The 144,179-nt window shown below is 44.2% G+C and overlaps 1 protein-coding gene across 1 annotated transcript; it reads right to left on the minus strand.

The window, feature by feature from the left end:
• Nucleotides 1-31,614: 31,614 nt before the first annotated feature.
• tyw5 (tRNA-yW synthesizing protein 5) lies at nucleotides 31,615-96,667 on the minus strand. Its single transcript, XM_068034603.1, has 8 exons — nucleotides 96,441-96,667; nucleotides 76,995-77,149; nucleotides 68,190-68,259; nucleotides 65,841-65,885; nucleotides 53,622-53,759; nucleotides 42,781-42,868; nucleotides 40,168-40,284; nucleotides 31,615-31,980 (listed from the first exon to the last, which is right to left on the minus strand). The coding sequence occupies exons 1-8, from the start codon at nucleotides 96,519-96,521 to the stop codon at nucleotides 31,724-31,726; spliced, it is 951 nt and encodes a 316-aa protein (XP_067890704.1). The 5' UTR covers nucleotides 96,522-96,667; the 3' UTR covers nucleotides 31,615-31,723.
• Nucleotides 96,668-144,179: the final 47,512 nt, after the last annotated feature.

Below are 144,179 nucleotides of genomic sequence, written 5' to 3' on the forward strand. Positions count from 1 at the left end.
TCCCAGACCAAGGGGCAGTCTGACCAACAGCCTGACTCCATCCCAGCTGCTAGTACAGGTGCCACACCATGTAGAAGCACTCGTTAACATATAAAGAGCACCTAGACGCACTTGGGATGATTGTGGCCTTTGCGTTGTGATAATAAATAGCTGTCAGATTCATTGCTGTAAATGGCTCGTGCTTTCATTGCTGACATGAGATGTAACCTTCACCCTTGCTCCCTCAATGGGCTGTTGGTGTAGGCACAGGCCACGTTTGGTCAGTGTCTCAGATGTGTTAGAGCTTGTGATGAAGCTGGGCGCTAGGCACTGGAGTGCGATAGGAAGGAGGCGACCAGCGGAATACAATAAGGTGAGTCTTTATTGAGTTCACTTTGAGAGGCCATTATGGTAGTCGGAACCGGGTATGTATGAGATTGTCCCCTCCCTCCCTTTAGCTTCTTTCAATGGCCCTGCTCTCCAGTGCAAGGGAAGCAAGAACCAGTACTGCCTGTTCAGTAGCCTCTGCTACATCCTGCTTGTTGGATGAGGACTGGCAATCAGTCACATCCTCTTTATGCAAGGCCTCCCCCCTCTGCTGGGCTATATTGTGCAGAGCACAGCAGACCACAACGGTACATGAGACCCTCGCTGGAGTATACTGCAGGGCTCCACCAGATAGATTGACGCACCAGAATCACACCTGCAGCAGCCCTATGGCCTGCTGAATGGTCACTTGGGTGGACCCGTGGCAGGTGTTGTATCTCTCCTTTGCTGCAGGGAATGTATTCCTCCCAGAAGTGAGTAGTCATGTCTTCAATGGGTAGTCCTTGTCCCCAAGAATCCATCCCTGAGGTTGATTTTGATTTAGATTTAGAGATACAGCACTGAAACAGGCCCTTCGGCCCACCGAGTCTGTGCCAACCATTAACCACCCATTTATACTAATCCTGCACGAATCCCATATTCCTACCATATCCTCACCTGTCCCTATATTTCCCTACCACCTACCTATACTAGGGGCAATTTATAATGGCCAATTTACCTATCAACCTGCAAGTCTTTTGGCTGTGGGAGGAAACCGGAGCACCCGGAGGAAACCCACGCAGACACAGGGAGAACTTGCAAACTCCACACAGGCAGTACCCAGAATTGAACCCGGGTCGCTGGAGCTGTGAGGCTGCGGTGCTAACCATTGCGCCACTGTGCCGCCCCTGCTGAGCGGGGGGCCTGAAAAGCTGTGGCACCTGGGACTGCCAAAGTACGTAGGCATTGTGGCTGTTTCCCCAGAAGTGAGCAGACACCTGCAGGATGCATTTCCAGTGGTCACAGACCAGTTGTACTTTGAGCCGATGACACTCTCCATCTGACTGTTAGGGTCGGTCCAGTAACGCACATAGTCACTGGTCCTCTTGAACAAGGCATTGGTCACCTCCTTGATGCAGCAGTGGGCTACTGCCTGGGACACCCCACACATCTCCCCATTGGATCCTGGAAAGAGAGAGACAGATGCGTAGAAATTGAGTGCCACATGACCTTCAGGGCCACGGACATTGGGTGTCCACCAAAGGCCATGGGTCGTAGCTGATCGTGCAGCATAGCACATAAGTTGGTGATGGCCTCCCTGGAGAGCCGCAGTCTTTGCTGACACTGCCGCTCAGACATGTATAGGTAGTTGAGGCAAGTCTGGTACACTTACTGGTGTGGATAGGCCCATCTTGGTGTGGCTGGCTGCAGCCTATTGGAGCTTCAAGCTCCAAGCAGGAGCCTGGCCCTCCTTCCCTCTGAGCCACTGCGGGGTGGCACAGGGATCCACAAAGACTGGATGTATGAGACCCAGGCCAGCTAATCTTTGCCCCTCCTATGTGCTGTCTCAGGGACTTTCCCATTGCTACTAGTCTGAATATGTGCTAATTACCCTGAGTGACCACCCCTGCAGAGAGCCCAGCACCCAAGGGTGACCCCACCTGACACTTGCATCTGAGAATAAGCTCACCTGTGCAGAGAGCCCAGCAGTGCAGGCTGACAATGGCCTCTGCTCCCCTATTCATTTCTCCCAATGGCTGCTTTCCCACGGCGGCACTGAGGCGAACCTTTAAACAGCTGAGGATCTGAAGGCGTGTGTCCCCATGCACCGCTGTCTAAACCTGAAGCCCACCCCTCCCCCCACCCATAACCAATAAAATTGTCTTTAATTCAATGCAAATGCATTTTAACCATGTCATTGCAGCAACGCTGCCTTGGCCTTTCCTGCCGCTGACAAAATCCAGAACTGACGTCACAATGTCAGGTTTCTGTGCGAATGCATAGCCACCCCTGTACCCGCCCCCCACCCCCGGCCCCCGCCCCCCCCACTGCCCACTGCCAAAATGCCTCCACTCTTGTGCCTGCTGGCTGGATAAAATCCTGCCCAGTGTGGGGCCCATGTGACACTATCAAAATTGCATTGCCCTTGGAAATTTGCTGCTAATTGCCCATTTAACAAGTTTAATTGGCTTCCCACTGCTGCTGGGTGGGTTGCCATCACCGCACAGAAGCCACCTCCCCGAAAAGTTGGAGAAGGTGGGAACACGTCAGGGAACTGGGACAATACATTTTTCTTTGATTTTGCTCACTTTCCCAACCGACTCCCCAAACCTGCCTCCATGGGCCTGGTAAAATTCCCCCCAGGGTGCAGATCAGATCACAACAAGGTATGGGGAGTATTGGGATCCCTCTGAAATATCTGAAAGATTTCTGGCAAGTAAACAATGTTTGTTTCATCCAGAAATTATTATGACTTTCCTAATTTCTAAGGCAGCTTCATTCTATCTGGTTTTGCTTTCCTATTGAGTTTTATGCAGCATAAAACAAGCAAGGAGTATTTTGTGTGTCGTTTCATGTTCTAACTGTGCTGGCCATTGGCTGGACGCATCAGCGTATCATGATTTTTTTTATTCATTCATGGGATGTGAGCACTGCTGGCATTTGTTGTCCCTCACTATTTGCCCTTGAGAAGATGGTGTTGAGTCACCTTCTTAAAATGCTTCAATGCTTCAGTCCATGTGGTGTAGGTACACCAACAGTGCTGTTAGGGAGGGAATTCCAGGATTTCGACCAAGTGACAGTGAAGGAATGACAATATATTTCCAAGTCAGGATGGTGTGTGACTTGGAGGGGAACTTGCAAGTGGTGGTGTTCCCATGCTTCTGCTGCCCTTGTCCTTCTAAGGTGGTAGAGGTCGCAGGTTTGGAAGGTGCTGTTGAAGGCAGCTTGGCGAGTTGCTGCAGTGTATCTTGTAGATGGTACTCACTACTGCCACTTGTGCGCTGGTGGTGGACTGAGTGAATGTTTAAGGTGGTGGATAGAGTGCCGATCAAGAAGGCTGCTTTGTCCTGAATAGTGTCGAGCTTCTTGAGTGTTGTTGGAGCTGCACTCATCCTGGTAAGTGGAGAGTATTCCATCACACTTCTGACTTGTGCCTTATAAATGGTGGACAGGCATTGGAGAGTCAGGAGGTGAGTTACTCTCCACAGAATTCCCAACCTCTGACTTGCTCTTGTAGCCACAGTATTTGCATAGCTGGTCCCGTTAAGTTTCTGGTCAATGTAACCGCACCTTCCCCCCCCCACCCCCCGACCCCAGGATGTTGATAGTGATGAATTGATGAATTCAGCGATTGTAATGCCGTTGAACGCCAAGGGGTTCTCTTGTTGAAGGTGGTCATTGCCTGGCACTTGTGTGGTGTGAATGTAACTTGCCACTTTTCAGCCCAAGCCTGAACATTGTCCAAGTCTTGCTGCGTGCGAGCACAGAATGCTTCAATAACTAAGGAGTCGTGAATGCTGCTGAACACTGTTCAATCATCAACGAACATCCGCACTTCTGAGCTTATGATGGAAGGAACGTCATTGATGAAGCAGCTGAAGATGGTTGAGCCTAGGACACTACCCTGAGGAACTCCTGCAGCAATGCTCTTGGGCTGTGATGACCACACCCCCATCACTCACCGACCAATATTCTCTATGAATCAGGACTCATGCCTAACATTCAAATACTTCACCTCACCCTCACACAGTTTGTACTGATTGATGCCTTACACCCACATCTCAAAGATTGCACACATTTCCCAGCTATTCAATCATGACAGCCTTCTCACCTATTGCACAACACTCACTGACACACTTCCCACTCTCTTGCAGGACAAGATGGCACTAAATTGGAGGCAGCAGGGGCCAACTGGAGGGGACTGGTACACCTGCATGTCCTAACCCTCATGGATGAGACAGTGCTGACCATTACTGAGACACCAATTGCTGAGGCCGTAGCCACCGGCGATGCAGAATGCATTGAAGATAATAGTATCCTCAAACATAATCCTCCTTCTCACAAACCACTTTCCCCTTATCCCACTCTGCCTTCTGATTTATCAGCTGCAGATAGTGTAAGCCTGCATTTCTTACTTTCCTCCTCCACTCCCCTCAGCACAACCTTACTCTAGTATCTTTTTCCTTTCAATTAGCCAAGAGGTCCAATCTGGCGAGGCATTGGAGGGATATCAAGAGAGTGATGATGAAAACATAGCACCATCACTTGCTGCCACAACTGTACGACAGGTATACAAAACTATGAGGGGCATAGATAGGGTAGGTAGGAAGAAATGTTTTCACTTAGTGGAAGTGTCAATAACACACTGCCTGAAGGGGTAGTAGAGGCAGGAATCATCACAACATTCAAGAAGAATGTAGATGAACAGTTGAAACACCATAGCATACAAGGCTAAGGGCCAAGTGCTGGAAAATGGGATTAGAGTAGATAGGTGCTTGATGGCCGGCACAGACACGATGGGCTGAAGGGCCTGTTTCTGTGCTGTATAACTCTATGACTCTATGACTCTAACTCAAATACTGAGACTGTGCGAATCTAGTTCTGAGGCCCCCTCCCATATTCTAAAAATTCCACAGACCCCTGCAATACAACACAAGGATTTTCTTCTGTATAAAAAATTGTTACACAATTAAACATATATATGTATAAACATTTTTGTTTTACTTACTTAATGTGAAACTTGTTGCTGGTGCTGAGCAACAATTCTGTTAAGACGCAAGGGTGTCTTCAACAAGCTCATATGCATGTCAGTGTTTATTTTGGCTCAGTACTTTGTTTTTATTGATGTTGTTGCAGAAAATCCAGCTTTGCATAAGTAGGTTCTGTTAAATGGGATCAGCACATTCAGTGCTGCAGAAGAAGTAGCACTGAATTCATCAGAGGATTCACATCAAAATGTCTTCAGTGGCATTTCACTGAGCTTGGTTCTGAGTGAAATGTCAATAAGCTCTGCTTGTAGTTTTGATGGGACAGAGAGTGGCAGTTTAGCTTTAATATTCTCACTTAAGGGGTTGTAGCACAGAGCTGTGTCGCAGATTGTTCCATCGTGTGTTCTGTTGGCAGCAATGCCAGGCTTTCCCACATCCCAAGAATCAAAATATATATTTTTAAAATCCTAGCCCTCACCCAAATGATGAATAAAGCCTGATACCCCCAACCTCAAATGGGCAAACACATCAGATACCCCACATGGATGAGAAAAGCATCAGGTACCCCAGGTAGTATCAGATGCCCCAACCTTTTCTGAAGAAATGCTGCCTGTTCTTCCTGTAGTTGTTAACTGACCTGCTATTTTCCAGCATGTGTACTGTTCCAGTAATTTGCTTTTTACCTCTCTGCAAAGGGAATGCTTTGATAAGCCATATTATGAACCTTTTTTTTATTCATTCATGGGATGTGGGCATCGCTGGCCAGGCCAGCATTTATTGCCCATCCCTAATTGCCCTTGAGAAGGTGGTGGTGAGCTGCCTTCTTGAACCACTGCAGTCCATGTGGGGTAGGTACACCCACAGTGCTGTTGGGAAGAGAGTTGAAGGATTTTGACTCAGCGACAGTGAAGGAACGGCGATATAGTTCTAAGTCAGGATGGTGTGTGACTTGGAGGGGAACTTGCAGGTGGTGGTGTTCCCATGCATTTTCTGCCCTTGTCCTTGTTGTTGGTAGAGGTCGTGGGTGTGGAAGGTGCTGTCTAAGGAGCTTTGGTGCATTGCTGCAGTGCATCTTGTAGACGGTACACACTGCTGCCACTGTGCGTCGGTGGTGGTGGGAGTGAATGTTTGTAGATGGGGTGCTAATCAAGTGGGCTGCTTTGTCCTGGATGGTGTCAAACTTCTTGAGTGTTGTTGGAGCTGCAGCCATCCAGGCAAGTGGAGAGTATTCCATCACACTCCTGACTTGTGCCTTGTAGATGGTGAACAAGCTTTGGGGAGTCAGGAGGTGAGTTACTCGTTGCAGGATTCCTAGCCTCTGACCTGCTCTTGTAGCCACGGTATTTATATGGCTACTCCAGTTCAGTTTCTGGTCAATGGTAGCCCCTAGGATATTGATAGTGGGGGATTCAGTGTTGGTAATGCCATTGAATGTCAAGGGGAGATGGTTAGATTCTCTCTTGTTGGAGATGGTCATTGCCTGGCACTATTGTGGCGCGAATGTTACTTGCCACTTATCAGCCCAAGCCTGGATATTGTCCAGGTCTTGCTTCATTTCTACACGGATTGCTTCAGTATCTGAGGAGTCACGAGTGGTGCTGAACATTGTGCAATTATCAGCGAACATCCCCACTTCTGACCTTATGATTGAAGGAAGGTTATTGATGAAGCAGCTGAAGATGGTTGGGCCTAGGACACTACCCTGAGGAACTCCTACAGTGATGTCCTGGAGCTCAGATGATTGACCTCCAACAACCACAACCATCTTTCTTTGCGCTAGGTATGAGTCCAGCCAGCGGAGGGTTTTCCCCCTGATTCCCATTGACTTTAGTTTTGCTAGGGCTCCTTGATGCCATACTCGGACAAATGCTGCCTTGATGTCAAGGGCCGTCACTCTCACCTCACCTCTTGAGTTCAGCTCTTTTGTCCATGTTTGAACCAAGGCTGTTATGAGGTCAGCAGCTGAGTGGCCCTGGCGGAACCCAAACTGAGCGTCACTGAGCAGGTTATTGCTAAGCAAGTGCCGCTTGATGGCACTGTTGATGTCACCTTCCATCACTTTACTGATGATTGAGAGTAGGCTGATGGGGCGGTAATTATCCGGGTTGGACCTGTCCTTCTTTTTGTGTAGAGGACATACCTGGGCAATTTTCCACATTGCAGGGTAGATGCCAGTGTTGTAGCTGTACTGGAACAGCTTGGCTAGGGGCGCGGCAAGTTCTAGAGCACAGGTCTTCAGTACTATTGCCGGAATATTGTCAGGACCCATAGCTTTTGCAGTATCCAGTGCCTTCAGTCGTTTCTTGATATCGCGTGGAGTGAATCGAATTGGCTGAAGTCTGGCATCTGTGATGCTGGGTACTTCAGGAGGAGGCCGAGATGAATTGTCCCACTCGGCACTTCTGGCTGAAGATTGACGCAAATGCTTCAGCCTTATCTTTCGCACTGATGTGCTGGGCTCCCCCATCATTGAGGATGGGGATATTTGTGGAGCCACCTCCTCCAGTCAGTTGTTTAACTGTCCACCACCATTCGTGGCTGGATGTGGCAGGACTGCAGAGCTTAGATCTGATCCGTTGGTTATGGGATCGCTTATCTCTGTCTATCGCATGCTGCTTACGTAGTTTGGCACGCAGATAGTCCTGTGTTGTAGCTTCACCAGGTTGACACCTCATTTTGAGGTATGCCTGGTGCTCCTCCTAGCATGCCCTCCTGCACTCTTCATTGAACCAGGGTTGGTCTCCTGGCTTGATGGTAATGGTAGAGTGAGGGATATGCCGGGCCATGAGGTTACAGATTGTGGTTGAGTACAATTCTGCTGCTGCTGATGGCCCCCAGCGCCTCATGGATGCCCAGTTTTGCATTGCTAGATCTGTTTGAAATCCATCCCATTTAGCACGGTGGTAGTGCCACACAACACGAAGGAGGGTATCCTCAATGTGAAGGCGGGACTTCGTCTCCACAATGACTGTGCGGTGGTCACTCCTACCATTACTGTCATGGACAGATGCATCTGTGGCAGGCAGATTGGTGAGGACAAAGTCAAGTATGCTTTTCCCTCTTGTTGGTTCCCTCACCACCTGCCGCAGACCCAGTCTAGCAGATATGTCCTTTAGGGCTTGGCCAGTTCAGTCAGTAGTGGTGCTACCGAGCCACTCTTGGTGATGAACATTGAAGTCCCCCACCCTGAGTACATTCTGAGCCCTTGCCACCCTCATTGCTTCCTCCAAGTACTGTTCAGCATGGAGGAGTACTGACTTATCAGCTGAGGGAGGGCGGTAGATGGTAATCAGCAGGAGGTTTCCTTGTCCATGTTGGATCTGATGCCATGAGACTTCATGGGGTCCAGAGTCGATGTTGAGGACTCCCAGGGCAACTCCCTCCTTACTGTAAACCACTGTGCCGCCACCTCTGGTGGGTCTGTCCTGCCGGTGGGACAGGACATACCCGGGGATGGTGATGGCAGTGTCTGGGACATTGCCTGTCAGGTATGATTCCGTGAGTATGACTATGTCAGGCTGTTGCTTGACTAGTCTGTGGGACAGCTCTCCCAATTTTGGCAGAAGCCCCCAGATGTTAGTAAGGAGGACTTTGCAGGGTCGACAGGGCTGGGTTTGCCGTTGTTGTTTCCGGTGCCTAGGCCGATGCCGGGTGGTCCGTCCGGTTTCGTTCCTTTTTCTTGATTTCGTAGTGGTTAGATACAACTGAGTGGCTTGCTAGGCCATTTCAGAGGGCATGTAAGAGTCAACCACATTGCTGTGGGTCTGGAGTCACATGTAGGCCAGACCAGGTAAGGACAGCAGATTTCCTTCCCGAAATGACATTAGTGAACCAGATGGGTTTTTACAACAGTCGACAATGGTTTCATGGCCATCATTAGATTAGCTTTTTATTCCAGATTTATTAATTGAATTCAAATTCCACCTTCTGCTGTGGTGGAATTTGAACCCACGTCCCCAGAGCAATACCCTGCGTCTCTGGGTTACTAGTCCCCTGACAATACCACTACGCCACCACCTCCCCACCACCTTAATTTCCAGATCCAGGGAGGTGCTGCATGACGAGTTACCAGGCCCGACCTATTGCCTCATGGGCTATTGGGACAGTGGCCTGCAGATACCTAAATATCGGCCCCAGCACAGCTGGAGTCTGGACAGGTGAATACAGAGCCTCTGGCAGAGACCAGATCCACAGAATATTGGGGGGGGCGGGCAGGGGCGGGGTGCAACTCATCCTGTTAACCATTAACATGACCCACCCCACTCCCCAGTGGTAAACTGGGACTTAACTAGAAATTGTCTCCAGGTAAGTCACTAGGACAATCCCCACGTAACGTTTTCTGTCTCCAGGTGCGTCCTTCACCTCTGCACACTGCTTTATAATGACTTGCCTTTTTCAAACATGGTGATGCTGCTGATAGCTTACATTGGCCATCCACTTTCCAGTGACCTCACCATACCCTATGCATTCTGCTGTGCCAATTTGAGAATGGATTTTGTTTGGACAAATAAATGTATTACTTTTGCCTAAACATTGGCGGACATCTTGAAACTTTCTTGCAGACCCTTAGTCCAGAAGGCTGTAGAGCAGGGTTGTCTAATCTTTTTGCTTGGGTGGGACCACATTACAATTTCTGTTTTACATAGGGGGCCAGTGAGACAATTTCGGAAAAATAAAGGCATGAAACATTTATCTTACTATTAATCAAAACAACAACAAATGTGTATTTTTGTGAAGAAGCTTTACACGAGAAGATTAATTTATTGATATACTTTCTTGTCACTATGTTCGACACTGATTTAGTGAGATACCTGTCATTTTTATTTTGCTTGCACAAGTAGTCAATATTTGCCGCATGCTTGTTTTAGGAAATATTCCTGAAGCACACCTTAGTCCCAAGTATCTCCAAGTTAACTTACAACAATGCAGCAGAATTCTAAAACTGAATTTGCACAATTCTAAGAGTTCTAGGTTTAGAACAAAACCGCTGTACCATAACCTGGAAAGTCCATTGCAAATTCTTTTCAAAGTTGAGTCTGTAGTTTTCCTAATGAGAAGGTAATTACTGCCTCATTAACAGTGAATCTTAATAGGAGGGCTATTGACCACAAGCCAGTATTACCACTTCACATGCTGATAGAATGTTACCTTCCACTCTGGACCAACATATTCTTCACCTAATTCCTTCCATAATTGATGTGCATTTTTTCTTAGCCTCTATTTTTTTCTTTATTTTGTGTTGCTTTTGGTGTATTTTTAAAATCTTATATTTATTGCATTGTTTATAATTTTCCTTTTAAACTTTAGTATTTTGTATATTAATTAGAGACAGCGGGCAATCAATGACTCAATATGTTTTTTACGTTATGTAATTGTACATTAAACGTTTGGAAAAATTGAAAATCTTAAGTCCTGTTAAAAGAGCACAATTTAATTTTTTCAGCAGCAAGGTAAAGTTTCGTAATCACTAAAATGAGGGGTTGTGAATAGTGTGGAATGGATTGGGCATAACATGAGCCACATGCAAAGCAAAACTCCCTTTACTGCTTTACCCACAATTTATCCTTGTTTCCCACATCAGTCAGTCCTGTGCTCTGTCTGAGTGAGATTAACTGTTTAAAGCTGTGACTGTGAACAAACGTCCACTGGAGTCGAAGTAATTTCCTGTTGGCCTTTGATGGTCAGTAGAAAGAGAAGCCTTTCATCATGTCAGTCTGGGTTGGGTTAGAACTAAGATCCCAAGGATGAAAGCAGTGTCCTAACACACTGAAATGCCTGGTTGATCCCTGTAAGTGTTTATCTAGGGTTCAGCCATAAAAGTTGCATTGCTTTGCCAGTCCTTCTCCTTGTTTCAATTGAAACAAATTATTAAAATTAATTACTCCTCGCTATGTTTGTAAATTACACTGTGCAGAGAAAAATATTTCCTTGTAGATCAGGACTGAGCTTCCCATGTATATGTTTTTTTATTTATTCCATGGGATGTGAGCCTCACTGGCAAGGCCAGCATTTATTGCCCATCCCTAATTGCCCTATAGAAGGTGGTGGTGAGCTGCCTTCTTGAACTGCTGCAGTCCATCTGGTGTAGGTACACCCACAGTGCTGTTAATAAGACATAAATCTTACAAAGAACTCTCTATCAATAGGTAAAGATTATGAGTTAATTGGGGCAGAATCCATTTCATTGCATCAGAAACAAACAAACTTGATCAGAATAAAGATTCTTAATTTTAATAATGCCAAATCGTTAATAAAATTACACTGGTCCCTCACAGTAATTTTCTTCAACATGTGTTTCTTGCATTTCTCTCTCTCTTTGGGATCATTTAGTTTCTCAGGTGTTACAGGTGATAGTTCTGAAACACAATTTTATCCTAGCCACCTTTAACTTAAAATGAGTTTTGCTGAAAACAGAGACTGTTGTTGAAGCTTTTTGTCTTGCATTCATCAGGACAATCTGAAAGAATACCAATGTAGGGGAAAACAACAACTTTATACAGCATGAGAAGAGAGTGCCGATTGGTTGGTAAGTGAACTCTGATTGGTAGAGGCGTTACCATGGAGAATGCATCAGTTTATGGTGACTGACAGTTAACTGCCTTTTTTGAAATTTGAACCAGGCAGATTGACTCTGATTGGTCAAGGCATTGCCCTGAAGAATGAACTATCGAATGGCTGTCACTTTTTTTTTAGCTGAAACAGGCGCAATGTTTGTACATGTTTTTTCTGTCTGCAAAGAACAGGGCCTGGTGTATTAATATCTATAGCTTCCAGTATGCGCAAATGTGCCACACTGCGAGCCCTACTGACAATCTTAAATTTGTTGTCAGCATGATTCTTAGCACACTGAGGATTATTTAGCAAATGTTGTCCAGTCCCGGTATCACATCTAATTTTGGTCACTGTGTTTTGAGTTTTGCAAGCACGGGCTGGTTCGGTACGTCAGAAGAGACATGTTGTTTGATACGATCTGCTAGTCTTTGGGTTGTACGTCCTATATACCTAGCACCACACTGGCATTGAAATTCATATATCAGATTACTTATTTGTGTGATAGGCAAGATGTTTTTTTGGCTTGATGGCAGCATCCTGTTAGTGGCGAACACCACACGTGTTGCTACTACATAGTAGCAGTGTGAAACAGCTAGCTTCACCTGTTGCTCAAATTTTTGGGATACATTACCCTTCAAATGGCTCGGGCCCTATATACGAGGCCATGGTAGAGATTTCAGCTCCCTTTCCTTGACGTACTTGTTGAGAAAACTGCTAAGGGGTTCTCTACCACGGTCTACCGCAAACCTACTTTCATTGGTCAATACATGCGTTGAGATTCTTACACTTCCTGTAAGATTGGCCTTATCGGCAACCTCGTAAAAACACCCAAAGTTCAGCTTCTTCAAAATTCCAGCATCCGTGGAATTCCTTTTCAGTTTTAAAATATAGATTCTCAAGTTTTAACAAAAAATGGAAACCCTCATAACAACTTACACTGGAATCGATAAGCTCTAACTTGTTCTGGTGAGTTTACTGGGTATATATCAGATAAGTATAGCAATTTCAAGATGTTTCATGTGTTTCAATGCCAAGTGTATACCATTGTAGCAAAGCTTCTGGAGGAGCATGGCAATTGCGAAAACACTTTCCTGATTTAAGCATCTAACTGTACATGTAAGGTTGCCAGAAGTTACTGTCCAATTTACAATTTAATCGTGGTGAGCATGGCAGTCTCACCATTATTTCTACTGAAAAATCTATTCAGTTGTGTTGCACTGACCGTAATAATACTGCAGTGGGCAAGAAATCTGATTCAAACCCACCTCCATGGCAACTGGTCTGAAACCCAGACTGCAGCCATTTTGGCTTCAATAATGCTGGATGTTTTGCCTCACTGAGAACCATAAGCTGCAGAGCAACACATGCAGTAGAAGTGATCTATGAGTGCTCGATACCCAAAAGTTGTCCAGGAGCAAACTTGTTTCCCAGTCTCTGCTATTTGTGTTCTGACCAGCTGATGGAGCCTTTGCACTGTTGTCACAACTTGTACTGAGTAAAATTGTTGACTATCTCGAGGATATATACTTTTGCTACAACAAAAGCTTGTATTTATATAGCACCTTTGAAGTAATAAACATCCCAAGGTGTTTCTCAGGGAGGCATTATAAAACAAAATGTAACATCGAGTCACATAAGGAGATATTAGAGCAGATGACCAAAAGCTTGGTCATAGAAGTAGGTTTTAAGGAGTATCCTTAAGGAGGAAAGTGAGGTAGAGAGGTGGAGAGGTTTAGGGAGGGAATTCCAGAGCTTAGGGCCGAGGCAGCTGAAGGCATGGCCACCAATAGTGGAGTGATTAAAATCGGGGATGCTCAAGAGCCTAGAATTAGAGAAGCAGAAGTATCTCAGAGGGGTGTAGGGCTGGAATAGATTACGGAGATAGGGTGGGGTGAGGTCATGGAGGGATTTGAAAATAAAGATGAGGATTTTAAAGTTGAGCCATTGCTTAACCGGGAGCCAGTATAGGTCAGCAAGCAAAGGGGTGATGGGTGAACAGGACTTGGTTTTAGCACAGGTAGCAGAATTTTAGATGACCTCAAGTTTGCAGAGGGTAGAAAGTGGGAGACCTTCCAGGGGTGTGCTGAAATAGTCAAGTCTAGAGATAACAAAGGCATGGAGGAGGGAATCAGCAGCAGGTGACTTGAGGTGGGGCAGGCTTGAGTGATATTACAGAGGTAGGAATAGGCGGTCTTAGCCATGGCATGGATATGTGGTTGCAAGTTCATCGCGGGGTCAAATATGACACCAAGGTTGTGAACAGACTGGTTCAGCCTCAAACAATTGCCAGGGAGAGGGATGGAGTCAGTAGTTAGGGAGCAGAGTTTGTGGCAGGGACTGAAGACAATGGCTTCCATCTTCCCAATATTTAATAAGAGGAAATTTCTGCTCAGCCAGTAGTCTGACATTTTAGAGACAGTGGAGAGCTCAATAAAGGTGTTGGTGAGGTAGAGCTGGGTGCCGTCAACATACATGTGAAAACTGATATGTTTCCAGATTATGTTATTGAGGGGCAACATGTAGATGAGAAATAGGAGGGAAGGATAGATACTTAGGGAGCATCAGAGATAACTGTGCAAGAGTGGGAAGAGAAGCCATTGCAGATGATTCTTTGGCTACGATTAGATAGGTAAGAATGGAACCAGGTGAGAGCAATCCCACCCATCTGGATGACGGTGGAGAGGCATTGGAGGAGGATGGTGTGATCTACTGTTCAAAGGCTGCAGACAGGTGGAGACAGATGAAGAGGAATCGTTTCCCTTCATCAGTGTCATGTTGGATGTCATTTTCTGTACTGTGGCAGGGGCCAAAACCTGATTGGATGGATTCTAATATCAAGTTCTGGGAAAGATGGACACAAATTTGGGCGATGACAACGCGTTCAAGGATTTTGGAAAGGGAAGAGAGGTTTGAGATGGGATGGTAATTTGCAAGGACGGAAGAGCCCAGGATTGTTTTTTTGAGGAGAGGGGTGAAGACAGCAGATTTGCAGGGGACAGAACCTAAGGAGAGAGAACCGTTAACAATGTCAGCTAACAGGGGAACCAGGAAGGGAAGTTGGGTGGCTAGTAGTTTAGTGGTAATAGGATCAAGAGAAGAGGAAGTGGGTCTCATGAACGTGATGAACTCATAGAGGGCATGAGGGGAGATAGGAGAGAAACGAGATAAATATACAAATTCAGGGTTAGGGCAGGTGTTACCTTAGAGGAAATTTGGCCGAGTGGGCTAGGGGAAGGGAGGTAAGTGTCAGAGGCAATGGCCTCAATCTTAGGGACAAAGAAATCCATGAGCTCCTCATACTTGTTGAAGGTGAGGGTGGAGGGGACAGGGGAGAGGGGTTGAAGAAGATGGCTTGCAGTAAAGAAAAGATTTTGGGGGTGACTTTTGCATTTCAGGATGATGCTAGAATAGTGACTAGTTTCTGCAGATGAGAGCAGGAACCAATAATGCTTTAAGTGAACACTAGCTATATATAACTGAAAGAGTTACAAAATATTTGATTCTATCATCTATCATATCAAATACAAATACATTACACTGAATTTAAATGCTGGGTTTGAATGTATTTGTTGTTTCCTGAATAAGATGCACATAGATTAAACAAGCAGTAAAAAGAATTGTGGATACTGGCTATTCAACAACTGTGGACAGAAGAGTTGAATTAATGTTTTAGACATGGACACTGCATCAGAACTCAGAACCTATTCAAAGGTTATTCACCTGATCCTCTCATATATGTTTTGTAAGTTTAAGAATTAGAATATCACCACATACACCAGTCAGTACCTGACGTACTCTTAATTCTGAGTGACACTCACATTTACAATTGTGATCAATTAAACATCGCACAACCTTTTTAAATAGATGTGGAATCCGTTTCGCCCTTTTGAATCAGAAAACTCATTATTCCCCAATGTTTGCTGATCTGATGTGCTATCAATGTGATAGCATACCAAAAATAGGTGGAACCAATTCATTAATGAAATGCAGACTGGTGGCAGGAAAGGTCGACCACTTGCCCGGCTGTGCATTCAATTAATTTGGTGAAAGAAAAAATGAATCAACATTACATTCACATTCTTACAGTTCATCTAGGTGGGCTCTGGTATCTAAACAAAAGAATTACGCACATCTGATATTAGAATATAGTGTTCTAGTGAAGCAGTATATTGATGTAAAACTTTCCAAATTTCATGCAGGATAGGTCATGTGGCTACAAGTAATTACTGTCCTGCTAGTGATGTGTCCAGATGTGGCGAGCACATCTTCTGATGAAGGGTCACTGACCTGAAACGTTAACTCTGCTTCTCTCTCCACAGATGTTGCCAGACCTGCTGAGTATTTCCAGCATTTCTTGTTTTTATTTCAGATTTCCAGCATTTGCAGTATTTTGCTTTTATTTTAAGACTTTGGGGTGTCAGGAGGTGAGTTACTCGTTGCAGGATACCCAGCCTCTGACCTGCTCTTGAAGCCACAGTATTTATGTGACTGACCCAGTTAAGTTTCTGGTCAATGGTAACCCCCAGGATGTTGATGGTGGGGGATTCAATGATCGTAATGCCGTTGAATGTCAAGGGGAGATGGTTGGATTTTCTCTTGCTGGAAATGGTCATTGCCTGCCACTTGTGTAGCATGAATGTAACTTGCCACTTATCAGCCCAAACCTGAATGTCATCCAGGTCTTGCTGCTTGCCTGCACGGACTACTTCATTATATCAGGAGTTGTGAATGGAACTGAACACTCAATCATCAGCGAACATCTCCATTTCTGACCTGATGATGGAGGGAAGGTCATTGATGAAGCAGCTGAAGCTGGTTACTAGGTCACTACCCTGAGGAACTCCTGCAGCAATATCTTGGGACTGAGATGATTGGCCTCCAACAACCACAACCATCATCCTTTGTGCTAGGTATGACTCCAGCCAGTGGAGAGTTTTCCCTCTGAATCCCATTGACTTCAATTTTACTCGGGCTCCATGATGCCACACTTAATCAAATGCACCCCTCATGTCAAGGGCAGTGACTCTCACCTCACCTCTGAAATTCAGCTCTTTTGTCCATGTTTGGACGAAGGCTGTAATGAGGTTTGGAGCTGAGTGGCCCTGGTGGAACCCAAACGGAGTGTCAATGAGCAGGTTATTGGTGAGTAAGTGCTGCTTGATAGTACTGTCGACCAAACCTTCCATCATTTTACTGATCATTGAGAATAGGTTGATGGTTCAGTAAATTTCTGGATTGAATTTATCCTGCTTTTTTGTGGACAGGACATACCTGGGCAATTTTCCATTTTGTTAGGTAGATGCCATTGTTTTAGCTGTACTGGAACAGCTTGGCTAGAGGCGTTTAAAAAAATTCATTCATGGGATGTGGGCGTCTCAGGCGAGGCCAGCATTCATTGCCCATCTGTAATAGTCCTTGACAAGGTGGTGGTGAGCTGCCTTCTTGAACCGCTGCAGTCCTTGGGACGTAGGTACACCAACAGTGCTGTTAGGAAGGGAGTTCCAGGATTTTGACCCAGCGACAGTGAAGGAACGGCGATATAGTTCCAAGTCAGGATGGTGTGTAACTTGGAGGGGAACTTGCAGGTGGTGGTGTTCCTATGCATTTTCTGCCCTTGCCCTTCTAGTTGGTAGAGGTCACAGGTTTGGAAGGTACTGTCAAAGGAGCCTTGGTGAGCTGCTGCAGTGCATCTCGTAGATGGTACACACTGTTGCCACTGTGCATAGGTGGTGAAGGGAGTGAATGTTGACGATGATGAATGCGGTGCCAATCAAGCGATTCTGGAGCACAAGTCTTGAGCACTACAGTTGGGATATTGTCAGGGCCCATGACCTTTGCTGTGTCCAGTGCTCTCTGCCGTTTCTTGATATCACATGCTGTGAAGTGAATTGGCTGAAGACTGGCTTCTGTGATGGTGGGAAGCTCAGGAGGAGGCCGAGATGGGTCATCCACTTGGCACTTTTGGCTGAAGATGGATGCAAAAGCTCAGCCTTGTCTTTATCATCCAAATACTGGTCTCTGCCATCAATGAGGATGTTTATTTAGAGTAGCTGTAATGGGAAATAAAGCATTCGATGAAGGTTTCATGTTTGCATCACTGGACTACAAGATTTATTTAAAATAAATTTGCACTTTGACAGCTTTAAAATTTCCATTCTGAAGACTGCTGCCCTGCTGCATGACGCATGCCTCCACCGCCCGTCAGCACCCCTCCTTTCCCGAGAGGCACTTTCAGCAAGTTTAAGTAAACACTCGAAATTCACAATCTGAACCCTCAGATCGGTGGCTGCACCATCCTGAACAAGCTGATCATCTGCGCTGACAGCAAAGAAAATGGTGGGTCACTTCAAGTTCATACACCATATAACATTATTATCCAGTGATTTAACTTACTAGATCGGTCGAAGTTATTAGAAGAGGGTACAGTACATAGCAAAAGCAATTCCTAAAATTAACCGTGAACCGTTGTCAAATGTACCAAGCAATCGAAATAATTAATCACTATTAGCCCACATTAATATACCTCCTTTCAATATAGTGTACATTACGGAATAAAAGTCCACGCTATGTCCCCACTGTTTACTGACATTACTGATGTGGTGGCTGTTATTGACTTTCTTATTTAATTGAATGCATTAGTCAATCCTTTATGTTATTTGCAGTATTGTTTTGAAATGATTAGTGTCGGGATGTCTCTCCATTGCTGTCACATTAACGAGGCAGTTGTTTTCCAGCTTTGCCGTGAAATGGTTCTCTTGGTGGCAGTTTTGCTCCTGGCACTGCCGCAGACCCAGAGTTTCCCGAACTGTTGCCGCCGGAGGAAGTGTTACTGCAAACTTTACGAACTCCTGTACGGCGCAAGGAACCACGCCGCTGGTATTTTAACGGTGGGGAAGCGCGGGTCGGAACCCCCGGGGCCCTTCTCGTCATCAGATCATCGGTTTCTGATATCGTCCAGGAGAGAAGACGAGGATGTTGTGATGAGCAGAGAGCTCGGCGGTGCCCATCCCCATCCCGGCCGCTGGCGGGGCTCAGTGTCTGCAGCTACCGTCCAGGAGTCCGGTCTCCAGAAGGTGCTCTCTCTCTGCAGCAGGCTCCTCGACCAGTTCCTGAGGTGTTTCGCATTGGCAATAGTAGAGGGTTTTCAACAGAGTGATTGTGATTATTTTGCAAAGTTATGTGTTGATATCACAAGCGGCACTTCGTAATAGAGTGCAGGATAGTTAGTGTTAGCGCGGTACTTTCACGGAAATTACATTCTGTACTTTAGTGTTTATGTATTTGTAGCATCTTAAGTATCATTGTCCAATACTTCAGATGGGACATCTTTGTATTATGTAGTCATCTTACACAGTACCCGCCCTCAGCTTTCTCAGTCTCCTGAGATTTTCAGAAAGCCAGCTGTGATTTTGCATTGTAAGCCATACACCGATAGGTAGTTGATCTTTGTGATGATGTTCTTTCTATGCTATGTTGAGAAATTCAATGATTAAAGGCACGAGCAAGTATTGGTTGTAAAAAAAACAATATCAGTTGATTCTTTCCATTTTGTAAAGCGGTGCGGTTATAATGTGCAAAGTGACAGGAGTAGACTCCAACTGTATAAAATACACAGATCTGGCCTTTCGTTCACCTTTTTGCTTCTTTTGCCCACTATCACAGAATGTAAAGATAAATGCCACCTTGAAATGAGCGCAGCGACAGAATGAAATAACGACTTAACGCTGCTCTCTCTCTGCCCAAACAGTTAATTATCTAACACTTGGATTCACTTTTTACATTATACAAAACCAATTAACAATCGAGAAGATGCAAGCTCGGTAATGTGGTAAGAGCAGTCAGCAAACTGTAGGAAATCGCCGCTGCTCCAGCAGTTAAGTATAACTTGTCAAATAATAATATTGTAATTGGATTGAAAATTCTACGTTAACTGAGTATAAAACCTACAATCAAGTGAAAAGTCCCCTAAAATAAAATCAGTAGTCTGTGTGTAGGTGCACATGATTTCTACACAACTCCTAAGTTCCAGCTTGGAGAGCAGGTACGGCGACGGAATCACTTTCACTTACAAAGTCAAAATACTTCTAATGAACAGGGTGGAAAGTGCCAGGCAGTTGATAGATGCTGCTTTCTGCAGATTGACGGGAGAATTTGCATATTATGATGCCGAAATGTGATTATCCTTTATATAGTTTTAAAGAGTGAATGAGATGATAACTTGCATGGCACAGTAATTGGACCTTCGCTCAAGAGACCTTCTTTGCGGCTTGTTACGACCACGTGGTGTGATGTGGGGGGTGGGGGGGGGGGGGGGGTTCTCACTGTTCAACTCCCCACCTGACCCCGTTAAGTGTATTTGTAGAAGAGTTTAGTCCCTTTCAAATAAACAGGCAGCAACAGGTTTTCTTGTAGGTTTACAAAAAATGAAAATCAATTGTTTATTGATCAATACACCTTATTCTGAAATTGTTGCAATTGCGTTTACTCATGTATCTGCTTGTGCACACACATAAGAGACATATAGCGAAAGAAAAAAGGGTGACTTTTAGTGGGGTGGGCGGAGGGGTAACAGTTACTGGGGGAGGGGAGGTCACAATAAACCTGTTGTATTCTCTTGGAAATCATATTGTCGATGGGTGCAGGCCTGAGATGATTGTAGATTTCTCTCTTGATTGAAGGTTTAGTTGAAGCCGGGTGGGTCACTTCTAGTTCTCACTGCTGTACAATGTAGATGTAGGATTCTGCAGCAGGGCACATGCCTTCTGGCTTGCAGGAACACAAGCTGCTAGAATGTTGCTTCTCCCTCCCTTTTTCTGGCTCTAGACTGTCTTTTTTAAAAGGTAAAATTGTGTTACCTCTCATTTTATAGTAGGAGACATTCTCATCTCTTACCCATGGTGATCACACAATGGCCCAGGATGTGGCTACTTCACACTTTCTTTATTTCAGAAGAAGACATTCAATTCTGGCATCTTTTTAGGATGTGGTGCAATTGACACCTCTTATCTTTGAAGATTTGTCCTTTGCCTTTGTCAGACAGTTTGAATACACAAATGCCACTCCCTTTCCTTTGGTGACCGTTTAGGGACCCTGGTTCACTTTTAAAATAAAGGTTCATTTTTTAAAGACAAAGTCAGTTTCTCATAGCTATTCAGAATTAGTCCATAGTTTGTATCAACGTACTTCTGGTGAGCGTGACACTAGCCGAAGTACTATTGTGGGTGACACTGCTCTGTCTGTATGGTCAAATCACACAAGAAGAAAAATTTGAATTTACATATCGCCTTTAATGTAATAAAATTAGCCAAGCGTTTCACAGGAGGTTTATAAAGCAAATTTTGACAGGGAACCACGGAAGGAGATATTAGGGCAGATGACCAAAAGCTTGGTCAAAGAGGAAGGTTTTATTTATTTTTTTATTTTATTTAGCGATACAGCACTGAAACAGGCCCTTCGGCCCACCGAGTCTGTGCCGACCATCAACCACCCATTTATACTAATCCTACACTAATTCCATATTCCTACCACTTCCCCACCTATCCCTATATTTCCCTACCACCTACCTACACTAGGGGCAATTTATAATGGCCAATTTACCTATCAACCTGCAAGTCTTTGGTATGTGGGAGGAAACCGGAGCACCCGGAGGAAACCCACGCAGACACAGGGAGAACTTGCAAACTCCACACAGGCAGTACCCAGAATTGAACTCGGGTCGCTGGAGCTGTGAGGCTGCGGTGCTAACCACTGTGCCACTGTGCCGTCCATTTTAAGGAGTGTCTTAAAGGAGGAAAGAAAGGTAGAGAGGCAGAGAGGTTTAGGGAGGGAATTCCTGAGCTTAGGGCCTTGGAACTGAAACCAGGGTCAACAATAGTGGAGCAATTAAAACTGGGGATATTCCAGAAGCCAGAGTTAGAGGAGCACAGATATTTTGGAGGGCTGAGGCACTGAAGGAGATTGACAGAGGGGCGAAGGCATGAAGGGATTTGAAAACGAGGTTCAGAATATTAAAATCAATGAGCTACTTAACCGGGAGTCAATATAGATCAGCGAGGACAGGATGATGGGTGAACAGGACTTGGTGCGAGTTAGGACAGGAGCAGAGTTTTGGATGACCTCGTTTACAGAGGGTGGAATGGGGGAGGCTGGCAAGGAGTGCATTGGAATAGGCAAGGCTGTAGGTAACAAAGACATGGATGAGTGTTTCAGCAGCGGAGGAGCTGAAGCAGGGCCGGGTCAGGCAATGTTACAGAGCTGAAAATAGTCGGTCTAAGTGATTGTGTAGATATGTGGTCAGAAGCTCATCTCAAAGTCAAATATGACACCAAGGTTGCAAACAGTCTGGTTCAGCTTCAGACAGTTGCAAGAGAGAGGGATAAAGTTGGTGGTTAAGAAATGGTGTTTGTAGCAGGCTTCAGTCTTGCCAATATTTAATTGGGGGAAATATCTGCTCATCCAATACTGGATGTTTGTATTTGCAGCCAGCGGCACTAACCACCTAAGAGCCAGTGGTAATAAAGAACAATGTCTCAAGGCTCTCCAATCTGTCATCCAACATACTTTCCCTCTAACTCACTTAACATGCTGGGTTGGCTCAGTGGATCAATGAACTTGTGTTCTAGTATAAAATTGTGACCTGACACTGGAATCCCCTATACACTTGGTCCATGACTCCAATTGTTTTAAAAATTCAAGGAGTTTTTTTTGATTGAAGGAGAATTGTCTTGATGAGGAGTATCTAAGCCTTTTGTGGGCTGGTTGGGTGCAAACCATGGAGCTTTGGGGCTAAAGACCAGATTAAATCAATGTTCCAATTATTTTTTTTAAATGGAATCACAAATTGCTGAGTGTTCAGATTTGGAATAGATCCAGCAACGAGGCAATATTATTAAGAACAGTGTTTTCCAAATCTTCAGGCCCATATATTGCAAACAGGATGAACTACGAAATGAGCAATATAAATGCAAGGAGGACTGAGTTACCTGGGCTTTGTGGGTCAGATTGCCATGGGCTAAGGCTTGGACTTCCCTGGTCTACATTATTCTTCTTTGCAAGCGTGTACTTCCAAAGGTTTGCTGGTTGTTTATCTTCCATTGTGACCTGAAAGTACCTTTCAGTCTATGTTTTGAGAGAGAGAGACATTGTACATCTGTGCATTTCCAGCCTTCTGCTTGGTTGCTGGCAGTCAGCTGATACTGTACCTAATCTGCTATTAGTCTCTGTATTAATCAATTACATTGTTAGCAGACACTTAAACAACATGCATTTCACAGTACCTTTAACAAAAAAATGATACTGAGCCAAAGGAGACAGTAGGAGAGACGACAAAAGGTTTAATCAAAGAGGTATGTTTTAAGGAGCATCTTAAGGAAGAGAGGCAGAAAGATTTAGAGAAGTACAGAGGTTTGGCTCTACATAACTGAAGGCACAACTGGAAGTGGTGGAGCAAAGGAAATTGGAGATGGACAAGAGGTCAGTGTTGGAGAAATGTAGAGTTCACAGAGCATTGTAGGGATGGAGAAAGGATGAGGCCACTGCAGGATTTGAACACAAGTTTGAAGCAGGGGTGGAGTCGGGCAATGTTATGGAAGTGCAAAGTAGGCAGTCTTAATAATAGAAGGGATACGGTGTTGGAAATTCAGCTGTCATGTAAAATACTGAGGTTGTGAACAGTCTGATTGAGCCTGGGAGTGGCCAGAGATGGGGATGGAATCAGTGGCTAAGTAACAGTTTGTGCTGGGGACCGAAGACAATGGCTGGGATTTTGTGAGGCCCCCTGAGGTGGGGTGGGAGCTGAGGAGGGGCATGGAGTATCATGACAGATAGTGGGGGGGGGGGGGGCATTAGGGTGGAGGGCCCGTCGCCTCCGTGTCACCCAGCAATGTTCCTGGGGGTGGAATTGACTAATTGAGGCCCTTAAGCAGCCGATTGTGGGTAATTATGGGTGACCTTAATCTGCATATAAATTGGCCAAATCAAATTAATCACAATACCATAGAGGAGGAATTCATGGAGTATATACGGGATGGTTTTCTAGACCAATACGTTGAGGAACCAACTAGAGAACATGCCATCCTAGACTGGGTATTGTGTAATGAGAGAGGAATAATTGACAATCTAGTGGTGCGAGACCCCTTGGGGATGAACGACCATAATATGACAGAATTCTTCATCAAGATGGAGAGTGATGTAGTTGATTCTGAGGCTAGGGTCCTGAATCTTAATAAAGGAAACTACGAACATATGAGGCGCGAGTTGGCCATGACAGATTGGGAAACATTACTTAAAGGGATGACGGTGGATAGGCAATGGCAAACATTCAAAGAGCGCATGGATGAACTGCAACAATTGTTTATTCCTGTCTGGCGCAAAAGTAAAATGGGAAAGGTAGCCAAACCATGGCTTACAAGGGAAATTAGAGATAGCATTAGATCCAAGGAAGAGGCATACAAATTTGCCAGAAAAAAACAACACACCTGAGGATTGGGAGCAGTTTAGAATTCAAAAGAGGACCAAGGGATTGATTAAGAAGGGAAAAATAGAGTACGAGAGTAAGCTTGCAGGGAACATAAAAACTGACTGTAAAAGTTTCTATAGGTATGTGAAGAGAAAAAGATTGGTGAAAACAAATGTTAGAAACGGGAATTTATTATGGGGAACAAAGAAATGGCTGACCAACTAAATGCATACTTTGGTTCTGTCTTCACAAAGGAGGACACAAATATCATACCAGAAATGCTGGGGAACACAGGGTTTAGTGAGAGAGAAGATCTGAAGGAAATCAGTATTAGTAGAGAAATGGTGTTGGTGAATTTGGTGGGATTGAAGGCCGATAAATCCCCAGGGCCTGATAATCTACATCCCAGAGTACTTAAGGAAGTGGTCCTGGAAATAGTGGATGCATTGGTGGTCATCTTCCAATATTCTATCGACTCTGGAACAGTTCCTACAGATTGGAGGGTCGCTAATGTAACCCCACTATTTAAAAAGGGAGGTAGAGAGAAAGCAGGGGATTATAGACCAGTCAGCCTGACATCGGTCGTGGGGAAAATTCTAGAGTCCATTATCAAAGATTTATAGCAGAGCACTTGGAGAACAGTGGTAGAATCGGACAGAGTCAGCATGGATTTACAAAAGGAAAATCATGCTTGACAAATCTACTAGAATTCTTCGAGGATGTAACGAGTAGAGTTGATGAGGGGGAGCCAGTGGATGTGGTTTGTTTGGACTTTCAGAAGGCTTTCGACAAAGTCCCACATAAGAGGTTAGCATGTAAAATTAAAGCGCATGGGATTGGGGGTAGTGTATTGCGAGGGATAGAAAATTAGTTGGCAGACAGGAAACAAAGAGTAGGAATAAATGGGTCTTTTTCCGAATGGCAGGCAGTGACTAGCGGGGTACCACAGGGAATCAGTGCTAGGACCCCAGCTATTCACAATATATATTAATGATTTAGATGAGTTGTGAGGAGGATGCAGAGAGGCTTCAGGGTGATTTGGACAAGTTGAGTGAGTGGGCAAATACATGGCAGATGCAGTATAATGTGGATAAATGTGAGGTTATCCACTTTGGTAGCAAAAACAGGAAAGCAGATTATTACCTGAACGGCTATAAACTGAGAGAGGGGAATATGCAGCAAGACCTGGGTGTTCTTGGACACCAGTTGCTGAAGGTAAGCATGCAGGTGCAACAGGCGGTAAAAAAAGCAAATGGTATGTTGACCTTCATAGCGAGAGGATTCGAGTACAGGAGCAGGGATGTCTTGCTGCAATTATACAGGGCCTTGGTGAGGCCACACCTGGAACATTATTTGCATTTTTGGTCTCCTTATCTGAGGAAGGATGTTCTTGCTATAGAGGGAGTGCAGCGAAGGTTTACCAGACTGATTCCTGGGACGGCAGGACTGATGTATGAGGAGAGATTGAGTCGGTTAGGATTATATTCGCTGGGGTTCAGAAGAGTGAGGGGGGGATCTCATAGAAACCTATAAAATTCTAACAGGACTTGACAGGGTAGATGCAGGAAGGATGTTCCAGATGGTGGGGGAGTCCAGAACCAGGGGTCATAGTCTAAGAATACAGGGTAAACCTTTCAGGACTGAGGAGAAATTACTTCACCCAGAGAGTGGTGAGCCTGTGGAATTCGCTACAGAATGCAGTTGAGGCCAAAACATTGTATGTTTTCAAGAAGGAGTTAGATATAGCTCTTGGGGTGAAAGGGATCAAAGGATATGGGGGGAAAGCAGGAACAGGTTAGAGTTGGACGATCAGCCATGATCATAATGAATGGCGGAGCAGGCTCTAAGGGCCGAATGGCCTACTCCTGCTCCTATTTTCTATGTTTCTATTAACTGCCAATTAAGGGGCTCTTCCTACCACTGCTGGGATCTTACCAATGGCAGGGGGGACCTCCGCCTCGTGGGAGGATGCCTTGTAACACGAGGTACCCTCCCTGTGGGGTTGGGTGGGCTCCCTCTTTCGTGGGCAATTTGTGGCCCAGGGAGGACCCCCACGGAGAAGAAGTTTATCCCCGGGAAACCCTCCCCCTAGACTGTACGACTACCCCGCCTCTCTGGGGCCTTCTGGACTGGCCCCGGTGACCTCACCTCACTTCACCTACCCTCTGATTGGCCGGCAGCTCTTGGAGGCGGGATCCCTGTCCCTTTAAAGTCTTTAAAAGTCTTTACGTTCCCCCGCCGTTTTGGCCTGGCACCGGGGAGCCCCACCTCCAGCATAAAATCCAGCCCAATGGTTCCAGTCTTCCCCGTATGTAATTGGAGAAAATTTCTGGTCATCCAGTACTGGATATTGGATAAGCGGCCTGACAACAGATGCAATGGAGGGGACAAGAGAGGTAGTGGTGAGGTAGAGCTGGGTGTCATTAGCATGGAATCTGACATGTTTTCAGATGATGTCCACGAGGGGCAGCATGTAGATGAGTCACAGGTAGTAGCCACGGATAGATGCTTTGGGGGCTCCAGAGGTAATAGCATGGGAGCTGGAAGAGAAGCCACCGCAGAAGATTCTCTAGCTATGACTAGATAGATAAAAATAGAACCAGGTGAGGCACTGACTTTCATACATAATTTCATCTCCTATTACTAATCACCGAAAGAAGAATAGTGAACAATTGTTTGGTTTATCACTGACTCTTTTATGAAGAGGGGAGCATTACCCCTTCCTCTGCCATATCAGTTTCAACACCCAACACCTCCCCAGCTCAAAGCTTCCCAGGAGCCCACAGGGTCAACCACATATTGCAGAATTGTAGGGCAGCGTGGGGAGGGGGTGGTAGATTCCCTCCATTAAGGATATCAGTGGAACCAGATTCCAACAGCACCTAATGGCCATTTTCTAACGACAGCTGAGATTTTTTGGATTGAATTTCACAACTTGCCATGATAGGATTCTGAACTCATGAGCCTAGAATTCGGACCACGTAGCACCCATTTTTCAGGCATTACATGGCCTACTAAGACCCCAAGAGGCAAGTAGGAAGCTTGCACACACTATTGACCAGAAATGGACTGGGTAAGAACAAAATAAGAGGTGTTCGTTAACCACACCTGAAGCAGGCATTAGGTTTCTTTCATATGTAAATAAGGGGCCTAATGCATGTTTGATGTCCTGCTTCTGTAAGAATAATTTGTGCTGAAACAGCTTGTGCCAGAATCAGCTGTACTTGGGCTAAGCAAGCGTAGGGATCGCTGACAACAAAGAAGGTAAGTAACTTAGCTGCATGTGGAGCAGAAGTGCAGGCGCAAGACCCGATTTCCACTCCCAGATATGCTGGCCCACAGTTTCCACTGTTCATGACCAAACTCCTAGTCCTGAGCTCCCCGTTTCCAAATTGATCCCCACCCCCCAACTTTAAGAGTTGTCTGACACCAACCCAGGCCCCCGACCCATTCCTCTACCCAGGCCATCTTTCCAAACCCCTGCCCTTATCCCCAACACTTAGCTAAGTGCTGCTGTGATGCTAGCAGCAGCCCAAACTTGGACTCCTGTTCAGCAAAAGACTCGTAATACTTCACCGGCAATATTGTAATGAGGCTTAAGGCCCAATATATGGAGAGCCTTGGCCTTGAGAATTCACTTCCCACCTTGCATTCCGAAAAATGTTGGGACCCCATTTCTAGGACAAAGACTGAACTGTGCTAATTTTAATTACAGAATTAAAGGCTCGTGTTCAGCAAGGACTTCTAAGGAACATGCACATACCTTTTTTTCCTTAGTCTATTCTTTCCCCTCCACATCTCTCCTGAAGGTGTTGACTCCTTGCTGTAGTTTCACAGGTCTCTGGCACCTCATCCAGTGTATGATTATATGCATGCAAGGCTTGATGGGGAGTGTTGGTCAGCTATTTTACTGTAGAGGGTGTTATAGTGAAGCCTGCTGCTGTGTTTACCCAAGATCCACATGTGTATACTTGTAGTAGAGGCCATTGGATTGTAGGAAAAGCATACCTGTAGTTGAGTAGCTGCCAACACACACACATGTTTAGCCATAGAGTCATTACTGCACAGAAGGAGGCCATTTGACCCATCAGATCCATGCTGATTCTCTGTAGAGCTATACAGTCAATCCCATTCCTCTGTGCTATCCCCGTAGTCCTGCAAGTTTATTTGTTTCGCTCCTTCAAGTGACCATTCCAATTTCCTTTTGAAACCATCGATCATCTTTGCTTCCACCACCCTCAAAGGCAGAGAGTTCCAGGTCATTGCCACTCGCTGCGTAAAAAGATCTTCCTCACATCTCCCCTGCAACTCTTGCCCAAAACCTTTAATCTGAGTCCCCTTGTCCTTGTACCATCAACTAATGGGAACAGCTTTTCTTTGTCTACCTTATCTAAACCTGTCACAATCATGTACACCTCTATCAAATCTCCCCTCAATCTCCTTTGCTCTAAGGAGAATAATCCCAGCTTCTCCAACCTAACCTTGTAGCTAAAATCCCTCATTCCTGGGACCATTTTAGTAAATTTCCTCTGCACCCTCTCAAGGACCCTCACCTCCTTCCTAAAGTGTATCATCCTCACTGTCAGTCACACCTCCAACTTTGGTACCATTGGCAAATTTTGAAATTTTACTCGGTATTCCATTATCCAAGTAATTTATATATATCAAAAAAGCAGTGGTCCCATCAATGAACCTTGAGGAACACCGCTGACTACCATCCTCCAGTCTGAAAAACAAACATTTACCACAACTTGCTGTTTCTGTCCTTGAGCCAATTTTTTTTAAACAGCCTTTTATGTGGTAGTTTGTCAAACACTTTCTTAAAATCCATATGGACAACATCCACTGCATTCCCTTCATCAACCTTGTCTGTTCCTTCATCAAAAAATTCAATTAGACAGGCATGATCTGCCTTTTATAAATCTGTGCTGGCTCTCCTTAATTTGGAACAGTCAGGGGGCTAGATCTTTCTGCTGTTTACCTCCCATTTTTAGGTGGCATTGGGGTGCACAGGGAGGGAAATCAACCAGGGAGTTATTGTGCTGGCTCCCCAATTGTCCCGGTGATTTTCCTCTGGCAGTAGCAGCTGCTGCTGAACACACTGGCCTATACTTGGGCAGGTGTATTCAAATGTTAAATGAAGGAAATACATGTTTTTAAATGAACAGAGGGAGATGTTTAGAATCAAAAGTGCTGCTTTGATCGAGGCAATAAATTGCAGAATTTGTCTTCAACCAGCACCATCAGCCACGGTACTTTGCAACATTGCTTTGCTCCCCCACTACCCCCACCAACAACAGACTGTGCTTCCCTTCCCCCCACCCACTTGAAGCAGGTGCCTCCACCAGCACTGTAAATGACTGCCACATTTCCTACATTATAACAGCAACAACATTTCAAAATACCTAATTGGCTGTAAAGTGCTTCGGGACATCCTGAGACCATTAAAGACACTACATAAATGCACGTTATTCTGCCTGAGCTCTATATGTAAAATGCCCCGCCTCCCCAGGAAATGTGCTGCATTCAGGGAAGTAAGCAGGGCTTGGGCAGAATCTCTACGCCACTGAAGATCCACCACTATTCCTACAGAAGAGAAGAATCTACCCAGTGCCTTGTGTGTGTGTGTGTAGTGGTGCAGGGGAGAGAATTTACAGGGTAAAGAAAAAATTAGAAAAAACATTTTAGATAGCTTGCACTTAGTAAAAGGCTTTCACTTTCAAAGACTCGTATAATTTACATAGAAACAGGATTAGGCTATTCAGTCCGTCGAGCCTTTTCCAACATTCAACTCGACCATGGCTGACCTCAACTGTATTTTATCCCTTTGGCCAATGACCTTTGATACCTTTATCCAACAAAAAATCTACCAACCTCCAGTCTTGAAAATTTCAATTGACCCAGCATCCACAACCCTTTGTGGAGTGAGTTCCAGATTTTTGTATGAGAAAATGTAAAGTAGAATTTGAACCCATGTGTGCACAGCACAATGATTTCTTTTTGTTTATGGGATGCAAGCGTCACTGGCAAGGCTAGCATTTATTGCTCATCTCTAATTGCCCTCGAGAAGGTGGTGGTGAGCTGCCTTCTTGAACCGCTGCAGTCCACCTGGTGTAGGTACATCCAGTGCTGTTAGGGAGTTCCAGAATTTTGACCCAGCCACAGTGTAGGAATGGTGATATAGTTCCAAGTCAGGATGGTGTGTGATTTGGAGGGGAACTTGCAGGTGGTGCTGTTCCCATACATTTGCTGCCCTTGTCCTTCTAGGTGGTAAAGGTTGAGGGTTTGGAAGGTGCTATCGAAGAAGGCTTGACAAGTTGCTGCAGTGCATCTTGTAAATGGCACAAACTGCTGCCACTGTTGGCCGGTGGTGAAGGGACTGAATGTTTAAGATAGTGGATGGGGTGCTGATGAAGCGGGCTGCTTTGTCCTGGATGGTGTCAAACTTCTTGAGTGTTGTTGGAGCTGCACTCATCCATGCAAGTGGGGAGTATTCCATCACACTCCTGACTTTTGCCTTGCAGATGGTGGGAAGACTTTGCGGAGTCAGGAGCTGAGTTACTTGCTGCAGGATACCAGCTTCAGATCTGTTCTTGTAGCCACAGTATTTGTGTGGCTGGGCAGTTCAGTTTCTAGTCAATCGTGACGTCCCAGGATGTTGATGGTGGGGGAATTCAATAATAGTTATGCCATTGATTATCAAAGGGCAAAGGGAGGTGGTTAGACATTTTCTTGTTGGAGATGGCCATTTCTTGGCACTTGTGTGGCACATATGTTACTTGCCACTTATCAACCCAAGCCTGAATGTTGTCTAGGTCTTCGTGCATGTGGGCATGGGCTGCTTCATTATATGAGGAGTTATGAATGGAATTGAACACTCTGCAGTGACCTGATGATGGGGGAAAGGTCATTAATGAAGCAGCTGAAGATTGTTGGGCCTAGGACACTGCCCTGAGAAACTCCTGCAGTGATGTCTTCGGATCGGGATGATTGGCCTCCAACAATGACAACCATCTTCCTTTGTGCTAGGTATGGCTGTTTACTGTTTAATTATGTCTTATGCAAACTTTCAAGTTGATTTTCACATAAATAATTCACATCTTTTAGGCAAGTACTGTTTGTGAATCACTAAAAAGCAAGCCAAGTTCACTTGCAATTGTTTACAACTGCTTATTTTGTATGCTTTGGGACAATTATATGAAGCTCTTAATGCATTTAGAAAAACATTATCCCATTATTTGGTTACAGGCACTGGAGAGATGTACCAATATTATCATTCTCAATATTAAGCATGATTTTGCACTTAAAAATTGTCATTTACATACTGAGTAAAATTGGATATTTTATACACAATTTGAAATGTGCACCATGGACTCTCTTTACTAATGATTGTGCATGATATTTAGATACTACGTGAGGATACTGCATGATATGTTTTATGTGTTTCAATGGTGCTTTGGAAAAAGTATTAGTGTAATAAACCCCTTGAGTATTAAAAGATGCAATCTAAAGCTGTTATGCATACAGATTAGAAAATTTAATGCTAATGTACATACTGATAATGGTTTATCTGATCATTTAAAACAGCAACTTGTAGAAAATTGGAAACTATTTTCAGGATGCAAAAATTAGTTTTATTGTAAATGCTACGCTGACAATTAAATACTATACCTGTGTAACTGTTCTTGATTTTGTATAATCAAGGCATACAGATATTATTCTATTTATAATGATTGCTGTATGATTTACTTTGGATTCGTAGAACCATTCGACGTGCATAAAAGTCTCTGTATTCTTCAGGAAGTTCTTCCAGTGTCTTTAAGGCTCGGTCTAAAATCTGCATAGCTCGTGAAGCTGCTATGGGGTCCTTGTTTCCGTAGGTGTCTGTTTTATCATAGCAGTCTGCTGGAAGATGCTTCCAAAATACATTTACTCCCACTCCAAACTCTTTGGCAACAGTGTTATGAAACCACAATGCTGAAAGAAAAACAGTCAGTCATTCAGATGATTTTTACAACGGAATTCCAAAGAACAATTCATAAACTGAATGTTAAAAGCACGTTAAGTCAGTATAAATTATGAACTTTGAGTCAAATTAATATTCAATATCAAACTCATTTCGAAGACAATTAAAGTGGCATATCTTGGTTCAGGTATATAACCATCGTAAAGTGCAGTCGGATCCTAACTAATATTCAATGGGCAAGATGGATACCCGCAGTTTCAGAACATTTGTCACAACGCACCAAATCCAAAACAAACTACCTATATGAGTGCCTGATCTAATGGGCACTTGAAATATGAATTAAACCTGAATTCAGTTAGATCAGTTCCAACTTCTGCGATCCAAACAAAACACTTGAAATATTTTTGCCATATGTAGCATGTTACATCTGGTCAGGTCTGCAGGATGCACAATGCCGGGAGCCAGAAAATTATTTTTGAAATGTTTATAGCACAGTAAATGCTAGTAACCAGTGAAGGAGAACAAAGGCCCATCAGAAAGTTAAATGCTGGCTGGCTGAAGGTGTTGAGGTCAAAGGATCAGGACAGGGATGAAGCTGGAGTGGAACAGTCATGAAGAAAGGTTCAGTCAAGGTGGGGGAAGGCCACAAAGGGAGTTGGGGTCCAGGTTGGTACACATTATTTTCACTGTTTGACTGGCTGGTCTGAGCTGCACTAGAAGATACTGGCAGAAGTGGCAAACTGGAGATCAGGAATGTTGGACAAACAGCAGTTAAGGCAATGACTTGGTGGGGGTGAAGGGTGGGTTCGTTCATTCAAAATTTAATTCTTTTCATTATGTTTCAATTTCTGCCAAAACTTTGCTTTTATCAGGCAGTTTGATTCAACAATGTTGAATTGTCCACTTACTGTATGGCCAATGTGAGATGAAATAAAGGAGAAGTAGGCTCATTTACCAAGTGCTGAGAAAATAGATTCTTCATTTGATTTGATTGGGGAGAAAACAATATGAAGGCTTACAGATTTTTACAGATGAGCAAAATGCAAGAAATTAAAATGCATTTGTTAAAAAAGCACAAAGATTAATCTATTTATCGAAAAGAAGAACCTGTCCAAGGCTAAAGTAAAATGGTTCTGAAATTTTCCAGACAGTGTCTGTAAAGATATTCACTGACTTGACTGAAGGGCACTAAACTGCCTGATATGTTTACAGAGACAAAAAAAAGAGGAAATACTATTAAAAATGAGTTAAAATATCTGTACAGCAATGCACACAGTGGTTGTAATAAAATGGGGGAGCTGGAGGCAATCATGCATTGGGAGGAAGCAGACATAGTAGGGATTACTGAGACATAGCTACAGAAAAATCAGGACTGGGAATTAAACATTGCCGGGTATAACATATTTAGAAAAGTTGGAGAGGGATAAAGGATAGGTAGAGTAGTTGTACTTCTTATGGATAACATAATAGCAGTAGAAAAAAGGAATGCAGCTATCAGCAAGACAAAAATAGAATCCATATGGATAGAGATAATAAAGAATCAATCACACTAATAGGTGTAGTCTACAGACTACCTAATAGTGGAAGGGAGGTAGAGGAAGAAATATGCAAACAAATTAGGGAATTGAGTATTAAAAAACATAGAATAATCATGGAGGGGGGTTTCAACAACCCTGATATTAACTGAAAGAAGAGGTGGTAAAGGGGATAAGGGAATGGAACTTCTACAATGTGTACAGGACTCGTTCCTAACACAATGGGCTGAATTTTACCGGCCCCTCAACGTCGCAGGTCGCGGCGCGGGGCCCGGTAAAATTCTGTGGGGAGAGGCCCGCCTCGACCCCCGATGCCGAGAAGGGCCCGCTGCATATTACTGGTGGCGGGTGGACCTCGGTACGGTCCCCCACCGCTTGGTGGCAGCACCCCAATTACCATATTCAAAACGATACATGCCTCCCCTGATTATGCAGCCCGCCGCCTCTCGATGCGCGTTTCCGTATTTTACGTTGAACGGGCAGCCATCATGTGCCATCCCATTCACGAACATACAAGCCGGCGGGTCATCAGAGGCAGAAGCGAAGGCAAGTTCAGATATTCAGGGGTCTGACTCTGCATACTGGGATGGAGGAGGGGGGAGGATTACGGGGTCTCACTCTGCATACTGGGAGGGAGGGGGGATATTCAGGGGTCTCACTCTGCAGACATGTAGGGAGCCACTGCGATTCCACCCTCCGTAATGGTTGTCAGCTCTGTGCCATTGATTGCCTCTGTCAGTGATGGAGCAATGGCACTCGAGTCACCCTGTTTGTGGGGAGAGTGCCAGGGACGATAGGCGTGTGAAGCTTATATGTCTTGTGAGCCAATCAATGCAGCTTGTACAATCTTTATGTGGTCATGTGGTGCCACTCTTAGTGGGAGCTAAGACGGGCAATGCTATGCCATGCCATGCCATGCCACATAGCTGCTGCACGAAAGCACCTGATGTACCACTCAACATCAATCTCTGCCCTATCAGGAACCTTCGAAGAATTGAAGGAACCGAGTTGAATTGCAACTTGAACATGGGATGGTTCACCTTATATTCATTGATGCGCTTCTTGAGAGGATCCATATGCGCCGCAGGCAAAACGAACAGGCAATTGCAGCCCACATAGAGGCCCCCTAATCGTGAGCAGCAGCACCCAAGGAGAGCTCGCCACTGCAGATCGCTGTGCATCTGCAGGTCCTGCATGACATATCTGCAGATGTCAGAGCGCCAGTGTCAGAGGCAACTGCAGATGTCGAGAGAGGCAGTGACACATCTCTATGCCCTGCTGAACGATGGCCTGCAGCTCAGGGGCTTCGGGGGACATCCTATGCATGTGGTCCTCAAAGTGACATCAGCTCTCAATTTCTACGCTTCTGCATCATCTCAGTGGCCCACCGGAGATCTTTGTGTGGTCAAACAGTCATAAGTGCATCACTGCATCACGGAGGTCATCGATGCCCTGTTCCAGAGGGCTGGTGACTATATTTGCTTCACGACAGACCCTGAAAGCCAAGCCCAGAGGGCCACCGGTTTCGGTGCCATCTCTGGATTCCCACAGGTGCGAGGGGTCAGAGATTGCATCCATGTGGCCATCAAGGCTCCCGCCGGGTGACCAGCTGAATATGTAAACTGTAAGGGCTTCCACTCAATCAATGTGCAGCTCGTATGTGATCACTGGAAATGATTCATGTAAATCTGTGTTTGCATTCCAGGCAGCTGCCATGACGCCTTCATCCTGTGCCGGTCCCAGCTGCCCTTGCTGTTCACTGAAATGGCTGAGATATGAACATACGAATTAGGGGCAGGAGCAGGCCACTCAGCCCTTCAATAAATTGAGGGCTGAACTGATTACTCCACATTTCCACCTACTCCCAACAACCTTCCACCACCTTGCTTATCAAGAATCTATCTACCTCTGCCTTAAAAATATTCAAAGACTCTGCTTCCACCGTCTTTTGAGGATGAGAATTCCAAAGGCTCATGACACTCAGAGAAAAAATTTCTCCTCATCTCTGTTTTAAATGGGTGACCCCTTATTTTTAAACAGTGACCCCTAGTTCTAGATTCTTCCACAAGGGGAAACATCCTTTTCACATTCACCCTGTCAAGACCCCCTCAGGATCTTATATGTTTCAATCAAGTCGCCTCTTACTCTTCTAAATTCCAGCGGATACAAGCCTAGCCTGTCCAATCGTTCCTCCCATTCCAGGTATTAGTCTAGTAAACCTTCTCTGCTTCCAATGCATTTACATCCTTCATTAAATAAGGAGACCAATACTGTAAACAGTACTCCAGATGTGGTCTCACCAATGCCCTGTATAGCTGAAGCATAACCTCCCTACTTTTGTATTCAATTCGCCTCACAATAAACGATAACATTCTATTACCTTTCCTAATTACGTGCTGTACCTGCATACTAACCTTTTGCGATTCATCAACTAGGCCACCCAGATCCCTCTGCATCTCAGAGCTCTGCAATCTCTCACCATTTAGATAATATGCTTCTTTTTTATTCTTCCTGCCCAAGTGGACAATTTCCCACGTTCCCACATTATACTCCATTTGCCAGGACTTTGCCCACTCGCTTAACCTATCTATACCCCTTTGTAGCCCCCTTATGTCCTCTTCACAAGTTACTTTCCTATTGATCTTTGTGTCATCAGCAAATTTAGTAACCATACCTTCGGTCTCTTCATCTAAGTAATTTATATAAATTGTAAAAAGTTGAGGCCCCCCAGCACAGATCCATGTGGCACACCACTCATTACAGCTTGCCAACCAGAAAATGGCCCATTTACGCCTACTCTCTGTTTCCTGTTAGCTAGCCAATCTTCTATCCATGCCAATATGTTACCCCCTACTTCATGAGCTTTTATTTCTGAAATAACCTTTGATGTGGCACCTTATCAAGTGCCTACTGGAAATCTAAGTACAATACATCCACCGGTTCCCCTTCATCCACAGCACATGTAACTCCCTCAAAGAACTGAATTAATTGGTTACACATGATTTCCCTTTCACAAAACCATGTTGACGCTGCCTGATTACCTTGAATTTTTCTAAATGCCCTGCTATAATGTCTTTAATAATAGCTTCTAACATTTTCCCTATGACAGATGTTAAGCTAACTGGCCTGTAGTTTCCTGCTTTCTGTCTCCCTCCCTTTTTGAATAAAGGAGTTACATTCGCTATTTTCCAATCTAACAGAACCTTCCCTAAATCTGGGGAATTTTGGAACACTAAAACTAACGCATCAACTATCTCACTAGCCACTTCTTTTCACACCCTAGGATGAAGTCCATCAGGACCCAGGGACTTGTCAGCCTCCAGCTCCAACAATTTGTTCAGTACCACTTCCCTGATGATTGTAATTTTCTTGAGTTCCTCCCTTCCATTTCCTGACTTACAGCTAATACTGGAATGTTACTTGTATCCTCAATAGTGAAGACTGATGCAAAATAACTGTTCAATTCATCTGCCGTCTGCTTATTATCCATTATTAATTCCCAGACTCACTTTCTATAGGACCAACGCTCACTTTGTTAACTTTTCTTTTTTAAATATCTATAGAAACTCTATCTGTCTTTATATTTCTAGCTAGCTTTCTCTTGTACTCTAATTTTACCTTCCTTATCAATCTTTTAGTCATTCATTGCTTTTTTTAATATTCCGTCCAATCTTCTGACCTGCCTCCCATCTTTGGACAATTATAGGCTTTTTCTTTAAGTTTGATACTATCTTTAACTGTTTCAGTTAACCATGGATGGCGGGTCCCACCCATGGAATTTTTCTTTCTCATTGAAATGTATCTATTCTGTGTATTCTGAAATCCTCCCTTAAATGTCTGCCACTGCATCTCTATTGACCTATCCCTTAACCTGATTTACCAGTTCACTTTAGCTAGCTCTGCTTTCATGCCCTCATAATTGCCCTTATTTAAGTTTAAAATGCTATCCTTGGACTCACTCTTCTCTCCCTCAAACTGAATGTAAAATTCAATCACATTATGATCGCTGCTACCTAGAGGCGCCTTAACTATGAGGTCATTAATTAATCCTATCTCGTTGCACAATACCAGGTCTAGTGTAGCCTGCTCTCTATTTGGCTCCAGAACATATTGTTCCAAGAAATTATCCCGAAAACATTCTATGTACTCCTCATCTAGGTTACCTCTGCCCATCTGATTTTTCCAGTCTATATGTAGGTTAAAATCCCCCATAATTATCGCTGTACCTTTCGGACAAGCTGCCATTATTTCTTCCTTTAAACCCTGTCCTACAGTGTGGTTAATATTAAGTGGCCTCTACACCACTCCCACAAGTGATTTCTTGCCTTTATGATTTCTCATCTCTACCCAAACTGCTTCTACATCCTGTCTCCTGAACTTAGGTCATCCCTCTCTATTGTGCTAATACCATCATTAATTAACAGAACTACCCCTCCACCTTTTCCTAGCTTCCTATCCTTCTTAAATGCCATGTACCCTTCAATATTCAGGTCCCAATCTATGTCGTCCTGCAGCCATGTCTCTGTAATGGCTATCAGATCGTACTTATTTATTTCTATTTGCGCTCTGAGTTCATCTGTTTTGTTTCGAATGCTGAGTGCATTCAGATACACAACCTTCAGTTTTGTCCTTTTATTATTTTTGTAACCTCTAGCCTTATCTGTTGATTTACTCTTAGATTTGTACGCTCAGTCCCTTCCTGTCACAGACTATGATTTCCCATATTAATACCTTTCTCTCTTGCCTTCTCTCTACCCCTTGATATACCATATCTTCCCAATTTGATTCCTTGCCCCCACTATTCAGTATAAAACCCTCTACTTATGCGGCTCGCTGGAACACCGGCCCTAGCACGGTTCAGGTGTAGACCGTCACAACAGTACAGCCACCACTTTCCTCAGTACTGGTGCCAGTGCCCCATGAAGTGGAATCCACTTTTACCACACCAGTCTCTGAGCCATGCATTCATTTCTCGGGCGGCGCATTGCAGTAATGCTAATGAGCCCCCTCGCGTAATATCGCATGGTCTCGGCGGTGGCCGCTGAATGCAGGCACACCACTGAGTTCAAAGCTGAGTGGAGCACAGTGCGCAAATAAAATTCAGGCCAATATGTAAAAAGCCCAACAAAGGAAGATTTGCTATTAGATTTAGTAATGTGGAATGAAACAGATCACATAAGAGAAGTAAAAGTATAGGAACATCCAGGCAATAGTGACCATAATATATACTTTAAGATGATAATAGAGAAGGATATAAGTATGACAAAAATTAGGTTAATAGATTGGAGAAAAGCTGATTTTGAGGGGCTGAGAAAAGAACGGGAAAATAAAATGGGCAACAATATTGGCAAACAACGATTTAGAACAACAATGGAAACATTTAAAATGGTGTTCAACAGAATGCAGAAAAAATATGCTGCGCTAAAAGGAAAGAATAAACTAAACACTAATGAGATTCTATGGATGAATAAAGACATAAAAGAAAAACTGAGGGCTTGGAAAGAGGCATACATTAAGCACATAGACAACAGAGGAGTGCATGATCAGAGAGAATCCAAATACATTAGGAGAGAAGTAAAAAAAAATTAGGAAAGCCAAGAGAAACAATGAAAGTAAATTATCAAGGAACATAAAACAAAATAGTAAAATATTTTACTGGCACATCAATAAAAAATGGAAGGCTACCTGTTGCCCACTACCTGCTCCGCACTCCCCACAGCAGCCATTCCCACAACCGGATACTTACCATGCCTGTTTTATTTAAGTTGGGGGAGTGGAAGCAAGAACCTGCACAGTGTGCAGGATACAGGACATGTACTGAACTGCACGAAAGCAGGAGGAGTGGCTGGTCCCAGGGCATCTGTGCCACATTCCACCAATCAGCACTAGGCCCACCCGGGCAGCCCCTGTCACTCACAGAGAGTGATCACTTACAGAGAAGGGTCCTCCACCCATCAGAGACAGGTCCCGCCTACCCCCTCTGTACAGAGGAGCCATCAATCAGAGGCAAGCCATGGGCAGATTGGCGGGCAAGATGGAAATCTCGATGGGCCAGATTCCGGCCCGTGGGTCTTATGTTGGACAACCCCAGTTTGGATGCATTTAAGGTGAAGCTAGACAAGCGTGTGAGGGAGAAGGGAATAGAGGGCTATGATGAAAGATTTAGATGAGGAAAGACAGAAGAAGGCTTGAGGAGAGCATAAACACCAGCATGGACTGGTTGGGCTGAACACAGCAAGGAGATACATGACCGGATAATCTATTTTTGTTGTGTTAGTTGAGGGATAAATGTTGGCCAGGACACAAACCAACTTCCTTGCTCTTTTTGAATATTGCCATGGGATTCTTTACATTCACTCGAGAGGGCAGATGGGACCTCAGTTTAACATCTCATCGGAAAGACGGCACCCCTGACAGCGCAGCATTCCCTCAGTACTGTACTGAAGTGTCATCCCAGATTTTGTGCTCAAGTCTCTGAAGTGAGGTGAACCCATGATCTTCTGACTCAGGGGCGAGAGTGACACCTTCACTATTTAGTTAATTTTAATAGCATTACGACAATTCTTATGATCTACATTATTAATATGATGAAAGGATTTATTAATGTTCTGCTGGTCTATTTTGAGATGAAATCTAAGTGTGGTTTTTGCACTTGTAGATTACCTGGAATGAAAAGCACATCTCCTGGATCTAATTGACATTCATAGCACTGGGCTTTGGAAAATTGTGGATATTTCCCTAGATCAGGGGTGTCCATATCCAAGACCTCAGACTTATCACCTGTGCAAAGTTAGAAAAAAAAACTAAGTTGAAGATCACAGTATATTATAAAACTATAAGAGCTTAAAAGAACAATTATTATTTAAGATACTTTTAAATTTTAAAGTGCCAACCTACATATGGATTGATTTTGATTCTCTATATTGTAACATTTTGTTACTGAAACTGGAGACAATCCCAGAACTGCATAAACATTATGAGTGGGACCTGACATGTCATTTGCGAAAATAAAAGCAGTGCGAGTTGAGTGTGGGTTAGGAAACCAGTAAGAGGGAAACAAACTTTTTGCCTTGGTACTCAGTGGTATTTACTGGAACTACCCGTGTGACCTTTGGATTGTTGGTATCATGATTTTCTCCTTTTCCATACAGCAATTGCTTTAAATACCGATCTTATTTACTCTAATTTTCTATACTTCTAAGGAATTAGTGCACAACATAGAAAATGTCCTATTTCTCTTTCTTTCACTGCTCCTTCACTTGCGATGTTCTTTATATATTTATTTAATTTGCTTACACTGAATTAGAGGTAAAGTCCTGATAAAGTGATGCAATGGTTTTTCAGCTTTGCCAATGGTACCTGCCAATAAGCTGTACTACTTTATTGAAAGTAGTTTCAAAAAAAATCCATATGAAAACCATGCCACAATTAGCCATAGGAAGATAGAAACAGGACTAGGCCATTCAGCCCCTCATTCCTGTTCCACCATTCAATTATATCATGGTTGATCTGTATCTTACCTGCATCTATCTGCCTTGGCTCCATATCCTTTAAAATCCTTACCTAGCAAAAATCCATCAATCTCAGATTTAAAATTATTAATTGAGCTAGTATCTAATGCTTTTTGTGGGTGAGAGCTCTACACTTCAATTACCCTTTGTGTGAACAAGTGTTTCATAACTTCTCTCCCCAGTGGCCCGGCTCTGATTTTAAGATCTCCTTGTCCTATATTCCTCCACGAGTGGAAAAAGTTTCTAACTAGCTTATTAATTCCTTTCAAAATCCTAAAAACCTCAATCAAATCACTCCTTAACCTTCTATTTTCTAGTGAATACAAGCCTGATTTATGTAATCTTTTCTGCTCATCTAATCCTTGCAGCCCTGGTAACATGAGGGTGAATCTGTGCTACACTCCATCTGAGGCGAATATATCCTTTCAAAGGAGTGGTGCCAAATGAGTTGTCCACAGTTTTCCTAATGTGGTCTAACCAGGGCTTTGTGTAGCAAAACTTCCTCCCCTTTATATTCTAGCCCTCTAGTTATAAAAGCTAAACTTCCAGTTGTCTTTTTGATTTCATTTTTGTACCTCACCACTACATTTTAGTGATCTGTGTACATGGAATCTTTGAATGGCACTGCTCCTAGCTTTTCACCATTTAAAAATACTGAAATCTATCCTTTTTTGATGCAAAATAGATGACCTCAAACTTACCCGTGTTGAAATCCATTTACAATAGTTTTGCCCATTCACTTAATCTATCAATGTCTCTGTAATTTTATGCTCCCGTCTACACTACTTACCTATGCCATGGACCTTTGTCTCATTGGAAAACTTGGATATATCACTCTTTATTGTCTTCTAAGTTATTAATAAATATAGTGAATAAGTGAGGCCCCAGCACAAATCCTTGTGGGACTGCAGATTACAGCAAAGATGGTTCTGAAGAGGTCAGAAACTGAGCCTGTCAAATAATTCCCCCAAATTATATCAATGACACTTTGAATTCAAACAGTTATAGGGTATGAAAGATAACTTCAAGCAGAGATGCCATGCTCTGCATGATTCTCTACAGTACCCCTGATACCAAAAGATGATTTGGACTCATATCCTGAACAAAAATATCTAAAGTAAGTTCGACATGTAGGAGAGGACAGAGAAGAAATTGGCGCAATGTAAATAAAAATAAAAACCATTCAGTGCAGAACAAAGATTCTGCCTTTACATAGTATTAAAAGATACTGCATTGTAACAGGGCTAGCAGCTTAATTAGGATCCCCAAGCAAAATCCACTTAGGGAAAATATTTTATCAGAACTATTGCTTCCTTCCAAGTTTGCTTTATTGCAAAAGAAAGGTATTATGTCACAACATAATTGTATTGTCAGGATAAGCTCTTCTTAGTACATTCGAATTATATAAGAATACATCATTTTATATATTGATTGCTTCGCCAATTACTGCCATTGATGATTAAAGAATGAGAAGACATATCCCAGCAGAGCAAATAGGTTAACAGTGAACTTAAATACTTGAAAGGCACTTTGTTCTTATAACTGGCGCTCTGCCTTTCCATGAATATTCAACAAAGACATGAACACTAAGCAGATGGAACTAATTATCCTGCAGAGCACCTCCACAATCATTACACTTCCTAGTCTTGCAAAGAGATATGTAAATTGGGCTTGATGATACTTAATTTAGAATGAGTTTTTAAACAGTCTCGTAGGATCTGATGCAATACTGTGTCTTCTTTCAATCCCTGACTCTAAGTGTTACCTGTTAGGTACAAGTAAGGTGCATCCCGAGGGCTGAAAAGCATCACTCGTTTTCTTCCAATTACTTGGATCAATAGGTTATCCATAACCTGTAGGAGATAACAGTATGTTGCAAACAATTATTTTAGAAAGATACAACTTCCACTTTATATCATTGAAACTGCAGCTTTGAGAAGATAGCTGTCTCTCCATTGAGGTTCCAGTTATATTGTGTATTTAGTGTTGGTGGGGAATGATCTGCATATGGGGTTATCTTGGAAGTTGCATTTTTCTGTGATTTTCTGCTAATTTTAAATGAAAAAATTCCATTCTCTATTAAACTATAATACTATGATGACACAAAAATTTGTTGGTGAGAAATGAAGACCTCTAATATGCAGTAAATGCAGTTGAGTATAAGTCAGAAATGAGAAGCTGTCCCCTGTGAAGCCACTGCTGGAGATAGTCAAGCAGCAATTCTGGTTAGCGAAATAGGCAGAGAATGTCTTGAACAATGCAAACATCCAGGTTTTTGGGAAGAGAACTAGCTGTGCTGGGTAGTTATATTTGGCATCTGACATAGAGTCACTAAAACCCGAGCCCGGAAAGGAGGCAGTCAACTGGTGGGTAAAGGCTAGATGCACCACAAAATGAAGCTGATACGATGCTAAAAAATAGTGCATTGATATTTAATGGAGCTGGACAACTATCCTTCAACAAATGAATTCAAACTGAAACTGATGGAGAACTCCACTACCAAAAATTACATACAACAGACATTACCCAAAGATAAAAATAACACTATTGTGCATCTGAAGGTTAACAGTTCTGCCACTTCTTTCTCTATTTTTTGCCAGTTTTCTTCGCCTCTCCTGAAGGTATTGACTGAACAGTAGGTCTCTATGGGTCAGTTCAACCCTCCACACATAAGCAATTTCCAGCAGATATCATTGCATAATGATTAGCAGCAGGAACCTTGGCTGATTTTTCACACCATAACTCCCTTAATGCACTCTAACTGGCATTTTGATTAAGATTAGCCAAACTTGAATAGATGAAAAACTTCTGGTCTTTAGATCAGTTAAATATCAACCTCAAAAATCTGCATGGTGGCACATCTCTCAGCAAGCCTAGAGATATGCTAGCCCTGGATCACCACTGCAGAAGGTAAATCTTGGATGCCTACACATTCACTACAGCAGCGAGGAAAGTCTGAAGAGTCTGTGGCTGGGAAGAGGGGATGTTAAGCCTACTATGCCTACTTTCCCTCCCCCAGGAATAACAACTTGGTGCCCCTACTTGGTGCCCTCCTTAAAACACCCTAATAAATGTTACTTCTTTAATCTTCATGGGTCCAGGCTGCTAGGAGCTTCAGGTGAGCTTCACTGATGCTAAATAGTCCAGGGCTGACCATGTGTCACGTCCCTGAGTAGTGCCTGGACAAGTGACCTCTGACATTCTAACTGGTCATTTGGTTTGATATTATGTGGCCATATATTAGATTCCAGTCACTAGCTTAGCAATGCCCAAAAAATAATTCAGTGGCACTAGCTTTGATTCATAAAAGGACCCCATGGTTGGAAACTAGACCAGAGCCCGAATACAGGTTGCAGCTGCGTGCAGGAATTGCTGTTTGGCCCTTTGTCCCATTAACAAGGAACACAAGCTCCAACAACTCATGAGCACCAACCATATCTTTCTTCTCCTTCACTTCCCTCTGACCCCCACCCCTTCTTCTAATCTCACTCATTGGCATGTATTCACAATACCTCCTGACCTTCCCCACTCTGACAATGAACGATCTGTACTTAGCAAAGGATTCAGTTTTATCCCCTTACGCCCCCAGCTCAATGAATTTCGCACTCGGCATGACGTTGAGCTTTACTTCTGTCGTCTTCGCCTCTGGGCTCACTTCTTTGACCAGGAGTCCTCCCCTTGACCAGTGAACCCATTCACCCACCTCCACCTAGACACCTCCCTCTGGTCTCTTACCCACTCTTGATCTTTTCATTGAGGACTGTCAGCATGACATAGGCCGTCTTAATTTCTCCACTCCCTTCACTCACACTAACCTATCTCCCTCTGAACTTGCTGCACTCCGTTCTCTTAGATCTAACCCCAACATTGTGATCAAACCTGCTGACAAGGGTGGTGCTGTTGTTGTCTGGAGTACTGACCTCTCCTTACAGAGGCTGACCACATCTGGAGTACTGTATACAGTACTGGTCTCCTTATTTAAGGAAGGATGTAAATGCATTGGAGGCAGTACAGAGAAGGTTTATTAGACTAATATCTGGAATGGGCGGGCTGTCTTACGAGGAAAGATTGGACAGGCCAGGCTTGTATCCGCTGGAATTTAGAAGAGTAAAAGACAACTTGATTGAAACATATAAGATTCTGAGAGGTCTTGACAGAGTGGATGTGGAAAGGATGTTTCCCCTTGTGGGAGAATCTAGAACTAGGGGTCACTGTTTAAAAACAAGGGGTCGCCCATTTAAGACAGAAATGAGGCAAAATTTTTTCTCTCACAGGGTCGTGAGTCTTTGGAATTCTCGTCCTCAAAAGGCGTTGGAAGCAGAGTCTTTGAATATTTTTAAGGCAGAGGTAGATAGATTTTTGATAAGCAAGGGGGTGAAAGGTTATCGGGGATAGGTGGAAATGTGGAGTAATCAGTTCAGTCATGAACTTACTGAAGAGTGGAGCATGACCAATGGGCCGAGTGGCCTACTCCTGCTCCTAATTCATATGTTTGTATATTCGTATGAGCACCAACTGTCAGACACTTCTTCCGACCTCCCCCTTGACCATGACCCCACCACCGAAGATCAAGCCACTGGGCTGGATTTTTAACAAACCCACAACGTCGGGCTCCGTGGCGGGGAGGGCAGGAAGATGGTTAGATGGTTACGGCAGAGACCCGTCATGGAGCTCAACATCGGGAAGGCCCAGCCCGATCCACCCAGCGGCAGCAAGGCTCCCTGGGGACCCCCCCCCCAACACCACCACTGGGCGACGGGACATGCATCTACATACTTAAATCAATGACATGAATAAATTTAAATGAACTTACCCGCAATTTTACGAGCCCACCAGCACTCCTGCGTCTTCAATTGCCCGTCCGGGGAAAGCCAAAATGACACTGGTGGGGAGGGGGAAAGATTTAAAGGTCAGATTTAAAAGGTAAGTGTTTTGGGGGTGGGGGGGGGGGGCGGGAAGAGCAAACAGTTAATGTAATTGTTATTGCAGGGTGGGAAAGGGGTGTTAAAATTTTATTTGATAAATTTTGATGGGGGGAGTGCGGTATCTTTAAAAATTTAAATGTGCCAGGAGGGCTGGCTACCCATTTAAAATGGCACCAGTGTACAGGCAGCTGGTGCCATCGCTGGCATCGGACAGCCCCTCCCCCCCCATAATTGGGGGCAGGCCGACTCGGCTATTTAAATGGGAAATCTCAGTAGCTATTCTGCTTGCAGGCCACCATTGTTTAAGCCTGTTGCCGGGAGTGACGGCGGGCTCTTAAAATCCAGCCCACACTGTCTCCAGGTCTGTCACTGACCTTATCTCCTCTGCAGATCTTCCCTCTACAGCTTCCCACCTCATAGTTCTGTAACCCTGAACAGCCCGCTTCGACCTCCTTCCCTAAATCCACGAACAGGACTGTTCTGGTAGACCCATTGTTTCAACCTGTTCCTGCCCCACTGAACTTATTTCTTCCTATCCTGACTCTATTTTTCTCCTCTTGCCTAGTCTTTTCCCACCTACATCCGTGACTCTTCTGATGCCCTACGTCATTTCAACAATTTCCAGTTTCCTAACCCTAACCGCCTCCTCTTCACCATGGACATCCAATCTCTCTACACCTCCATCCCCCACCAGGACGGTTTGAGGGCTTCTGTGCTTCATCCTTGAACAGAGGCCCAACCAGTCCCCATCCACCACCACCCTCCTCTGCCTGGATGAACTTGTTCTCACATTGAACAACTTCTCCTTCAACTCCACTCACTTCCTTCAAGTAAAAGGTGTTGCTGTGGATATCCACAGGGGCCCTAGTTATGCCTGTCTTTTTGTGGGGTAGGTCAAACATTCCTTGTTCCAATCCTACTCAGGCCCCCTCCCCAACTCTTTTTCCGTTACATTGGTGATTGTATTGGTACCATTTTCTGTTCTTGTCTGGAACTGGAAAACTTTATCAATTTTGCTTCCAATTTCCACCCTTCTCTTACCTTCACTTGGTCCATCTTCCCTTCCTCGACTTCTCTGTCTCCATTTCTGGGGATAGGCTGTCCACTAATATTCATTATAAGCTCACTGACTCCCACAGTTACCTTGACTATACTTGCTCACACCCTGCCTCCTGTAAGGACTCCATTCCCTTCTCCCAGTTTCTCCGTCTCGGTCGCATCTGTACTATTGACGCAGCAACCCTCCACAACAGCACTTCTGATATAAATCCTCAACTGAGGATTCCCTCCCTCCCACTGTGGTTGACAGGGCACTTGACCTTTGCTCTCACCCCTTCCCCTCCCTCCCAGAACTGCGATAGGGTTCCCCTTGTCCTCACTTTGCACCCCACCGACTTCCACATCCAAAGGATCATCCTCCACCATTTCCAGCATGATACCACCACCAAACACATCTTCCCCACCCCTCCCGTCAGCATTCCGAAGGGACTGTTCCCTCCGCGAAACCCTGGTCCACTCTTCCATCACCCCCGACACCTCGGCACCTGCCCATGCAATCGCACGCGGCGTAACACCCGTCCTTTTACCTCCTCTCAGCTCACCATCCAAGGCACCAAACACTCCTTCCAGGTGAAGCAGCGGTTTACTTGTACTTCTTTTAACTTAGTATCCTGTATTTGTTGCCAACAATGCAGTCTCCTCTACACGGGCGAGACCAAACGGAGATTGGTTTTTTTTTAACCATGTGCCGGTCTTAAACTTGTTTTTCATGTTTTTGTTTTTGGACAGAGCTGTTCATTATTCTGCCATTCGCACTCTCTCTGAACAAATGCTTTGTCTTTTACTACAATTATTACCACTCCCTTTGCCTTTTGTTCCATGACATCTTTGTCATTTAATCTTTCCTACCCTCCGCCTTATCACAGATCTTCCCTTTTTTTTCTTCTCCCCCTCCCCCCTTTCAATTGCTCCAAACCTATTACATTTCTAACTTTTGACAGTTCTGATGAAAGAAAGATCATCAACCTGAAATGTTAACTTTGTTTCTCTCACTACAGATGCTGCCAGACCTGAATATTTGCAGCACTTTCTGTTTTTATATCAGATTTCCAGGATTTACAGTATTTTGCTTTTATTTAACAAGTATTCGGGCCCTGGTCTAGTTTCCAAGAGTCCCATGGGTTCGTTTTGTAATCCAAAGCTAGTCCTATTGAATTACTTTAAAAGAAACAATCTGATATGTTATTTTAATGCAGAAATAATCTTTTCTAGTGTTTCCAGAGAATAGTATTAATAACTGAACTATGCATAGTAAATAGTCCGAAACCCAACATCTGAAGCACATCTTTGATCCCAATAGTTTATGTAACTGAAATCCATGTCCCCTATATCTTGTTTTTTGTTTATAATTTCAAAATCAAAATGTCACATTTTATGAGATCGTAAAGGGATTTTTAAAAACCGGATTTATTCCATTCCTTCTATGCTTCTTTAATAATATAAAGCTATAAACCTGTTAATTCACCCCAGGGAGATGTATAGTTCTGTGACATAATCAGCTGAACATGAGTGAAGCTATAGGAAGGGCATCATGATTCATCCATTTCCTATTACTGGTTTCCTAATTTTAACAGCATTATCATAAAAATATTGAACATGGAATCTAATGCATGACCACAAATAATATTACACCAAGTTTCCCAGCCTAATCTGGACATAATGAGTACACATTAATAGCAAGTAATGCTGTAGGGGGAAGCATTTTCAAAGTAAACTACTTAACCCCTTTTATCTTTGCCACATGCAGTTTATTTTATAAAATTCTGTTAGAAGGGCAGGACTACAGTTCTGTGCAAAAACCCTGAGGAGATGCGACATTTGAGACTGAGTGGAAGCCCCCCTCACTCTTAACTGTCATCAGTAATGACCTAAGTCAGGAAAACTTAGTTTTACTAAGTCAGCATGTGAAGTCTGTGAAAAGACTAGGTATCACCAAGGGCTGATTCAAGGTAGACAATTGCTTCCTAACTCAGTCTGATATCCTCTCCAGATTATAAGCTAGGAAGGAAATCTGTGCTGATGTTCTTTTAGGCCTTCAACCACTGATTAAGCACACTGGCTATGGGAATCAGGAAGTACAACTAATCCAATGTACTGGGTATTCTAGGGGGTGCCACTAAGACTGTAAACTTTTTTTCATGTCTAAGTCAAAATCTGCACTTGTCAAAGCATTCCACCTCCACACCTTGGTCAAAGACCTAGCACTGCTGGATGGTCAACATTCTATTGCTCCTTTTACTGTACTAAACATCTATTTGTAAATACTACCATTTTAAAGGATAAGCTTGACTCAGTGTAGCATTCTTGCTTCAGTCAGAAGGATGTGAGCCCCACTCCTGGTTGAGTCGTAGGCGGTGGCGTAGTGGTATTATCACTGGACGAGTAACCCAGATACCCAGGGTATTTCTCTGGGGACATGGGTTCCAGCAGAAGGTGGAATTTGAATTTAATTAATAAATCTGGAATACAAAGCTAGTCTAACGATAGCCATAAAACCATTGTCGATTGTTGTAAAAACCCATCTGGTTCACTAATGTCCTTTCGGGAAGGAAATCTGCTGTCCTTACCTGGTCTGGCCTACATGTGACTCCAGACCCACAGCAATGTGGTTAACTCTTACATGCCCTCTGAAAAGGCCTAGCAAGCCACTCAGTTGTACCTAACCGCTACAAAGTCAATAAAAAGGAATGAAACCGGACAGATCACCCGGCATCGACCGAGGCATCGGAAACGACAACGGCAAACCCAGCCCTGTCGACCCTGCAAAGTCCTCCTTACTAACATTTGGGGGCTTCTGCCAAAGTTGGGAGAGCTGTCCCACAGACGAGTCAAGCAACAGCCTGACATAGTCATACTCACGGAATCAGACCTTACAGACAATGTCCCAGACACTGCCATCACCATCCCCGGGTATGTCCTGTCCCACCGGCAGGACAGACCCACCAGAGGTGGTGGCACAGTGGTATACAGTAGGGAGGGAGTTGCCCTGGGAGTCCTCAACATCGACTCCGGACCCCATGAAGTCTCATGGCATCAGGTCAAACATGGGCAAGGTAACCTGCTATTGATTACCACCTACCGCCCTCCCTCAGCTGATGACTCAGTACTCCTCAATGTTGAACACCACTTGGAGGAAGCACTGAGGGTGGCAAGGGCACAAAATGTACTCTGGGTGGGGGACTTCAATGTCCATCACCAAAAGTGGCTCGGTAGCACCACTACTGACCGAGCTGGCCGAGTCCTAAAGGACATAGCTGCTAGGCTGAGTCTGCGGCAGGTGGTGGGGGAACCAACACGAGGGAAAAAGATACTTGACCTCGTCCTCACCAATCTGCCTGCCGCAGATGCTTCTGTCCATGACAGTATTGGTAGGAGTGACCACCGCACAGTCCTTGTGGAGACGAAGTCCCACCTTCACATTGAGGATACCGTCCATCGTGTTGTGTGGCACTATCACCGTGCTAAATGGGATAGATTTCGAACAGATCTAGCAATGCAAAACTGGGCATCCATGAGACGCTGTGGGCCATCAGCAGCAGCAGAATTATACTCAACCACAATCTGTAACCTCATGGTCTGGCATATCCCCCACTCTACCATTACCATCAAGCCAGGAGACCAACCCTGGTTCAATGAAGAGTGCAGGAGGGCATGCCAGGAGCAGCACCAGGCATACCTCAAAATGAGGTGTCAACCTGGTGAAGCTACATCCCAAGACTACTTGCATGCCAAACTGCGTAAGCAGCATACGATAGACAGAGCTAAGCGATCCCATAACCAACGGATCAGATCTAAGCTCTGCAGTCCTGCCACATCCAGCCGTGAATGGTGGTGGACAATTAAACAACTAACTAGAGGAGGTGGCTCCAAAAATATCCCCATCCTCAATGATGGGGCAGCCCAGCACATCAGTGCGAAAGATAAGGCTGATCCAAAATTGGCTCAGTGACAGGAAACAAAAGGTAATGGTTGATGGATGTTTTTGCGAATGGAAGGCGGTTTCCAGTGGCACTCCACAGGGCTCAGTGTTGTGTTCCTTGCTGTTTGTGGTGTATATTAATGATTTGGACTCAAATGTGGGAGGCGTGATTAGAAAATTTGCAGATGACACAAAAATTACCGTGTAATCGATTGTGAAGAGGATAGCTGTAGACTCCAGAATGATATCAATGGTTTGGTTGAATGGGCGGAAAAGTGGCAAATGGAATTCAATTCGGAGAAATGTGAGGTAATGCATTTGGGGAGGGCAAACAAAGCAAGGGAATACACAATAAACAAGAGGATATTGAGAGGGGTAGAGGAAGTGAGAGACCTTGGAGTGCATGTCCATAGGTCCCGGAAGGTGGTAGGACAGGTTGATAAAATGGTGAAGAAGGCAAATGGAATGCTTTCCTTTATTGGCCGAGATATAGAATACAAAAGCAGGGATGTAATGCTGGAACTGTATAAAACACTGGTTAGGCCACAGCTGGAATATTGCGTTCAGCTCTGGTCACTGCATTACAGGAAGGACATAATTGCTCTGGAGAGAATACAGAGGATATTTACAAGAATGTTGCAAGGGCTGGAAAATTACAGCAATGAGGAAAGATTGGATAGGCAAGGGTTGTTTTCCTTAGAACAGAGGAGGCTGAGGGGTGACTTAATAGGGGTGTCCAAAATATGAGGGGCCTAGATAGAGTAGACAGGAAGGACCTGTTTCCACTAGTGGAGAGGTCAATTACCAGGAGGAACAGATATAAGGTGATTGGTAGAAGGATTAGAGGGGACATGAGGAAAAACATTTTCACCCAGAGGGTGATGTGTATCTGGAATTCACTTCCCGGATCGGTGGTGGTGGCAGAAAATCTCAACTCTTTTAAAAGGTACCAGGAGCTGCACCTGAAGTGCTATAACTTGCAAGGCTACGGAACAGGTGCTGGAAGGTGGAATCAGATAGGGCAGCAAGTTTTTTTCAGCCGGCGCAGACACGATGGGCTGAATGGCCTCTTTCTGTGCCGTAACTTTTTTATGGTACTGTGGTTCTAATCACCGGTAATTTATCTCATTGCTGTCTGTGGGGCCTTAAAAGTACATTGGCTTTCGATAAGGTCCCACACAAGAGTTTAGTAAACAAAATTAGAGCACGTGATTGGGGGTAATATATAGGCATGAATTGAGAATTGGTTGACGGACAGAAAACAGACAGTAGGAATAAATAGGTCATTCTCAGGTTGGCAGGCTATGACTAGTGGGGTACTGCAAGGATCAGTGCTTGGGCCCCAGCTATTCACAATCTATATCAATGATTTGGATGTGGGGACCAAATGTAATATTTCCAAGTTTGCTGATGACACAAAACTAGGTGGGAATGTGAGTTTGAGGAGGATGTAAAGAGGCTTTAACAGGATTTAGACTGGCTAAGTGAGTGGGCAAGAACATGGCAGATGGAATATAATGTGGAAAAATGTGAGGTTATCCACTTTGGTCGGAAAAACAGAAATGCAGAGAATTTCTTAAATGGTGAGAGATTGGGAAATGTTGATGTCCAAAGGGACCTGCGTGTCCTTGTTCATGAGTCACTGAAAGCTAACATGCAGGTGCAGAAAGCAATTAGGAAGGCAAATGGTATGTTGGCCTTCATTGCAAGAGGAGTTTAGTACAGGAGTAAAGATATCTTGCGGCAAACGTATGGAGCCTTGGTGAGACCACACCTGGAGTATTGTGTACAGTTCTGGTCTCCTTACCTAAGAAAGGATATACTTGCCATAGAGGGAGTGCAACAAAGGTTCACCAGACTGATTCTTGGGATGGCAGGATTGTCCTATGAGGAGGGATTGAGGAGGCTGGGCCTGTATTCTCTAGCATTTAGAAGAATGAGAGCTGATCTCATTGAAACATACAAAATTATTACAGGGCTTGACAGGGTAGCTGTAGGAAGGATGTTTCCCCTGGCTGGTGGGGTCTTGGAACAGGAGACACAGTCTAATAAGGGGTATGCCATTTAGGACTGAGATGAGGAGGAATTTCTTCACTCAGAGGGTGGTGAATCTTTGGCATTTTCTCTACCCCAGAGGACGGTGAAGGCTCATCGGGTATATTCAAGACAGAAATTGATAGATATTAAAGGCATCAAGGGATATAGGGATAGTGTGGGACAATGTGTTGAGGTAGAAGATCAGCCATGATCCAGTTGAATGGCAGAGCAGCCTCGAGGGGTTGAATGGCCTACTCTTGATCCTATTTCTTATGTTCCTACGTGAGGTGCTTTGAGACATTGAGGGCATAAAAGGTTAAACGCAAATTCTTTCTTTAACTGAGGTGACATTAAGCTTTCATACACGCGTAATGGTGATTTTTTAAAAACCAGTCTGGATAATGTATAAATTAAGGTTAAACATTTGATTTTGACAAATGTACCATACAGAACTAGGAAAAGGCTGACATGAGTAATGTTTAGTTACCTGACCCCATGACTTTCACGAAGAAAACAGCCTCATCCTGGGAAGTGTCTAACAAGTACAACAACGTCATCAGATTCATTGTATTAATGCATGCTCCAACAAATGTCAGGTAAGCAAATATCTACTGCATCAACATGTAAACCAGAAAAAAGCACTACAATATTAGTCATGTTACGTACATCATAATGAGTCCAGAGCTGCAGGCCTGGCGAGCTGATTCGAAAAACACTGGAGAAAAACTGATTCTTCTCAAAGAACTCTGGGATGTTGATGTCCTCAGCCAGAGATGGAAACTGTTTTGTGATATCGGCAATATCCTGTTTTTAAATCAGCAAAGAAAAATACTGTCAGCTATTTCTTTGCTACACAAACTAATAGGAATATAATTAGCTTTGGATAAACAGCTACAGTAAGATATGATAGTGAAAGTATCAGGATTTGCTAATTTATACCACACAATTAAGCTGTTGTACATGTTAGACACTTCCCAGGAAGTCATGGGATCAGGTAACTAAACAATACACGTGTCAGCCTTTTAAACATTCCTATTCTATGGGTGTAGAGTAAGCATTTACGATTAAAAATCAATTGTTCTGTATCAAAGCCTGGATGGCAGTTATCTGATGAGCACTTAATAAATTCCTCTCATAGCTATTTTCACAGCAGCGTTAATCCATTTGTTTTGAGTAGGTTAACACCTCTATAAATTTGTCCTCACCTCTGTTAAAAGTAGTAGAGAGAGTGATTTAGCACAAGTCGTAAACACTCCTGATAAATTAGTGAAGTGGCAAATTTGACACAAGTTGTTAAATGTTCTAAAGGTAACATTGCTCATTAGAATTTCTCCTCCCCTCAATTTTCTTTAATTTTACTTGACCCTTTTGGCTTCAATGGGAATTTGCATATTACAGTAATCTTTGAAGAGCGAGATTAAGAATTCTTGCAGCCAGCCATAGGATCATGAACATTCAGGGCTCCTCTGCATCACCTCCACAGCCCACCACCTTTGATCCATTAAATCATAAACATACAATCAAATGCATGAAGATATAGGCCAATAGAAAGTTTACACTCTGTATCAATAACAAAGTACATCATATCACAATATACTACACTCAAGTGAAAAATATTTGCATGGGGTTTCTGGCAGGGGGCCTACTGGATACAGGTGTTCCATGCATTAATTTGTCCCTGATCTTTGTACATAATATGATAGACAATCAGAATACTGAATACTCAGCCAGTCTCTTATAGTACTTCACCCAATAATGTATGTGCCATTTTATTCTATTTTTATTCATGGATATCAATTTCAAATATAATGCATTTTGTAACCCTATAAACAAGTGTAATTTAAAAAATGTGCAGATTTGCGTTTATTTAAAATAAAATAGAAAATGCTGGAAATACAAGGCATGTCCATCAACAGCTGAGAAGAAGGAATTAAGGGTTAATGTTACTGGTGTAGACACTTCATCGACCTGACAATCTGGATAAGATTACTTATCACTTTGGATCACGTTCATGATAATGATTCCATCGAGCTGTTTAAGGATTAAAATGCTGAAATATTACATTTCATGTACATGTACACATTAAAATATTGACCAAACGTGCTTTTAAATATTTTCCCTGAACGGGTAGTTTGCCCACCTACAAAATTACATTATGAAAAGTATGACGTGGAATTTCCTGGATCGCACTTAAGCAGAAATTTACACTGGTTTCTGTACTGATGGGAAACTATGCCATAATTTCCGATGGAGCTCATTTGCCTATGCCAGACCATAAAAACTGGCATAAAAGAAATGCAAATGAAGACCCATCCATAGGGGTAATAGTGAGATGGCGGCTGTCTTCTGCCATTGTACTCCACTCTCAAAGCCTTTTGACTCTTCTGCTCCTCATCCTCCCTTTATTATGCAGAATGGGGCATGTCCATTGATAAGGCTGCTTAGTCCTTCTAAACATGTGGGGAGAAGGTCTGAAAAATATTGGTTCCACTGACAACAATTTGGTTAGGTATAGTGCAGATCTCAGTAAGAATTAGTTGTTTTAAAATTTATTTATGTAGAGATACAGCACTGAAACAGGCCCTTCGGCCCACCAAGTCTGTGCCAACCATCAACCACCCATTTATACTAATCCTACACTAATCCCATATTCCTACCACATCCCCACCTGTCCCTATATTTCCCTACCACCACCCTACACTAGGGGCAATTTATAATGGCCAATTTACCTATCAACCTGCAAGTCTTTGGCTGTGGGAGGAAACCGGAGCACCAGGCGAAAACCCACACAGACACAGGGAGAACTTGCAAACTCCACAGAGGCAGTACCCAGAATTGAACCTGGGTCGCTGGAGCTGTGAGGCTGTGGTGCTAACCACTGCGCCACTGTGCAAAGTGAATCGCTGTCAAACTCGAGAGATCTGTTATGCTGATACAAAGCAAAATACTTCAGATTCTGGAAATCTGAAAAAAAAACTGAAAATGGTGGAGATACTCAGCAGGTCTGGTTACATCTGTGGAGAGAGAAACAGAGTTAACGTTTCAGGTCGATGACCTTTCATCAGAACCAGTCATCGATCTGAAATGTTAAATCTGTTTCCCTCTCCACAGACACTGCCAGACCTGCTGAGTATCTCCAGCATTTTCTGTTTTTATATCTGTTAAGCTGATATTGGGCTGCTCTGCACTTAAATGTTTGAGCATAGATCTACGGTAGTGCATTATTGGTGTAAATCCAGGAAACTCACTGGCACTGGTCTTTTGCATGAGCAGCAGAGGCCTTCGTCTTATGTATCTATGAAGCACAACAAATGATTGAGGATATTCACACGCAACAATGTTTCAGTGTAAAAGCACAGTTAATCAGCTACGTGCCAATCTCCTTGGAAAAAAGGTGGCACAATGCCGCTCTTATGCCTTGGTTCCAGTGGAACATTTCAAGAGATTAGCAAGCAGGACAACAAGGGTAATAATCTCCGGATTACTCCCAAGGTCACGTGCTAGTGAGTTTAGTTATAGGAAAATACACCAGATGAATGCGTGGCTGGAGAATTGGTGCAGGAGGGAGAACTTCAGATTTCTGGGGCAGTGGGACCAGTTTTGGGGTAGGTGGGACCTGTATAAGCCGAATGGTCTGCACCTGAACAGGACTGGGCCAAATATCCTTGCAGGAAAGTTTGCTAAGTGCTGTTGGGGATGGTTTAAACTAGTTTGGTAGGGGGATGGGAACCTGAGCACAGTCTTAGATATGACAATTTCAGGGCAGGGAACAGGTTACAGAATATTAGCAAAATTGGCGAGTGACTCTAAAAGACAGCAGAAGAAAAGGTTAAAAAGTGTGCAACACAGGAATTTGGCAGTGTTGAGATCACAGATAGACACATGGCAACACAATATCGTTGCTATAACGGAAACTTGGCTTAAGGAAGGGCTAAATGGCAGCTCAACATCCCTGGATTTAGAGTATTCAGGCATGATAGAGAGGGAGATAAAAAGGAGGGGGTGTAGCATTATTAGTCAAGGGATGAATAACAGCTTTGAGGAGGGATGATATGCTAAATGAATCATCAAACGAGGCCATCAGGGTGGAGCTCAGAAATAAAAAGGGAGCAGCCACATTACTGGGAGTGTACTATAGACCCCCAAATAATGAGGGGGAGATAGAGGAACAAATATGTAGGCAAATTTCAGAGTACAGAAGGGCCTGTTTCAGTGCTGTATCTCTAATCTAATCTAATCTAATTTAGGGCGATGATGGTTGGGGATTTCAACTACCCCAATATCAACTGGGATACAAACAGTGTGAAGGGCACAGAGGGGACAAAATTCTTTGAACTGCATTCAAGAGAACTTTTTTAGCCAGCATGTAACAAGCCCAATGAGAGAGGGCGCAATTCTAGATTTAGTTTTCGGTAATGAAGCTGGGTAAGTGGATGAAGTAACAGTGGGGGACCATTTTGGAGATAGTGACCAAAAATACAGTTAGTTTTAGCATAATCATGGAAAAGGACAAAGATAAAAGAGGAGCAAAGGTTCTAAATTGGGGGAAGGCAAATTTTACAAAACTGAGAGGTGACCTGGCGAAAATGGACTGGATACAGCTTCTTGAAGGAAAATCAGTGGCAAACCAGTGGAAGGCATTCAAGAGCGAGATACTACAGACACAGTGCAGGCATGTCCCCACAAAGATAAAGGGTGGTACTGCCAAATCTAGAGCTCCCTGGTTATCTAGAAGCTTACAGGGTAAGTAAAAAGAAAAAAAACTTATGATGATCACATATATCTTAAAACTTTAGAAAGCCTAGAGAAGTATAGAAGTGCAGGGGTGAAGTAAAAAAGGAAATTAGAAAAGCAAAGAGAGGACATGAAAAATTATTGGCAGATAAAATCAAGGAAAACCTGAAGATGTTTTATCAGTACATTAAGAGTAAGAGGATAACTAAGGAAAGGGTAGGGCCAATCAGAGATGTAAAGGGGAACTTATGCGTGGATGCAGAAGATGTGGGCAGGGTTCCTAATCAGTTTTTTGTCTCTGTCTTCACAGAGAGGGTTGATGCAGACATTGTAGTTAAAGAGGAGGAGTGTGAAATATTAGATACAATAAACATAATGAGAGAGGAAGTGCTTGAGGGTCTGATATCCCTGAAAGTGGATAAATCGCCAGGACCGGATGTTTTGTATCCCAGGCTGTTAAAGGATGCCAGGGAGGAAATAGCGGATGCGCTGAGGATCATCTTCAAACCCTCATTAGATACAGGCGAGGTGCCAGATGATTGGAGGTCTGCGAATGTTGTACCATTGTTTAAAAAGGATGCAAGGGATAAGCCAGGTAATTATAGGCCAGTCAGTCAGACCTCGGTGGTGGGTAAATTGTTAGAATCTATTCTGAGGGACAGAATAAACTGCCACTTAGAAAGGCATGGATTAATCAGGGATAGTCAGCATGGATTTGTTAAGGGAAGGTCATGTCTTACTAACTTAATTGAGTTTTTTGAGGAAGTAACAAGGAGGATTGATGAGGGTAGTGCAGTGGATGTGGTTTACATGGATTTTAGTAAGACATTTGACAAGGTCCCGCATGATCAGTAAAATGAAAGCCCATGGGATGCAGGGTAATGTGGCCAATTGGATCCAGAATTGGCTCAGTGACAGGAAACAAAGGGTAGTAGTCGACGGATGTTTTTGTGAATGGAAAGCAGTTTCCAGTGGTGGACTGTTGCTGTTTGTGGTATATATTAATTATTTGGACTTAAATGTGGGAGGCATGATTGGGAAATTTGCTGATGACACAAAAACTGGCCGTGTAGTTAATAGTGAGGAGGAGAGTCGTAGACTCCAGAATGATATCAATGGTTTGGCTGAGTGGGCGGAAAAGTGGCAAATGGAATTCAATCCGGAGAAGTGTGAGGTAATGCATTTGGGGAGGGCAAATAAAGCGAGGGAATATACAATAAACGGGAGGATATTGAGAGGGATAGAAGAAGTTAGAGACCTTGGAGTGCATGTCCACTGGTCCCTGAAGGTGGCAGGACAGGTAGATAGAGTGGTGAAGGCGGCTTTCCTTTATTGGCCGAGATATAGAGTACAAAAGCAGGGATGTGATGCTAGAGCTGTACAGAGCACTGGTTATGCTGCAGCTGGAGTATTGCGTGCAGTTCTGGTCACCACGTTACAGAAAGGACATAATTGCTCTGGAGTACAGAGGATATTTACAAAAATGTTGCCAGGGCTTGAGGGTTGCAGCTATGAGGAAAGATTGGATATGGTGGAGTTGTTTACCCTGGAATTGAGGAGGCTGAGGGGGTGACTTGATTGAGGTATACAAAATATGAGGGGCCTGGATAGAGCAGACAGAAAGGACCCGTTTCCCCTGGTGGGAAGGTCGGTTACTAGGGGACACAGATTTAAGGTGATTGGTAAAAGGATTAGAGGGGACATGAGGAGAAACTTTTTCACCCAGAGTGTGGTGAGTGTCTGGAATTCACTGCCAGGATCAGTGGTGGAGGCAGAGACCCTCAATTCTTTTAAAATATACCTGGACATGCATCTAAGGTGCTGTAACCTGCAGGGCTATGGACCTGGCGCTGCAAGGTGGGAATAGTTTGGGTGTATAGCTTATTCAGTCAGCACAGACACAATGTGCTGAATGGCCTCTTTCTGTGCTGTATTTTGTTCTATGTTCTAAATTCCAGGCCACCATATCTTCAGGCTGTATGATTTCAGAGTTTTGCTGACTGTGTTGTGATCTTAGTCACAAAGCATCTGTGGATCTGTTTGAAATCTCCAGTTATATTATAAATATTACATTTAAATGGACCAGTAAAAGCACAGTGGCGCATTGGTTAGCACTGCAGCCTCACAGCACCAGGGACCCGGGTTCGATTCCGGGTACTGCCTGTGTGGAGTTTGCAAGTTCTCCCTGTGTGTGCGTGGGTTTTCTCCGGGTGCTCCGGTTTCCTCCCACAAGCCAAAAGACTTGCAGGTTGATAGGTAAATTGGCCATTATAAATTGTCACTAGTATAGGTAGGTGGTAGGGAAATATAGGGACAGGTGGGGATGTTTGGTAGGAATATGGGATTAGTGTCGGATTAGTATAAATGGGTGGTTGATGTTCGGCACAGACTCGGTGGGCCGAAGGGCCTGTTTCAGTGCTGTATCTCTAATCTAATCTTAAACAAAGGGACAAAATATTCCTAAAGAAAATACACAAGAACTAGGCCATCTACTTCTGCTCTTGCTTTAAATATTACGATCTAAAGTAACTCTTTGCCACAATTACTGCTTTTTGCCTCATCATTACGTTCCCTCTAAGAACATGCATGCAAGATAATAGTGGTTTATTGATAACAAATAGCAGCATAAATGCACACCTTCATTTACTTTGGAAGGACCAGTAAGTCACTCAGCTGTTTGTCACTCTGTATATGATATGCACACTAAAGGGCTGAATTTAGTGAGCCCATCACGAGTCCTGGCAGCAGACCCTGAAGTGGACACCGTTCCAACTGGTCACTTGGGCGGCCACTTTACATAATAGAAGCAAAAACAAGAAATGCTGGATTCACTCAGCAGGTCTGGCAGCATCTGTGGAAAGAGAAGCAGAGTTAACGTTTCGGGTCAGTGACCCTTCTTCGGGTCACTGACCCGAAACGTTAACTCTGCTTCTCTTTCCACAGATGCTGCCAGACCTGCTGAGTGAATCCAGCATTTCTTGCTTTTGTTTCAGATTTCCAGCATCCGCAGTATTTTGCTTTTATTTTACATAATAGAAGCGTGGGCTCTGGCCAATCATGCAGCGGGGGCACGAAAATGCTGTCGGATGACTCAGGAGCAGGTGCTGGGACTATATTTAAAGCACTGCCAGCACTGCTGCCTTGGACTGACTTGCTACTTGCTCTTCACTACTGAGACCAACGTGGTAGTGAATCTGGACCCCCCACCCACCCCCGCAGACCAGGGAGGATGGCAGAGACAAGACACAGGGTGGCCCCATGGTTTAGTCATATCTTCCTCGTGATTCTCCTCCAGGAAGCAAGCGAAAGGTGGGAGGTCCGCTTCCCCAGTGACAGAAAGAAGAGGTCCTCTCACCTGACCAATCAAGCCTGGATGAAGATAGCTGAGCAGGCTAGCAGCCATGGGGTGTGCACCCCACCCCTCCACCCCCCACACCTGGGTACAGTGCCGCAGAGTGCCAATGACCTCTTTTGTTCTGCCAAGGTGACTGCTCCATAATTCTCCCACTTTTTAGGGATTCTTTAGGGATTCTAAGTGGCTATGCAGAAGGAAGTGGGTTTTGGGAAGGGAGGCACTACAATTGCACTGCCAGAGGGGCTAGGCATAACCTCATCCTGATTGATGCATGGCTGCATCTCAGCCACAGGTCATCGTCTTTAACAGCTCAGCCTCATTAACTCTGACAGCTGACGAGAGAATAAGCTATATCGGATGCCCTAGTAGTGGACAATGGACCGACACCAGCAGAACTGTAATGTTGATTTATCTGCGACATCTGGCTATCTCCCTCTTTCCACTTGCAGGCCAAGAGGGCCCATAACAGCAGGGAGACAGCCTAGAATGGCAGAGGCATTGCAGATCTTCAACCTCTCTCCACAGCAGAAGGTGAAGCACTAGAATTAGCAGGGACGCAGGGCGGCTGCTCCATATCAGATGGAGAGACTGGAGTCTCCGCACACAAGTAAGGATTCGATTTCATCCACATACACCATTTCTGGAGACCCACATCACGTATAGTTGGCATGACGAGATCTGCACAGCCTAACCTAGACATATTTTTGTTCTGTCATTCAGGTCAGCGTCAGCAGCAGATTCAAGCAGAAGCAGGATAGCCATCAACCTCTGAGGAGGAACTGCGGTCAGAGCACACACCGTCCCATGACTCTCCTGCACCTTCCGCCAGCGCAGATATTTTCTCCTCAGGGGTTTCCGCTCAGCTGTAGATTCAGGGTCACAAGCTGGCAAAAGCACCAAACACGTGCCCAAGCAGCTGGTTGAGGCTGAGACAGCTGAGGCCACTAACAGGCAGAGGACTATGGGTGGCCAGGCCTAAGCTGAGCCCCAGGCTAATGACGAGACCCTGGTGGCGACAGCACAGGGCATGCTAGAGTTGCAGAGAGAGATAAGGCAACACCTGATGGAGATGCCAGAGGCAATGTGCAGCCATGAGCGGACGATGGAGGAACCCATCCTGCCATGACTGCTGACATGTCTCAGGCGTGTGAGTGCATGGCTTCCTCCATCGAGAGGTTGGTGACCTTCATGGAGAGCCCAATTCCACAAATGTCTGCAGACCTGCATACCATCACCTTGGCCATGAGCTCAACACAACAGTGGCAAGGTGAGAGAAGGACGAGGCGCCTTGAGTCTTCTCCAGAGCCTCGTTCCTTTCTGGTCAGCAGGGAGGCTCAAGTAAGCCTTGAAAGGGAGGAAGAGAGGCTGACCTCCACAGCTGGGGGCTCCCCTCAGGACGCTCCAAGTGTGGACACCAGCACCTCAACTCCTCCACCACTGAGCCCAGCTCCAGCAACCATGTCACCTGAGGAGACTCCTGCACCTCTGCAGGAAACCTTCAGTCAGCTGGAGTCCTCCAGGCCTCAGGCAGCCAGAGGACAGCCGCGAAAGTCATCACATGCCAAGGGGCAGCCCGATCAGCAGCCTGCCTCCAGCCCAGCTGCTAGCGATGGGTTCGCAACTTGTAGAAGCACTCAAATATATAAAGAAAACCACATAAAAACACTTGGGGGTTTAGGGGTAGTTGAAATTTGACACATGCTGCATCATCTAAAGTTCTTTTGTTCAAGCTATTAACCTTAATTGTGCAAAAGTGATTATTCTATTATGCATTAATTGGGAGCTGCTGACTTCCCCCTTCCCCGAGTGGATGCCTCATTTGAACACGATCTCCCATTGGGCATAACAAGTGGTTCAGCTGGGCGCTCAGCATAGAAAACAAATAGAAAGGAGGTGACAGACTGCATGCATTGAAGTGAGTCTTTATTGCTCTGAGTGGCCATCATGGTGGCTGGAAGCAGGTATGCATGAGATTTTCTTTTGTCTCCTTGGCCCGTTGCTCAATTCTGGTCTCCACTGCAAGGGCATCAACATCCAGTGCTGCTTGCTCACCTCCCTCCTCTGCTTCTTCCTCGTCAGTGAAGGAGTTTTGTTCAATCATCTCCTCATCACACAAGGCCTCTCCCCTCTGCAGTGCTAGATTGAACAGAGCACAGCAGACCACACCAACATGTGAAACTCTTGGTGGGACATACTGCAGGGTCCCATAGATCGATCCAGGCAACGGAATGCCATATCTTCAGCAGCCCAAAGGCCTGCTCAGTGGTTGCTCGGGTGGAGCCGTGGCACGTGTTTTATCTCTCCTCTTCTGCAATGCGAGGGTTCCTCACAGGTGTGAGCTATGTGACTGTGACAATGGTAAACTATCCTTCCTCATCCCATCTGCAGCCTTTGACACAAATGACCACTCCAAAGCTTATCCATCTGGGTGGAACTGCACTCACCTGGTTCCATTCTAATCTAATGTAGCCAGAGAATCACTTGCAAGGCCTCTCTTTCCACTCCTGCAGTTTCCTCTGCAATCCCCCAGGGATCTAACCTTGGCCATTCCTATTTCTCATCTACATTTGCCCCTCGGTGACATCATCAAAAAGCACGATGTCCGCTTACACATATATGCTGACAACACCCAGCTCTACCTCATCACCACTGCTTTCAATCCTTTCACTGTCTCTAAATTGTCAGACTGCTTGTCCAACATCCAGTGCTGGATGGGCAGAAATTTCCTCCAACTCAATATCCCCAGCCGTCCACTCCATCCCTCTCCCTGACAACTGTCTGAGGCTGAACCAGACTGTCCATAACCTTGGTGTCATATCTGACCCCGAGATGAGCTTTCAACCACGTATCCACACCGTCACGAAGATCCAAGGCTAAGGCCTACATCCACCTCTGCTGAAACCCTCATCCATGCCTTAGTTACCTCTAGACTTGACTGTTCTAATGTACTCTTGGCCAGCCTCCCACATTCTACCCTCTTTAAACTTGACATCATCCATAACTCTGCTGCCTGTGCCCTATCTCGCACCATGTCCCACTCACCCATCATCCCTGCGCTCGCTGACCTACACTGGCTCCCCACTTAAGCAATGCCTAAATTTTACAACTAGCATCTTTGTTTTCAAATTCCTCCATGGCCTCAGCCCTCCCTATCTCTGTAATCTCCTCCAGCCCCACAACCTTCCGAGAAATCTGTGCTCCACTAATTTTGGCCTCTTGAGCATCCCCTATTTTCATTGCTCCATCATTGATGGCTGTGCCTTTGGAAGCCAGGGCTCTAAGCTCTGGAGTTTCCTTCCCAAACCTCTCCACCTCTCTACTTCTCTTTCCTCCCTTAAGATGCTCCGTAAAACCTACCTCTTTGACCAAGGTTTTGGTCATCTGTCCTAATATCTCTTTATGTGGCTCAGTATCATATTTTGTTGTATAATACCCCTATGAAGTGTCTTGGGACATTTTATTATGTTAAAGGTGCTACATAAATACAAGCTATTGGTGTTGGCCTTTACAATGCGGCACTTCTGAGCAGCAAGAGGTGGATTTGCCTCAAATTAATGCCCTTACAACCAAACAAATCCCAACTTACACCCTTCCACAACCTGGGCATTTTGGGACAATTACCTTTAATGCTCCCTTTTTAATAATTTTTGTTCTTGGGGAAAAAAAAGAGGTAAATTTTCCTCCAGTATATTTTATTAAAAGTGTTAGTCAGGCCAGACATATTCTAGAATGCAATCCATACCTTAGGCCAAAGTTCAGTTTTCCACAGAAAACACACATTTCAATGTTATGGATTTCATTTTATTCAGGCATATATAAAAAAAACCTTTGTTAATTTTTTCTGGCTATTAGATCCTTTACAATTGCTAAGGTTTCTTAAATGTAATTTTGCAGGTCAGTAAATAAAGTAACATTCAATCTTTAAAGTATTTCCAAGTTTTTTGCCAATATAAATATCATATTTGAAACTTCGCAATAAACTAGTACTGTGATAAAGCTGTTGCTTTGGAATGTCCTAATAATTACAAAATGTTCCCTATTGAGAAGTGTATTATTAACATCAAACACAAGACCTAAAGTCCATATTTCTGTATTTCCTTTGTGTTCATGCATCTTTTAATAACACAGATTAATTACCTCTGACATTTAAGAGCTTACTAACTGTATAGTCTAATTACTGCATTTGATCTTGATTCAAAGAAATGCTAATTATCTGCAGAGCACAGAAGCCATATTACAAATATTTAAATCAACCTTAAAACGAGCCTATTTAACAGCATGTGATCAAAACTGAATAGTATAAGTAATTTCTGACTGACAGTTAGTTTTTTTAGTTAAGGCCCTCTAGCAAACGATGCCCTGTCGACTCATTGGATAAGCAGACTCAGAAGGTCACAGCTACAATCCTCGGTCTGTGTGGTAAATGGCTCACAGCTGGGTGGGTGATGGTACAGGCTCCACAACTCCCCTCAGTGTCCCCAGAGTGAAAAAAGTCAGCACTGCTCACTATCCAGTGACATCAGTTCGATATTGTGCATGGGTGAAAGGTCAGCAAGGATGGGGTCAGACCTGGCTGCGATGCTCTTCATGGTCAAATAACCCCCAAGCACTGATTGTCTAAGCTGACAGCATGGTCACTTGTGCAAGATAATGAAGGATACATCCCAGTGCCCATTGAATAAAACCCAACATGTCAGTGACTTCATGTCAGCAGGAGAGAAAACTAGAAAAAAATATGCAAGGGTGGTGATTTAGGAGCTGCAGCTTGTGAAAGATTTGACTGTTTAGTCACTCACCTTCCGTGGGTCTACTCCTAGTGCCCGCAAGTAATACTTTTCATCCTGAACATAAAACAATCATTACATTAGTCATAAGGGCACTCAGTTGATAAATCTGTGCAAGTTTACAGGAGTCATTAAAGTTTCATACAAGCAATGTTATTTATAAGTTCTGGAATAAGCTGCTCTACAGTCTTGCCCTTTGCATGACTGCTCCCTGTAGAGTTCCCAAAGAAACATTAAAAAATATATAGGCTTGTGCATGGAGCAAATGGGTGTAGAACAAATCCCTGAAGACATTAAACCAAACTTACTTTAACTTTAACTTCAAGTTTAATGAAGCACGAAAATTAAAATATTATGCAGATGATCATCATTATACAAATGAACACACAACAAACCATAAAACATCTGGAAAATAAGATAATGGCGTTTTTTTCTCTCTGGTACTTAAATAACTTTTGCATACAATTCTCGATAAAGATCATTACAGATTTGAGTTTACTTTGCAGTTTTGTCATTTTTCAATTATCGACCTTAACAGTTCTCTTGTGGCTCAGTGGGTAACTCTACCACATGGTGAGGTGCTGAGCAATGTAGGCTAGAATCTCTAGTCTGTCCTAACAGATCTCAGCTAGGGTTTCTGTGGAGATGGTACAGTTGGCCTCAAGTGTTTCGGGATTATGCAGAAAAAAAAAGCATTCCTGCTTATGCTTACTACTCAAAGGACACTTGTATGGCTCCCTGATGAGAATGTTTGGGTTTGATTGTGATAAGCCAACATGGTTGAATTGTCCACCAACATTCACTGTTCAGATAAGAATGGCTTCTTGCCTCCATCCTTACGCCATTCATATCCCTGCATAAATTTTCAGGAGAGAAGAAACAACAAGGAAGAATATGGAGACGAGGTAGATAGCATGTCTGATTATAGAGGTCTCCAATGTGGATGAAACATCAGTCAAGTTCATGTTCCTTCAGTTAAATAGGTTTAATAAAGAACTCCAAGAAGACATATTAAGCACTACTCAACACAAGATATCGGTGAAGCAAAGATTAACTACACTGCACATGCAATTAATAAATATAAAGCTGCTCTTCATCCAATCCATATTACAGCAAACACATCCAACTCGTGAATTCATATATCATTATTTTTGTTTTCCTAAAGTGAAAGTTAACACTGTATGCCCTCTTTGGATTTATTGAGAAAAGAATCATTTCTTTTAGTTAGTTTTTTTTCTCTATTAAGTCATCGAAATCTTCTACCACCTCCTATTTCCTCTGGGTTATTAGGCCCAGTGCCTGATGCTTCTGTTGACTGTGATTCAGTCACAGCTGTATGTTGCTGGTTAACTGTTTCTACCATTAGATGTTGGGTGGATTCAACCTCGAGTGTCATCGAGTGTTGAAGTAAGTGTGAGGTGCCTCCTTTAGATTTCGAGATACAGCACTGAAACAGGCCCTTGGGCCCACCAAGTCTGTGCCGACCATTAACAACCCATTTATACTAATCCTACACTAATCCCATACCACATATTCCCATACCACTAATTCCTACCACATCCTCACCTGTCCCTATATTTCCCTACCACCTACCTATACTAGGGGCAATTTATAATGGCCAATTTACCTATCAACCTGCAAGTCTTTTGGCTGTGGGAGGAAACCAGAGCATCCGGAGGAAACCCACGCAGACACAGGGAGAACTTGCAAACTCCACACAGGCAGTACCCAGAATTGAACCCGGGTCGCTGGAGCTGTGAGGCTGCGGTGCTAACCACTGCGCCACTGTGCCGCCCTGTTTCAGGAAAGAGCCCTTCCTTGAGCACTGATGAGGTACGATTGTGATGTCTTTGCACTTGTAACTACCATACCCCTTTAGACTTTTCAGGGGTTATTTTCCACTGCCAACTGCCCATTTTTCATATGAAAAACAAGTGGCTGACAGTTGAACATTATAGTGGGCAGGGGCAGGGGTGCACCTTGTCTTCCCCATTGATATCCAAGTCCTGGCTGATGCAATTTCCTGCAGTGATGTTGATTTCCCTTTTGTTAATGTCAAGAGAAAATATTCTTGCACATTTAACCAGTTATGTTCAATGACAAACAATATAAACTACAAAGTTGCTGTAGCCAGGGATTAATTTACTAGTGACTTTTGTTACCATCAATTATACCTTCCTGTTTCATTGTCAGCACATTTCGTTGACTTTCACCCACCTGTCTGATGCTGCCATGCCCAACCTTGTTATTGCTGAAGGTAACAAAGCAAGAAAGGTACCAATATCTTCCCAATTGCAGCAAGCAATTGCAAAAAAAGACAGTTTATTTCAGTACAAGTTTTAGGAAAGGTTGAATTAATACCTCAGATATGAAATATTCTGCATGTGCTGTCTCTGCTGCACGCTTCACAAACACATCAAATGGTAAAGTTCTGCAAACAAGAAACAAATACAATTAAACTAGATTTTAAAAATACAAACTAGGAACAGATCACTGAAGTAAGTAATCTTTGGCCAAAATACAAAACAAATGAACAGACAGAAAAGGACAGGAAAAGACCTGTTGATCTAATAAGTCTGTCCCAACTTGGCAGGGTGTAATGAAGGTGATCAAGCAAGCTCCAGGAGATCATGTGAGACAAACTTCCATTAATCTACCTATCTTCTAAAGATCAAGATATTCACAATTCTCAGGAACTTGTCCAACTCCTTTTTGAATGCTTGCAGTGAAACCACACTCGCTGTTTGTGCTGCCAAGTTATTCCAGAGGTTGACGAATCTTAGCATCTACCCTAGCTCTATGCTTAGTAACTTGTACCGATATCCCATTTTTTCCCTCAAATAGACTATGTGGCAGCATATAATCCCTTCATTATTTTAAAGACCTCAATCATATCTCCTTGAAGTCTGCAAGTTTGTGTAAAAAGCTCCAACTCTCTCAGCCTGCTCTGATAATCAAAAGCCCTTAAAATATGTATGAAATGGAGCACCCTTCGTCTGAACCTTTTCCAGAGCCTTGCTTTCCCCCACCATGTGGGAGGAACACAACGGACATAGTACTCTCGATGTGGCCGGACCAAGGCCTTATACAAGGGAAAGATTGTACTTTTAATTTTATGGCTTAATTGTTTTAGCAATACAGCTTTAATAGCCTATTCACTTTGCAGCAGCCTTGTGACACGACTCATGTACCTTCAATGACTTATGCCCTATAATGCCTAAATCCTGCTCCCCATAGCAGCTGTAAGCATGAAATTCTACAGTGGCATTTGCAGTCATCTGCACTGAGGCAGAACACCAGCTGCGGCAAGGTTATTACTTCTCATCTCAGTAACAAGCTGACATGATGGGCCGTTTCTGTGCCGTAAATGACTCTATGATTATAAGGTGGAGGACAGCAGCAAGAAAGCTCCTTTCCAGTGAATATGTGAATACTGTAGATTTTAAACCCAAGTCCCTCACCTGAAGTCAGAACATTAGAAACAGTAGTAGTTCATTCATCCCCTCAGGCCTGTTCCGCCATTCAATTTGGTTTTGTCTTCACAAAGGAGAACACAAATATCATACAAGAAATGTTGGGGAACACAGGGTTTAGACAGAGAGAGAGGAACTGAAGGAAATCAGTATTAGTAGAGAAATGGTGTTGGGAAAATTGATGGGATTGAAGGCCGATAAATCCCCAGGGCCTGATAATCTACATCCCAGAGTACTTCATCTTCCAAGATTCTATAGACTCTGGAACAGTTCCTACAAATTGGAGGGTAGCTAATATAACCCCACTATTTAAAAAGGGAGGTCGAGAGAAAGCAGGGAATTATAGACCAGTCAGCCTGACCTCGGTAGTGGGGAAAATTCTAGAGTCCATTATCAAAGATTTTATAGCAGAGCACTTAGGGAACAGTGGTAGAATCAGGCAGAGTCAGCGTGGATTTATGAAAGGGAAATCATGCTTGACAAATCGACTAGAATTCTTCAAGGATGTAACTAGTAGAGTTGATGAGGGGGAGCCAGTGGATGTGGTTTATTTGGACTTTCAGAAGGCTTTTGACAAAGTCCCACATAAGAGAGTAAGGTGTAAAATTAAAGCGCATGGGATTGGGGGTACTGTATTGAGATGGATGGAAAATTGGTTGGCAGACAGGAAACAAAGAGTAGGGATAAACGGGTCTTTTTCTGAATGGCAGGCAGTGACTAGTGGGGTACCGCAGGAATCAGTGCTAGGGCCCCAGCTATTCACAATATATATTAATGATTTAGATGAGGGAACTAAATGGAATATCTTCAAATTTGCAGATGGCACAAAACTGGGTGGGAGGGTGAGTTGTGAGGAGGATGCAGAGAGGCTTCAGGGTGATTTGGACAAGTTGAGTGAATGGGCTAATGCATGGCAGATGCAGTATAATGTGGATAAATGTGAGGTTATCCACTTTGGTAGCAAAAACAGGAAGGCAGATTATTACCTGAACGGCTATGAACTGAGAGGGGGGAATATGCAGCGAGACCTGGGTGTTGAAGGTAAGCATGCAGGTGCAACAGGCGGTAAAAAAGTCAAATGGTATGTTGGCCTTCATAGCAAGAGGATTCAAGTTCAGGAGCAGGGATGTCTTGCTGCAATTATACAGGGCCTTGGTGAGGTCACACCTGGAATATTGTGTGCAGTTTTGGTTTCCTTATCTGAGGAAGGATGTTCTGGCTATCGAGGGAGTGCAGCGAAGGTTTACCAGACTGTTTCCTGGGATGGTGGGACTGATGTATGAGGAGAGATTGGTTAGGATTATATTCGCTGGAGTTCAGAAGAGTGAGGAGGGATTTCATAGAAACCTATAAAATTCTAACAGGACTTGACAGGGTAGATGCAGGAAGGATGTTCCCGATGGTGGGGGAGTCCAGAACCAGGGGTTATAGTCTAAGGATACGGGGTAAACCTTTCAGGACTGAGATGAAGAGAAATTTCTTCACCCAAAGAGTGGTGAGCCTGTGGAATTCGCTACCACAGAAAGTAGTTGAGGCCAAAACATTGTATGTTTTCAAGAAGGAGTTAGATATAGCTCTTGGGTCTAAAGGGATCAAAAGGGTATGGGGCGAAAGCGGGAACAAGTTACTGAGTTGGATGATCAGCCATGATCATAATGAATGGTGGAGCAGGCTCAAAGGGCCGAATGGCCCACTCCTGCTCCTATTTTCTATGTTTCTATCATTTGCCTGCCTTTGCTCCATATTCCTTGAATCCTTTACCTAACAAAATATCTATCTCAGTTTTGATAGCGCCAATTGACCCAGCATCCACAGTCTTTTGCTGGAGAGTGTTCCAAAATTCCGCTACCCTTTATGTGAAAAAATCCTTCCCGATTTCATTCCTGAATGGCTTAACTCTAATTTTGTTGTGTCCACTTGTTCTTGAATGCTCCACCAGAGGAAATAACTTCTCTGTATCTACCTTATCAAATCATACCTTTATCAGATCACTTCTCAATCGCCTATACTCAGGGGACTACAAGTCAAGTTTATGAAACATGTTCTGATAATTTAACCTTCTAAAGCCCCAGTATCATTCCAGTGAATATGTGCTGCCCACCCTCCAAACCAATATATCCTTCCTGAGGTATGGTGTCCAAAACTGAAAGCAGTACTCTAGATGAGATCTAACCAAGGCCCCATACCTCAAAGCTTTCTCCATTTTGTATTCCAGCATCTTGAGATAAAGGCCAACATTCCATCAGCTTTAGATTGCTTTCTATACCTATCTTATGGCTTTTAATGATTTGAGTTTTTGGACACACAAATCTCTTTGTTTTTACAGTCCATAGTTTCTCACCATTTAGAAAATACTCCAATTGGGTCCAAAATGGTTGACTTCACACCTGCCCACATTGAACTCCATAACATAATCTTGCTCACTCATTTAATCAGTCCATGTCCCTTTGCAACTTACTGCTCCCATCTGCATGACTCAGTCCCTCCTAATTAGTGTCAACTGCAATTAAGGGTTCAAGGTTTACTCGTTGATTTGAGAATATAATCCAAGGTGACATTCCACTCCACTCCGGTGCAGTTCTGAAGGAAGGCTACATTGTTGGACCTGCCATTCTTTGAGCGGACATCTGCTTGTTTGATGGGACTATTGAAAAAGAAAGGAAATTGAATCCTGGCCAACATTCTTCCCACAACTATCATGCCAAAACAGATTAACTGATCTTTGATCTCACTGTTCCTGGAGACTGTGCCATATCAACCATCTTCAGCTGCTTCATCATTGACCATCCCTCCATCATAAGGTCAGAAGTAGGAATGTTCACTGATGTATGCGCAGTGTTCAGTCCCATTCGTAATTCTCCAGATACTGAAGCAGTCGTGCCCGCATGCAGCAAGAGCTGGACAACATTCAAGCTTGGGCTGAAAAGTGTGCATACAAGTACCAGGCAATGATCATCTCCAACAAGAGAGAATTTAACCAACTCCCTTTGATGTTCAAAGGCATTACCATCGCTGAATCTCCCACTATCAACACTCAGGGCATTATCATTGCCCAGAAACATAACTGGACCAACCATATAAATACTGTGCGTACAAGGGCAGGATAGAGGATGATAATTCTGCAGCACCTCCTGACTCCCCAGGCCTGTCGACCATCTACAAGTCAGGAGTGTGATGGAATATTTTCCACTTGCTTGGATGATTGCAGCTCCAGCAACACTCAAGAAGGTTGGCAACATCTGGGAAAAACAACCTGTGTGATTGGCACCCCATCCACCACCATAATCATTCACTCTCTCCATCACCAACGCACTGTGGCAGCAGTGTGTACCATCTACAAAATGCACTGCAGCAACTCACCACGCCTCTTTCAACAGCACCTTCGAAATCTGTGACCTTTACCACCTAGAACATCAAGGGCAGCAGTTGCATGGGTACATCACTATGTGCAAGTTCCCCTCCAAAGCACACACTATCTTGACTTGGAACTATATCACCGCTCCTTCACTGTTGCTGGGTCAAAAACCTGGAACTTCCTTCCTAACAGATGGGGAAAGGTAGACAAAAAAAAACAGAGCTCCCTGGATGGCAAAAGAGATAGACAGCAAGATGAAGCAGAATAAGGGTGCATATGACAGTTGTCAGGTAGATAATACAATTGAGATTCAGGCTGAATATAGAAATTTCAGAGAGGAAATGAAAAAAGAAATGAGAAGCAAAGCGAGAGAGTATGAGAAGAGACTGGCAGCTAACATAAAAGGGAATCAAAAAAGTCTTCTATAAACACATAAATCAGACCAGTCAGTTCAATCTCGGTGAAGGGAAAGATTTTATAAATGATTACTTGGGACAAAGTTAATAGTCACTTGGACAAATATGAATTAATTAAGGAAAGCCAGCACGGATTGGTTAAGGGCAAATTGTTTTTAACTAACTTGCTTGAGATTTTTGATGAGGTCACAGAGAGGGTTGATGAGGGTAATGCAGTTGTTGCGGTGGACATGAACTTCCAAAAGGCATTTAATAAAGGGCTACATAACAAGCTCGTCAGAGAGGAGGAATTAGAATAGCTTTCCTTGCAGAACACTATGACATTGGCAAACGGCATTATTCTATACACTGTACATATACATTATGTTGACACTGATTAGCAAACTGACCATCTTGTAATTCAATTACATGAATATTTAATATCATTCATAGTCCCTTCTTATTCTCATGAGATTGTTAAAATCTTGGCCACTTTAAAGATAATTAAAAATTTATAAAATGATTAAATGCAGAATTCCCAAAGCATTTAAATCAACTTTGCTCAAATTTACCCAATTAAATTAGACAATTTTATTTCTGCCAAAACATCTCTAATGTTTTCATTGCTTTACTGGGGAGCACACACATATTCTTAAAACAGAAACATTTATTTTCGAAAGTACTTGAAAAGATAGGAATTCAGTATCAATTATAATTATAATTGATGTGATATAAATTCATTAACAAAATGGAGGAAATTTGATTCTGCTTCAAGATATTGATATATACTAATCACTGCAATAATTTTGACTTACCTAATAAATATGCCCATTATAATGTTATATTTTCTATATAAAAGCAGGGCTTCTATATAGAACTCCAGGTTTTGAACATTGGAAAGATCATTTAGCATAACTGCCAATCGACTGCATGCAGGAACAGCAAGCAATTAGAAAGGCAAATAGCATGTTGGCCTTTATTGCAAGGGATTAGAGTACAAGAATAAGGAAGTCTTGCTACAATTGTACAGGGCTTTGGTGAGAACACACCTGGAATACTGTATGCAATTCTAATCTCCATATTTAAGGAAGGATATACTTGCATTGAAGGCAGTACAGCAAAAATTCACTAGATTGGTTCCTGGGATGAGAAGGCTGTCCTATGATAAGAGGTTGAGTAAATTGGGCCTATACTCTCTGGAGTTTAGAAGAATGAGAGGTAATCTCATTGAAACATACAAGATTCTGAAAGGGCTTGACAGGATAGACTGAGAGGTTGTTTCCCCAGGCTGAGGAATCTAGAACATGGGGGCACCATACCAGGATACGGGGCTGATCATTCAGGACTGAGATGAGGAGAAACTTCTTCACTCAGAGGGTTGTGAATCCTTAGAATTCTCTACCCCAGAGGGTAGTGGATGCTCCATCATTGAGTATATTTAAGGCTGAAATAGACAGATTACTGGTCTCTCAGGGAATCAAGGGATACATGTAGTGGGTGGAAAAGTGGAGTTGAGGCAGATCAGAAAACATGCAGACAGGGCAAATCAGTGGCAAGTGACCTCTAACATAGAAAAATGTGAGGTGGTGCACTTTGGTAGGAAAAATAAAAACATCACCTACACCTTAGAAAATAAAAACTGAATGGGGCTGAAGAGCAAAGGGATCCAGGGATACAGGTGAACAAATCATTAAAAGCAGCATTGCAGGTCAGCGAAGCAATTAAAATTCAAAAGTAGTAAAGTCATATTATACTTGTATGGGACCCTGATCAGTCTGCACTTGGAGTACGGTGCACAGTTCTGGTCTCCGTACTACAAAAAGGACATAGAAGCACTGGAGGAAGTGCAAAATAGTTCTGATACCATCCTTGTGAACTTGAGAGATTACAGCTACTGGAAGAATTCAAACCAGAGGCCATAAATACAAGATAGTTACTAAGGAAATAGGGAGAAATTTCTTTATTCAGACTGTGGTTAAAATGTGAAACCCACTGAAGTGGTTAAGCAAGTAGCTTAGATGCTTTCAAATAAAACTAGAAGGGAACATGAAACTAAAGGAAATGAAAAGATATGCTGAAAGGCTGAGATGAGGCAGATGGAAAGGAAGGAGAGCTGTGTGGATTATAAACACCAGTACAGACTATTTGGTTGAATGGCCTGTTTCTGTGCTGTACATTCTATGTAATTCTATCCTCACTCAACACCCACATACCCAATCTGAATTGGGAACACAATGGCAGATTCCTCCTCTCCCAGGAGGCTCAGCTGCATTGCAGCATCCAAAATGCCATCCCAGGCAGGACTAGCTAACGACATAGAGAGTTTAAATTGTCCTAGTTTTTATGGCTTAGTATCACACCATCTCAACAAATGGTCAGCTTCTCAAGATGAAGTCTTAAAAGTCCAGATAATCATTGTGCCCTTTAAAAAAATCATCACTGTTGTAAAATTTAGCATGTTATGCTTCTACATTTATCTGGAAGTACTGTACTATATTGCCAGGACAGCATTTACAGAAGCACAGCACAATTAAAAATCCCTGGTCTAGCTGGGGGGTGGGGGTGGAGATAAAGTGCAAATAAAGTGTGTGAAGTGCATGGCCTGGAGTTGATGCACTGAAGCAATGTTCTGATGAAGGGTCACTGACTTGAAACGTTAACTCTGCTGCTCTCTCCACAGATGCTGCCAGACCTGCTGAGTATTTCCAGCATTTCTTGTTTTTATTACCATACTTGGTTCTCTATTTACTCTATAGCTATATTGGTGTGAAAATAGTACTGAAACAGGTTGTTGAGCATTAACAATGAAAACTTTTAAAATATTTTATATTTAGCCTTGTATTATGTCTGCAATGTATTTCTAAAAAATTTAAATGACCTATTATCATGTATTATTATTTCAATTGTCCAGAAGTTAAAATACAGCTGAAAAACTATGTTCTATAAAACAATTCTAAGCTATAAATTTTGACTGGAGCAAACAGATGCTGGTTAAGTAAGCACTTGCTTCAGTGTTCCAACATCACACAACACTAGAAAATTCCCATTTGGAAATATATTTTGAAAATAAAGACTTAAAATGAATGTGAGTAATGTGCTTTACATTCAGAAATATTGTTTGATTTGTCTCTCTTTTTAATGCTTTCCCAGGTCATGCACCATTCCCAACAACAGTGGCGGCACAGTGGCGCAGTGGTTAGCACCGCAGCCTCACAGCTCCAGCGACCCGGGTTCAATTCTGGGTACTGTCTGTGTGGAGTTTGCAAGTTCTCCCTGTGTCTGCGTGGGTTTCCTCCGGGTGCTCCGGTTTCCTCCCACATGCCAAAGACTTGCAGGTTGATAGGTAAATTGGCCATTATAAATTGCCCCTAGTGTAGGTAGGTGGTAGGGAAATATTAGGGACAGGTGGGGATGTGGTAGGAATATGGGATTAGTGTAGGATTAGTATAAATGGGTGGTTGATGGTCGGCACAGACTCGGTGGGCCGAAGGGCCTGTTTCAGTGCTGTATCTCTAAACTAAACTAAACTAAACTAAACTAGGAAAGAGTACATACCTATTCCTGAGCTTCACCAAAGCCATTCTGTAAGTGCCCAGAGGAAGCCCGAGAGTGATCCAGAAAGATCGATCTTTTCGGTTTCCCACACCTTCTCTCTATAGGAAGCTGTTGATCTCTACTGGGTAGGAACTCGCCAATGTGGTGGCGTGCCTGGCTCTTCATGTAGCTCCACTTAAAGTGCCTGAACTCATAAGCTTCTAATCTAGCATTAGTTGGTGTCAAACACACAAGTATAAAAAGGTAATGAATTACTGCAAAACATAATTCTTAGTATTGTCACAAATGAATTACATGAAATGACTCCCTGAAACTAGTTGTAATGCCCACTATAGAAAAACGATTTCTTTCTTGAACTCAAATTTATGAGAACTTTTTCTTTTAGTACCTGTAGATAAAATTTTTGTTGATAAAATCCATCTGCGGTACTGCTGCCACATGGACTCTGACTTCTTGACTTCCTCCAGTTGTGCTGAGGTAATCCACTGTCCATTTTGATGTGCATGTGCCCAGATGAATTCCTTTAAGAATTGCAGGTTTTCTCTAAGGTTTATGGGAAAAAAGTTAATAGGCAAAATGCAAGCTGATGTTTAAAAAGTAATTGACCAAACTTCCTATTTTCTAATAGTAGTCATATTTCACACAAACATTTTGCATTATTAAATTTGCAGTCACTTATAATGATAGCAAGTGTTCACAAATAAAGTAATCAAAACTAGTGCCTTCGATTACATTACTCCAGCCGTCCATTGTGATCTGCCCTTGGACAGGTCCTAACTCAAGTCTCACATACATCAGCCACTTACAAGGGAAGAATAGCTGAGTTGGTTTCCCATTGTCTTCCTCAGGGTTTTGAATCTTCAGAATACCTTCTCCTAGGTGGGCTACAACCAAGGTTGAAAAAGCCCCCACAACCTGACGTACTATTCACCACCAAGACCACGTATTTTCACTCTCTACATTGCCTGCCTCAACCCACATTATCCATACTGCTGCCAAAACCCTTATTCATGCCTTCAACACCTCTAGATTGACTTCTCCAATGCTCTCTTTGCTAGCCTTCTATCCTCAACAAACTCCAAATTGTTTAAAACTCTGCCATTCACATCTTGTCCCACAATATGCCCTAATCACTTATCAGCCCACTTTACATGGCACAGCAAAGTGGATTTACATTGTTAGTTTAAAACATAACCTGGCTTCAGGAGTTAATCAAAATTAACCCAAAAAGGCAATGCTACATCTAAATTCCCATTCTATTTGTAATCTCTATAAGGTCAACTATGAATGGGGCTCAAAAGGTACTGTGAATCTATATTCTTAATGAAGATTGCATAGACCTATTAAATCCTATACATTAGTGAGTCTCATTGATTTTGTTTGCTCGTTTCAATATTTCAGGAATTTACGCTTCAATCTACTCGGACCTGCAGTTAAATTTTTTATTAAAAAAAACTACTTGGTGAACATCCTGAATGATTAAAGTCTGGATCAAGTTATATCAACCAGGGCAGCCACAGGGCACAACTAATCCCTGTGTCCCTAGTTTATAGAGAGGAGAAAATCAACAAGGGCTTCTTTTCCTGATCACTAACCAGTGACTCCTACTGAAAAGCAGACAGATTTCAGATGGGAACAGTACCAAATCTGCTTCTGATCCTGCTGGCCCTGATTTTTTTTATCCATTTAAATCAAATTGATAACGTTTTACAACTTTAGCAAAGACATCAAAAAGTAGACGAGGTATCGATGTAAATTCTTGGTGTGGTGACAGTATAAAATCATAGACGGTTACAACAGAGTAGGAGGCCATTTGGCCCATTGCAATAGCCAGTTTCGCCATTCAATTAGATCATGGGCTGATCTGCACCTTAACACAATCGGATGCTCCAAGTAAGGAATGGTGTTCACTGGTAAGTATAACTCAGGAAATCACAACCCACTGCTGCCACCACCCACCCCTGCTGGACCAATTTGCCAATATGTCTAAATTGTCATTCCCTTGATTACTGATGCAATGAAAGGAACAACAGGTCAGTAACTAGTTCTAATTTATTTAGGAGAATTAAAGTAGCAGTAAACTTGATACATACAAGTTTCCTTGTCCTGGAGGTCCTCACATTTTTGGTGAGTTTGCAAAGTTTTGGTTTCTTTGAAAAGAAGTCTTTGCTTTCCCAAGAGTAAAATGGGCACAAACCATCTTTCAGCAGACACAGTACTGTCAGCATTGATATATGAGGACATCAGGAAGGAAGAAAGTCCTGTTTCAATTGAAGGATTGATGATACTACGTGGCTTCTTCATCCCCTGACTCAATCCTAACATTAATAATGAAGGAATGTCAGTAGTTTTATTTTTAGTTCAGGTTAAAAATGCCTATTTTAATGATTTATGACTTGATAACATTAATTCCAAAAATTTTGCCATTTTAAGTTTTAGACACATTTTATAAGCCTTAGTTGCGCTTTTTATTTTACTAAATTTTGCCAAAGATCAATTTGTTTCCTTGTTGCAGCAGAAATACAATTAATGAAAATTTGTTGATTTGGCCTTTAATTTGAACCTTGCATGTCTCTACAGACATTTCTGCCATGATTTTGTGCTGGAGGCTGGACTCCTGGCGCTAGGCCGAAAAAGGCGGGGGGAACCCTGCCTCTGCCTTTTCATGCTCACCCGGGAGTGATCCTCCGGTCTTTTAAAATCAAAGTTTCAGGAGGTGGGATCCCCGTCCCTTTAAATTCTTTAAAGGATGGAGATCCGCCTCAAAGTGCTGCTGGCCAATCACAGGGCTGGCAGCTCAGCAGTATTGGCAGGACCACCGGCCCAGCGCTGGAACCCTGGAGAAGAGGTAGGTGAGGCAAGGCTGCCAGGGCAAGTCCGGAAGACCCCGGAAAGTGGGGGGAGGGTCGGGGGGTGGTCATGCAGTCTGGGGGGAGGGGGGTGTCCCAAGGAGGTAAAGTAAAGTCCACAGGGAGGGCGCCTCATTTTGCAAGGCATTCCCCCCCACCCTGGTAAAGGTCCCTGAGCCTCAGGGGGCCTCACAAAATCCCAGTCTTACTTATGAATGTTAAATTATTGCACTAAATAAAACTGCAGGGACATGGGGGGAAAGAGCAGGGGATTGAGACTAGCTGGATTGCTCTTCGAAGGAGATGGTGCAGATGCAATGGGCTGAATGGCCTCCTTCTGTGCTGTACCTTTCAATGACTCTAATCCTGACCTTCAATTAATCCTAAATTGGTTTATTTACTTTCCACTGTCATTAGAAGACACCCTTCCTGCATTTACTGTCAAGTTTCTAAAATCAGCAAAAAAGATTGAACAGCTAATTAGCTGTACATTTTAGGAACTGAAACTGCAAGATGCTTTTGCAAACCTACTGATCAACTTTCTATAATTCTGGGAAGATGAGGGTGATTAAAAAAAAAATTCAGGAAGTGGTAAAAAGAACAAAGGGCAACAAACCATCAAGTTTGAAATACACTAAGAGCGAATAAAAAATAAATTAGTAGTGGTTCAATGAGGCCAAGCTTGGGTTTTAAAAGCTGACAGATTGAAAGGGAAGAGTGGGCAGGCCTGAATGATGCAAACTCTGCCAGGTTTTCCCTCGAAATTACATCAGGATGCTATATATTGCATAGAACCCAAATTTGCATGTAGTAATGAGACTCCCGCCTAATTCAGCCTAGCATGTCTAGCAGAAGGCTTCAATATATGGGGCGGTAGAATGGGAAAGGAGTAGTGAGTGGTGCACAGCAATTTTAACTCTGGTACTGCCCTGTTTCTGCTCAGCCTGTTGAAAAATTGCATCAAATCATTGTTTCCATTACCCATTAAAGGGCATGTAGAAGATCAAAATTTATGGACATTAGGAACATAGGAGCAGAAGTAAGGCATTCAACCCATCGAGCCTGCTCCGCCGTTCAATACGATCATGGCTGATCGTTCACTTCAATGCCTTTTTCCCACACTATCCCCATATCCCTTTATGTCATTGGTATTTAGAAATCTGTCAGTCTCTGCTTTAAACATATTCAATGACTGAGCTTCCACAGCCCTCTTGGGTAGAGAATTCCAAAGATTCACAACCCTCTGAGTAAAGAAATTTCTCCTCGTCTCAGTCCTAAGTGGTTTCCCCCTTATTTTGAAATTCTGTACCCTGCTTCTAGACTCCCCAACCAGGGGAAACATCTTAATTGCATCTACCCTGTCTATCCCTTTAGGTATTTTGTAGGTTTCAATGAGATCACTTCTCATTCTCTGAAACTCTAGAGAATACAGGCCCAGTTTCCCCAATCTCTCTTCATAGTACAGTCTTGCCATCCCAGGGAACAAGTCTGGTGAACCTTCGTTGCACTCCCTCTATGGCAATAATATCCTTCATAAGGTAAAGGGACCAAAACTGCACACAGTACTCCAGGTGCAGTCGAACCAAGGTTCTATGCAATTGAAGCAAGACTTTGCTACTCCTGTACTCAAATCCTCTTGCGATAAAGGTTAACATACCATTAGCCTTCTTAATTGCTTGCTGTACCTGCATGTTAGCTTTCAGTGACTTATTGACGAGGACACCCAGGCCCCTTTGTACATCTACACTTTCTAACCTCTTACCATTTAAGAAATATTCTGCACATCTATTTCTCCTAGCAAAGTGGATAACCTCACATTTTTCCACATTATATTCCATCTACCATGTTCCTGCCCACTCACTAAGTCTGTCCAAATCCCATTGAAGCTGCTTTGCATCTTCCTCACAACACACATTCCCACCTAGTTTTATGTCAACCGCAAACTTGGAAATATTACATTTGGTCCCCACATCCAAATCATTGATATATATTGTGAACAGCTGGGGCCCAAGTACTGATCCTTGGGGTACCCCACTATTCACAGCCTGCCAATGCGAGAATGACCCATTTATTCCTACTTTCTGCCTGTTAACCAATCCTTAATCCATGCCAGTATATTACCTCCTATCCCATGTGCTTTAATTTTGCTAACCAATCTCCTGTGGGGGACTTTTTCAAAAGCCTTCTGAAAATCCAAGTATACCACGTCCACTGACTCCCCTTCATCAATTCTGTTAGTAACATCTTCAAAAAGCTCCAACAGGTTCGTCAAACATGATTTCCCATTTATCAATCCAGGTTGACTTTGCCCAATCAGACCATTATTATCCAAGTGCCCATTTATCACATCCTTTGCAATAGATTCTAGCATTTTCCCTACTACTGATGTAAGGCTAACTGGTCTGCAGTTGCCTGCTTTCTCTCTCCCTCCCTTCTTAAACAGTGGGGTGACATTTGCTACCTTCCAACCTGCAGGAACTGTTCCAGAATCTATAGAATTTTGGAAATTGATCACCAATGCATTCATTATCTCCATAGCTACCTCTTTCAACACTCTGGGATGCAGACTATCAGGTCCAGGGGACTTATCAACCTTCAGCCCCATTAATTTCTCCAATACAACAATACATTTTTTAATTTTAATTTTTTATTTAGAGATACAGCACTGAAACAGGCCCTTCGGCCCACCAAGTCTGTGCTGACCAACAACCACCCATTTATACTAACCCTACAGTAATCCCATATTCCCTACCACCTACCTACACTAGGGGCAATTTACAATGGCCAATTTACCTATCACCTGCAAGTCTTTGGCTGTGGGAGGAAACCGGAGCACCCGGCGAAAACCCACGCAGACACAGTGAGAACTTGCAAACTCCGCACAGGCAGTCCCCAGAATTGAACCCGGGTCCCTGGAGCTGTGAGGCTGCAGTGCTAACCACTGCACCACCCCAAGAAATTCTGGTTGCTGTTGTAGCTATAGCCCCAGAGGGCCGTAGACTTAGGGTAAAGTGAGAAGGCAGTTCTCTATGAATTATCACAGCCCGTATGGGGATTGAACCCACGCTGTTGGCATTTACTTTGCATCATACTGTAGCCATCTAACCAACTAAGCTAACAGACCCCCCTTTTTTGGAGATGTATAATTTATTCCTCTGAACTTAAATCATTGTGATCATTCTGCCACTATTTGGAGCCTTCTGTATCACCAATGGAAATAGTTTAGGCAGTTTCCAGTACCAACCTCTCTCCCTATCACCACGGGTGGTGCTACAAGTCTATATAATGCACAACAAATCACCACACTTCAAAGGAATTCACTATGTTAAGATATTTCAATGCTTTAAAGCATTACATAAATACAATAGTATTGTTATGACGGCATCCAGAAATTATTCAATAGCATGTTTCAGTGTTACTATGGATGGAAAGATAAAAGCTCAGAATGATGATGTTTTAGTTAGCACCTGCTGTTAAATATTGAGCACTGACTCTGCAGACTGCTCAGCATTTTCAGTTTGAGCATTTATCATACTTTTGTACATATATTCATATTTCACACGTGGCGTAGCATTCTGAAATGGAGAAAAAATTAAACAAATACCTAATTAAAGCTTTGACATAAGCACCCATGATGAAAACTTTGCACCAAGAGGAAGAACTTGTAAAGGATAACTTGCATTTAGATAGCGCCTTTAATATCTTAAAATGTCCCAAAGAGCTTCACAGGAGTGCATCAGACAAAACTAAAACAGGGTTAAATGTATTGAAGATAATGAAACAAATGGGCTGATCAAAGTAAGAATCGTTTAATGAACATGGGATCTTCAAATTGAAGCTGAGTGCACTTAAAGGTTGGATGCAAACTGTTTTGACAACCACTATCTCCTTCTTTCCAGAGAGCTTTTGAAAGTATTGTTAATGAAGTCTGAAAATTACAGAGCTTGCACTGACCCAAACAACCTCTCCAAAAAACAGGCAAAGCTAATGACAGTGGGATTTCAAGTTATCCACCCTAATACATTTCAATAAGTGGCCGAATATTAAGAGCATTTCTTTGTTCCTTGCTCTTGGGAAAACAGGTTCAAATGTTCATCCCTCTTTATTTTTAATACCACCATATCAAAAATTTATTGAGGATATTAGTTTCCTTGATATTTTAATTCCAAAATTATTAATTCAAATGTCATGCTCATGTGTGGGTATGATGCCCACAAACTCTTAATTTATCCATTAAACAGAAGTTGGATTCTTAAGTTTATTTCCAGTACAACTTGTCATCTCATAGGTTCAATACGAAATACTTTACATTCAACATTGAGTATATGAATCTGGAAAACTATAAAATATCTTGCTTCTCAAACCTTTTTTACTTTCTTTATTAAAGTATACAATATGCAGATGCAAATAAAAACACATGCTGCTCTGTGAAAACTCAAGCCTTTCCCCTATTTAGGTACTTAGATTTCACTTCATTATGAAGAGTTCTTTTTCTCTTGGGGATACACAAGGCTCACTTATCCATCAGCATGGATGGAAATACATTCACTTTTTTCTTTTGTATTGCAGTTATTCTTACTGAACAGCCTACCCAATGTACCCTCTCCAAATCTTCCCTCATATGTGAAAATGTAGTCCTCCTGAAATCAGATGCTAACATTAAATTATCAGCAGCATTACCAGTCTCTACTGGTAAAATTAATTAAAGCAATGCACTGCAAAGCCAGTTGCAATTTATTGCAATTCATTTGGAAAAGTGAAGCCAGATTCTGAATTCTAAAGTTCAATCAACACTGATTTGATATGAAAAGGCTCATCGAAATCTGGAATTTTCTCCTCCAAAAGGCTGCATGTGGATATTGATTCAATTGAAATTGTATGTCAGCTGTGGCACAGCTGGTAGCACTCTTGCCTTGGAAGGGTGGACTCCAGGACTTTAGCACAAAAATCAAATGCAGTACTGAGGGAGTTCTGCACCATCAGAGGTGTCATCCTTTGAATAAGATGTTAAGCCAAGGCCCCATCTGCCCTCTCAGGTGGATGTAAAAGATTATTTCGAAGAAGAGCAGTGGAGTGTCCTGGCCAATATTTTTCCCTCAATCAACATCACAGAAACAAATTACCTGGTCATCATAACATTGGTGTTTGTGCAAACATTGGTGTTTGTGCAAGCCTTGCTGCCCGCAAATTGGCTGCTGCGTTTCCTCCAGGACAACAGAGACTACACTTCAAATGTACTTAATTTGCTGTAAAGAACTTAGAGACATCTGGTGGTTGTAAAAGGCACTATAGAAATGCAAATCTTTCCTCCTCAAGGCGAAGGTCAATAGATTTTTGTCAGGTAAGGATATCAAAGACAATTAAATGGAGTGGAGGTACAAATCAGTCATGAGCTGACTAAGTGGTGGAACAGGCACGAAGGGCTGAATGGCGTCATGTCACCAATGAAATACTAAGTAATTATGTAACAATAGAAATGTTTGCAGTTGCACTTGTGATGGTGGAGCTAATTTTATAATATTACAAGAACTTGAATTTATATCACACCCTTAATGCAGAAAAAGGTCCCAAGTTGCTTCACAGAAGTGAAACTGGACAAAAATGGATGCAGAGCCAAAGAAGAAAAGAACAAAAAAGGCTTGCATTTATACAGGGCTTTTCACAACCACCGGACGTCTCTAAGCACTTTACAGCCAATGAAGTATAGTTACTGTTGTAATGCAGGAAATGTAGTAGCCAATTTGCACAAAGAAAACTCTCACAAAGAGCAATGTGATAATAAAAAGATAATCTGTTTTTGTGATGTTGATTGAGGGATAAATATTGGCCGGGATACTGGAGATAACTCTCCTGCTGTTCTTCAAAGCAGTGCCATGGGACCTTTTACACCCACTCAAACTGGCAGATGGGGCCGAGGGTTTAATGTCTCAAGGACATCACTGCAGGAGTTCCTAGGGAAGTGTCCTAGGCCCAACCATCTTCAGCTGCTTCACCAATGAGCTTCCTTCAATCATAAGGTCAGAAGTGGGGATGGTCGCTGATGATTGCACAATGTTCAGCACCATTCATGACTCCTCAGGTACTGAAGCAGTCCATGTAGAAATGCAGCAAGACTTGGACAATATCCAGGCTTGGGCTGATAAGTGGCAAGTAACATTTGCGCCACACAAGTGCCAGGCAATGATCATCTCCAACAAGAGAGAATCTAACCATCTCCCCTTGGCATTCAATGGGACCTTTTGGTCAGCGATGTGGCCTTGTCCAATCTACACCTTCTCCTTTGTTATCTCTTGCCCCACCCCCACCTCACTTGCTTATAACCTGTGACTTTTATAATATTTGTCAATTCCGAAGAAGGGTCACTGACCCGAAACGTTAACTCTGCTTCTCTTTCCACAGATGCTGCCAGACCTGCTGAGTGGTTCCAGCATTTCTAATTTTTATTCCAGAGAAGACTTGGCTGCAACTGGTAAAGCCTCAAGCCTACAGACCGCCACAGCCAACAACTAGGGGACAAGGATTGAACCCCCTCTTTTGCCTTCCGGAGCCCTGAGAAGCAAGCTTGCAACTGTGCATGTGACCCAGTGAGGACTTCAGGACTACAATTTCAACTGAGGATGATGGGATGATATACCATATTTAAATTCCATTTATTCCCAAATCTACTCCAACCACCAAATCTGTTTTCCCTCTGTAATCTATTTGTGTGTGTGTGAGGCTCTCATGTGAATGTGTGCGTGAATGCGTAGCGTATTTTAGTAATTTTAACCGGTTTAGAAGTGTTAAGAATAATAAACTTATATCTTTCTTGTTCAAACTCTGATTGGTTCTTTTGCAATTACATTAGGGGAACAGGAGCAAGCGGTCACTGAGGTGCTAAGTTCAATCACTGTGTTAAAAAAGGATAAAGCCTGTTGCAGTCAAACCAGAGAAGGGGCAAAGGGGGAGCCTAAGACCCCTTCCTCACCTGGTCATAACAATGTATAAAATGATAGGCGTTGGCAGCGCAGAAGTTAAGTGTGTCAACTAGGACCAAAGTCTCGCCTTTCTTATATGAAACTCTCAAGATTGTATTTTGAGTCTTAACAGTATTCATTGAAGTTTTTTCACCGCATTGTTTAGTGGCTTGAGCACAATTGATTCCAACAGAAGATAACCAGTTTCAATATTCATCATGTCTCAGCTACAGATGAAGACTTCAGATTTATCACAGGTCAACATGATTGCTAGAAGCTCTTTCTCAACCTGTACATACCTTATCTCGGCTGCTATTAATGTTCTTGATGCATAGGTGACTGGTTGTCCATTCTGCAATATTGCTGCTCCAAGCCCAGATTGAGATGCATCGCACTGTAGGGCGATTTCTTCCTTGAGATTGTGATAACAGAGGATGGCATGCTGGTGACCACCTCTCTGAAGCATTGTAGTTCCCCAAACCATTCTGCAACCTTCTGTGACAGCACTCAAAGCAATTTTGTGATATCTGACAAATGTGGGAGAAACATACTCAGATACTGAGCAATTCCAAGGAATCAGTGAATTCCTGCTACAATCAGTCGGTGATGGCATCTCCAAAATGGCTTTAACTTTCACTGGATCAACACAAGTTCCTCCTCCCATAGCAACATGTCCTATAAAAGGTACTTTTTGCCCACATCAGTTTCAGTTTGTCCATGTTTAACACATTGCCATGTTCGCTATATTGATGAAGAAAAGCTTCCAGATGTTTGTCATAGTCTTGAATAGCTACTTTAAGTGTCTTTCTAAAACTAACGATTACAAAATCATTTAGAATGAGTCCTATCCCTAGTAGTCCTTCCACTAGCTCACACATCTTGCATTGGAAGACTTCTGGTGCTAAGCTCATCTGATATGGCATACGCTTCCAGAGATTTCAACCAAAAGGTGTGTGGACCATAGTAAGGTATGATGATTGTTCACAAGACTCACACACCAAAAGCCATTGCAGTGTCAGGAATCGTGTGTTGCCCACCTCCTTCTGAAATGTGCTTTTGTAAAGCAAGTGTGGAAAGAGATGCAGTGGTTTTTATTGAGGTTCATCCCAAGCAGCTCTCTAACGCATGAGTCTGAGCTCTGCGGTCTGTTCCCGGGGACGTATACCGAGATAAAAATCAACTGCTGCTGGAGGACCATCAACTCGATAAAAGATTCTCTTTGGTCTGCCAGAATCTTGCTGGTCTTCCAGTGCAAATAGTTGTCCACAACCGAGTGTAGCGGACTGGCACATTCCAAGGTCCGGGACTATGTGCTGAGGGATGTACTAAAGCTTGGGGCAGACACCGTAAAGACTGAATGGGGAAAGGCCACTGTGTAAGGTCCTCCTGCCATAGTGAACCGAGGGGCTGGAACCAGTGTAAAACCCCACGGGCTGTCTGCACCAAAATATGGTTTTGCTGTGTAATGCAAATGTACATTGCCTGTAAAATGGAATGGAAGGGTTGTGAGGCAACTCACGTTCTGTATTGAAGAAAACGGATTTCTTTTGCACTTTCTGAAATGTCAACTTGGTACTGTTTTGTAATGTTTTTTTTTTACAGATTTTTATGAATAAAGTATATTTTTGGAAACAAAAAACTTTAGCACTGTGAAACTACATCAATAGTTGGTAGAGGACAATACTCCCACTAGACAGCATTAACAGGGTGGCCATTCATCTGTTTTATACCAGACAGTCCGGTTTTCAGGTGGCCTGTCCCCTGTCCGGTACCTGATTTGAACTGGATGCCTCATTATCCAGTGTCTTATTTGGAAGCATCCAGTCTCTACAGAAGAAAATTATTGGTCCTGCCTGTGCCTGTGAAAGCCCAGCCCAGGGCCATTGCAGCAGCCTTGCAAAGATCCTTTGGGGCCTATCCATGTGTGCATCCTTTGGACACCCTCTCTGTCTCTCGAGTAGCTGCCATGAGGAGAGACACAACAGCAGCCTGGTAAAAAAACTCTCCATGTCCGTCTGTGCCTTGCTCCTATTCTCAACCTAGAAATTGCTGCCCATATAATGGATCGTGTTACCGGGCAATCTTAACACTTGTGCACACAGTTCCTGATTAAAAGCATCACTCAAATTATTTTTTAACCTGCTTTAGCTTCTCCATGGTTCATTATAAGCTGAAAATGTATAAGCTCATCAAGTTTAGCTCACTCTAAGACACTGGTTCATTATGTATGGTAATCTCGCTTGTTTGATCAAAAGGTTCATATCAATAGATATTATTACATTATTTTAATTAAAAAAGCGTGCAAATGCATCTGTGTGTGGGGGCTGGCAGGGATGTCCAGTATTCTTGACGTCTGTCAGTGGCCACCCTAAGCTTTAAATCTTTGGGATCTAAGCAGATGTGGAGTATGCTGTTCCTCTGCTTAGGTAGAAATACCATCAAACTGATCCACGAGGTCAGTGTTGTTACAGGAGCAATGATCTGTCTGACCAGACCATCCACAGCTTCTTTCAGCATGTTCCTTAAAGCCACTGGTACACACCGCAGGACATATTGGATTGGATCTATTGCCTTGTCAAGCCAATTCAGCACCCTCCATCAACTTGTCCTACCCTATCACTGAATACTTGAGGATTTTTCTGTATTAAAGGTTCCTTGGTCCTTGTAGTTGTTGAGCATGTATACTGATACACCAGTAGAGGGTGCTCTATTAATATTATCTGAATACTTAAGGTCGTTCATGCTCAGTCATGCCTTTCTACACAGCAGGGGGTGTACTGTCATGCTATTGGCGGGTTTACAATCAGCTTACACCAAAAGTCACCATGCCGGACCTTGATTCACACTTGTCCTTTAAAAGGGCGTCTTAAACCACTGCAAAATACAACCTTTGTTCCAACTAGTTCGACATTTGCTAGCTTAAAATCTCATGTAGCGTTTTTATAACAGGTAAAGCGAATCACATTACATTGCCCTGAGTCTATTTGAAATTTTGGGCAGATGCCTGACTCCAGATTAAGTGCAACAGACTGCTCGTCCTCCTAAGCAACAGCACTGGTCTCACTGATGACAAAGACTGCTTCTGTGCTTGGTTTGTCATCTCTTGCTCTAGCTGTCAGTCCATGTGCAGGCATTTCTTTGTCATAGCATTCCACTGTGAAATGGCTGCTTTTGCCACACTGGCATTGACCTGAAGGTTGTCTGTGTTGCACTTTGTGGTCTCCTTGGCTTTCTGTATTGCACTCACCTTCTGTCCACTCAAATCCCAGCTTACTTTTAGTTGCACCACCATGCTTTCAGAAATGTGATAAATCTAATTTGTCTTCAAAAGGGTTAGATGAGCCTCTCGAAACAGTCTCTCTCGCATCTTCATATTCACAATCCCAAGCACAATTTGGTCTCAGATTATCTCTTGTGGCATCATGGAATGGAAATCGTAACCTTCGGGGTGTTTTGCTGTGCCATACAATACTGGTCCTATATTTCACCAGTTTCTTGTATTCTCCTGGTGAACGTGTCTCTCAAGATGGATGTTCTTGCGTAAGTGGCAGTACTGAGAGAACTTTTGTCAGCACCAGCGCCATCTTGTTTGTCTCCAGCTTCAACCCAGTTTGACCATATGCAGTAGATTCTCACACCTTTTCCCCTATCATTGCTTGAGATGTCATTGCCTGCACACATTCTGGCTTCTAGTCAAGTTCTGTAGCAAGAGCATAGTTTTTCCAGGCTTGCATGAACCTCTTTTCCACTTTTCTGAAGCATTTGTGTCATGGGTGTGGAGATCCAGAGGTACTTTGACACCATCGTGAGCATGCTGTGGTTATCAATTAGCTGTTTCAGTCATGCAGGCTGTCAAATGTCCACCAAAAGTGAAAGCTGTTTTAACCAATCACTACCACTGCTGCCTCCATGTGTCAAACCTCCTTAGAGAGCAGTCAGTGCTGTACAGCAAACAAGCGCCCAGTGCCAATGTCTACATTAAAAAATCAGAACACCAACATCTGTATCTGTAGCTTGAGATGTACGCAACTTAATGAGAGCATTAATGTAAACTTTACATGTGGCCTTCCAGGCTCCAATTCAGCTAGACAAAAATGTCTGAACACTGGTAAGGTATCTCCAGCAGCAGATCAATTTGTCAGTAAAATGTTATTCAAAATACTTTGCAGAAACTTCTGTCAACTGGGAAATGTCATCACAGTAAATGGAGGGTAAAATAATGGAAATCAGTGACAAAATTAGATAACCGCCATACAAATTGTACCTGATGCTACAGGTGTTTTTGTTAAAGTAAAAAATATAAACCAAAATGCTTTTGCTGCAGTTTCAACATAGCAACCAACATTTCTTCAATGCAAACAGTATGTGATGAGAACGTGACTTGTGCTGTTGTGATAACCAGAGCAAGTTACCTTTAAGACCCTGCAAGTGAGTTGATTTGAGTCTATTTATATTGGCTCCCTCTAGTGGCTAGACAAACACACACAGACACTCGAGAATAAACATGGAAGCTCACAGAGCGAAGCACATGTTTGTACAAGTTTCAGCATTCTGTCCTTTGTGTCAACCAAACACGGGCTGGAATTTTCTGCCCATACCACCCCCCCCGGGAGCGGACTTGAGGCGGGGTTGGGGGGAAGGAGTATCAAAATCGAGTGGGAGGCAGGTGGGGGGCGTTCCCATCGTCGACACAACCCGCTACCATTTTACCAGCAGTGGGGAGGGGAGGTTGAAAACAGTCCTCCTGCCCAGGCCAATTGAAGCCCTTAAGTGGCCAATTATTTGCCACTTAAGGGCCTCCTCCTGCCATCGCTGGTATTTTACCAGTGGCAGATGGGCACTTCAGCACCTGAGGAGGCTGCCTGGTAAAACCTAGTGGCCTCTGTGTGAGCTGGGAGGGTGGGCACCTCATAATCAGGCACCCTGTGCCCCAAGGAGGGCCCCCCACCCACACCATGGCACAAAGCCGCCCCTGCTGCAGCATCTCCTCCTCGTCCTAATCAACAACCACCTCCCTCGCCGGGACCCACCTAGCCGGTTTTCCCTGGCGAGGCCCGGAAACCCGCTCGCCTTTCAGTGCTGACGTCCATTTTGCTCTTCTGGCTGGGTGCAGTCCCTGCAATGGCCACCGCTCCCGGTGGCGCTGCTGGGACTGAGGAGCTGCCGGCCCACTGATCGGCCAGCAGCTCCTGGAGGTGGGACTTCCTTCCTCAGGGGGTGGAAGCCTCGACCAAGGCCAGTTAAGGGACTGGGCCACGTAAAATCACTGTGTCGTTTCCAGGCCGGGCGGAGGCAAGCTCGCCCCCAACTTTTCAGTTGCTGTGCCGGGCCTCTGCCACGACATAAAATTCCAGCCATGGTGTTTGAAGTGGTGACTTTCATTGCAAATGTGAAAGTTTAGGACATTGCTGACATATTGAGAGCACAGGTTTAGCAGCCTGACAGATTTGCATCCTCTCTCTACACAAAGATCGTCCAAGTAGTGAGTACCGTCTGAGTGACTTGACGATAGCCCTGCGTACTCAAAATGGCATATTACCCGATTCCGGCACTACAGCCGATATGCTGCCAGGGGAAGTTAGAGACGAACTGGAAAGTTTTTAAAGGATCCTGGCAAGATTATTTAGTGGCTAAGAAGCCAAAGACAGTCCAGATAGCTACCCTGAGATCTGTATGGGTCAGGAGTGAAAAGAGATGTTGTGCATACTTGGAATGAGTGAGGATTGACAAATTATCTGAACATTTTACAATTGCAAGGACTGTTTTGTATAACAGATACATTTTTTATAGTGCCAGCCAGCTGCCAAATGAGAGTGTTGACCAGTTTGTGGTCCAGTAGAGTCAGTTAGCTGAACCCTGCAAGTTTGGTGCACTACTTGACGTGATGTTGAGAGATAGGCTGGTGCTAGGCTGTCGAGCTAAACAGGCTCAAGCCAGATTGTTTAGACAGCAGGATATAGTATGTAATCGCAAGAAGGCTACTGCAGTCCTTGAAGGGAGACTGTTTATCAGCAACTCAAAGTTTTTGGATGGGAAGAAAAGGTGCACTACAGCCATGACATTTTACCTTCCAAACCCAAGTAAAGGTCAGCAGGCTCCTCAAAGCAGACTTACTGCATGAAGAAATGTCAGCAAAAGGCATCACACTGTCAAAGGCCCACATAAAGCCACAAAGTTTCCAACACGTGTCCCTACTGTGAAGAAAGTCATGGAAAAGGGCAAGAAAAATGTCCGGCATATGGAAAGGCCTGCAGGAAATGTGACAGGGTGAACCATTTCCAGGCTGTCTGCAAAAGGAAAGCTCTAGCACAATATCGCGTAGAGGATGATAATGACAGGTCAGACTCAGAGGATGAGACAGATGCTATGGAGGAAGTTGGATCTCTCCACAATCATGATGAAGGAAAGAAATTGACCGTACCATGATTTTGCAGCCATCAAGTGATAGAGTGACAAGCTGATACAGGAGCAACATGCAATGTCATCTCATTCAGGCAATTGTGTAAGATTGACAAGACAAGGCACCCAATGCATAGACCCAGCAAGACAAAGATTAGACTTTCTGATGGAACCACTATTCCTGCAAGAGGAGAATGTGATCTTTCCTGCCAACATGAGGGCTGTCTGCACAAGGTCACTTTCAAGGTAGTGGATGTGCAACAGATGCCTCCTTCTGTCAGGCAAAAGATCACTCCAGATGGAATTGATTACGATAAATACCCCATAGACCTGGAACAAAATGTTAACCAGATGGGAGTAGAGAAGACTACACATGATGTAATCAATGAGTATGCTGAAGTTTTTGAAGACTTAGACTGCCTTCCAGGAAAGTATCACCTCGACGTAGATGTCACTGTAACTCCAGTGAAGCATGCAGCTGATAAAGTAGCTATTCCTTTGAAGAACAGAAGCAGAAGCTCCATGAACTTGAAGAACGGGTAATCCTTGTCAAATTTACACAACTAACAGAATAGATTAACAGTGCAGTCATTGTGAAGAAGCCCAACAAACTTTGGATCTGCACTGACCCTCGGCACTTGAACGAGGCTCTGAAGAGCACACACTACCGTATTCCCACTGTGGATGACATCTTAACGAAGCTATCTAAAGCTCGTGTCTTCTCAGTTCTTCATGCTAAAGATGGGTTTTGGAAAGTAAAACTAGACAAGGAGAGCAGTCTTCTCACAATGTTTGCTATACCCTACAGCCACTACAGATGGACACGTATGCTGTTTGGGATGTCAACTGTCCCAGGAGAGTTTTAATGACAATAGCATGAAATTATTGAAGGCTTAGAGGATGATGATGTCATAGTTGACGATTTTCTGGTATTCGGCAGTGGTGACACCCACCAGCAAGCGGTAGCAGACCATGACAAGAACTTAGCCAAGTTCCTGCAGAGAGCAAGAGAAGACTATGAATAAGCGAAGACTTTAAATAAAAATAAAAAAATAAAAATAAATAAAGTCAACTTGAAGTTGAACAGGAAGAAGCTTCAACTTCGTCTCTCATCAGTGTCTTATAATGGGACGCCTACTGACAGAGAATGGCCTACAACCAGATCCGGACAAAATAAAAGGCTATCATGGAGATGCCAGCCCCGAAAGACAAGAAGGCAGTGCAGCGTCTTCTTGGGTGTGTTACATAACTGGCAAATTTCCTATCCAGTCTGTCTCATGTTGCAGAGCCACTAATAAAATTGACAAACAAAGATGTTTACTTTCAATGGCTAGAACACCACACTCAAACATTACATGAGCTCAAACAACTTCTCACGCAAGCTCCAGTGTTGAAGCAATACAGCTTGCATGAAGAGGTCACAATCCAACGTGATGCATCAGAGAAAGGACTTGGAGCCACCCTTCTTCAGAATGGCCAGCCAGTTACCTTTGCCTCACAACCCTTGAACAAAGCAGAAAGCAACTATGCTCAAATTGAGAAAGAATGTTTGACCATAGTCTTCAACCGCGGGAGGTTTGACTAGTACATACAAGGGAGGAAGGTCACTGATCACAAGCCATTTGTTCCAATCTTCAGCAAAGCCATTCATAGTGCACCAAAGAGGCTTCAAAGAATGATGCTGAGATTACACAGATATTGAACAGATTAATCAGGCAGACTACCTGAGAGTGAGCAGTGTGACATCCATCCAGCTCCAGAAAGAGACTTTGAGGGATCAGACACTACAAACACTGACGTTTATGAACAGAAGTACCAGTCTCAGTTCAGGAGTACTTCAGTTTCAGAAAGGAGATAACAATGCAGAGTGGAATTCTCTACAAGACATGAAAGTAATTGTGCCGAAAGCAATGCAGCCACTGATGTAGGACAGAATCCATAACAGTCACCTTGGAGTACACGCTTGAATTAGATGAGCCAGAGGTGTTCTTTTCTGGCCGGGAATGTTTGCATAACTGAAAGACAAAGTGACACAATGTAGCACGTGCAATGCATTTCAGACAAAGCAGCAGAAAGAGTCAATGATGTCATATGACATACCATCACGTCCCTGGAGTGTCGTGTCACAAGATCTGTTTAACTACCGGAGTGAGGACGACCTGATTACAGTAGATCACTACAGCAATTACTGGGAAGTGGATAGGGTAACAGGCGATACCACAGCTGCAGCAGTAGTCAAATACAGAACGGTCCAGTTTGCAAGATATGGCAAGTCAGATGAGGTGATAATTGACAATGGGCCCCAATTTGTGGCAAGAGAGTATGAAGAATATGCACAAAAATAGACGTTTGAGCATATCACAACATCGCCACTACACAGCCAGAGCAACAGGATGACTGAATCCACAGTGAAGATAGCAAGGAATATTCTCACAATGACTTCAAGAGAAGGGCGAGATGTCTATCTAGCAGTCCTAGATTGGCACAATCCTCCCAATGAGAGTGGAAGCAGTGCGGCACAGAGACTGATGTCTCGTTGCACCAGTACACTGCTACCTACACCTGAGGGACTACTGAAACCACATGTAGTAGAAGGGGTAGCTGAAAACATGCAACACAGAAAACAACAAGCAAAGAGGCAGTATGACAAAGGTGTAGTTCCCCCCTTCTAGAGCTGGAGGTAGGGCAGTCGGTCAGAATCTAGCCAGTCAAGGCCTGGAATGGAGGCTACGCTGCTGTAAAGACAAAGAGACTTAGCAGTTGGCAGGAAAAAAGACAGAAGCGCAAGTAGAGTGCCGACTGTGTAACGGCCCCGACAACCAATGTTATCTACAGCGCCTGTGGAAGAGTCTGTCACTCTAGAATTGGCCTTTATAGCCACTCCAGCCACTGCTCCACAAACCACTGACCGCCTCCAGGCGCTTACCCATCGTCTCTCGAGACAAGGAGGCCGAAGAAGAAGATTCTGAACACGAAAGGACTCCGCAGAAAAAATATATCATGCATTTGTACATTTGTTGCTTGTTATTGGGATCACTCTATGATTTTGCTTTTATTCGTTCGGACAAATAATTCAAAAAGAGAAGAACATGACTTGTTTGCTGTGCTTTTGTGAAAACATGAGACGGCTACCTTTAAGACCCTGAGTGTGACTTGATGTGAGTTTATTTATATTGGCTCCCACTAATGTCCAGGGCCAAACCCACACACACGAGAATAAGAGATGGAAACTTACAGAGAAGTACAGGTTAGAATGCTGAAACTTGTGTCAACCAAACCGAACATAAACTCTAAAAAACTGTACTCAGAAAACTCACATCTAAATGAAAATCCGTGTTTAAAAATTCTGAGAAGAACCTTAACTCTCACACGATCAAAACTGATTGAAGACATTATTGGAAAACGCAACCATTAAAATAATAACAATTTACAGCCTGCGTTGCTCTCAATTCCTATTTTCCTGAACGAAAGGGGTTAAAGCTGTATTTAAAGACCAGACTCTAAGTGACAGAAGGGGTTTTGATATTAAAAGATCAGAAGATGTGAAAGTTTAATGAATCTATGAATGCTTTGACGTCAACAGTTTGTCCCGGAATTTCGGTTTGTGGCCACATTTCAGGCCCAACTTACCAGCGGGTAAATCTCGCGTAAAAATGTCTCTTTATCAACATTTCCGTGCACGGCGACCGGAGCTTTCCTCTGAGAATCCATCTTTAAAAGAACAACCAACCGTCCGCACAACACCGCAAACCCCACGGCCAGGAGAGTCACACAGAGAGTTCCGGAGAGAGACAGACAGGAAAACAAACCCAGAGAGAGAGAGAGAGAGAATAAACCCTGAGAGAGAGAGAGGAGAATAAACCCTGAGAGAGAGAGGAGAATAAACCCTGAGAGAGAGAGAGGAAAACAAACCCTGAGAGAGAGAGAGGAGAATAAACCCTGAGAGAGAGAGAGGAGAATAAACCCTGAGAGAGAGAGAGGAGAATAAACCCAGAGAGAGAGAGAGGAGAATAAACCCAGAGAGAGAGAGAGGAGAATAAACCCAGAGAGAGAGGAGAATAAACCCTGAGAGAGAGAGAGGAGAATAAACCCTGAGAGAGAGAGGAGAATAAACCCAGAGAGAGAGAGGAGAATAAACCCTGAGAGAGAGAGAGGAGAATAAACCCTGAGAGAGAGAGGAGAATAAACCCAGAGAGAGAGAGAGGAGAATAAACCCAGAGAGAGAGGAGAATAAACCCAGAGAGAGAGGAAAATAAACCCAGAGAGGAGAAAAAACCGAGAGAGAGAGGAGAATAAACCCAGAGAGAGAGGAGAATAAATGCTGAGAGAGAGGAAAATAAACCCAGAGAGGAGAATAAACCCTGAGAGAGAGGAGAATAAACCCAGAGAGAGAGAGGAGAAAAAACCCAGAGAGAGAGGAGAATAAACGCTGAGAGAGAGAGAGGAGAATAAACGCTGAGAGAGAGAGAGGAGAATAAACCCAGAGAGAGAGGAGAATAAAGCCTGAGAGAGAGGTGAATAAACCCAGAGAGAGAGGAGAATAAACCCAGAGAGAGAGGAGAATAAACCCTGAGAGCAATAGAATAAACCCTGAGAGAGAGGAAACTAAACCCAGACAGAGAGGAAATTAAAACCCTGAGAGAGAGGGAGAGAGAGAAGAATAAACCCCGAGAGAGACAGAGAGAGGAGAATAAACCATGCGAGAGAGGAGCGTAAACCCAGCGAGAGAGGAGCGTAAACCCAGAGAGAGAGGAGAATAAACCCTGAGAGAGAGGTAAATAAACCCAGAGAGAGAGGTGAATAAACCCTGAGAGAGAGGAGAAAAACCTTGAGACAGAGAGGATAATAAACACTGAGAGAGAGGAGAATAAAACCTGAGAGAGAGCGAGAGAGAGAGGAGAATAATCCCAGAGAGAGGAGAATAAACCCTGAGAGAGACGGGAATAAACCCTGAGAGAGAGGTGAATAAACCCAGAGAGAGAGAGGAGAATAAACGATGAGAGAGAGGAGAATGAACCCAGAGAGAGAGGTGCAGAAACCCAGAGAGAGAGAGAGGAGAATAAACCCAGAGAGAGAGGGAGAGAGAGAGAGAGGAGATACACACTGAGATTGAGAGGAGAATAAACCCTGAGAGAGAGAGGAGAAGAAAGCCTGAGAGAGTGGAGAATATACCCTGAGGGAGAGGAGAATAAACCTTGAGAGGGAGAGGAGAATAAACCCTGAGAGAGAGAGGAGAATAAACCCCAAGAGAGAGAGAGAGAGGAGAATAAACCCTGAGAGGGAGAGGAGAATTAACCCTGAGAGAGAGGTGAATAAACCCAGAGAGAGAGGAGAATAAACCCTGAGAGAGTGAAAGATAGCAGAATAAACCCTGAGAGAGAGGAGAATAAACCCTGAAAGAGTGGAGAATAAACCCAGAGAGAGGGGAGAATAAACCCTGAGAGGAGAATTAACCCAGAGAGAGAGGAGAATAAACCCTGAGAGAGAAGAGAATAATCCCAGAGAGAGGAGAATAAACACTGAGAGATAGGGGAATAAACCCAGAGAGAGAGGAGAATAAACCCAGAGAGAGAGAGGAGAAAAAACCCAGAGAGAGGAGAATAAACCCAGAGAGAGAGGAGAATAAACCCTGAGAGAGAGAGAGAGAGGAGAATAAACTCTGAGAGAGAGAGAGGAGAATAAACCCAGAGAGAGAGGAGAATAAACCCAGAGAGAGGAGAATAAAGCCTGAGAGAGAGGAGAATAAAGCCTGAGAGAGAGGTGAATAAACCCAGAGAGAGAGGAGAATAAACCCAGAGAGAGAGGAGAATAAACCCTGAGAGCAAGAGTAGAATAAACCCTGAGAGAGAGGAAACTAAACCCAGACAGAGAGGAGAATAAACCCTGAGAGGGAGAGGAGAAAAACCCTGAGAAAATAAACCCCGAGAGAGAGAATAAACCCTGAGAGAGAGGGAGAGAGAGAAGAATAAACCCCGAGAGAGACAGAGAGAGGAGAATAAACCGTGCGAGAGAAGAGCGTAAACCCAGAGAGAGAGGAGAATAAACCCAGAGAGAGAGGAGAAAAAACCCTGAGAAACAGGAGAATAAACCCTGTGAGAGGGGAGAATAAACCCTGAGAGAGTGGAGAATAAACCCAGAGAGCGGGGAGAATAAACCCTGAGAGAGTGGAGAATAAACCCAGAGAGAGGGGAGAATAAACCCTGAGAGAGAGGAGAATAAACCCAGAGAGAGAGGAGAATAAACCATGTGAGAGGGGAGAATAAACCCTGAGAGAGTGGAGAATAAACCCAGAGAGAGGGGAGAATCAACCCTGAGAGAGAGGAGAATAAATCCAGAGAGAGAGGAGAATAAACTCTGAGAGAGAGGAGAATAAACCCAGAGAGAGAGGAGAATAAACCCTGAGAGAGAGGAGAATAATCCCAGAGAGAGGAGAATAAACCCTGAGAGAGTCGGGAATAAACCCTGAGAGAGAGGTGAATAAACCTAGAGAGAGAGAGGAGAATAAACGATGAGAGAGGAGAATGAACCCAGGGAGAGAGGTGCAGAAACCCAGAGAGAGAGAGAGGACAATAAACCCTGAGAGAGAGAGGAGAATAAACCCAGAGAGAGAGGGAGAGAGAGAGAGAGGAGATACACTCTGAGATTGAGAGGAGAATAAACCCAGAGAGAGAGAGGAGAATAAAGCCTGAGAGAGTGGAGAATATACCCTGAGGGAGAGGAGAATAAACCTTGAGAGGGAGAGGAGAATAAACCCTGAGAGAGAGAGAGAGAGAGGAGAATAAACCCTGAGAGGGAGAGGAGAATTAACCCTGAGAGAGAGGTGAATAAACCCAGAGAGAGAGGAGAATAAACCCTGAGAGAGTGAAAGATAGCAGAATAAACCCTGAAAGAGTGGAGAATTAACCCAGAGAGAGAGAGGAGAATAAACCCTGAGAGAGAAGAGAATAATCCCAGAGAGAGGAGAATAAACCCTGAGAGATAGGGGAATAAACCCAGAGAGAGAGGAGAATAAACCCAGAGAGAGAGAGGAGAAAAAACCCAGAGAGAGAGGAGAATAAACCCAGAGAGAGAGGAAAATAAACCCTGAGAGAGAGAGAGAGAGGAGAATAAACCCTGAGAGAGAGAGAGAGAGAGGAGAATAAACCCTGAGAGAGAGAGAGGAGAATAAACCCAGAGAGAGAGGAGAATAAACCCAGAGAGAGGAGAATAAAGCCTGAGAGAGAGGAGAATAAAGCCTGAGAGAGAGGTGAATAAACCCAGAGAGAGAGGAGAATAAACCAAGAGAGAGAGGAGAATAAACCCTGAGAGCAAGAGTAGAATAAACCCTGAGAGAGAGGAAACTAAACCCAGACAGAGAGGAGAATAAACCCTGAGAGGGAGAGGAGAAAAACCCTGAGAAAATAAACCCCGAGAGAGAAAATAAACCCTGAGAGAGGGGGAGAGAGAGAAGAATAAACCCCGAGAGAGACAGAGAGAGGAGAATAAACCGTGTGAGAGAAGAGCGTAAACCCAGAGAGAGAGGAGAATAAACCCTGAGAGAGAGGTGAATAAACCCAGAGAGAGAGGTGAATAAACCCAGAGAGAGAGGAGAATAAACCCAGAGAGAGAGGAGGAAAACCTTGAGACAGAGAGGATAATAAACACTGAGAGAGAGGAGAATAAAGCCTGAGAGAGAGAGAGAGAGAGAGGAGAATAATCCCAGGGAGAGGAGAATAAACCCTGAGAGAGAGGTAGAGAGAGAGGACAATAAGCCCAGAGGCAGAGAGAGAGGAGAATAAACCCAGAGAGAGAGAGGGAGAGAGAGAGAGAGGAGATACACCCTGAGATTGAGAGGAGAATAAACCCTGAGAGAGAGAGGAGAATAAACCCTGAGAGAGAGGTGAATAAACCAAGAGAGAGAGGAGAATAAACCCTGAGAGAGAGAGATAGGGAGATAGAGAAGAATAAATCCCCAAAAGAGAGACGGAAAGAGGAGAATAAACCCTGATAGAGAGGAGAATAAAGCCTGAGAGAGTGGAGAATATACCCTGAGAGAGAGGAGAATAAACCTTGAGAGGGAGAGGAGAATAAACCCCAGGAGAGAGAGAGAGAAGAGAATAAACCCTGAGAGGGAGAGGAGAATAAACCCTGAGAGAGTGAAAGATAGCAGAATAAACGCTGAGAGAGAGGAGAATAAACCCTGAAAGAGTGGAGAATAAACCCAGAGAGAGGGGAGAATAAACCCTGAGAGGAAAATTAACCCAGAGAGAGAGGAGAATAAACCCTGAGAGAGAAGAGAATAATCCCAGAGAGAGGAGAATAAACCCTGAGAGATAGGGGAATAAACCCTGAGAGAGAGGAGAATAAGCCCTGAGAAAGAGGAGAATACACCCAGAGAGAGAGGAGCATAAACCCAGAGAGAGAGAGGAGAATAAACCCAGAGAGAGAGGAGAATAAAGCCTGAGAGAGAGGTGAATAAACCCTGAGAGAGAGGAGAATAAACCCAGAGAGAGAGGAGAATAAACCCTGAGAGAGAGGAGAATAAACCCAGAGAGAGAGGAGAATAAACCCTGAGAGAACGGAGAATAAACCCAGAGAGAGAGGAGAATAAAACCTGAGAGAGAGGAGAATAAACCCAGAGAGAGGAGAATAAACCCTGAGAGAGACGGGAATAAACCCTGAGAGAGAGGGAGAGAGAGAAGAATAAACCCCGAGAGAGACAGAGAGAGGAGAATAAACCGTGCGAGAGAGGAGCGTAAACCCAGAGAGAGAGGAGAATAAACCCTGAGAGAGAGGTGAATAAACCCAGAGAGAGAGGTGAATAAACCCAGAGAGAGAGGAGAAAAACCTTGAGACAGAGAGGATAATAAACACTGAGAGAGAAGAGAATAAAGCCTGAGAGAGAGAGAGAGAGAGAGAGAGAGGAGAATAATCCCAGTGAGAGGAGAATAAAGCCTGAGAGAGAGGTAGAGAGTGAGGACAATAAGCCCAGAGGCAGAGAGAGAGAGGAGAATAAACCCAGAGAGAGAGGGAGAGAGAGAGAGAGGAGATACACCCTGAGATTGAGAGGAGAATAAACCCTGAGAAAGAAAGGAGAATAAACCCTGAGAGAGAGGTGAATAAACCAAGAGAGAGAGGAGAATAAACCCTGAGAGAGAGAGATAGGGAGATAGAGAAGAATAAATCCCCAAAAGAGAGATGGAAAGAGGAGAATTAACCCTGAGAGAGAGGAGAATAAAGCCTGAGAGAGTGGAGAATATACCCTGAGAGAGAGGAGAATAAACCTTGAGAGGGAGAGGAGAATAAACCCTGAGAGAGAGGAGAATAAACCCCAAGAGAGAGAGAGAGAGAGAAGAGAATTAACCCTGAGAGGAAGAGAAGAATTAACCCTGAGAGAGAGGTGAATAAACCCAGAGAGAGAGGAGAATAAACCCTGAGAGAGTGAAAGATAGCAGAATAAACCCTGAGAGAGAGGAGAATAAACCCTGAAAGAGTGGAGAATAAACCCAGAGAGAGGGGAGAATAATCCCAGAGAGAGGAGAATAAACCCAGAGAGAGAGGAGAATGAACCCAGAGAGAGAGAGGAGAATAATCCCAGAGAGAGAGGAGAATAAACCGTGAGAGAGAGGAGAATAAACCCTGAGAGAGAACATAATAATACCAGAGAGAGGAGAATAAACCCTGAGAGATAGGGGAATAAACCCTGAGAGAGAGGAGAATAAGCCCTGAGAAAGAGGAGAATAAACCCAGAGAGAGAGGAGCATAAACCCAGAGAGAGAGAGGAGAATAAACCCAGAGAGAGAGGAGAATAAAGCCTGAGAAAGAGGTGAATAAACCCTGAGAGAGAGGAGAATAAACCCAGAGAGAGATGAGAATAAACCCAGAGAGGAGAATAAACCCAGAGAGAGAGGAGAATAAACCCAGAGAGAGAGGAGAATAAACCCAGAGAGAGGAGAATAAAGCCTGAGAGAGAGGAGAATAAAGCCTGAGAGAGAGGTGAATAAACCCAGAGAGAGAGGAGAATAAACCAAGAGAGAGAGGAGAATAAACCCTGAGAGCAAGAGTAGAATAAACCCTGAGAGAGAGGAAACTAAACCCAGACAGAGAGGAGAATAAACCCTGAGAGGGAGAGGAGAAAAACCCTGAGAGAGTGAAAGATAGCAGAATAAACCCTGAAAGAGTGGAGAATTAACCCAGAGAGAGAGAGGAGAATAAACCCTGAGAGAGAAGAGAATAATCCCAGAGAGAGGAGAATAAACCCTGAGAGATAGGGGAATAAACCCAGAGAGAGAGGAGAATAAACCCAGAGAGAGAGAGGAGAAAAAACCCAGAGAGAGAGGAGAATAAACCCAGAGAGAGAGGAAAATAAACCCTGAGAGAGAGAGAGAGAGAGGAGAATAAACCCTGAGAGAGAGAGAGAGAGAGGAGAATAAACCCTGAGAGAGAGAGAGGAGAATAAACCCAGAGAGAGAGGAGAATAAACCCAGAGAGAGGAGAATAAAGCCTGAGAGAGAGGAGAATAAAGCCTGAGAGAGAGGTGAATAAACCCAGAGAGAGAGGAGAATAAACCAAGAGAGAGAGGAGAATAAACCCTGAGAGCAAGAGTAGAATAAACCCTGAGAGAGAGGAAACTAAACCCAGACAGAGAGGAGAATAAACCCTGAAAGGGAGAGGAGAAAAACCCTGAGAAAATAAACCCCGAGAGAGAAAATAAACCCTGAGAGAGGGGGAGAGAGAGAAGAATAAACCCCGAGAGAGACAGAGAGAGGAGAATAAACCGTGCGAGAGAAGAGCGTAAACCCAGAGAGAGAGGAGAATAAACCCTGAGAGAGAGGTGAATAAACCCAGAGAGAGAGGTGAATAAACCCAGAGAGAGAGGAGAATAAACCCAGAGAGAGAGGAGGAAAACCTTGAGACAGAGAGGATAATAAACACTGAGAGAGAGGAGAATAAAGCCTGAGAGAGAGAGGAGAATAATCCCAGGGAGAGGAGAATAAACCCTGAGAGAGAGGTAGAGAGAGAGGACAATAAGCCCAGAGGCAGAGAGAGAGGAGAATAAACCCAGAGAGAGAGAGGGAGAGAGAGAGAGAGGAGATACACCCTGAGATTGAGAGGAGAATAAACCCTGAGAGAGAGAGGAGAATAAACCCTGAGAGAGAGGTGAATAAACCAAGAGAGAGAGGAGAATAAACCCTGAGAGAGAGAGATAGGGAGATAGAGAAGAATAAATCCCCAAAAGAGAGACGGAAAGAGGAGAATAAACCCTGATAGAGAGGAGAATAAAGCCTGAGAGAGTGGAGAATATACCCTGAGAGAGAGGAGAATAAACCTTGAGAGGGAGAGGAGAATAAACCCCAGGAGAGAGAGAGAGAAGAGAATAAACCCTGAGAGGGAGAGGAGAATAAACCCTGAGAGAGTGAAAGATAGCAGAATAAACGCTGAGAGAGAGGAGAATAAACCCTGAAAGAGTGGAGAATAAACCCAGAGAGAGGGGAGAATAAACCCTGAGAGGAAAATTAACCCAGAGAGAGAGGAGAATAAACCCTGAGAGAGAAGAGAATAATCCCAGAGAGAGGAGAATAAACCCTGAGAGATAGGGGAATAAACCCTGAGAGAGAGGAGAATAAGCCCTGAGAAAGAGGAGAATACACCCAGAGAGAGAGGAGCATAAACCCAGAGAGAGAGAGGAGAATAAACCCAGAGAGAGAGGAGAATAAAGCCTGAGAGAGAGGTGAATAAACCCTGAGAGAGAGGAGAATAAACCCAGAGAGAGAGGAGAATAAACCCAGAGAGAGAGGAGAATAAACCCTGAGAGAGAGGAGAATAAACCCAGAGAGAGAGGAGAATAAACCCTGAGAGAACGGAGAATAAACCCAGAGAGAGAGGAGAATAAAACCTGAGAGAGAGGAGAATAAACCCAGAGAGAGGAGAATAAACCCTGAGAGAGACGGGAATAAACCCTGAGAGAGAGGGAGAGAGAGAAGAATAAACCCCGAGAGAGACAGAGAGAGGAGAATAAACCGTGCGAGAGAGGAGCGTAAACCCAGAGAGAGAGGAGAATAAACCCTGAGAGAGAGGTGAATAAACCCAGAGAGAGAGGTGAATAAACCCAAGAGAGAGGAGAAAAACCTTGAGACAGAGAGGATAATAAACACTGAGAGAGAAGAGAATAAAGCCTGAGAGAGAGAGAGAGAGAGAGAGAGAGAGAGAGAGAGAGAGAGAGAGGAGAATAATCCCAGTGAGAGGAGAATAAAGCCTGAGAGAGAGGTAGAGAGTGAGGACAATAAGCCCAGAGGCAGAGAGAGAGGAGAATAAACCCAGAGAGAGGAGAATAAAGCCTGAGAGAGAGGAGAATAAAGCCTGAGAGAGAGGTGAATAAACCCAGAGAGAGAGGAGAATAAACCAAGAGAGAGAGGAGAATAAACCCTGAGAGCAAGAGTAGAATAAACCCTGAGAGAGAGGAAACTAAACCCAGACAGAGAGGAGAATAAACCCTGAGAGGGAGAGGAGAAAAACCCTGAGAAAATAAACCCCGAGAGAGAAAATAAACCCTGAGAGAGGGGGAGAGAGAGAAGAATAAACCCCGAGAGAGACAGAGAGAGGAGAATAAACCGTGCGAGAGAAGAGCGTAAACCCAGAGAGAGAGGAGAATAAACCCTGAGAGAGAGGTGAATAAACCCAGAGAGAGAGGAGAATAAACCCAGAGAGAGAGGAGGAAAACCTTGAGACAGAGAGGATAATAAACACTGAGAGAGAGGAGAATAAAGCCTGAGAGAGAGAGAGAGAGAGGAGAATAATCCCAGGGAGAGGAGAATAAACCCTGAGAGAGAGGTAGAGAGAGAGGACAATAAGCCCAGAGGCAGAGAGAGAGGAGAATAAACCCAGAGAGAGAGAGGGAGAGAGAGAGAGAGGAGATACACCCTGAGATTGAGAGGAGAATAAACCCTGAGAGAGAGAGGAGAATAAACCCTGAGAGAGAGGTGAATAAACCAAGAGAGAGAGGAGAATAAACCCTGAGAGAGAGAGTTAGGGAGATAGAGAAGAATAAATCCCCAAAAGAGAGACGGAAAGAGGAGAATAAACCCTGATAGAGAGGAGAATAAAGCCTGAGAGAGTGGAGAATATACCCTGAGAGAGAGGAGAATAAACCTTGAGAGGGAGAGGAGAATAAACCCTGAGAGAGAGGAGAATAAACCCCAGGAGAGAGAGAGAGAAGAGAATAAACCCTGAGAGGGAGAGGAGAATAAACCCTGAGAGAGTGAAAGATAGCAGAATAAACCCTGAGAGAGAGGAGAATAAACCCTGAAAGAGTGGAGAATAAACCCAGAGAGAGGGGAGAATAAACCCTGAGAGGAAAATTAACCCAGAGAGAGAGGAGAATAAACCCTGAGAGAGAAGAGAATAATCCCAGAGAGAGGAGAATAAACCCTGAGAGATAGGGGAATAAACCCTGAGAGAGAGGAGAATACACCCAGAGAGAGAGGAGCATAAACCCAGAGAGAGAGAGGAGAATAAACCCAGAGAGAGAGGAGAATAAAGCCTGAGAGAGAGGTGAATAAACCCTGAGAGAGAGGAGAATAAACCCAGAGAGAGAGGAGAATAAACCCAGAGAGAGAGGAGAATAAACCCTGAGAGAGAGGAGAATAAACCCAGAGAGAGAGGAGAATAAACCCTGAGAGAACGGAGAATAAACCCAGAGAGAGAGGAGAATAAAACCTGAGAGAGAGGAGAATAAACCCAGAGAGAGGAGAATAAACCCTGAGAGAGACGGGAATAAACCCTGAGAGAGAGGGAGAGAGAGAAGAATAAACCCCGAGAGAGACAGAGAGAGGAGAATAAACCGTGCGAGAGAGGAGCGTAAACCCAGAGAGAGAGGAGAATAAACCCTGAGAGAGAGGTGAATAAACCCAGAGAGAGAGGTGAATAAACCCAGAGAGAGAGGAGAAAAACCTTGAGACAGAGAGGATAATAAACACTGAGAGAGAAGAGAATAAAGCCTGAGAGAGAGAGAGAGAGAGAGAGAGAGGAGAATAATCCCAGTGAGAGGAGAATAAAGCCTGAGAGAGAGGTAGAGAGTGAGGACAATAAGCCCAGAGGCAGAGAGAGAGGAGAATAAACCCAGAGAGAGAGGGAGAGAGAGAGAGAGGAGATACACCCTGAGATTGAGAGGAGAATAAACCCTGAGAAAGAAAGGAGAATAAACCCTGAGAGAGAGGTGAATAAACCAAGAGAGAGAGGAGAATAAACCCTGAGAGAGAGAGATAGGGAGATAGAGAAGAATAAATCCCCAAAAGAGAGATGGAAAGAGGAGAATTAACCCTGAGAGAGAGGAGAATAAAGCCTGAGAGAGTGGAGAATATACCCTGAGAGAGAGGAGAATAAATCTTGAGAGGGAGAGGAGAATAAACCCTGAGAGAGAGGAGAATAAACCCCAAGAGAGAGAGAGAGAGAGAAGAGAATTAACCCTGAGAGGAAGAGAAGAATTAACCCTGAGAGAGAGGTGAATAAACCCAGAGAGAGAGGAGAATAAACCCTGAGAGAGTGAAAGATAGCAGAATAAACCCTGAGAGAGAGGAGAATAAACCCTGAAAGAGTGGAGAATAAACCCAGAGAGAGGGGAGAATAATCCCAGAGAGAGAGAGGAGAATAATCCCAGAGAGAGAGAATAAACCGTGAGAGAGAGGAGAATAAACCCTGAGAGAGAACATAATAATACCAGAGAGAGGAGAATAAACCCTGAGAGATAGGGGAATAAACCCTGAGAGAGAGGAGAATAAACCCAGAGAGAGATGAGAATAAACCCAGAGAGAGAGGAGCATAAACCCAGAGAGAGAGAGGAGAATAAACCCAGAGAGAGAGGAGAATAAAGCCTGAGAAAGAGGTGAATAAACCCTGAGAGAGAGGAGAATAAACCCAGAGAGAGATGAGAATAAACCCAGAGAGGAGAATAAACCCTGAGAGAGAAGAGAATAATCCCAGAGAGGGGAGAATAAACCCTGAGAGAGAACATAATAATACCAGAGAGAGGAGAATAAACCCTGAGAGATAGGGGAATAAACCCTGAGAGAGAGGAGAATAAGCCCTGAGAAAGAGGAGAATAAACCCAGAGAGAGAGGAGCATAAACCCAGAGAGAGAGAGGAGAATAAACCCAGAGAGAGAGGAGAATAAAGCCTGAGAAAGAGGTGAATAAACCCTGAGAGAGAGGAGAATAAACCCAGAGAGAGATGAGAATAAACCCTGAGAGAGAGGAGAATAAACCCTGAGAGAGAGGAGAATAAACCCAGAGAGAGAGGAGAATAAACCCTGAGAGAACGGAGAATAAACCCAGAGAGAGAGGAGAATAAACCCTGAGAGAGAGGAGAATAAACCCAGAGAGAGGAGAATAAACCCTGAGAGAGACGGGAATAAACCCTGAGGGAGAGGAGAATAAGCCCTGAGAGAGAGGGGAATAAACCCAGAGAGAGAGGAGAATGAACCCAGAGAGAGAGAGGAGAATAAACCCTGAGAGAGAAGAGAATAATCCCAGAGAGAGAGGAGCATAAACCCTGAGAGAGAGGAGAATAAAGCCTGAGAGAGAGGTGAATAAACCCTGAGAGAGAGGAGAATAAACCCAGAGAGAGAGGAGAATAAACCCAGAGAGGAGAATAAACCCTGAGAGAGAGGAGAATAAACCCAGAGAGAGAGGAGAATAAACCCTGAGAGAACGGAGAATAAACCCAGAGAGAGAGGAGAATAAACCCTGAGAGAGAGGAGAATAAACCCAGATAGAGGAGAATAAACCCTGAGAGAGACGGGAATAAACCCTGAGGGAGAGCAGAATAAGCCCTGAGAGAGAGGAGAATGAACCCAGAGAGAGAGGAGAATAATCCCAGAGAGAGAGGAGAATGAACCGTGAGAGAGAGGAGAATAAACCCAGAGAGGGAGGAGAATAAACCCTGAGAGAGTGGAGAATATAGCCTGAGAGAGAGGATAATAAACCCAGAGAGAGAGGAGAATAATCCCAGAGAGAGAGAGGAGAATTATCCCTGAGAGGCAGAGGAGAATTAACCCTGAGAGAGAGGTGAATAAACCCCGTGAGAGAGGAGAATAAACCCTGAGAGAGTGAAAGATAGCAGAATAAACCCTGAGAGAGAGGAGAATAAACCCTGAAAGAGTGGAGAATAAACCCAGAGAGAGGGGAGAATAAACCCTGAGAGGAGAATTAACCCAGAGAGAGAGGAGAATAAACCCTGAGAGAGAAGAGAATAATCCCAGAGAGAGGAGAATAAACCCTGAGAGATAGGGGAATAAACCCTGAGAGAGAGGAGAATAAACCCTGAGAAAGAGGAGAATAAACCCAGAGAGAGAGGAGCATAAACCCAGAGAGAGAGAGGAGAATAAACCCAGAGAGAGAGGAGAATAAAGCCTGAGAGAGAGGTGAATAAACCCTGAGAGAGAGGAGAATAAACCCAGAGAGGAGAATAAACCCTGAGAGAGAGGAGAATAAACCCAGAGAGAGAGGAGAATAAACCCTGAGAGAACGGAGAATAAACCCAGAGAGAGAGGAGAATAAACCCTGAGAGAGAGGAGAATAAATCCAGAAAGAGGAGAATAAACCCTGAGAGAGACGGGAATAAACCCTGAGGGAGAGCAGAATAAGCCCTGAGAGAGAGGCGAATAAACCCAAAGAGAGAGGAGAATGAACCCAGAGAGAGAGGAGAATAATTCCAGAGAGAGAGGAGAATAAACCCAGAGAGAGAGGAGAATAAACCCTGAGAGAGTGGAGAATATACCCTGAGAGAGAGGATAATAAACCCAGAGAGAGAGGAGAATAATCCCAGAGAGAGAGAGGAGAATATACCCTGAGAGAGGGGAGAATAAACCCTGAGAGAGAGGAGAATAAACCCAGAGAGAGAGGAGAATAATCCCAGAGAGAGAGGAGAATAAACCGTGAGAGAGAGGAGAATAAACCCAGAGAGAGAGGAGAATAAACCCTGAGAGAGTGGAGAATATACCCTGAGAGAGAGGATAATAAACCCAGAGAGAGAGGAGAATAATCCCAGAGAGAGAGAGGAGAATATACCCTGAGAGAGAGGATAATAAACCCTGAGAGAGTGGAGAATAAACCCAGAGAGAGAGGAGAATAAACCCTGTGAGAGGGGAGAATAAACCCCGAGAGAGTGGAGAATAAACCCACAGAGAGGGCAGAATAAACCCTGAGAGAGAGGAGAATAAATCCAGAGAGAGAGGAGAATAAACCCAGAGAGAGTGGAGAACAAACCCAGAGAGAGAGGAGAATAAGCCCAGAGAGAGGAGAATAAACCCTGAGAGAGACGAGAATAACCCCTGAGAGAGAGGTGAATAAACCCAGAGAGAGAGAGAAGAATAAACCATGAGAGAGAGGAGAATGAACCCTGAGAGAGAGGTGCAGAAACCCAGAGAGAGAGAGAGAGGAGAATAAACCCAGAGAGAGAGGGAGAGAGAGAGAGAGGAGATAAACCCTGAGAGTGAGGAGAATAAACCCTGAGAGAGTGGAGAATAAACCCAGAGAGAGAGGAGAATAAACCCTGAGAGAGTGGAGAATAAACCCAGAGAGAGAGGAGAATAAACCCAAAGAGAGAGGAGAATAAACCCAGAGAGAGAGGAGAATAAACCCATCGAGAGATGCGAATGAACCCAGAGAGAGAGGAGAATAAACCCAGAGAGAGAGGAGAATAAACCCTGAGAGAGTGGAGAATGAACCCAGAGAGAGGGGAGAATAAACCCTGAGAGAGAAGAGAATAATCCCAGAGAGGGGAGAATAAACCCTGAGAGAGAACATAATAATACCAGAGAGAGGAGAATAAACCCTGAGAGATAGGGGAATAAACCCTGAGAGAGAGGAGAATAAGCCCTGATAAAGAGGAGAATAAACCCAGAGAGAGAGGAGCATAAACCCAGAGAGAGAGAGGAGAATAAACCCAGAGAGAGAGGAGAATAAAGCCTGAGAAAGAGGTGAATAAACCCTGAGAGAGAGGAGAATAAACCCAGAGAGAGATGAGAATAAACCCAGAGAGGAGAATAAACCCTGAGAGAGAGGAGAATAAACCCAGAGAGAGAGGAGAATAAACCCTGAGAGAACGGAGAATAAACCCAGAGAGAGAGGAGAATAAACCCTGAGAGAGAGGAGAATAAACCCTGAGGGAGAGGAGAATAAGCCCTGAGAGAGAGGCGAATAAACCCAGAGAGAGAGGAGAATGAACCCAGAGAGAGAGAGGAGAATAAACCCTGAGAGAGAAGAGAATAATCCCAGAGAGAGAGGAGCATAAACCCAGAGAGAGAGGAGAATAAAGCCTGAGAGAGAGGTGAATAAACCCTGAGAGAGAGGAGAATAAACCCAGAGAGAGAGGAGAATAAACCCAGAGAGGAGAATAAACCCTGAGAGAGAGGAGAATAAACCCAGAGAGAGAGGAGAATAAACCCTGAGAGAACGGAGAATAAACCCAGAGAGAGAGGAGAATAAACCCTGGGAGAGAGGAGAATAAACCCAGAGAGAGGAGAATAAACCCTGAGAGAGACGGGAATAAACCCTGAGGGAGAGCAGAATAAGCCCTGAGAGAGAGGAGAATGAACCCAGAGAGAGAGGAGAATAATCCCAGAGAGAGAGGAGAATGAACCGTGAGAGAGAGGAGAATAAACCCAGAGAGAGAGGAGAATAAACCCTGAGAGAGTGGAGAATATAGCCTGAGAGAGAGGATAATAAACCCAGAGAGAGAGGAGAATAATCCCAGAGAGAGAGAGGAGAATAAACCCTGAGAGGCAGAGGAGAATTAACCCTGAGAGAGAGGTGAATAAACCCCGTGAGAGAGGAGAATAAACCCTGAGAGAGTGAAAGATAGCAGAATAAACCCTGAGAGAGAGGAGAATAAACCCTGAGAGGAGAATTAACCCAGAGAGAGAGGAGAATAAACCCTGAGAGAGAAGAGAATAATCCCAGAGAGAGGAGAATAAACCCTGAGAGATAGGGGAATAAACCCTGAGAGAGAGGAGAATAAACCCTGAGAAAGAGGAGAGTAAACCCAGAGAGAGAGGAGCATAAACCCAGAGAGAGAGAGAGAGAGAGAAGAGAATTAACCCTGAGAGGAAGAGGAGAATTAACCCTGAGAGAGTGGAGAATGAACCCAGAGAGAGGGGAGAATAAACCCTGAGAGAGAAGAGAATAATCCCAGAGAGGGGAGAATAAACCCTGAGAGAGAACATAATAATACCAGAGAGAGGAGAATAAACCCTGAGAGATAGGGGAATAAACCCTGAGAGAGAGAGGAGAATAAGCCCTGAGAAAGAGGAGAATAAACCCAGAGAGAGAGGAGCATAAACCCAGAGAGAGAGAGGAGAATAAACCCAGAGAGAGAGGAGAATAAAGCCTGAGAAAGAGGTGAATAAACCCTGAGAGAGAGGAGAATAAACCCAGAGAGAGATGAGAATAAACCCAGAGAGGAGAATAAACCCTGAGAGAGAGGAGAATAAACCCAGAGAGAGAGGAGAATAAACCCTGAGAGAACGGAGAATAAACCCAGAGAGAGAGGAGAATAAACCCTGAGAGAGAGGAGAATAAACCCAGAGAGAGGAGAATAAACCCTGAGAGAGACGGGAATAAACCCTGAGGGAGAGGAGAATAAGCCCTGAGAGAGAGGCGAATAAACCCAGAGAGAGAGGAGAATGAACCCAGAGAGAGAGAGGAGAATAAACCCTGAGAGAGAAGAGAATAATCCCAGAGAGAGAGGAGCATAAACCCAGAGAGAGAGGAGAATAAAGCCTGAGAGAGAGGTGAATAAACCCTGAGAGAGAGGAGAATAAACCCAGAGAGAGAGGAGAATAAACCCAGAGAGGAGAATAAACCCTGAGAGAGAGGAGAATAAACCCAGAGAGAGAGGAGAATAAACCCTGAAAGAGTGGAGAATAAACCCAGAGAGAGGGGAGAATAATCCCAGAGAGAGAGAGGAGAATAATCCCAGAGAGAGAGAATAAACCGTGAGAGAGAGGAGAATAAACCCTGAGAGAGAACATAATAATACCAGAGAGAGGAGAATAAACCCTGAGAGATAGGGGAATAAACCCTGAGAGAGAGGAGAATAAACCCAGAGAGAGATGAGAATAAACCCAGAGAGAGAGGAGCATAAACCCAGAGAGAGAGAGGAGAATAAACCCAGAGAGAGAGGAGAATAAAGCCTGAGAAAGAGGTGAATAAACCCTGAGAGAGAGGAGAATAAACCCAGAGAGAGATGAGAATAAACCCAGAGAGGAGAATAAACCCTGAGAGAGAAGAGAATAATCCCAGAGAGGGGAGAATAAACCCTGAGAGAGAACATAATAATACCAGAGAGAGGAGAATAAACCCTGAGAGATAGGGGAATAAACCCTGAGAGAGAGGAGAATAAGCCCTGAGAAAGAGGAGAATAAACCCAGAGAGAGAGGAGCATAAACCCAGAGAGAGAGAGGAGAATAAACCCAGAGAGAGAGGAGAATAAAGCCTGAGAAAGAGGTGAATAAACCCTGAGAGAGAGGAGAATAAACCCAGAGAGAGATGAGAATAAACCCTGAGAGAGAGGAGAATAAACCCTGAGAGAGAGGAGAATAAACCCAGAGAGAGAGGAGAATAAACCCTGAGAGAACGGAGAATAAACCCAGAGAGAGAGGAGAATAAACCCTGAGAGAGAGGAGAATAAACCCAGAGAGAGGAGAATAAACCCTGAGAGAGACGGGAATAAACCCTGAGGGAGAGGAGAATAAGCCCTGAGAGAGAGGCGAATAAACCCAGAGAGAGAGGAGAATGAACCCAGAGAGAGAGAGGAGAATAAACCCTGAGAGAGAAGAGAATAATCCCAGAGAGAGAGGAGCATAAACCCTGAGAGAGAGGAGAATAAAGCCTGAGAGAGAGGTGAATAAACCCTGAGAGAGAGGAGAATAAACCCAGAGAGAGAGGAGAATAAACCCAGAGAGGAGAATAAACCCTGAGAGAGAGGAGAATAAACCCAGAGAGAGAGGAGAATAAACCCTGAGAGAACGGAGAATAAACCCAGAGAGAGAGGAGAATAAACCCTGAGAGAGAGGAGAATAAACCCAGAGAGAGGAGAATAAACCCTGAGAGAGACGGGAATAAACCCTGAGGGAGAGCAGAATAAGCCCTGAGAGAGAGGAGAATGAACCCAGAGAGAGAGGAGAATAATCCCAGAGAGAGAGGAGAATGAACCGTGAGAGAGAGGAGAATAAACCCAGAGAGGGAGGAGAATAAACCCTGAGAGAGTGGAGAATATAGCCTGAGAGAGAGGATAATAAACCCAGAGAGAGAGGAGAATAATCCCAGAGAGAGAGAGGAGAATTATCCCTGAGAGGCAGAGGAGAATTAACCCTGAGAGAGAGGTGAATAAACCCCGTGAGAGAGGAGAATAAACCCTGAGAGAGTGAAAGATAGCAGAATAAACCCTGAGAGAGAGGAGAATAAACCCTGAAAGAGTGGAGAATAAACCCAGAGAGAGGGGAGAATAAACCCTGAGAGGAGAATTAACCCAGAGAGAGAGGAGAATAAACCCTGAGAGAGAAGAGAATAATCCCAGAGAGAGGAGAATAAACCCTGAGAGATAGGGGAATAAACCCTGAGAGAGAGGAGAATAAACCCTGAGAAAGAGGAGAATAAACCCAGAGAGAGAGGAGCATAAACCCAGAGAGAGAGAGGAGAATAAACCCAGAGAGAGAGGAGAATAAAGCCTGAGAGAGAGGTGAATAAACCCTGAGAGAGAGGAGAATAAACCCAGAGAGGAGAATAAACCCTGAGAGAGAGGAGAATAAACCCAGAGAGAGAGGAGAATAAACCCTGAGAGAACGGAGAATAAACCCAGAGAGAGAGGAGAATAAACCCTGAGAGAGAGGAGAATAAATCCAGAAAGAGGAGAATAAACCCTGAGAGAGACGGGAATAAACCCTGAGGGAGAGCAGAATAAGCCCTGAGAGAGAGGCGAATAAACCCAAAGAGAGAGGAGAATGAACCCAGAGAGAGAGGAGAATAATTCCAGAGAGAGAGGAGAATAAACCCAGAGAGAGAGGAGAATAAACCCTGAGAGAGTGGAGAATATACCCTGAGAGAGAGGATAATAAACCCAGAGAGAGAGGAGAATAATCCCAGAGAGAGAGAGGAGAATATACCCTGAGAGAGGGGAGAATAAACCCTGAGAGAGAGGAGAATAAACCCAGAGAGAGAGGAGAATAATCCCAGAGAGAGAGGAGAATAAACCGTGAGAGAGAGGAGAATAAACCCAGAGAGAGAGGAGAATAAACCCTGAGAGAGTGGAGAATATACCCTGAGAGAGAGGATAATAAACCCAGAGAGAGAGGAGAATAATCCCAGAGAGAGAGAGGAGAATATACCCTGAGAGAGAGGATAATAAACCCTGAGAGAGTGGAGAATAAACCCAGAGAGAGAGGAGAATAAACCCTGTGAGAGGGGAGAATAAACCCCGAGAGAGTGGAGAATAAACCCACAGAGAGGGCAGAATAAACCCTGAGAGAGAGGAGAATAAATCCAGAGAGAGAGGAGAATAAACCCAGAGAGAGTGGAGAACAAACCCAGAGAGAGAGGAGAATAATCCCAGAGAGAGGAGAATAAACCCTGAGAGAGACGAGAATAACCCCTGAGAGAGAGGTGAATAAACCCAGAGAGAGAGAGAAGAATAAACCATGAGAGAGAGGAGAATGAACCCTGAGAGAGAGGTGCAGAAACCCAGAGAGAGAGAGAGAGAGGAGAATAAACCCAGAGAGAGAGGGAGAGAGAGAGAGAGGAGATAAACCCTGAGAGTGAGGAGAATAAACCCTGAGAGAGTGGAGAATAAACCCAGAGAGAGAGGAGAATAAACCCTGAGAGAGTGGAGAATAAACCCAGAGAGAGAGGAGAATAAACCCAAAGAGAGAGGAGAATAAACCCAGAGAGAGAGGAGAATAAACCCATCGAGAGATGCGAATGAACCCAGAGAGAGAGGAGAATAAACCCAGAGAGAGAGGAGAATAAACCCTGAGAGAGTGGAGAATGAACCCAGAGAGAGGGGAGAATAAACCCTGAGAGAGAAGAGAATAATCCCAGAGAGGGGAGAATAAACCCTGAGAGAGAACATAATAATACCAGAGAGAGGAGAATAAACCCTGAGAGATAGGGGAATAAACCCTGAGAGAGAGGAGAATAAGCCCTGATAAAGAGGAGAATAAACCCAGAGAGAGAGGAGCATAAACCCAGAGAGAGAGAGGAGAATAAACCCAGAGAGAGAGGAGAATAATCCCAGAGAGAGAGGAGCATAAACCCAGAGAGAGAGGAGAATAAAGCCTGAGAGAGAGGTGAATAAACCCTGAGAGAGAGGAGAATAAACCCAGAGAGAGAGGAGAATAAACCCAGAGAGGAGAATAAACCCTGAGAGAGAGGAGAATAAACCCAGAGAGAGAGGAGAATAAACCCTGAGAGAACGGAGAATAAACCCAGAGAGAGAGGAGAATAAACCCTGGGAGAGAGGAGAATAAACCCAGAGAGAGGAGAATAAACCCTGAGAGAGACGGGAATAAACCCTGAGGGAGAGCAGAATAAGCCCTGAGAGAGAGGAGAATGAACCCAGAGAGAGAGGAGAATAATCCCAGAGAGAGAGGAGAATGAACCGTGAGAGAGAGGAGAATAAACCCAGAGAGAGAGGAGAATAAACCCTGAGAGAGTGGAGAATATAGCCTGAGAGAGAGGATAATAAACCCAGAGAGAGAGGAGAATAATCCCAGAGAGAGAGAGGAGAATAAACCCTGAGAGGCAGAGGAGAATTAACCCTGAGAGAGAGGTGAATAAACCCCGTGAGAGAGGAGAATAAACCCTGAGAGAGTGAAAGATAGCAGAATAAACCCTGAGAGAGAGGAGAATAAACCCTGAGAGGAGAATTAACCCAGAGAGAGAGGAGAATAAACCCTGAGAGAGAAGAGAATAATCCCAGAGAGAGGAGAATAAACCCTGAGAGATAGGGGAATAAACCCTGAGAGAGAGGAGAATAAACCCTGAGAAAGAGGAGAGTAAACCCAGAGAGAGAGGAGCATAAACCCAGAGAGAGAGAGAGAGAGAGAAGAGAATTAACCCTGAGAGGAAGAGGAGAATTAACCCTGAGAGAGTGGAGAATGAACCCAGAGAGAGGGGAGAATAAACCCTGAGAGAGAAGAGAATAATCCCAGAGAGGGGAGAATAAACCCTGAGAGAGAACATAATAATACCAGAGAGAGGAGAATAAACCCTGAGAGATAGGGGAATACACCCTGAGAGAGAGAGGAGAATAAGCCCTGAGAAAGAGGAGAATAAACCCAGAGAGAGAGGAGCATAAACCCAGAGAGAGAGAGGAGAATAAACCCAGAGAGAGAGGAGAATAAAGCCTGAGAAAGAGGTGAATAAACCCTGAGAGAGAGGAGAATAAACCCAGAGAGAGATGAGAATAAACCCAGAGAGGAGAATAAACCCTGAGAGAGAGGAGAATAAACCCAGAGAGAGAGGAGAATAAACCCTGAGAGAACGGAGAATAAACCCAGAGAGAGAGGAGAATAAACCCTGAGAGAGAGGAGAATAAACCCAGAGAGAGGAGAATAAACCCTGAGAGAGACGGGAATAAACCCTGAGGGAGAGGAGAATAAGCCCTGAGAGAGAGGCGAATAAACCCAGAGAGAGAGGAGAATGAACCCAGAGAGAGAGAGGAGAATAAACCCTGAGAGAGAAGAGAATAATCCCAGAGAGAGAGGAGCATAAACCCAGAGAGAGAGGAGAATAAAGCCTGAGAGAGAGGTGAATAAACCCTGAGAGAGAGGAGAATAAACCCAGAGAGAGAGGAGAATAAACCCAGAGAGGAGAATAAACCCTGAGAGAGAGGAGAATAAACCCAGAGAGAGAGGAGAATAAACCCTGAAAGAGTGGAGAATAAACCCAGAGAGAGGGGAGAATAATCCCAGAGAGAGAGAGGAGAATAATCCCAGAGAGAGAGAATAAACCGTGAGAGAGAGGAGAATAAACCCTGAGAGAGAACATAATAATACCAGAGAGAGGAGAATAAACCCTGAGAGATAGGGGAATAAACCCTGAGAGAGAGGAGAATAAACCCAGAGAGAGATGAGAATAAACCCAGAGAGAGAGGAGCATAAACCCAGAGAGAGAGAGGAGAATAAACCCAGAGAGAGAGGAGAATAAAGCCTGAGAAAGAGGTGAATAAACCCTGAGAGAGAGGAGAATAAACCCAGAGAGAGATGAGAATAAACCCAGAGAGGAGAATAAACCCTGAGAGAGAAGAGAATAATCCCAGAGAGGGGAGAATAAACCCTGAGAGAGAACATAATAATACCAGAGAGAGGAGAATAAACCCTGAGAGATAGGGGAATAAACCCTGAGAGAGAGGAGAATAAGCCCTGAGAAAGAGGAGAATAAACCCAGAGAGAGAGGAGCATAAACCCAGAGAGAGAGAGGAGAATAAACCCAGAGAGAGAGGAGAATAAAGCCTGAGAAAGAGGTGAATAAACCCTGAGAGAGAGGAGAATAAACCCAGAGAGAGATGAGAATAAACCCTGAGAGAGAGGAGAATAAACCCTGAGAGAGAGGAGAATAAACCCAGAGAGAGAGGAGAATAAACCCTGAGAGAACGGAGAATAAACCCAGAGAGAGAGGAGAATAAACCCTGAGAGAGAGGAGAATAAACCCAGAGAGAGGAGAATAAACCCTGAGAGAGACGGGAATAAACCCTGAGGGAGAGGAGAATAAGCCCTGAGAGAGAGGCGAATAAACCCAGAGAGAGAGGAGAATGAACCCAGAGAGAGAGAGGAGAATAAACCCTGAGAGAGAAGAGAATAATCCCAGAGAGAGAGGAGCATAAACCCTGAGAGAGAGGAGAATAAAGCCTGAGAGAGAGGTGAATAAACCCTGAGAGAGAGGAGAATAAACCCAGAGAGAGAGGAGAATAAACCCAGAGAGGAGAATAAACCCTGAGAGAGAGGAGAATAAACCCAGAGAGAGAGGAGAATAAACCCTGAGAGAACGGAGAATAAACCCAGAGAGAGAGGAGAATAAACCCTGAGAGAGAGGAGAATAAACCCAGAGAGAGGAGAATAAACCCTGAGAGAGACGGGAATAAACCCTGAGGGAGAGCAGAATAAGCCCTGAGAGAGAGGAGAATGAACCCAGAGAGAGAGGAGAATAATCCCAGAGAGAGAGGAGAATGAACCGTGAGAGAGAGGAGAATAAACCCAGAGAGGGAGGAGAATAAACCCTGAGAGAGTGGAGAATATAGCCTGAGAGAGAGGATAATAAACCCAGAGAGAGAGGAGAATAATCCCAGAGAGAGAGAGGAGAATTATCCCTGAGAGGCAGAGGAGAATTAACCCTGAGAGAGAGGTGAATAAACCCCGTGAGAGAGGAGAATAAACCCTGAGAGAGTGAAAGATAGCAGAATAAACCCTGAGAGAGAGGAGAATAAACCCTGAAAGAGTGGAGAATAAACCCAGAGAGAGGGGAGAATAAACCCTGAGAGGAGAATTAACCCAGAGAGAGAGGAGAATAAACCCTGAGAGAGAAGAGAATAATCCCAGAGAGAGGAGAATAAACCCTGAGAGATAGGGGAATAAACCCTGAGAGAGAGGAGAATAAACCCTGAGAAAGAGGAGAATAAACCCAGAGAGAGAGGAGCATAAACCCAGAGAGAGAGAGGAGAATAAACCCAGAGAGAGAGGAGAATAAAGCCTGAGAGAGAGGTGAATAAACCCTGAGAGAGAGGAGAATAAACCCAGAGAGGAGAATAAACCCTGAGAGAGAGGAGAATAAACCCAGAGAGAGAGGAGAATAAACCCTGAGAGAACGGAGAATAAACCCAGAGAGAGAGGAGAATAAACCCTGAGAGAGAGGAGAATAAATCCAGAAAGAGGAGAATAAACCCTGAGAGAGACGGGAATAAACCCTGAGGGAGAGCAGAATAAGCCCTGAGAGAGAGGCGAATAAACCCAAAGAGAGAGGAGAATGAACCCAGAGAGAGAGGAGAATAATTCCAGAGAGAGAGGAGAATAAACCCAGAGAGAGAGGAGAATAAACCCTGAGAGAGTGGAGAATATACCCTGAGAGAGAGGATAATAAACCCAGAGAGAGAGGAGAATAATCCCAGAGAGAGAGAGGAGAATATACCCTGAGAGAGGGGAGAATAAACCCTGAGAGAGAGGAGAATAAACCCAGAGAGAGAGGAGAATAATCCCAGAGAGAGAGGAGAATAAACCGTGAGAGAGAGGAGAATAAACCCAGAGAGAGAGGAGAATAAACCCTGAGAGAGTGGAGAATATACCCTGAGAGAGAGGATAATAAACCCAGAGAGAGAGGAGAATAATCCCAGAGAGAGAGAGGAGAATATACCCTGAGAGAGAGGATAATAAACCCTGAGAGAGTGGAGAATAAACCCAGAGAGAGAGGAGAATAAACCCTGTGAGAGGGGAGAATAAACCCCGAGAGAGTGGAGAATAAACCCACAGAGAGGGCAGAATAAACCCTGAGAGAGAGGAGAATAAATCCAGAGAGAGAGGAGAATAAACCCAGAGAGAGTGGAGAACAAACCCAGAGAGAGAGGAGAATAATCCCAGAGAGAGGAGAATAAACCCTGAGAGAGACGAGAATAACCCCTGAGAGAGAGGTGAATAAACCCAGAGAGAGAGAGAAGAATAAACCATGAGAGAGAGGAGAATGAACCCTGAGAGAGAGGTGCAGAAACCCAGAGAGAGAGAGAGAGAGGAGAATAAACCCAGAGAGAGAGGGAGAGAGAGAGAGAGGAGATAAACCCTGAGAGTGAGGAGAATAAACCCTGAGAGAGTGGAGAATAAACCCAGAGAGAGAGGAGAATAAACCCTGAGAGAGTGGAGAATAAACCCAGAGAGAGAGGAGAATAAACCCAAAGAGAGAGGAGAATAAACCCAGAGAGAGAGGAGAATAAACCCATCGAGAGATGCGAATGAACCCAGAGAGAGAGGAGAATAAACCCAGAGAGAGAGGAGAATAAACCCTGAGAGAGTGGAGAATGAACCCAGAGAGAGGGGAGAATAAACCCTGAGAGAGAAGAGAATAATCCCAGAGAGGGGAGAATAAACCCTGAGAGAGAACATAATAATACCAGAGAGAGGAGAATAAACCCTGAGAGATAGGGGAATAAACCCTGAGAGAGAGGAGAATAAGCCCTGATAAAGAGGAGAATAAACCCAGAGAGAGAGGAGCATAAACCCAGAGAGAGAGAGGAGAATAAACCCAGAGAGAGAGGAGAATAAAGCCTGAGAAAGAGGTGAATAAACCCTGAGAGAGAGGAGAATAAACCCAGAGAGAGATGAGAATAAACCCAGAGAGGAGAATAAACCCTGAGAGAGAGGAGAATAAACCCAGAGAGAGAGGAGAATAAACCCTGAGAGAACGGAGAATAAACCCAGAGAGAGAGGAGAATAAACCCTGAGAGAGAGGAGAATAAACCCTGAGGGAGAGGAGAATAAGCCCTGAGAGAGAGGCGAATAAACCCAGAGAGAGAGGAGAATGAACCCAGAGAGAGAGAGGAGAATAAACCCTGAGAGAGAAGAGAATAATCCCAGAGAGAGAGGAGCATAAACCCAGAGAGAGAGGAGAATAAAGCCTGAGAGAGAGGTGAATAAACCCTGAGAGAGAGGAGAATAAACCCAGAGAGAGAGGAGAATAAACCCAGAGAGGAGAATAAACCCTGAGAGAGAGGAGAATAAACCCAGAGAGAGAGGAGAATAAACCCTGAGAGAACGGAGAATAAACCCAGAGAGAGAGGAGAATAAACCCTGGGAGAGAGGAGAATAAACCCAGAGAGAGGAGAATAAACCCTGAGAGAGACGGGAATAAACCCTGAGGGAGAGCAGAATAAGCCCTGAGAGAGAGGAGAATGAACCCAGAGAGAGAGGAGAATAATCCCAGAGAGAGAGGAGAATGAACCGTGAGAGAGAGGAGAATAAACCCAGAGAGAGAGGAGAATAAACCCTGAGAGAGTGGAGAATATAGCCTGAGAGAGAGGATAATAAACCCAGAGAGAGAGGAGAATAATCCCAGAGAGAGAGAGGAGAATAAACCCTGAGAGGCAGAGGAGAATTAACCCTGAGAGAGAGGTGAATAAACCCCGTGAGAGAGGAGAATAAACCCTGAGAGAGTGAAAGATAGCAGAATAAACCCTGAGAGAGAGGAGAATAAACCCTGAAAGAGTGGAGAATAAACCCAGAGAGAGGGGAGAATAAACCCTGAGAGGAGAATTAACCCAGAGAGAGAGGAGAATAAACCCTGAGAGAGAAGAGAATAATCCCAGAGAGAGGAGAATAAACCCTGAGAGATAGGGGAATAAACCCTGAGAGAGAGGAGAATAAACCCTGAGAAAGAGGAGAATAAACCCAGAGAGAGAGGAGCATAAACCCAGAGAGAGAGAGGAGAATAAACCCAGAGAGAGAGGAGAATAAAGCCTGAGAGAGAGGTGAATAAACCCTGAGAGAGAGGAGAATAAACCCAGAGAGAGAGGAGAATAAACCCCAAGAGAGAGAGAGAGAGAGAAGAGAATTAACCCTGAGAGGAAGAGGAGAATTAACCCTGAGAGAGTGGAGAATGAACCCAGAGAGAGGGGAGAATAAACCCTGAGAGAGAAGAGAATAATCCCAGAGAGGGGAGAATAAACCCTGAGAGAGAACATAATAATACCAGAGAGAGGAGAATAAACCCTGAGAGATAGGGGAATAAACCCTGAGAGAGAGAGGAGAATAAGCCCTGAGAAAGAGGAGAATAAACCCAGAGAGAGAGGAGCAAAAACCAAGAAAGAGAGAGGAGAATAAACCCAGAGAGAGAGGAGAATAAAGCCTGAGAAAGAGGTGAGTAAACCCCGAGAGAGAGGAGAATAAACCCAGAGAGAGATGAGAATAAACCCAGAGAGGAGAATAAACCCTGAGAGAGAGGAGAATAAACCCAGAGAGAGAGGAGAATAAACCCTGAGAGAACGGAGAATAAACCCAGAGAGAGAGGAGAATAAACCCTGAGAGAGAGGAGAATAAACCCAGAGAGAGGAGAATAAACCCTGAGAGAGACGGGAATAAACCCTGAGGGAGAGGAGAATAAGCCCTGAGAGAGAGGCGAATAAACCCAGAGAGAGAGGAGAATGAACCCAGAGAGAGAGAGGAGAATAAACCCTGAGAGAGAAGAGAATAATCCCAGAGAGAGAGGAGCATAAACCCAGAGAGAGAGGAGAATAAAGCCTGAGAGAGAGGTGAATAAACCCTGAGAGAGAGGAGAATAAACCCAGAGAGAGAGGAGAATAAACCCAGAGAGGAGAATAAACCCTGAGAGAGAGGAGAATAAACCCAGAGAGAGAGGAGAATAAACCCTGAGAGAACGGAGAATAAACCCAGAGAGAGAGGAGAATAAACCCTGGGAGAGAGGAGAATAAACCCAGAGAGAGGAGAATAAACCCTGAGAGAGACAGGAATAAACCCTGAGGGAGAGCAGAATAAGCCCTGAGAGAGAGGAGAATGAACCCAGAGAGAGAGGAGAATAATCCCAGAGAGAGAGGAGAATGAACCGTGAGAGAGAGGAGAATAAACCCAGAGAGAGAGGAGAATAAACCCTGAGAGAGTGGAGAATATAGCCTGAGAGAGAGGATAATAAACCCAGAGAGAGAGGAGAACAATCCCAGAGAGAGAGAGGAGAATAAACCCTGAGAGGCAGAGGAGAATTAACCCTGAGAGAGAGGTGAATAAACCCCGTGAGAGAGGAGAATAAACCCTGAGAGAGTGAAAGATAGCAGAATAAACCCTGAGAGAGAGGAGAATAAACCCTGAAAGAGTGGAGAATAAACCCAGAGAGAGGGGAGAATAAACCCTGAGAGGAGAATTAACCCAGAGAGAGAGGAGAATAAACCCTGAGAGAGAAGAGAATAATCCCAGAGAGAGGAGAATAAACCCTGAGAGATAGGGGAATAAACCCTGAGAGAGAGGAGAATAAACCCTGAGAAAGAGGAGAATAAACCCAGAGAGAGAGGAGCATAAACCCAGAGAGAGAGAGGAGAAGAAACCCAGAGAGAGAGGAGAATAAAGCCTGAGAGAGAGGTGAATAAACCCTGAGAGAGAGGAGAATAAACCCCAAGAGAGAGAGAGAGAGAGAAGAGAATTAACCCTGAGAGGAAGAGGAGAATTAACCCTGAGAGAGAGGTGAATAAACCCAGAGAGAGAGGAGAATAAAGCCTGAGAGAGAGGAGAATAAACCCTGAGAGAGTGAAAGATAGCAGAATAAACCCTGAGAGAGAGGAGAATAAACCCTGAAAGAGTGGAGAATAAACCCAGAGAGAGGGGAGAATAATCCCAGAGAGAGGAGAATAAACCCAGAGAGAGAGGAGAATGAACCCAGAGAGAGAGAGGAGAATAATCCCAGAGAGAGAGGAGAATAAACCGTGAGAGAGAGGAGAATAAACCCTGAGAGAGAACATAATAATACCAGAGAGAGGAGAATAAACCCTGAGAGATAGGGGAATAAACCCTGAGAGAGAGGAGAATAAGCCCTGAGAAAGAGGAGAATAAACCCAGAGAGAGAGGAGCATAAACCCAGAGAGAGAGAGGAGAATAAACCCAGAGAGAGAGAAGAATAAAGCCTGAGAAAGAGGTGAATAAACCCTGAGAGAGAGGAGAATAAACCCAGAGAGAGATGAGAATAAACCCAGAGAGGAGAATAAACCCTGAGAGTGAGGAGAATAAACCCAGAGAGAGAGGAGAATAAACCCTGAGACAACGGAGAATAAACCCAGAGAGAGAGGAGAATAAACCCTGAGAGAGAGGAGAATAAACCCAGAGAGAGGAGAATAAACCCTGAGAGAAACGGGAATAAACCCTGAGGGAGAGGAGAATAAGCCCTGAGAGAGAGGCGAATAAACCCAGAGAGAGAGGAGAATGAACCCAGAGAGAGAGAGGAGAATAAACCCTGAGAGAGAAGAGAATAATCCCAGAGAGAGAGGAGCATAAACCCAGAGAGAGAGGAGAATAAAGCCTGAGAGAGAGGTGAATAAACCCTGAGAGAGAGGTGAATAAACCCTGAGAGAGAGGAGAATAAACCCAGAGAGATAGGAGAATAAACCCAGAGAGGAGAATAAACCCTGAGAGAGAGGAGAATAAACCCAGAGAGAGAGGAGAATAAACCCTGAGAGAACGGAGAATAAACCCAGAGAGAGAGGAGAATAAACCCTGAGAGAGAGGAGAATAAACCCAGAGAGAGGAGAATAAACCCTGAGAGAGACGGGAATAAACCCTGAGGGAGAGCAGAATAAGCCCTGAGAGAGAGGAGAATGAACCCAGAGAGAGAGGAGAATAATCCCAGAGAGAGAGGAGAATGAACCGTGAGAGAGAGGAGAATAAACCCAGAGAGGGAGGAGAATAAACCCTGAGAGTGGAGAATATAGCCTGAGAGAGAGGATAATAAACCCAGAGAGAGAGGAGAATAATCCCAGAGAGAGAGAGGAGAATTATCCCTGAGAGGCAGAGGAGAATTAACCCTGAGAGAGAGGTGAATAAACCCCGTGAGAGAGGAGAATAAACCCTGAGAGAGTGAAAGATAGCAGAATAAACCCTGAGAGAGAGGAGAATAAACCCTGAAAGAGTGGAGAATAAACCCAGAGAGAGGGGAGAATAAACCCTGAGAGGAGAATTAACCCAGAGAGAGAGGAGAATAATCCCAGAGAGAGGAGAATAAACCCTGAGAGATAGGGGAATAAACCCTGAGAGAGAGGAGAATAAACCCTGAGAAAGAGGAGAATAAACCCAGAGAGAGAGGAGCATAAACCCAGAGAGAGAGAGGAGAATAAACCCAGAGAGAGAGGAGAATAAAGCCTGAGAGAGAGGTGAATAAACCCTGAGAGAGAGGAGAATAAACCCAGAGAGGAGAATGAACCCTGAGAGAGAGGAGAATAAACCCAGAGAGAGAGGAGAATAAACCCTGAGAGAACGGAGAATAAACCCAGAGAGAGAGGAGAATAAACCCTGAGAGAGAGGAGAATAAACCCAGAGAGAGGAGAATAAACCCTGAGAGAGACGGGAATAAACCCTGAGGGAGAAGAGAATAAGCCCTGAGAGAGAGGCGAATAAACCCAAAGAGAGAGGAGAATGAACCCAGAGAGAGAGGAGAATAATTCCAGAGAGAGAGGAGAATAAACCGTGAGAGAGAGGAGAATAAACCCAGAGAGAGAGGAGAATAAACCCTGAGAGAGTGGAGAATAAACCCTGAGAGAGTGGAGAATATACCCTGAGAGAGAGGATAATAAACCCAGAGAGAGAGGAGAATAATCCCAGAGAGAGAGGAGAATATACCCTGAGAGAGAGGATAATAAACCCTGAGAGAGTGGAGAATAAACCCAGAGAGAGGGGAGAATAAACCCTGAGAGAGAGGAGAATAAACCCAGAGAGAGAGGAGAATAATCCCAGAGAGAGAGAAGAATAAACCGTGAGAGAGAGGAGAATAAACCCAGAGAGAGAGGAGAATAAACCCTGAGAGAGTGGAGAATATACCCTGAGAGAGAGGATAATAAACCCAGAGAGAGAGGAGAATAATCCCAGAGAGAGAGAGGAGAATATACCCTGAGAGAGAGGATAATAAACCCTGAGAGAGTGGAGAATAAACCCAGAGAGAGAGGAGAATAAACCCTGTGAGAGGGGAGAATAAACCCCGAGAGAGTGGAGAATAAACCCACAGAGAGGGGAGAATAAACCCTGAGAGAGAGGAGAATAAATCCAGAGAGAGAGGAGAATAAACCCAGAGAGAGTGGAGAACAAACCCAGAGAGAGAGGAGAATAATCCCAGAGAGAGGAGAATAAACCCTGAGAGAGACGAGAATAACCCCTGAGAGAGAGGTGAATAAACCCAGAGAGAGAGAGAAGAATAAACCATGAGAGAGAGGAGAATGAACCCTGAGAGAGAGGTGCAGAAACCCAGAGAGAGAGAGAGAGGAGAATAAACCCAGAGAGAGAGGGAGAGAGAGAGAGAGGAGATAAACCCTGAGAGTGAGGAGAATAAACCCTGAGAGAGTGGAGAATAAACCCAGAGAGAGAGGAGAATAAACCCTGAGAGAGTGGAGAATAAACCCAGAGAGAGAGGAGAATAAACCCAAAGAGAGAGGCGAATAAACCCAGAGAGAGAGGAGAATAAACCCATCGAGAGATGCGAATGAACCCAGAGAGAGAGGAGAATAAACCCAGAGAGAGAGGAGAATAAACCCTGAGAGAGTGGAGAATATACCCTGAGAGAGAGGATAATAAACCCTGAGAGAGAGGAAAATAAACCCAGAGAGAGAGGAGAATAAACCCTAAGAGAACGGAGAATAAACCCAGAGAGAGAGGAGAATAAACCCTGGGAGAGAGGAGAATAAACCCTGGGAGAGAGGAGAATAAACCCAGAGAGAGGAGAATAAACCCTGAGAGAGACGGGAATAAACCCTGAGGGAGAGCAGAATAAGCCCTGAGAGAGAGGAGAATGAACCCAGAGAGAGAGGAGAATAATCCCAGAGAGAGAGGAGAATGAACCGTGAGAGAGAGGAGAATAAACCCAGAGAGAGAGGAGAATAAACCCTGAGAGAGTGGAGAATATAGCCTGAGAGAGAGGATAATAAACCCAGAGAGAGAGGAGAATAATCCCAGAGAGAGAGAGGAGAATAAACCCTGAGAGGCAGAGGAGAATTAACCCTGAGAGAGAGGTGAATAAACGCCGTGAGAGAGGAGAATAAACCCTGAGAGAGTGAAAGATAGCAGAATAAACCCTGAGAGAGAGGAGAATAAACCCTGAAAGAGTGGAGAATAAACCCAGAGAGAGGGGAGAATAAACCCTGAGAGGAGAATTAACCCAGAGAGAGAGGAGAATAAACCCTGAGAGAGAAGAGAATAATCCCAGAGAGAGGAGAATAAACCCTGAGAGATAGGGGAATAAACCCTGAGAGAGAGGAGAATAAACCCTGAGAAAGAGGAGAGTAAACCCAGAGAGAGAGGAGCATAAACCCAGAGAGAGAGAGGAGAATAAACCCAGAGAGAGAGGAGAATAAAGCCTGAGAGAGAGGTGAATAAACCCTGAGAGAGAGGAGAATAAACCCAGAGAGAGAGGAGAATAAACCCCAAGAGAGAGAGAGAGAGAGAAGAGAATTAACCCTGAGAGGAAGAGGAGAATTAACCCTGAGAGAGAGGTGAATAAACCCAGAGAGAGAGGGGAATAAACCCTGAGAGAGAGGAGAATAAACCCTGAGAGAGTGAAAGATAGCAGAATAAACCCTGAGAGAGAGGAGAATAAACCCTGAAAGAGTGGAGAATAAACCCAGAGAGAGGGGAGAATAATCCCAGAGAGAGGAGAATAAACCCAGAGAGAGAGGAGAATGAACCCAGAGAGAGAGAGGAGAATAATCCCAGAGAGAGAGGAGAATAAACCGTGAGAGAGAGGAGAATAAACCCTGAGAGAGAACATAATAATACCAGAGAGAGGAGAATAAACCCTGAGAGATAGGGGAATAAACCCTGAGAGAGAGGAGAATAAGCCCTGAGAAAGAGGAGAATAAACCCAGAGAGAGAGGAGCATAAACCCAGAGAGAGAGAGGAGAATAAACCCAGAGAGAGAGGAGAATAAAGCCTGAGAAAGAGGTGAATAAACCCTGAGAGAGAGGAGAATAAACCCAGAGAGAGATGAGAATAAACCCAGAGAGGAGAATAAACACTGAGAGTGAGGAGAATAAACCCAGAGAGAGAGGAGAATAAACCCTGAGAGAACGGAGAATAAACCCAGAGAGAGAGGAGAATAAACCCTGAGAGAGAGGAGAATAAACCCAGAGAAAGGAGAATAAACCCTGAGAGAGACGGGAATAAACCCTGAGGGAGAGGAGAATATACCCTGAGAGAGAGGATAATAAACCCAGAGAGAGAGGAGAATAATCCCAGAGAGAGAGAGGAGAATATACCCTGAGAGAGAGGATAATAAACCCTGAGAGAGTGGAGAATAAACCCAGAGAGAGGGGAGAATAAACCCTGAGAGAGAGGAGAATAAACCCAGAGAGAGAGGAGAATAATCCCAGAGAGAGAGGAGAATAAACCGTGAGAGAGAGGAGAATAAACCCAGAGAGAGAGGAGAATAAACCCTGAGAGAGTGGAGAATATACCCTGAGAGAGAGGATAATAAACCCAGAGAGAGAGGAGAATAATCCCAGAGAGAGAGAGGAGAATATACCCTGAGAGAGAGGATAATAAACCCTGAGAGAGTGGAGAATAAACCCAGAGAGAGAGGAGAATAAACCCTGTGAGAGGGGAGAATAAACCCCGAGAGAGTGGAGAATAAACCCACAGAGAGGGGAGAATAAACCCTGAGAGAGAGGAGAATAAATCCAGAGAGAGAGGAGAATAAACCCAGAGAGAGTGGAGAACAAACCCAGAGAGAGAGAGAAGAATAAACCATGAGAGAGAGGAGAATGAACCCTGAGAGAGAGGTGCAGAAACCCAGAGAGAGGAGAATAAACCCTGAGAGAGACGAGAATAACCCCTGAGAAAGAGGTGAATAAACCCAGAGAGAGAGAGAAGAATAAACCATGAGAGAGAGGAGAATGAACCCTGAGAGAGAGGTGCAGAAACCCAGAGAGAGAGAGAGAGGAGAATAAACCCAGAGAGAGAGGGAGAGAGAGAGAGAGGAGATAAACCCTGAGAGTGAGGAGAATAAACCCTGAGAGAGTGGAGAATAAACCCAGAGAGAGAGGAGAATAAACCCTGAGAGAGTGGAGAATAAACCCAGAGAGAGAGGAGAATAAACCCAAAGAGAGAGGCGAATAAACCCAGAGAGAGAGGAGAATGAACCCATCGAGAGATGCGAATGAACCCAGAGAGAGAGGAGAATAAACCCAGAGAGAGAGGAGAATAAACCCTGAGAGAGTGGAGAATATACCCTGAGAGAGAGGATAAGAAACCCTGAGAGAGTGGAGAATAAACCCAGAGAGAGGGGAGAATAAACCCTGAGAGAGAAGAGAATAATCCCAGAGAGGGGAGAATAAACCCTGAGAGAGAACATAATAATACCAGAGAGAGGAGAATAAACCCTGAGAGATAGGGGAATAAACCCTGAGAGAGAGGAGAATAAGCCCTGAGAAAGAGGAGAATAAACCCAGAGAGAGAGGAGCATAAACCCAGAGAGAGAGAGGAGAATAAACCCAGAGAGAGAGGAGAATAAAGCCTGAGAAAGAGGTGAATAAACCCTGAGAGAGAGGAGAATAAACCCAGAGAGAGATGAGAATAAACCCAGAGAGGAGAATAAACCCTGAGAGAGAGGAGAATAAACCCAGATAGAGAGGAGAATAAACCCTGAGAGAACGGAGAATAAACCCAGAGAGAGAGGAGAATAAACCCTGGGAGAGAGGAGAATAAACCCAGAGAGAGGAGAATAAACCCTGAGAGAGACGGGAATAAACCCTGAGGGAGAGCAGAATAAGCCCTGAGAGAGAGGAGAATGAACCCAGAGAGAGAGGAGAATAATCCCAGAGAGAGAGGAGAATGAACCGTGAGAGAGAGGAGAATAAACCCAGAGAGAGAGGAGAATAAACCCTGAGAGAGTGGAGAATATAGCCTGAGAGAGAGGATAATAAACCCAGAGAGAGGAGAATAAACCCTGAGAGAGACGGGAATAAACCCTGAGGGAGAGGAGAATAAGCCCTGAGAGAGAGGCGAATAAACCCAGAGAGAGAGGAGAATAAACCCTGAGAGAGAGGAGAATAAACCCAGAGAGAGGAGAATAAACCCTGAGAGAGACGGGAATAAACCCTGAGGGAGAGGAGAATAAGCCCTGAGAGAGAGGCGAATAAACCCAGAGAGAGAGGAGAATGAACCCAGAGAGAGAGAGGAGAATAAACCCTGAGAGAGAAGAGAATAATCCCAGAGAGAGAGGAGCATAAACCCAGAGAGAGAGGAGAATAAAGCCTGAGAGAGAGGTGAATAAACCCTGAGAGAGAGGAGAATAACCCCAGAGAGAGAGGAGAATAAACCCAGAGAGGAGAATAAACCCTGAGAGAGAGGAGAATAAACCCAGAGAGAGAGGAGAATAAACCCTGAGAGAGTGGAGAATAAACCCAGAGAGAGAGGAGAATAAACCCTGGGAGAGAGGAGAATAAACCCAGAGAGAGGAGAATAAACCCTGAGAGAGACGGGAATAAACCCTGAGGGAGAGCAGAATAAGCCCTGAGAGAGAGGAGAATGAACCCAGAGAGAGAGGAGAATAATCCCAGAGAGAGAGGAGAATGAACCGTGAGAGAGAGGAGAATAAACCCAGAGAGAGGAGAATAAACCCTGAGAGAGACGGGAATAAACCCTGAGGGAGAGCAGAATAAGCCCTGAGAGAGAGGAGAATGAACCCAGAGAGAGAGGAGAATGAACCGTGAGAGAGAGGAGAATAAACCCAGAGAGAGAGGAGAATAAACCCTGAGAGAGTGGAGAATATAGCCTGAGAGAGAGGATAATAAACCCAGAGAGAGAGGAGAATAATCCCAGAGAGAGAGAGGAGAATAAACCCTGAGAGGCAGAGGAGAATTAACCCTGAGAGAGAGGTGAATAAACCCCGTGAGAGAGGAGAATAAACCCTGAGAGAGTGAAAGATAGCAGAATAAACCCTGAGAGAGAGGAGAATAAACCCTGAAAGAGTGGAGAATAAACCCAGAGAGAGGGGAGAAAAAACCCTGAGAGGAGAATTAACCCAGAGAGAGATGAGAATAAACCCTGAGAGAGAAGAGAATAATCCCAGAGAGAGGAGAATAAACCCTGAGAGATAGGGGAATAAACCCTGAGAGAGAGGAGAATAAACCCTGAGAAAGAGGAGAATAAACCCAGAGAGAGAGGAGCATAAACCCAGAGAGAGAGAGGAGAATAAACCCAGAGAGAGAGGAGAATAAAGCCTGAGAGAGAGGTGAATAAACCCTGAGAGAGAGGAGAATAAACCCAGAGAGGAGAATAAACCCTGAGAGAGAGGAGAATAAACCCAGAGAGAGAGGAGAATAAACCCAGAGAGGAGAATAAACCCTGAGAGAGAGGAGAATAAACCCAGAGAGAGAGGAGAATAAACCCTGAGAGAACGGAGAATAAACCCAGAGAGAGAGGAGAATAAACCCTGGGAGAGAGGAGAATAAACCCAGAGAGAGGAGAATAAACCCTGAGAGAGACGGGAATAAACCCTGAGGGAGAGCAGAATAAGCCCTGAGAGAGAGGAGAATGAACCCAGAGAGAGAGGAGAATAATCCCAGAGAGAGAGGAGAATGAACCGTGAGAGAGAGGAGAATAAACCCAGAGAGAGGAGAATAAACCCTGAGAGAGACGGGAATAAACCCTGAGGGAGAGCAGAATAAGCCCTGAGAGAGACGAGAATGAACCCAGAGAGAGAGGAGAATAATCCCAGAGAGAGAGGAGAATGAACCGTGAGAGAGAGGAGAATAAACCCAGAGAGAGAGGAGAATAAACCCTGAGAGAGTGGAGAATATAGCCTGAGAGAGAGGATAATAAACCCAGAGAGAGAGGAGAATAATCCCAGAGAGAGAGAGGAGAATAAACCCTGAGAGGCAGAGGAGAATTAACCCTGAGAGAGAGGTGAATAAACCCCGTGAGAGAGGAGAATAAACCCTGAGAGAGTGAAAGATAGCAGAATAAACCCTGAGAGAGAGGAGAATAAACCCTGAAAGAGTGGAGAATAAACCCAGAGAGAGGGGAGAAAAAACCCTGAGAGGAGAATTAACCCAGAGAGAGAGGAGAATAAACCCTGAGAGAGAAGAGAATAATCCCAGAGAGAGGAGAATAAACCCTGAGAGATAGGGGAATAAACCCTGAGAGAGAGGAGAAGAAACCCTGAGAAAGAGGAGAATAAACCCAGAGAGAGAGGAGAATAAACCCTGAGAGAGTGGAGAATAAACCCAGAGAGAGAGGAGAATAAACCCAAAGAGAGAGGCGAATAAACCCAGAGAGAGAGGAGAATAAACCCATCGAGAGATGCGAATGAACCCAGAGAGAGAGGAGAATAAACCCAGAGAGAGAGGAGAATAAACCCTGAGAGAGTGGAGAATATACCCTGAGAGAGAGGATAAGAAACCCTGAGAGAGTGGAGAATAAACCCAGAGAGAGGGGAGAATAAACCCTGAGAGAGAAGAGAATAATCCCAGAGAGGGGAGAATAAACCCTGAGAGAGAACATAATAATACCAGAGAGAGGAGAATAAACCCTGAGAGATAGGGGAATAAACCCTGAGAGAGAGGAGAATAAGCCCTGAGAAAGAGGAGAATAAACCCAGAGAGAGAGGAGCATAAACCCAGAGAGAGAGAGGAGAATAAACCCAGAGAGAGAGGAGAATAAAGCCTGAGAAAGAGGTGAATAAACCCTGAGAGAGAGGAGAATAAACCCAGAGAGAGATGAGAATAAACCCAGAGAGGAGAATAAACCCTGAGAGAGAGGAGAATAAACCCAGATAGAGAGGAGAATAAACCCTGAGAGAACGGAGAATAAACCCAGAGAGAGAGGAGAATAAACCCTGGGAGAGAGGAGAATAAACCCAGAGAGAGGAGAATAAACCCTGAGAGAGACGGGAATAAACCCTGAGGGAGAGCAGAATAAGCCCTGAGAGAGAGGAGAATGAACCCAGAGAGAGAGGAGAATAATCCCAGAGAGAGAGGAGAATGAACCGTGAGAGAGAGGAGAATAAACCCAGAGAGAGAGGAGAATAAACCCTGAGAGAGTGGAGAATATAGCCTGAGAGAGAGGATAATAAACCCAGAGAGAGGAGAATAAACCCTGAGAGAGACGGGAATAAACCCTGAGGGAGAGGAGAATAAGCCCTGAGAGAGAGGCGAATAAACCCAGAGAGAGAGGAGAATAAACCCTGAGAGAGAGGAGAATAAACCCAGAGAGAGGAGAATAAACCCTGAGAGAGACGGGAATAAACCCTGAGGGAGAGGAGAATAAGCCCTGAGAGAGAGGCGAATAAACCCAGAGAGAGAGGAGAATGAACCCAGAGAGAGAGAGGAGAATAAACCCTGAGAGAGAAGAGAATAATCCCAGAGAGAGAGGAGCATAAACCCAGAGAGAGAGGAGAATAAAGCCTGAGAGAGAGGTGAATAAACCCTGAGAGAGAGGAGAATAACCCCAGAGAGAGAGGAGAATAAACCCAGAGAGGAGAATAAACCCTGAGAGAGAGGAGAATAAACCCAGAGAGAGAGGAGAATAAACCCTGAGAGAGTGGAGAATAAACCCAGAGAGAGAGGAGAATAAACCCTGGGAGAGAGGAGAATAAACCCAGAGAGAGGAGAATAAACCCTGAGAGAGACGGGAATAAACCCTGAGGGAGAGCAGAATAAGCCCTGAGAGAGAGGAGAATGAACCCAGAGAGAGAGGAGAATAATCCCAGAGAGAGAGGAGAATGAACCGTGAGAGAGAGGAGAATAAACCCAGAGAGAGGAGAATAAACCCTGAGAGAGACGGGAATAAACCCTGAGGGAGAGCAGAATAAGCCCTGAGAGAGAGGAGAATGAACCCAGAGAGAGAGGAGAATGAACCGTGAGAGAGAGGAGAATAAACCCAGAGAGAGAGGAGAATAAACCCTGAGAGAGTGGAGAATATAGCCTGAGAGAGAGGATAATAAACCCAGAGAGAGAGGAGAATAATCCCAGAGAGAGAGAGGAGAATAAACCCTGAGAGGCAGAGGAGAATTAACCCTGAGAGAGAGGTGAATAAACCCCGTGAGAGAGGAGAATAAACCCTGAGAGAGTGAAAGATAGCAGAATAAACCCTGAGAGAGAGGAGAATAAACCCTGAAAGAGTGGAGAATAAACCCAGAGAGAGGGGAGAAAAAACCCTGAGAGGAGAATTAACCCAGAGAGAGATGAGAATAAACCCTGAGAGAGAAGAGAATAATCCCAGAGAGAGGAGAATAAACCCTGAGAGATAGGGGAATAAACCCTGAGAGAGAGGAGAATAAACCCTGAGAAAGAGGAGAATAAACCCAGAGAGAGAGGAGCATAAACCCAGAGAGAGAGAGGAGAATAAACCCAGAGAGAGAGGAGAATAAAGCCTGAGAGAGAGGTGAATAAACCCTGAGAGAGAGGAGAATAAACCCAGAGAGGAGAATAAACCCTGAGAGAGAGGAGAATAAACCCAGAGAGAGAGGAGAATAAACCCAGAGAGGAGAATAAACCCTGAGAGAGAGGAGAATAAACCCAGAGAGAGAGGAGAATAAACCCTGAGAGAACGGAGAATAAACCCAGAGAGAGAGGAGAATAAACCCTGGGAGAGAGGAGAATAAACCCAGAGAGAGGAGAATAAACCCTGAGAGAGACGGGAATAAACCCTGAGGGAGAGCAGAATAAGCCCTGAGAGAGAGGAGAATGAACCCAGAGAGAGAGGAGAATAATCCCAGAGAGAGAGGAGAATGAACCGTGAGAGAGAGGAGAATAAACCCAGAGAGAGGAGAATAAACCCTGAGAGAGACGGGAATAAACCCTGAGGGAGAGCAGAATAAGCCCTGAGAGAGACGAGAATGAACCCAGAGAGAGAGGAGAATAATCCCAGAGAGAGAGGAGAATGAACCGTGAGAGAGAGGAGAATAAACCCAGAGAGAGAGGAGAATAAACCCTGAGAGAGTGGAGAATATAGCCTGAGAGAGAGGATAATAAACCCAGAGAGAGAGGAGAATAATCCCAGAGAGAGAGAGGAGAATAAACCCTGAGAGGCAGAGGAGAATTAACCCTGAGAGAGAGGTGAATAAACCCTGTGAGAGAGGAGAATAAACCCTGAGAGAGTGAAAGATAGCAGAATAAACCCTGAGAGAGAGGAGAATAAACCCTGAAAGAGTGGAGAATAAACCCAGAGAGAGGGGAGAAAAAACCCTGAGAGGAGAATTAACCCAGAGAGAGAGGAGAATAAACCCTGAGAGAGAAGAGAATAATCCCAGAGAGAGGAGAATAAACCCTGAGAGATAGGGGAATAAACCCTGAGAGAGAGGAGAATAAACCCTGAGAAAGAGGAGAATAAACCCAGAGAGAGAGGAGCATAAACCCAGAGAGAGAGAGGAGAATAAACCCAGAGAGAGAGGAGAATAAAGCCTGAGAGAGAGGTGAATAAACCCTGAGAGAGAGGAGAATAAACCCAGAGAGGAGAATAAACCCTGAGAGAGAGGAGAATAAACCCAGAGAGAGAGGAGAATAAACCCTGAGAGAACGGAGAATAAACCCAGAGAGAGAGAGGAGAATAAACCCTGAGAGAGAGGAGAATAAACCCAGAGAGAGGAGAATAAACCCTGAGAGAGACGGGAATAAACCCTGAGGGAGAGGAGAATAAGCCCTGAGAGAGAGGCGAATAAACCCAAAGAGAGAGGAGAATGAACCCAGAGAGAGAGGAGAATAATTCCAGAGAGAGAGGAGAATAAACCGTGAGAGAGAGGAGAATAAACCCAGAGAGAGAGGAGAATAAACCCTGAGAGAGTGGAGAATATACCCTGAGAGAGAGGATAATAAACGCAGAGAGAGAGGAGAATAATCCCAGAGAGAGAGAGGAGAATATACCCTGAGAGAGAGGATAATAAACCCTGAGAGAGTGGAGAATAAACCCAGAGAGAGGGGAGAATAAACCCTGAGTGAGAGGAGAATAAACCCAGAGAGAGAGGAGAATAATCCCAGAGAGAGAGGAGAATAAACCGTGAGAGAGAGGAGAATAAACCCAGAGAGAGAGGAGAATAAACCCTGAGAGAGTGGAGAATATACCCTGAGAGAGAGGATAATAAACCCAGAGAGAGAGGAGAATAATCCCAGAGAGAGAGAGGAGAATATACCCTGAGAGAGAGGATAATAAACCCTGAGAGAGTGGAGAATAAACCCGAGAGAGAGGAGAATAAACCCTGTGAGAGGGGAGAATAAACCCCGAGAGAGTGGAGAATAAACCCACAGAGAGGGGAGAATAAACCCTGAGAGAGAGGAGAATAAATCCAGAGAGAGAGGAGAATAAACCCAGAGAGAGTGGAGAACAAACCCAGAGAGAGAGGAGAATAATCCCAGAGAGAGGAGAATAAACCCTGAGAGAGACGAGAATAACCCCTGAGAGAGAGGTGAATAAACCCAGAGAGAGAGAGGAGAATAAACCATGAGAGAGAGGAGAATGAACCGTGAGAGAGAGGTGCAGAAACCCAGAGAGAGAGAGAGAGGAGAATTAACCCAGAGAGAGAGGGAGAGAGAGAGAGAGGAGATAAACCCTGAGAGTGAGGAGAATAAACCCTGAGAGAGTGGAGAATAAACCCAGAGAGAGAGGAGAATAAACCCTGAGAGAGTGGAGAATAAACCCAGAGAGAGAAGAGAATAAACCCAAAGAGAGAGGCGAATAAACCCAGAGAGAGAGGAGAATAAACCCATCGAGAGATGCGAATGAACCCAGAGAGAGAGGAGAATAAACCCAGAGAGAGAGGAGAATAAACCCTGAGAGAGTGGAGAATATACCCTGAGAGAGAGGATAATAAACCCTGAGAGAGTGGAGAATAAACCCAGAGAGAGGGGAGAATAAACCCTGAGAGAGAAGAGAATAATCCCAGAGAGGGGAGAATAAACCCTGAGAGAGAACATAATAATACCAGAGAGAGGAGAATAAACCCTGAGAGATAGGGGAATAAACCCTGAGAGAGAGGAGAATAAGCCCTGAGAAAGAGGAGAATAAACCCAGAGAGAGAGGAGCATAAACCCAGAGAGAGAGAGGAGAATAAACCCAGAGAGAGAGGAGAATAAAGCCTGAGAAAGAGGTGAATAAACCCTGAGAGAGAGGAGAATAAACCCAGAGAGAGATGAGAATAAACCCAGAGAGGAGAATAAACCCTGAGAGAGAGGAGAATAAACCCAGATAGAGAGGAGAATAAACCCTGAGAGAACGGAGAATAAACCCAGAGAGAGAGGAGAATAAACCCTGGGAGAGAGGAGAATAAACCCAGAGAGAGGAGAATAAACCCTGAGAGAGACGGGAATAAACCCTGAGGGAGAGCAGAATAAGCCCTGAGAGAGAGGAGAATGAACCCAGAGAGAGAGGAGAATAATCCCAGAGAGAGAGGAGAATGAACCGTGAGAGAGAGGAGAATAAACCCAGAGAGAGAGGAGAATAAACCCTGAGAGAGTGGAGAATATAGCCTGAGAGAGAGGATAATAAACCCAGAGAGAGAGGAGAATAATCCCAGAGAGAGAGAGGAGAATAAACCCTGAGAGGCAGAGGAGAATTAACCCTGAGAGAGAGGTGAATAAACCCCGTGAGAGAGGAGAATAAACCCTGAGAGAGTGAAAGATAGCAGAATAAACCCTGAGAGAGAGGAGAATAAACCCTGAAAGAGTGGAGAATAAACCCAGAGAGAGGGGAGAAAAAACCCTGAGAGGAGAATTAACCCAGAGAGAGAGGAGAATAAACCCTGAGAGAGAAGAGAATAATCCCAGAGAGAGGAGAATAAACCCTGAGAGATAGGGGAATAAACCCTGAGAGAGAGGAGAATAAACCCTGAGAAAGAGGAGAATAAACCCAGAGAGAGAGGAGCATAAACCCAGAGAGAGAGAGGAGAATAAACCCAGAGAGAGAGGAGAATAAAGCCTGAGAGAGAGGTGAATAAACCCTGAGAGAGAGGAGAATATACCCAGAGAGGAGAATAAACCCTGAGAGAGAGGAGAATAAACCCAGAGAGAGAGGAGAATAAACCCTGAGAGAACGGAGAATAAACCCAGAGAGAGAGGAGAATAAACACTAAGAGAGAGGAGAATAAATCCAGAGAGAGGAGAATAAACCCTGAGAGAGACGGGAATAAACCCTGAGGGAGAGGAGAATAAGCCCTGAGAGAGAGGCGAATAAACCCAAAGAGAGAGGAGAATGAACCCAGAGAGAGAGGAGAATAATCCCAGAGAGAGGAGAATAAACCGTGAGAGAGAGGATAATAAACCCAGAGAGAGAGGAGAATAATCCCAGAGAGAGAGAGGAGAATATACCCTGAGAGAGAGGATAATAAACCCTGAGAGAGTGGAGAATAAACCCAGAGAGAGGGGAGAATAAACCCTGAGAGAGAGGAGAATAAACCCAGAGAGAGAGGAGAATAATCCCAGAGAGAGAGGAGAATAAACCGTGAGAGAGAGGAGAATAAACCCAGAGAGAGAGGAGAATAAACCCTGAGAGAGTGGAGAATATACCCTGAGAGAGTGGAGAATATACCCTGAGAGAGAGGATAATAAACCCAGAGAGAGAGGAGAATAATCCCAGAGAGAGAGAGGAGAATATACCCTGAATAAACCCTGAGAGAGTGGAGAATAAACCCAGAGAGAGAGGAGAATAAACCCTGTGAGAGGGGAGAATAAACCCCGAGAGAGTGGAGAATAAACCCACAGAGAGGGGAGAATAAACCCTGAGAGAGAGGAGAATAAATCCAGAGAGAGAGAAGAATAAACCCAGAGAGAGTGGAGAACAAACCCAGAGAGAGAGGAGAATAATCCCAGAGAGAGGAGATTAAACCCTGAGAGAGACGAGAATAACCCCTGAGAGAGAGGTGAATAAACCCAGAGAGAGAGAGAAGAATAAACCATGAGAGAGAGGAGAATGAACCCTGAGAGAGAGGTGCAGAAACCCAGAGAGAGAGAGAGAGGAGAATAAACCCAGAGAGAGAGGGAGAGAGAGAGAGAGGAGATAAACCCTGAGAGTGAGGAGAATAAACCCTGAGAGAGTGGAGAATAAACCCAGAGAGAGAGGAGAATAAACCCTGAGAGAGTGGAGAGTAAACCCAGAGAGAGAGGAGAATAAACCCAAAGAGAGAGGCGAATAAACCCAGAGAGAGAGGAGAATAAACCCAGAGAGAGAGGAGAATAAACCCTGAGAGAGTGGAGAATATACCCTGAGAGAGAGGATAATAAACCCTGAGAGAGTGGAGAATAAACCCAGAGAGAGGGGAGAATAAACCCTGAGAGAGAAGAGAATAATCCCAGAGAGGGGAGAATAAACCCTGAGAGATAGGGGATTAAACCCTGAGAGAGAGATGAATAAACCCTGAGAGAGAAGAGAATAATCCCAGAGAGAGGAGAATAAACCCTGAGAGATAGGGGATTAAACCCTGAGAGAGAGGAGAAGAAGCCCTGGGAAAGAGGAGAATCAACCCAGAGAGAGAGGAGCATAAACCCAGAGAGAGAGAGGAGAATAAACCCAGAGAGAGAGGAGAATAAAGCCTGAGAGAGAGGAGAATAAACCCTGAGAGAGAGGAGAATAAAGCCTGAGAGAGTGGAGAATAAACCCTGAGAGAGAGGAGAATAAACCCTGAGAGAGAGGAGAATAAACCCAGAGAGGAGAATAAACCCTGAGAGAGAGGAGAATAAACCCAGAGAGAGAGGAGAATAAACCCTGAGAGAACGGAGAATAAACCCAGAGAGAGAGGAGAATAAAACCTGAGAGAGAGGAGAATAAACCCAGAGAGAGGAGAATAAACCCTGAGAGAGACGGGAATAAACCCTGAGAGAGAGGGAGAGAGAGAAGAATTAACCCCGAGAGAGACAGAGAGAGGAGAATAAACCGTGCGAGAGAGGAGCGTACACCCAGAGAGAGAGGAGAATAAACCCTGAGAGAGAGGTGAATAAACCCAGAGAGAGAGGAGAAAAACCTTGAGACAGAGAGGATAATAAACACTGAGAGAGAAGAGAATAAAGCCTGAGAGAGAGAGAGAGAGAGAGAGAGAGAGGAGAATAATCCCAGGGAGAGGAGAATAAACCCTGAGAGAGAGGTAGAGAGAGAGGACAATAAGCCCAGAGGCAGAGAGAGAGGAGAATAAACCCAGAGAGAGAGGGAGAGAGAGAGAGAGAGGAGATACACCCTGAGATTGAGAGGAGAATAAACCCTGAGAAAGAAAGGAGAATAAACCCTGAGAGAGAGGTGAATAAACCAAGAGAGAGAGGAGAATAAACCCTGAGAGAGAGAGATAGGGAGATAGAGAAGAATCAATCCCCAAAAGAGAGATGGAAAGAGGAGAATTAACCCTGAGAGAGAGGAGAATAAAGCCTGAGAGAGTGGAGAATAAACCCCAAGAGAGAGAGAGAGAGAGAAGAGAACTAACCCTGAGAGGAAGAGGAGAATTAACCCTGAGAGAGAGGTGAATAAACCCAGAGAGAGAGGAGAATAAACCCTGAGAGAGAGGAGAAAAAACCCCAAGAGAGAGAGAGAGAGAGAAGAGAATTAACCCTGAGAGGAAGAGGAGAATTAACCCTGAGAGAGAGGAGAATCAACCCAGAGAAAGAGGAGCATAAACCATGAGAGAGAGAGGAGAATAAACCCAGAGAGAGAGGCGAATAAAGCCTGAAAGAGAGGTGAATAAACCCTGAGAGAGAGGAGAATAAACCCAGAGAGAGAGGAGAATAAACCCTGAGAGAGAGGAGAATAAACCCAGAGAGAGAGGAGAATAAACCCTGAGAGAACGGAGAATTAACCCAGAGAGAGAGGAGAATAAACCCTGAGAGAGAGGAGAATAATCCCAGAGAGAGGAGAATAAACCGTGAGAGAGAGGAGAATAAACCCTGAGAGAGAGGAGAATAAACCCTGAGAGAGTGGAGAATATACCCTGAGAGAGGAGAATAAACCCTGAGAGAGTGGAGAATAAACCCAGAGAGAGGAGAATAAACCCTGAGAGATAGGGGAATAAACCCTGAGAGGAGAATTAACCCAGAGAGAGAGAGGAGAATAAAACCTGAGAGATGAGAGAATAATCCCAGAGAGAGGAGAATAAACCCTGAGAGAGATGGGAATAAACCCTGAGGGAGAGCAGAATAAGCCCTGAGAAAGAGGAGAATAAACCCAGAGAGAGAGGAGCATAAACCCAGAGAGAGAGAGGAGAATAAACCCTGAGAGAGAGGAGAATAAAGCCTGAGAGAGAGGTGAATAAACCCTGAGAGAGAGGAGAATAAACCCAGAGAGAGAGGAGAATAAACCCAGAGAGGAGAATAAACCCTGAGAGAGAGGAGAATAAAGCCTGAGAGAGAGGTGAATAAACCCTGAGAGAGTGGAGAATAAACCCAGAGAGAGGGGAGAATAAACCCTGAGAGAGAGGTGAATAAACCCTGAGAGAGAGGAGAATAATCCCTGAGAGGGGAGAATAAACCCAGAGAGCGAGGAGAATAAACCCAAAGAGGAGAATAAACACAGAGAGAGAGGAGCATAAACCCAGAGAGAAAGGAGCATAAACCCAGAGAGAGAGAGGAGAATAAACCCAGAGAGAGAGAGGAGAATAAACCCAGAGAGAGAGAGGAGAATAAACCCAGAGAGAGAGGAGAATAAACCCAGAGAGAGGAGAATAAAGCCTGAGAGAGAGGAGAATAAACCCAGAGAGGAGAATAAACACTGAGAGAGAGGAGAATAAACCCTGAGAGAGAGGAGCATAAACCCAGAGAGAGAGAGGAGAATAAACCCAGAGAGAGAGAGGAGAATAAACCCAGAGAGAGAGGAGAATAAACCCAGAGAGAGGAGAATAAAGCCTGAGAGAGAGGAGAATAAACCCAGAGAGGAGAATAAACACTGAGAGAGAGGAGAATAAACCCAGAGAGAGAGGAGAATAAACCCTGAGAGAACGGAGAAGAAACCCAGAGAGAGAGAGGAGAATAAACCCAAAGAGAGAGGAGAATAAAGCCTGAGAGAGAGGAGAATAAACCCTGAGAGAGAGGAGAATAAACCCAGAGAGAGAGGAGAATAAACCCAGAGAGAGAGGAGAATAAACCCTGAGAGAACGGAGAAGAAACCCAGAGAGAGAGGAGAATAAACCCAGAGAGAGAGGAGAATAATCCCAGAGAGAGAGGAGAATAAACCCTGAGAGTGGAGAATATACCCTGAGAGAGAGGATAATAAACCCAGAGAGAGAGGAGAATAATCCCAGAGAGAGAGAGGAGAATAAACCCTGAGAGGAGGTGAAGAATTAAACCAGAGAGAGAGGTGAATAAACCCGGTGAGAGAGGAGAATAAACCCTGAGAGAGTAAAAGAAAGCAGAATAAACCCTGAGAGAGAGGAGCATAAACCCAGAGAGAGAGAGGAGAATAAACCCAGAGAGAGAGGAGAATAAACCCAGAGAGAGAGAGGAGAATAAACCCTGAGAGAGAGGAGAATAAACCCAGAGAGAGAGGAGAATAAACCCAGAGAGGAAAATAAACCCTGAGAGAGAGGAGAATAAACCCAGAGAGAGAGGAGAATAAACCCAGAGAGAGAGAGGAGAATAAACCCAGAGAGAGAGAGGAGAATAAACCCAGAGAGAGAGGAGAATAAAGCCTGAGAGAACGGAGAAGAAACCCAGAGAGAGAGGAGAATAAACCCAGAGAGAGAGGAGAATAATCCCAGAGAGAGAGGAGAATAAACCCTGAGAGAGTGGAGAATATACCCTGAGAGAGAGGATAATAAACCCAGAGAGAGAGGAGAATAATCCCAGAGAGAGAGAGGAGAATAAACCCTGAGAGAGAGGAGAATAAACCCAGAGAGAGAGGAGAATAAACCCAGAGAGGAAAATAAACCCAGAGAGGAGAATAAACCCTGAGAGAGAGGAGAATAAACCCAGAGAGAGAGGAGAATAAACCCTGAGAGAACGGAGAAGAAACCCAGAGAGAGAGGAGAATAAACCCAGAGAGAGAGGAGAATAAACCCAAAGAGAGAGGCGAATAAACCCAGAGAGAGAGTGGAGAATATACCCTGAGAGAGAGGCGAATAAACCCAGAGAGAGAGGAGAATAAACCCAGAGAGAGAGGAGAATAAACCCTGAGAGAGTGGAGAATATACCCTGAGAGAGAGGATAATAAACCCTGAGAGAGTGGAGAATAAACCCAGAGAGAGGGGAGATTTAACCCTGAGAGAGAGGAGAAGAAACCCAGAGAGAGAGCAGAATAAACCCTGTGAGAGGGGAGAATAAACCCTGAGAGAGTGGAGAATAAACCCAGAGAGAGGGGAGAATAAACCCTGAGAGAGTGGAGAATGAACCCTGAGAGAGAGGTGCAGAAACCCAGAGAGAGAGAGAGGAGAATAAACCCTGAGAGAGAGGAGAATGAACCCTGAGAGAGAGGTGCAGAAACCCAGAGAGAGAGAGAGAGGAGAATAAACCCTGAGAGAGAGGAGAATAAACCCAGAGAGAGAGGACATAAACCCTGAGAGTGAGAGGAGAATAAACCCTGAGAGAGAGGAGAATAAACCCAGAGAGAGAGGACATAAACCCTGAGAGTGAGAGGAGAATAAACCCAGAGAGAGGGGAGAATAAACCATGAGAGGAGAATTAACCCAGAGAGAGAGGAGAATAAACCCTGAGAGAGAAGAGAATAATCCCAGAGAGAGGAGAATAAACCCTGAGAGATAGCTGAATAAA

This window comes from Heterodontus francisci, chromosome 7 (assembly GCF_036365525.1).
Source record: "Heterodontus francisci isolate sHetFra1 chromosome 7, sHetFra1.hap1, whole genome shotgun sequence".
NCBI lineage: Eukaryota > Metazoa > Chordata > Chondrichthyes > Heterodontiformes > Heterodontidae > Heterodontus > Heterodontus francisci.

Bases quoted from the DNA above. Each gene is read 5' to 3' on its own strand.
- tyw5 (XM_068034603.1), bottom strand. From the start codon at position 96,521: ATGGATTCTCAGAGGAAAGCTCCGGTCGCCGTGCACGGAAATGTTGAT. The intron at 65,886-68,189 runs GTATTAATTCAA...TTTTATGTTCAG, and splicing joins CAGAATATTTCATATCTGAG to GATGAAAAGTATTACTTGCG. The intron at 40,285-42,780 runs GTAACACTTAGA...AACTTTGCACAG, and splicing joins ACCTTACTTGTACCTAACAG to GTGATAAGTCTGAGGTCTTG.